Source organism: Seriola dumerili, unplaced genomic scaffold (assembly GCF_002260705.1).
Source record: "Seriola dumerili isolate Sdu_G_001 unplaced genomic scaffold, Sdu_1.0 BDQW01000068.1, whole genome shotgun sequence".
In the NCBI taxonomy this organism is placed as follows: domain Eukaryota; kingdom Metazoa; phylum Chordata; class Actinopteri; order Carangiformes; family Carangidae; genus Seriola; species Seriola dumerili.
Genome location: NW_019174323.1, coordinates 14,800,764 through 14,944,942, shown reverse-complemented (window position 1 = coordinate 14,944,942; position 144,179 = coordinate 14,800,764). Strand labels below are relative to the sequence as shown.

At 42.5% G+C, this 144,179-nt stretch overlaps 1 protein-coding gene across 1 annotated transcript; it reads left to right on the top strand.

Annotated features, from left to right (window-relative positions):
• The first annotated feature begins 54,116 nt into the window (after positions 1-54,116).
• LOC111219771 (transcription factor Sox-9-A-like) lies at positions 54,117-56,733 on the top strand. Its single transcript, XM_022742544.1, has 3 exons — positions 54,117-54,863; positions 55,115-55,365; positions 55,570-56,733. The coding sequence occupies exons 1-3, from the start codon at positions 54,427-54,429 to the stop codon at positions 56,376-56,378; spliced, it is 1,497 nt and encodes a 498-aa protein (XP_022598265.1). The 5' UTR covers positions 54,117-54,426; the 3' UTR covers positions 56,379-56,733.
• Positions 56,734-144,179: the final 87,446 nt, after the last annotated feature.

Below are 144,179 nucleotides of genomic sequence, written 5' to 3'. Positions count from 1 at the left end.
ACAACCTGATTCCCAGCAAAAATATTTACAGCGCAACTGCAACGAATTCACAGAAAAGTGTAATTACCCATATTGATGAAGGGTTTGGCGGCACGATGCATCATCTAGGTGGCAACAGGTTTGTGTAACATCCAAGGCGAAAAAGAAAATATTCAAATGTACTTTTGTTTGCTTTTCTGGCAAGGAAATGTGGACGGACATGCACGCAGGCTACACTATACAGGACAGCTTGTGAAAGTTTGTCCCTGTTGTTGATTAGATTTTTTTCCTAACTGGTGTTCTTTTATGACTCCCATCTTGTGTGATAAATCACAGCTTCGGAGTGGGGACAGTTTCATGACATCATTCACGCTACATTTCCAACCGTGAGCCAGTTTTTGATTAGGGTTGTAAATCTCCTTCACCTTTCTGTCTACCTCTCTCTCTCCCTCACACACACACACACACACACACACAATGTGACACAGACGGTGACAAATGTTCATAAAGGTAAAGCATGAATATTGTTCTATATTGTCTGTCTATTCAGACCCATGTGCAAGTTTCCTTCAGGGGTGGGACTGGGTGTAGACTGCGCTGCTTCTTGTTTTACCAAGTTTAAATTTCATTTAAAGCGATTCCTGCGAGTCTACAGGACAGCGGCCATTCTGTCGACAAGCTGCAGTCACAGGATTAAACTATTTCCCTTCACTTTCCCATATTAAAAAGACATGGTTCATGATAACGTGACTTGACAGAGAGTGAGCAGAGGGAGACTACAAGAGGGGAACAACCACCGTGGGTGTCCTGGTAAAGTACGGTGTGTTAACTTACTTATTTTGACTTCCGTAATAAAACCACTGAAATATCTATGACAGGCTATAATGTAGTGCTAAAGCAGGTGAAGACCTTCTCAACGCAGTGTCATTCGCAGTGTCATTTCCAAGTGATGTGAGTGAACCGCCTCACCTTGCTCTGTAGCAGACCTGCCAACCTGTACGCATGATTTGTCCCTCCAAAGGACCCAAAAAAGCCGGTGACTCCCATGAGTTCAGTTGTGTACACGCAGTATTCCAGCCTGCCACCAGGAGGCAGCAGCGTCTCGGCTGCCGAAAAGCAATTAAGAAGGAGGAGGAGTTCGACCAATCATAAGGCTGGGTTCAGTGCTCAAGATATCAAGTGTGGATGAGTCATTTCAGGACAGGATATAATGGTACTCAAAATATTTTATCCCAAGGTTAACAGGTCTGTTGTAGGATGGCTGGAAATGTGCGATTCACCAGCGACATAAGAAAAGGTAAAGGTCAGAGGTTAACGATTTTTAACGTATTTTTTTGTAGATTCTGTTTGCCACAAACTGCTACAAACACAAATGAAATACCAGTTCATGGTTCCTGGTCGCGCTCAGACAGACGAGGACTGGTCATACTGTAGGAGGCAGCTTCCTGACAGCAGGAGGAAAAGCTTCTTTTTCCCCTTGAATTTGGCAGAAAAACTTTTTTTTTTTTTTTTAAAGAAACAGCGTGTGCAACTGCTTCACAAGGACAGGACCAAGGATAAGAAATAAACACTACTTACATACGGTGCACGAAACGAGAGCCCGAGTTCAAGTGAGTCATAAGTTTCTCATTTAAACAGTGCTTCCTAACAAAGAAGCTAACGGCTAGCTTGCTAACACTGAAACGCACACAAACAAAGAAAGAATTAGCAAAGTGTCAAATGACTTTGTTTTTGCTTCCAGCGGTTCTTAACTGCCACTCAGGTTTATATATAAATATATTTTAACTTTTCATTCATCTGTGCACTAACACATACTCTCAGTTGCCAGTTACTTAGCAGCTGCAACTGAACTTTTATTGATCCTCTGTGATATCAGCAGGGTGGTCAAACTATTCGAAACGCCTCTCAGTATAATACGATACGATTCAACATCATCCACAAACTACAGCTTCCAGATTTAACCATGAAGTTCAATCGACTGCTTTCTAAAAACAGATTTATTGCAGGGCTTCTGTATTAAGACTGCATTAGTTTCAGCTGGGTGTACCTACTGGCAAATGAGTGCATACTGTATACCTGCACACAGCTGTGTGGAGCCAAGAGTCAAGAAAAAAAAGATTCCCACATTAAGGATAAAATTGTAATTATTACAAGTTTTATTGCCATAGAGGGTGTTACCTCGAGTAATTTCAGATTACACTGATTATAATAAATGATAATAGACTATCTGTGGTGAAAATAACTGGAAACAGACGAAGTGAAAAAATTAATAGGTTCATTAAGAGAGGGGATTTGCAAGCATTGAGTCTAAATTCAAGCCAGTGTTTTCTCTCTAGGCCGCCGCTGTAACTAACAACTCAAATGAAAATACATCAAAACCAACAGCCAAATCCGATTGCTTAGGTCACCTCTTGGACGCGGAGCTTTGTAAGTGTACCAGACAGAGAAATTGAATTAACTTCGTAACAAAATTTCATGGTTTCCTTCCCAACTGGAATCATGGAGTCCGTAAACACTGTTGTTTTATAACTGGCTTATTATTTCCACGGCGAGCCAAGTCCTCAGCTCTGCTTGAGATTTGCAGGAAGCTCTATTAGACGAAAAAGAGAGTGAGCCGTGCTCGACTTATTTAGGGGTTGACACTGCAGTGTTGGAGAATACAGCCGCATGAAATCATTTCATCATTACACTGTCAAAGGGTGCGGTATTTTCCCCCCGTGTCTTTAAGGAGAGAGGGACAGGAGGAGGACGACGAATTAATATACAGCCCACAGGAGACACTGGTATTTGGTTGAAATGTTCAAAATTGCTACAAAAAAAAAAAAAAAGTACACTCACCACCACAACCATATGTTTATGCACAGAATACATTTACGCTCTTTCTTGCTATAACATTCATTAAAGATTTCCCCCGTGTTACGAAAATGACGGTGAAACTTATAATTCACCTAATTATGGTTATGCCTCCATATTACCCCTGCCCTGTTTTCCTCCTCTCTCATTACTCTTACAAAAACACATAAATCAGAAAAGTATACACCGTACCCCTGGAACACAATGCACTGGGGGATACCCCTTAACTATCCTAACATGTCTCAAATTCAAATTTCTACTGACATTCCAGTTCCCCAATCCTCAGCTCGGGTGTCAGAAAATAACACTGAGGAACTCTCGCCCTGCTCTCCCCTGCATTATTCCCCGTTTAAAGGTAAACACAGCGAGGAGCAGGTGGTTGTGGGGGATTTTTGCAGAGGCTTCGATGTAATGTCTGGTGGCAATTAGGTGTAATACAGGATGTCAAAGCCCACAGCCGCTAGCCTCAGATATCTGCTGCCTAATGTTAGCTTTACAGATTCACTCTGGCATATGGATTTGACTGCGCAGACCAGGGCCAAATTAGTGAAAGCTATTACCTCCTTTCCCTCTGTGGCAAAGGGCACGGGCAAAGAAAAAAAACACGGCAAATCTCACAGAGGCAACGTCTTGCACGACTTGTAGAAATATAGACACTGCCTGAATCTGATGTAGCGCTGGAAACGGCTCGTTTTCGGAGAGTTTTCTTCACCATAGCTCGGACGCACACTCACGTTATCTTAATGCACGGAGAGTGAGGCCTCGTAGGGCAGGGAGTAGATCTCCAGCGAAGGGAGTGGCAGTGCTTGTGCAGTAACCAGATCTGTGATATCCTTAGGAAGGGTACAATAGTCCGGGCCGGGTTCAATGCGGCACAGATGGAGAAGGGCGGAATACACAATTAGAGTGTCCTTGAGAAGTGCCGAGGTGGGCAACAAAGTGCTGAGTGGGAAGAACAGAATAACATGTTGGCATATTGTACAGAGGAAGTCAAACAAAATAAGAAGCCAAGTAAATTCAGGTGATACAGATCAGCTTATTACTGAATTGGTTATACTGGTTTGATGTTACAGAGACCATGAACCCCCAAAATACATAAATACAGGAGCACCACGAATGATGGCCAGTTTGAATCTGTTACTTTTTTTTTTGAGGAGGAACTGACCTGTTTTATGTCAGTAAATATTTCTAAACAAAACTCCGAAGACGAAGAGGAGTTATTTTTGGTATAGCTGTTTAATGAATTATGCATCTAGATTTCCTGAGTCACTGTACCACAGGGCTGTCACCTTTAACCTGAAATTTAAAACTACTGTTTGAACATAGAAAAAAATGAAATATTGGGATTTGTAATAAGCAGTCAAAAATTAACATTTACAGTGTCTCTGTTAATGTCCATTAAGCTATTGTTGTCCTTGTAACGGCTCTATTGTATCAGTCCAGAGTGCATGGCGCAAGTGCATTCAAGAGGGTGTCCATATCACTATTTTAATGGCAATTTTAAAAAATGGTCACTGCACCAGGCTCATGGTTCAGAGGGATTCTACTTAGTCTCTTAATTATTTATAAACCAATCGCAGCGCCATCTCCAATTCTTTTTAAAAGCAAAGCACCCTCAGAGATGAGATACTCCACCATTGACTTAAGACCAACAGCTGGTTGTTTATGTTGGAAGACTTTTTCACAGATAATCATGCCACCAATTCATCTGCATTCTGGATCGGATATTCCTTCAGATCGTGCATAAAGGTAAGGATGTCTGTAAAATACATCATCACAACAAGGAGACATTGTGCTGTAAATCTCAGTACCTGTCATCAAAGTGGGTGTCCTTGAAGATTTAGCCTCTGACTTCAAGAGTTTAACAGCGTAAAAAAAAATGGCAGCTCCTGCTTGTCGAGCAACATGAGTCACGTTGAAACACTCAGCAAACCTTCCCTGAATAAATAAAGGGATTTAAGAAAAATCAACTATGCAAGCAGTGAATCATACCGAAACTCTCCTTTACTCCCTTGCACCTAAACGCTTTTCATTTAGCGATATAAATAGTATAAACCACCATTTTCATCAACGTCCATAGGGTCTAAACCGCAGGTCACAGGAAAACAGTGGAGCACAGAGAGTTCTGCAACACAGGAAGAGTTGTAACATTAAATCTGACGGGAAACGTGTAATCCACAGCGTCACCCACATCTATATCTTAACAAACCTCTTCCCTCACGGAATTAAGGATGAAATAGTAAGTTGACCGTTTCCATTTACTCACACACACACACTCACACTCACACACTTTGTTAAATAATACATTACATCCCCTCTGTGGCGGCAGGGTAATGCATTGGTCTAATCAGGATGTCAGGAAACTTCTGTGCCTTCATCATCTCTTTATGAAAAAGACTATTCACTGATATTACTCTCCACTCGCATGTTACAGTCATTATTCAAGCAATGAAGAAGGTTAGTGTGCACTGAGGAGGCACGTTTTCAGAGGGTTAGCAGTCAGTTAGTCAGTTAGCCGATAGCACATTCGAAGTGTAGCATATTAAACACAAACTTTTATCTAAAGACCCGCGGTAAAAAAGCAGTGAGTTTAAAGTCAAATAATAAGCGAGAGTTTGACCCTTGCGAACTGAAATTCTACACATACTGCAGGCCGCTTGATCTCCATGACAACTGAGCTATCTCCATGACAACTGAGCACACTCCATCTGCTTGGTTCATGTCAGTAATTTTATGCCTCCACGCCGGCGACAGCCCAGAGCCGGAGGAATACTGTTTTCAGATCCATCCCATACGTCCCGTTGTCATGGACACAAAATCTGAGGAGTGCCGTGATGGAACTTCTTCAAATTTGGTAAAAAAACCTTGACTTGGACTCACGGACAAACTGATTAGATCATGGTAGTCAAAGGTCAAAGGTCACTTTTTAGGTACTTTTTAGCCACACAGAGCAATTAGGACAAATTTCACACAAATGGTTGATATTTTTAAGCTAATACCCAATGTAGTGGATGTGCACACCACACAGTAAATCTGCCCCTTTAATGTTTGTAGACATTACCTCTCTTATGTTCATCAGTATGTGGTTCTCATACATTTTGACATGTTTTAATCATTTTTCAGTGTTTGTTTTTGACTTGAGGCTTCTGAATAAGAAATGTATTTTACACATTTACAAAATAAATGTGATTGGCCCTTTTCCTTCTTGTAAGATTTTATATGAGCTGTATGTTAGTGTCCATTCATGAATCAGTCTGCTCTCAATTTATATTTAGAGTTATTTTTATTAAGTTATTTTCCTCTGTATAAATGTGTATAAATGACCAATATGTCACACATATAGCAAAATTTGTAAAGCATACAGATTAGCTGTACACACACAGACATGACTTCCACACAGAACCTCTGTCTTCATCTCCTGGTCGGGTTTATTAAGGCTCCATAACCCCAGACAGATGGCAATCTGATCTCAAATAAACACTTCTGTAAATCCATTCAGAGTCCAGCTAAACAGCCACCAGCAGCACAACAAGGCCACTGAAGCCCAACCTTCAGGAGTTACTGCGCGAAATCCACCAAAACGTCTGTGTGGCACTCAAAGGTAATGGAAAGACATTTGGGGAGTGACCCAAACCGCAGGAGGAAGTTGCATGTCGATGTTCTCCCATACGTGAAAACGCCGGAGCGTTTGCCAGGTGTCAGCACCAATCGACGTGAACACCGGCCGCGGAGCGTGGCTCAATGGGCTTCACATGATCCGCCACGCCCCCTGAACCCGCCGCGTGAAAGTGATTCGACACACCCGCAGGTACGGGAGGGAGGCTTTCACGCAGACTCACGCAAGACTCTGTGTGTGTGTGTGTGTGTGTGTGTGTGTGTGTGTGTGAGATAAACTAAGTTCACAATTCACCTGGTCCCCATTGAACAGCACCATGTGGCATTTACTCCTTACAGGCACAGTTCATTATTGCAAACACATGCACTACACAGGGGAAAGTGTGTGTGTGTGTGTAGAGGGGGGGGGGGGGTTTGCAAAGTCTCCAAAATGAAGACAAAAGGAGATGATAGGATGAAGATGTCTCAGGCCACAGGAACTATGTTGTTTGGCGGGACCGTTACCGCGGGTAACCAGGTCCACGAACACGAACGTCCTGCTGACCGAGTGCTGGAGTTTCCCCCCATTGGCCCTTGGCCTCTCAAAATGGACTGCAGTGAAGAGTTTCTGTTACGTCATCAGACAGTGTTGCCAACATTACGTCTTTGTTGTTTTGCTGATTTTTCAGACGTCTTTAGAGTTTTTTTTTTTTTTTCAAAAAAGCACTTAGTGACAAATGTAGCGACTTCTTGAATAAACCTTCACCAGGACAAACCCTCGAGCGCGAGGTCGGGCTTTCCCTCCACAGGCACACTTCTCGATGCCTCCTATTATTCAACTGACCGCACGGCAACGCTAACTTTCTCTCTCTGTGATCAATTTACAAGTAAATACAGACGAAAGCAGGACACAGTGTTTGTCTTTCGGCTGTAGTGAAATCTACATTTACATTCACTCAATTGTGAAACGCTTTTATCCAAAGTGATTTACAAGTGAGGGACATCACTAAAGCTTCAGTGCAGCAGGAAACCTTGGCGTTAAGTACAAAGCACTATAACTATTTAATAAGTGCAAGGAGATGAAGTAAAGAAGTGCTGTAAATACTGAACATGTGAGCACAGAGTGTGGGAGAGAAGCAAACAGATAAAAGGCTGAAACCAGCTGATACTAGGCAGAATGCAAATACTACGCAATGATGTCATGAATATGCTGATTAGAGTATTATGTCATTTACAGATGTTTCCAACAGGCTTTAGCTACTTTCCATTGAAAGCAGTTGTTTACAGCTGTTCAAACAGTGTTCAACTGTGTATGGTTAATGTTGGGCACATTTAGGCTTTGACCTGCTCTTGTTCCACTGAAAGAGTCTTATATGAGCATGAAATACAGCAGCTAGCCTTTCTATCTATCTATCTATCTATCTATCTATCTATCTATCTATCTATCTATCTATCTCTCTCTTAATATAAGACAGTTCTCTGAACCAAGGAATGCTGGGACATTTCCTGAAATTGTTGTAGAAATGAGTCGAGGCCACGTCGGGTCCCACACACCAGCTGTGTTCACACCAGCATTAACAGACAAGAGCCGAATGAGTGACATCTGGCACGGGACCTTGTGGGTGTTGGCACCGTGACACCTGAATCATGCACAGGTATGACGTATATACAGAACTGGTGCTCGTACATTTGCACTCTGGGCACATGTATACCTGCAGAGACAGAGACACACACACACACACACACACACACACACACACACACTGAGGAAAGTGACGACAGAGGAGAATCTAATTTTACATCGGCTGGAGCCCATAGAGACGAGGCGTCCTGCAGCAGGTGTGAGAGGAAACACTCAGTGTTTGTTGATCCTCTCATCACCCCATCTATACTGCTGACCTTCCCTCTAAAACAAATCCTGCCTGCCTTTACATAGACTCTGTCCGACCCCTATCTTTAGCACAGTTCTATTTTAAGTGAGTTCATGTATATTAGTGTATTAAGTTTTCTGAGCTGTGCCGATGGAGAAACAAGTTGAACTTGCCAGTGTCGTAACGATGGCTACGTTAAATAAAGACGAGGCAGAAGATTCTTCACAGTCATATTTGACCAGGAGTATCTACACTTTAATGGAGTAATGTAAGTAATGGAGTTGTGTACTTTATCCAGCAGTGACATGTTACAGATTCCCTCAGTTTCCGGTCGTGTTGCTGAGCTAAATGCCTCCAGGCTCCAGCTCCATATTCAACACACAGATATGAGAGTGGTGTCAGTGTTTTCATCTAAATCTCAGCAAGAGAGTGAATATATTTATTTCCAAATATGTTGAACTAAAGGCAGTGAAGTATTCCACAGTTGTTGTTTTTTTTACACCAGTGTAATAAGTGTGCATTAAAGAGCTGCTAACACTAATAGAATTTCCTCAGTGTGGTTTCAGTGGGGGGGTGGGGGGGTGTAAATGCTCTTTCACACCCTGACAAGAACAAAATCCAAAACTTTAAACGCTCACTTTCATCCTCACACCCGGGCGCTCGCGTGTGTTCGAATGTGTGTACAGTTTGAAAGAACACCAACAAGCTGGCCACGACTCAAGACCCACGCAACTTAAATACACCCCTCCAGTAAAAGGGAGACAAATTGTGTACCTCAACTTAAAAATGGAAACAAATTGAATGCTTTTATATTATATATATATATATATATATATATTATATTTTTTTTTCCCTTCAAACCCGAGACAAATTGAGTGAAGGCAGAGCAGAGCAACTTTTACTGCTTTGTTTCTTTAAAACATATGGAGAGTGCCATTAATGCGAGACCGCATCATGAAAATGATGGAATAGAAAAGGGGTTCTATGCCCACTTGCCCACGTCTGTATTACGAGACCAGACAGAGGGTATTTCAAATAAATACAGGATGCCACAGAAATGTACACTTCCCTCTAGAGGACCAGGGGCGAGGACTGGATCTACACACCTAAACACTATATTCATTATGCCTTGGCCTCATAAAGTGATTACATTAGAGCTCGATGATTGGGACGAATTTGCTGCCAGGGGAGAACTTTCCAAACAGGAATGGTTAGCCTTAATGGATCGCTCGCGCTCTCTTTCTATTTTATCACTCTCAAACACCCAATTTCATTGTCAGTGTCGCGCTTTTACTAAAACACTCACTTTCCATCAGTCTCTCTGTCTCCATTAACAAAGTGCCAAGGTGCAGAGGTGAGTCAGCAAGCGAGTATGACGTTTGCCCAGGTGACACATGGAAGGTCAAATAATGCAGGAAAAATCGTCCCTTGTATACGCTTATGATGTTAGCTCTTGTTAATCTGTGATGTTTGGAGCGTTCCAACAATTATTCTGTGATGAAGTGTTGTAATTTACCGTTTTGGTGTAGCCACTTTTCCATTAACTTGCCTTCTGTTTAGCTTTCATACATCTGGATGAGAGAGCAGCTTTCAGCAGTAAATGAGTAGGAGGAGGGAGCGCGGTGAGGTCGCACTTAGTCGTGTCAGGGCAAGTATCGTTTTCGACGGCGTTTCAGTTCCAAACCAAAGAAGAATTGCTTGGAAAATATGAAGTTTTGCTTTTAACTGTTGGCAGTTAGAAAGTACAGTTGGTAAAGACATTAATTTTGTTTTATGCTTTAGTAATTTGTTTTTTTTCTGTACGACCACGAAACATTCGGGGGAAAGTAGTCTGGAGTTGTAAAAGCAAAACAGGTGCATTGTAAATGTTCAAAGAGACAGTGATGGAACGGCTACTGCTATAACTAAAGTAAAACAGTAACATTTCAAGCAGTTAATGAATTAATTACTAATAAAATCAAGTTTTACACAAGAGTTAAAACTGATTAGTTTACTGGGGTTTGTTCAGTTGTCTGTTCTGCTTCAACACACTGCTGACAACACGCAGACCTCAGCTCTACTGGCTGTGCAGGACAGACTCCTCATATGTGAAGCTATCATCATCATCATCATCATCATCATCATTATTAGGGGCTGCGTTCGTTCCCTCTCATCACAATGAAGGGGAAAGATCTTAATGGACTTTGCAGCTTCTTGTAGAAAAGAAAACATTTGACTCTGATTGAATCTGTATGAAATATACATGTGAGAAAAGGCTCGTATATTTTATGCTACGTTAGTGAAAGGATGGAGTGTGAGTGCCGTTAGCATTTTTTTTTTCTGTTGGTAAATGGACTGCACTTATTTAGCACTTTTCTCCTTTAGTGGACAAAGCTCTGCACTATTCACATGCTATGGACGACACAAACACCTGGGGCCAGTTCGTACAAAGCACCTTAAGTTTTCTACTCAGGTATAACACTTAAGGTTGAATTTCTCCTTAGCTGAGGGAGTTACTTAAGGTTGTTGCACAGAATAACTTAAAAAAGGAAAATCATTAAGGCATTTGCAGCAATGAAAGAGATTTTACAGCGGTAAAATTCTTCCTGTTCCCACGGAGACCTTTTGTTTACTGGCATTAGCACTTGTGATACCGATTAATATCGTCTCAGACTTGGCTAAAAGAAGAAAAAAAATGGCTCAAGAAAAGAGGGCAAAAAAATGAAATTGGTCAGGGGAGGAAAAGGCGATACTTATAGAAGAATGTAACAAAAGAAAACACATCTGCAAATAACATCCAACAGACACTAACATGGACATGAAATACTTCACCAATAATTGACTGGAAAGATCCCGTAGCATTAAACTGCAGAGCAATCATTAACTGCAAAGGAGCTGGAGGAGCACAGCTGAGGAACATGGCTCCCTTTCACCAACAACCGAATTATTAATCTAATTACAAACAATTTATAAATCCTTTATAAGGGTAGTCAAGTGAAATAAAGAATGTTTCAGTCTGAAATATGTTTTTAATGGAACTAAAGACGCAACCTCTTTTTTCTGTTCCACGTCGTTTCCAAACTGCTTCTCTGCCCAAAGCAAAATCAACGTCTCAGACATGGATCACACCACAGACGAACTCCAATCACACACAATCTGAAAACTTGTCACCTTTCAAGTCATACTTAAGCCCCCCTCTGTTGCACACACACGCACACACACACACACACACACACACACACACAAACACACACCCTTGCACACAAACACGCAGCTGTTTGACTATCATCAGTGGCTGCTATAAAGAGCTTGTTGTGTGGAGGTCAGTGATGGAGAGAGGGGGGGGGGGTCCGGCGCTTAGTGTGACAGCTCCTTTGTTTTTGTTTGACCTGCATCGATCTTAAGATCAGACAGATAAAGCAAGAAACAGATTAGGTACAATTGATCTCACTGAATGAGATTCCTGTCGAAGGAATTCACGACACCATCATAATTCCGCGACACGTCACCGCGAGGTCGTGTATTGTTCAGTTTGTGGAGACTTTGTTAAAAACTCTCCCAGCAAGTTTTGACCACATTCTCTAACTTCTCATATAGGTGGTGGGAGAGTTAGTCTGTGTTGCCGTGACAACCATTCATCTTGTCTCATGGGCACGGAGCTTGAATACAGAGGGGCAGAGAGTGAATGCTGTGCAGCTGGGGCTCTGCTGAAGGACAGTGGCGTCCCGCAGCGGGGATATAAGGCCATCTTTGTTCGCCACAGGTGTCCGCATGTATGGAGAAACCACGCCCACACATGCATGGTTGTATGTGCGCATGATGATATGCATGCGCACACACACACACACACACACACACTCACACAAAGCGTCCCACATTTATTGGAGCTGCTGTTTAAATACTGAGTTATGACAAGATGAAGGAGACGCAGATATTAAAGAATTTTGATGCTTTCCTTCAGATTTTAAATTCTAGAGGAAGATAAGCCAGTTCATTAGAAACAGGGGGAAAGAAAGTAGGGCAAAAAACAAAAAAGAAAAAAGTTGCTGACTCGGTCATTCCACCCCCCACCCCCCCGACCCCAAAAACGAGTAGGGGGGTTCTAGAAAAAAAAAAAAAAATGTTTGCTGAAAAACTTTTTTGGCTTCCCTGTTTTTGCTCTGCGGTCCTCCAATCGAGCGTCGTTTTCGTTTTTCTCGAGCGGCGTGCCAGACCTGTCGCCACCCGCGGCCTTGAATGGCTTCTTTCATAGTCCCACAGTGAGCTGACCAGCGAGGCTTCTCTGCTGAATGTGACTCCTCTCTGACGCACCCTGACTTAAACACACCGCATAAGACATATGTCTGGTAGATAGGTGCTCTACACACACCTTTGTTACTTTATCCCTGATAGCTCACATCATATGTGCACAAGATAAACACACATAAACACACACACACACACACACACACTTATCTTGCACCCCCTCCTACCTCCCCTCCATTTGTCCACCTCAGGTCAGGAGCCACATTTATGGTTCCTGGTCCAGAGCCAGGACTGAAAATGGGTGTAGCATCCCTCTCCTTGGACAGGTTTGGATTTCAAACGGATGCCAGCACAGACCTGGTGCGAGGTGGGACCACAGTCGGACCACCAGGGCCCCAGCTAAAAGCCTCGTCTGTTTACCGAAGGAGGTCGGTGTGTGTGCCTATCGTGGGTGGTGCCGCCACTACTTGAGTTTATATTTAATTTGGTTTTTGATGCAGAATGCTATTTCGATCAGGAATGACGACGGCTAATGAGGGATGCTCTCCTCCGCTGAGACTTTTTTTTTTTTTTTTCACGACACCCGGGGGTGACACACGGAGCCTGAGCACCGGTGGAAATAACGTCGAGAGAGAGAGAGAGAGAGAGAGCAGAAAACAAGAGGAGTTTTTGTTTTCGTAATGACTCCTCATGGGAGAGGAGTGTGGGGGGTGGGGGGTGGGGTTACGTCTCCTAGGTGGCCTGTGGATGGAAGCGGAGCGGTCAGTTGATTTGTTGTCCCAAAAGTTTGTCGAAGTTTACTGAAGGTGGAAGCAAATTTATTGCAATTTTTCATTGGGAAACACCAGTAATTGCCACAGCTCCGCTGCCAAATACGACTACGGTTCCTTCAGATGCAAAGTCCGTGTAAATATGTCGTCTTTGGAGTCCATAATTATGCTAAGTGTAAATCTCTGAAACCACAGTGTCTCTGAGGGCAGCAGTTAAACCCAGGCTTGAACCAGTGATGCGCCGGGTGGAGGGAGGCAGCACAAGACCACATTCACTCAGGTAGCTTTTTCCTGTCCCCTTTTTTTTTTTTTTTTTTCAAACATACATGTCACCATGCGTCTTTTCCTCCCCACCCATATCCATCTCTGCCTTCTTGCTCTTACATACTGTGAACAGGGCAATAGCTGTTCCAACATCCGAGGCTACAACCCTGCTGTTTCTGGGGAAGTCTGGTAGGAACAGCACCAAGCTACACCTATACATCTCTGCCTCCTCGCCAGGCCAGGAAGAGTCACAGACCATTTAACTCGGGTATTAATGACCAACAAGAGCCCGCCGCCTCTAAAACTAGAGTATATGAACCTATGAAAGTATACACAGACAGAGGCCGGGGCAGAGGGAGGAGAAAAGTGCAGAGGGCAAGATGCCAAGGCGAAGAGAAATGAGGTGTGGGACGACGAGGTGGAGAAAAAACAAAGAGGTTGAAAACAGAGAGAGTTGATAAAGATTGAACGATTTGAAAGGGCACACGCTGTACAGTATCACAGGCCAAAGAAATAAACAAACGTCAGAAACTGCACTCAGCAGCGACCTGGGGTTGCAGACGGCCACATGGAAATACGAGCGGGGAAATAAAGATGGTGCAGCGTAATTTATGCGAACTCCACAAGGATCACAGTTTACCGGCTCATGCGTCTTGTTGTTGGAGAACAATGACAATCAGGCATCATGTTCAAATCAAAGAGAGGGTGTCACATCTGTCAACTAGAGCTACAATGATTCATAATAAAATAATAAAAAATAATAAAAAACCACCAAATGTCTCCAATGTTCCAGCCTCTCGACTGAAACTGAAAGTGAATGTCTTTGGGTTTACGATGGTTGATCAGTCATTTTGTCGATATCTGGGAAGTTGTGACGGACATTTATAATTATTTTATTTCATTTTACAAACCAAATGATTCATTGATTGATTGAGAAAATGAGCCACAGATTAATCATTAATTACTTACAGTTCATTTCCAAGTGGTGGCCTAAACATACATCAGGCTGCATCTGGCTGCAGACCTCTGCTGGGGAGAACTTTATTCTCCCACGCAGATACAGACAGGATATTCGGTGTATATTAAAGGAAAGGCCTGGAGAAGTCAGTGGGGAAACACGACACATGTTGGGATCGAGGGTCTTTCAGTGCAGAGATCAATGACAGAGTCCTGGATCAGTCTCTCTGAGCACGTGCTCCCATCTTATCTTTCACGTCTTCTCTTGATGTCCAGCTGAGGGGTCGGGATCAGAGAGAGATGAAGGCACCATTTAATCAGCACCCCACCGCCGGAGCACTGACTTCTGACCTTTGACCTCGACCACATGACCCCGCCCTCCAGCGGTTCTGCTGCCCACAGCAGATTCAAAGGGCTGCCGGTTGGTCATCCAGGGACACTCGGGGACCTGAGGGGTCGACGGGAGCTGGGGGACGCATCAGAGACGTGACGGCTCCCTGCCGGGCTGAGCTCGTCCCCTCAGGTGCATCACAGACGACCCTGCCCCCGTATCAACATCTGTACACGGGGCCTCCGGTGGATCTCACGCTGCGTTCACATCACAGGCTCAAATAAGTGAATATTTCATCACAAGTTTTGGACGATCGTTTGAGTTTATTTTATTTCATTTTATTTATTTAAGTGACGTGTGGAAAGCAAGAGAAATTCATAGTAGAAACATAGTGTGGTGTACTTCATATGCACACATTACATTATACTTACATAGTAACTGAATCGCAGTATTATCAGTCAGACTGGTAAACGTGGGTTTGTTTTTGCTGTGTTTTAGTTTTGCTGCTCACTATATTAGTTTTATGTGAATTTATGTGGTTGCTTCCTGCAGTTGATAATATTTCATGGGGGAACTCTCTTGCTGCTCTTGGTTGAAAATAGAGCAGCAACATTTAATGATTAATTGATTAGTTGATTTCTAGAAGCAAAACTGTGAGGATTTGATGCTTTTCTCTGTCACACACGTTAGTGAAGTGAACGGATTTGAGACTATTGGTGAGACGAAACAAGACATTTTAAGATGTCACCTTGATCTGTGGGAAGTTTCATTGGTTTGATCAGCATTCATAGACAATACAATTATTCAGTTAATCAAAATAAATCTAATTTAATAAATAATCATTAGGTGAAAACTGCATTTGAACTTGAGCATTTAGTTCATGATAAATCTGGTCCAAACCTTTCTGCCAGCACAGGTCAACAGGAATCCGTCAGGAACGATTTGTAACGTAACGTTCTGGATGTTTTGGTGCCTCAGGGGATTTTTAATGATTAAAAAATACCTGTTTTTTAAAAAGGCCTGGTTGTTACACCAACGTTACACCAACTGCAAAGGTCTTGATTAGACAGCTTTGAGTCTAAAGTATCTCACTGTATGAAACCACAGAGTGGACTGAACACTGTCTCAGTATGGTTGTATGACAATAACATTTCCCCACTGGGTGGGGGCTCACAGCCGTCAGGTGGTCGAGCTCGGAGAGAACAGAATTAGCATGAAATTGGCGCCTGTCCCGCTCACATTTACGCTTAAGAAAACATCAGATTTGTGTCATGTGAAGGGAAATGAAAACAGAACTGAGCTGCAGTGTGAACAGACAAAGATGCACACACTGAGTTTAAATATGCATACACACACACACACACACACACACATATATATGAATAGAGAAGTAAGCCCACACACACAGGAGCTATGAACACACACGTACACGTGCTCTCACATGTACTCAATCATAGCTTCCTGTTTTGCCTCTGAGCTGAAGCGGAGCTCCATCAGCTGTGATGTCACTGATGAGGTCACTGCTTAGGTCACCAGCAGCACTCTGATGCTCCCCTGAGAGGAGCTAGTAATTATGAAGTCATGGATCAACACACACTCGCACCCACACACCCACACACACACACCTCATCTATTTGCAGCTCCAGCTGGTTCCTGGGTCGTCTTACAGAGCTCTCCATCAGCAGGAGCAGCGGCAGCCTGAGAAAACTTCACACCATGTTCCTGCTGCAAGATAAATTGAAAGTGTGTGGATGAAGTGTCAGATGAAAAAGCACCACAGACCCAAACCTGGACAGTCCTGTGCCTCATCATGAGGAGACCAGATACAAAGAGGCGTCACCTTAGTACAGTGAAGTGTTTCCAGTGCAGTTTACTGACTTTGTCTACGTCAGTATGGTGACAACGCATTAATATAATCATAAATAAGTACTTGTAGTTTTTATACTAATTTCTGCTGTTTATAATTTAGTTCTTTTATTTACATTTCACTTTTACTGAAATATTAACCCAGGTAGCAAAATAAATCCGGCCCAGGCTTGGGCCACATGCTTGTTTTCTTCTGGCCCAGTGTTAACCCAGTTTCATGGGCCGAATCTGGCCCATATACGGCCCATACACAGCATTATCGTCAGATGCTGCTTCCACATCTGGACCAGTTGTGGCGCACACAGAAAATATTGCAGCTGTCAGTCAATACCAGAGGACAACAGGCGGAGTCTGACCAGATGTGGAAGTATATGGGCCAGACTTGGGCCAGACTTGGGCCAGACTTGGGCCAGACTTGGGCAGAGGACCCGAGCATATGTTGGGTCAGATGTTGTAATCGTTACATTTATACAGTGTTGTTACATTTACTTTTGAAAAGCCCCTTGATACGTCTTCCATCACTCCAGGAATTGATGATATTTTGTCAACAGGATTCATCTTTGATAACCATATACTTCTTTTTGATAATAGCAACAACTTTGAGATGTCACAAAATGAAACTTCACTCCTACACACTACATACACAAAGTTTGGAAGGCAATCACAGGAACTTGAAACCTCCAGTGAACAAACTGGGACTGGACTTTTCAATGAAGTAGGAGACATCTTGTATCCACTAGTTAAACTCTTAAAATGAAACACACTTTATTTCCATATTAATAATTTCTCATTTTTCAGTGAGGGAGAAGGAGTACATGACATTTCAACAAGGTGAATTAACTGCTTTTGAAAACACATCAGACTCAAATTGTTATTCCAAGCAGAGTATTCTAATATGTTTTAAAATATGTCAGGAGGAGAAGTGCTCCTTCATGGTGACAGTCAACAGGGATTCAGTGGTGACTGCATTTCAAAAAGGAGCCATTCAAGGAATTAAAAAGACAGAAAGGAGAAAGAAAAGGAATTAAATACATAATGATAAGAGCTCAAGCTGTGTGTTGCTGAGAGCCCTCCACTGATAAGAAATCAGTGATGATACTCCAGAAACAAGTCAGAGTAACATCTACAAGTGTAGCATCCCGTGCACCATCTGCCATTTAGTGGAATAAGAGCAAGCTCTGGACACAAGCCTTGAACATGTTTTTTAACCAGCTGAGCGACACAGGACCACCAGTGTACTTGTATGTGGCCTGCACACACACACACACACACACACACACACACACCCACACACACACACACACACACACACACACACCCCCGCAGCAGCAGCAGCAGCAGGGCAGCGTGTCCTCTGTGTGGCCGAGTGCGACTTGAAGGAGCCACGTATGAAAACGACCTCTGAATGCAATCAGCCTCCAATCTCTAATAATGGACTTTACATTAAGCTGCCCCACACTGCATCCTAATTGCACACAGGAGGCTATGGACTGTGTGTGTGTGTGTGTGTGTGTGTGTGTGTTCACTTACTGTATATGTATGCATGCATGCATGTGTGTATGTGTTTGTTTTGTGTGTATGACATCATGGTTAATCAGAGATTAGACTTCTCAATGAGCGTAAAGCACCATGGAAGCATAACATGTTCACATGTGCACAAAGACTGGATTGTGATGAGGAAACACGCGTTTGTTTGCCCTCATTTCTGTGTCCCTCACACACACACACACACACACACACACACACACACACACACACACACACACACACACACACACACACACACACACATCACTTTCCACAATCTTCATGCACTTCAGTTATCTGATCATCTTGATGCACTCCGATAACTGAGTTTTTTAGGTGTGTCACATGTAGATATTTTTTCAACCATTTCATGAATCATACATGCAAAAATAAATCTAACACAAAGACACACACTTTTTTCAATGCATGTAACTCCACTGATTTTGTTCTTTCCAGGTTACGTGTGTGTGTGTGTGTGTGTGTGTGTCCCTGCAGTATGTCCATGTCCATCCACCTGTGTGTGTGTGTGTGTGTGTGTGTGTGTGTGTGTGTGTGTGTGTGTGTGTGTGTGTGTGTGTGTGTGTGTGTGTGTGTGTGTGTGTTTAACTGTGTGTGTTCTGCGTATAACTGTGTGTGAGTAAAGTGGTTATGGAGCAGATCTGGCAGCCATCCCACTCAGGACATTTGACCTTGGAGAGATTTTTTTTTTTTTTTCTCCACAAGTTTTTTTTTTTTTTTTTTCAGCCCCTCTCTCCTTTTCCCCTCGCAGAGGCTAAAAGGCTCAAAAGGGTGGAAAGCACAATATTTTCTTTAGTCTCCTGGACGCCAGGTTGCATAAAAGGTTCCAAAGCCGTTTGCATCAAACCTCGACCGTCGAAACCACAAATTTTGTTTTTCTAGCCATAAAACTCCCCCCGCCAAAAAGAGGAGGGGGGAAAAAAAAGAAAAAGATTTCCATTCAGTTGATTCTTATAAATTTAAATGAACTGAAAAAATGGTTTACTCCCCAAAGGAAAACATGGAGTTAAATATATGACATGTGTCTGCGCTTGTGAAACAGGAGCAGATAAAGACACAGTATGCTTGATCAATATGATTGATTTACAGCTGAGCAGGGAAATGAAAGTCCAACTTCAACCGTCAAAAATTCAGTCATCTTTCTAATCAACTGAACCATGTAGCACAGCTCTTTTTAAATAAAAACTGGAGTCCATTAACAGCAGCATATAGCCACAGACCTCTGGATGAGGGTGGATAATAACAACAGAGTAAAACTGTATTGGTGAAATGTCAAACTGTGAGCAGTTACTGCAGCCGCTTCGACCCATACAGGAATGTAATATATGACATTTTCATATTATCATATATATATATATATATCCTCTGGATATATGAAGATACAAGTTTCTAACAATAATGAAATACCCAGAGTAGCATCTGTATATGTACATATTAAACATAGGTATATGATGAATCTTTATGTAGAACGCATATTTTTTCTATGTAAGAATTATGTGTTAACATGTGTTAATATATACATATATGTAACATCTGTCTACGATATAAGCATATACATACATTTATATATATGTCAACACATGAAATTGTTCCAATTTCTAACAGGTTTCATATATACATTTTTACATATATGTTTATATATAATATGCACATATATTTCGTATATGTAACTTCGATATATTTCATTTGCGTATGGGAAATAACTGGGGGATTATGAAACAAGAAATATTTTCCCCAAATTTCTCAAATTCAAAATGAATGAATTATGGAGATCACGTGTTTGGAGAGTCAGCAAGATTTCATTATTAGTAAAGAAAGCAACACAGGGGGAGCCGTGGTGGAAATGTCAGAGCGTGCAGGCTGTTGTCACCAGCAGCCTCGCAGCACTGTGTCACATCAGTGGCTGATACAGAGTCCGGTCCCGTGGCCGGGCAAATCAAACGCGCCGGGCCGGGGAAACGAAACACACTCACAAAGGACGAACGGGAACATCCTCACGTCAGATTTAAAGCGAGCAGGTCCACGCTTCTCAGGTTGCCGTGTGACCTGAGCAGGTCCGCAGTCCTGCCTACAGCTCTGCTTTCTGGTACAACTTGCTACGAGGTTAATTAGTTAGACTTCATGTTACTGACGGTGTTTGTTCATCGAGTGAAGCGAGAAAGACGAAGAAAGCAAGTTTGTTGTGTCAGTTTACAACAACACGCAACCATGTTCTCAGTTAAACCAATGAACCGCTTTCACGAAGCCGTGTGCACGCACGCTGTTTACGTGTGTACGTGTGTACTTGTGTATCGAGCATACATGTTGAGCAGTTTCCAACACTGACATGTTTACAGAAGGACCACACATAAGTAAAGGACTTGTGCCAAGCCTGTGAAATATCCAGCTGCAAGTGTCAACATGCATGCACACACACATACCTACACTACATACACAGAGCATGGAAAGCCACAGAAATGTACCTGGCAACGTGCTATATTTTGCATTAAGTGCCTCTCCCACCCATATAGTTTATGTTTGTCAATATAAACTATTTCAGCAAATATTCCCTGACGTTGGTTTCACTGTGATCGCTCTGAGATTTATGGCCTCCAGGTATGTTGTGTGTTTCTAACTGCTGCTGCTGGAAAACTTCTACCAGCTTCAAAGTAAATAAATCATGCAACATAAACACTTTTTAAATATTTCAAATATTTTAATACTTAAGCAAATTTGGGGTTGTATTGTTGATTATGAAAACAGTCGATGAAAAGCTGCACTTTTGCGCTTGCAAGAGTGCTTAAGAAATATCACACCTTTGCTCTGGTGGATAGACACACTGAAACTGCTCCGCGTTAATGTCTGTCGGCTACATTTGCTCAATTAATTGATTAATAAACTTGCATTTAGTCAGGACATTTACCTGTGCTCCACATTGCCACTATACTTTATATCCTGTATCCTCTAAGCCGGTGATGAAAGCCGGAACACGTGAGGTCCTTGCCTACACTCTGACCTCTGACAGTTTAATGGCGGTCAAGCTCTGACCTCTCACTGTCGTCGCTCCGACCTCTGGAATAAAAAGACACGATGAAGGACGGAGGGGAGGCGGGAAGAGCTGGGTGGCTGTTATGCTGATGTGTTGACACTGAGGGATTGTCAGTCCTGACAGCTGCTGTTGTAACACCCCCCCCCCGTGTGATATCCAGCAGGAGCAGCTACTCTGTGCTGATTCAACATGGATGATATCACTCCGCTCGATGACTCAGGGCTAAAAACACTTCTTTTTTTTTTTCTCCACTGTCGTCGGTTAGATTAGATGATGACTCTTCCTTTCTGATTGGAAGGTCACAACAGTTACAGTACTTCTGCGTCCCAGACAATGGCTGACCCCCCCCCTCCTGCTTCAGTCTGTAGTTAATTTAAAGCAGGTTTACTCTGAGGCAGGACTGCTGGGGGGGGGGGTAATCTGATTGGTTATGTTAAATCTCAATAGCAGCAGTGAAACGACAGCTTTTTGGAGGGCAAACTGGCAAACTGGAGAAACCGTGGTCAAAACATTCTTTAAATGAACAATATAAATAGTAAGGACACTTTTTCATAGTCTTGGCATTGGTGACCCTGAAAGATCAGCTGAGCCAAATAGCAAAGATGCATGTTTTCTATTACTTGTAAATACATGCGTGAGGCCACTTCCACCTCCTCTTTCTTGACCCTTGGTTTTTTGTTTTTTTTTTTCCACTGAGCTCCAAGTAATCGGCCAGAAAAGGCATTTTGGCTCCACCCACTGAGGTTGAATTCAACCAGTGAGAATATTTCTGCCATTCTGTGAGTAACATGTTTAATATTGTATTGTAAACTCCCTCCCTGGACATTATTATTTTCAAGCTGAATATTAGATCATACAGTAGACCCTCAGCTTTCATTAGGCCAGTAGTGCTGCTGACCAGATGGAAAAAAAACAACAAAAAAAAAGCAGTACAACACCACCCACAGAAACCTCAGCAGAGACAGTTATCAATCAAGCCATGGCCCTTCACTATAAATCCATAAAATCTACACTGGTAGAGGGAGATAATGACTGGAAAAGGATTCTGTTCAGACTGGCTGTCTTCCAGCATGAAGCGCTTCCTCCCTGCAGAGCTCTGAATTCCAGCCACTAATCATCCACTCCAAAACTAAGAGAACTTGGATGAACACACAACCTCAAATATCCTCCCTGTTCTATGTACTACTGACGTGTTGTCTGCGTCCACCTGGTCGACTGCTTAAAGCACAGTCAGGTTCACGCATGGAGACTTTTAAAAAAGAACTGATGGTATTCTTCTTACAATATAAACTCCTGTGTGTGTGTGTGTGCGTGTGTGTGTGAGTGTGTGCATATCTGAGTGCTTTGCATGCCCACACACACTTTCCTGAGGTGCATATGAATCTATAACAGCAGAAGAATCACATGTCTCGACCACTAGCCTGTGTGTGTGTTTGTATTTGTGTTTGTGTGTGTGTGTGTGTGTGTGTGGACTCAGCTGAAGGTGACTATCTGGCCTTTCACTGCCCTGTTTCCTGCTGTAACTATAGCTCAACATGAACCCGGGCAACCCCACCCCCCACCCCCCCCGCCCCTCCCATTACCATAAAGAAACACAGCGAGCACAATTAAAGATAATTTAAGACTTAAGCAATTAAGGTCACATCTCCTCTGGAAACACACACCCACGGAGGTCCTGGTAACTGTCTAGCACAGGATGAATTTGGACAGGTTCAGTAGTGTGTGATTGTGTGCGTGCGTCTTATGGCTTTGTAATTGCAGCCGAGACGCAGGGTCAAGCAGGGTCTACGGGGGGCTGTTTTCAGCTGAATTGCCCGGGAGGAGATTAGGACAAAATGACACACTCTGTTCCTATACCTGCGCTCCAATTACAACTGGGTAAACACACACTCGTACGGCCATGTATGCACAGAAAGCAGGAGTAAAAAAAAAAATCAGATTATGCCGTTTGCATGCACACCCAGCGAGAATAATCCCATCTTCGTGCAGACCTCCAACACTACGGATTAATGACTACAAGCCACTGAGGAGTTCTGTCTTAAGAGGCCTGAATGTGGAGTGAAAGTAGCGTTGGCTCCGCTTACACATGTTATACCAACAGTATTTTATTGAGTGGAAATCAGGTGGAATTTTGTGAAGGATGAGAAGTGTGAAAAAAAAAAGCTTAGGACCAGAGGTTTGCTCACTGCCTGCACTCCATGCCACTAAATTATGCTACTATAGCTTTACAACTCCCACTGAGCACTGTCTGCTGAACCATCACCATAAACCTACAAACACACAAACACACACACACACACACACAGAATATATTCTCACTGAACCACACACTGCTGACTCAACACATCCGGCAGCCAGGGAGGACAGAGTCATCCCAGCTCTGGTGTTTCCCCCTATCGCTCTCCCTGTGTGGTCCCCTCAACACTGCAGCCACCAACACTGCCACTTCAGGCAACATGGCAGTGTGTGTGTGTGTGTGTGTGTGTGTGTGTGTGTGTGTGTGTGTTAGGGGGTGGCAGGAAGACAGTGTCATCCCACCTGGGACTGGATGAGGTGGCACACAGCCAGTGGAGGAATTTGTTGCAGTCATGTGGAACAATTTTTTAAGTGCACATGGGATTATTTTTATTATGGGATTATGTAATATGATAAGTGTGAACCAATAAATGGAGAGGTTTTACAAACTGAACAGCTCGGTGGAACTTCTCCCATCAGATAAGAATAAGAAGCAGTTCCTGGGCGTGATGATGAGACTGCGTACAACACGTCGTGTAACAACATGATCGCTCCGCAAGCTAACGCCCTGCTTTGTGATGTCACAGGCTAACATTTTTTTTACATGAGTAAATTCGTGAAGCGGCGAAGGCGGTGCGACTTCTCCCGAGTTCTTTCACTCCTGTTCTCCCCGTCAATCATGTTGACAGATGCATTTGAGAAAGAAACGCTTCGATATGAGCCAATGCAGCTCAATAACTAAGATTCCGGTTGCCATTTTCATTCATTTTCATTCATTCAGACAATGACAGCGTGTTTAAGTCAACCAGTTTCTTGTTGGGAAGGGGCATTAAGTTTTGTCTTGCTCCAACTCATTAGTAAAGAATCACTGATCCGTCCTGCTGGCGTCATTTTTAGCTGAAACGGCAGTAATGGTTGCTAAGAACAGTAGAGATGATGAGATCCAAAGAGTTGTTATTTGATTCTTTATAAATTCTCCTTCGTGTAAGAGTGGTATGAGTAGAAGGAATTTTATTGTGAATGTTAATACTGAGTACAGACTCCTGTTCTAATACCCATTTGACAAAAATGCAGCTGTTTTATTAAAATTAAAACTCACTATGGACATTGCTGAAATAATCTGCTACCTGGAGACGTAAGAAATAATAGCATTTCAGATTACATAATCTGCAGTATGTTTTCTGAGCAATGGATACCAAGCACTGTTTTTTTTCCAGAAGGGCTATGCAGTGTTTTGGAATGAAAGCTTTTGAGTTTGCAGAGGGAGCAGCAGGTCCTGAAACACAGGGCAAAAACATTTGAAACATAATACTGCATAATAACAACCGGTTAAAACCTGTTATCCGGCTGGAATGTGCATTGTCAGAAACAAAGAATAAGACACGGCCAAAAACAGCATCAAGATTATTTTGTTTTCAGCCAGTTTTGAGATTGCTAAACATAGCCATCTCCGGGGCGGCCGAGGTTTTAACCCTCCGGACAAGACGAGTGAAACTCGTGTTGCTCTTTAACTAAATTGGGCAGAAGTTTTAAACATATATACAACAGGTTCAACCTGTATGAATTGCGTAAACACACACAATATCTGTATTACACGGGTCGTATGCAGCTACATGTGTGGTGTGGACTGCCGGCACGGAAGCCGCAGTGATGAAATACCAGCCAGAATGCCACAGTCGCAGGCTAAGTATAAGTCTGCCACCCAGCACTCATGTACAACACATCCTCAGCCTGTAAACCCAAAATATCTTCCCGTGTCTCACGCTCAGGCAGGATTTTACAGCTGACCTCTGCAGATTGTGTCAAGCACTCTCTTAGCTAGGACTGTCAAAAAAACATTTCCCGGATGCTGAAATAACCTTATTTGGTGAGTTAGAGCAACATTACATAACAGTAACACTCATTTTTAAGTTTTCATTTTCATCTTACTGTATATCTGTGAATTTGACAATTTAACCATTTATATTTATTGGCCATAAACAGCCAGTAAATATGTATTTAAACTGATACTAGCCTGACACTGCATAGAGAGACTGATTATAATTAGATCAGTAGGAACTCATATTGTTGATCATTTAGTATTTAGCAAACCTTCTCCTGGCTCCTTATTCCTCTGTATTTAGCTCCACCAACGAGGTTATGTTTTCACCCTGGGCCTGTTTATCTGGCAGCACGATTACACAAAAAGTATTGAACAGATTTGCCCCAAACTTGGCGGAGGGATGGGGCATGGGCCTGGGAAGAACCCATTCAATTTTGGGGAAGATCTGATCAGATCATTTAATATAATTTGAGTTTTATTTTCTCTGAACTTTAGGTTATGTTTTATGTTATGTTGTTATGTTGTTATGTTGTTTGACATTAGCATTGGTGGAGGTCTGCGCTCTCTGAGTTCCCCTCTAGTGTAATGATGTGGCGCAAAGCCTGCAAGTTAGTTCATGCAGACAACTTACTGTTTTACTTTCCTGTGTGTGCCCCCTGTGTCATGTGACATGGAAATGGAGCTGCCTTTGGCACTGATGCCCTTTTCACAAGTTTGAAAACACGTTGGTGGACTCCTGGGGGAGTGGAGGAGGAGTGTCCATTGTTTTACACAACATTTTCCGACTGTTTTGAGTGCAGCATCTGGGTACTTATAGTGCATGTTGCCTCACTTGCCAATGTGAATGCATTTACGCACTCAACAGCAAGCGTGAGAATGGAAGCACGAAAATTGAGACACAACAGAAGAGTGAAAACGTCACCTTCCTTGCGCCCATTTAATTGTTCCTGCACTTCCCCTCACACTGCTACTAACTGTGGCCTGAAGAGACGATGTATCATTTTACTGCCAATATGACCAAATGTGTTTCCGACCACCACTGGATGCAACTCATCTACGTTTTGTCCCGATTTCATGCACTTTTCCTCTCTACACCGACAAACTCATCGCCATACCCTGGTATTAAATTCCTCTCTGCATCTGACACTCATGCTCTTGGGTCATTCTCTCGCTCTCATACACATATACACAGATTTTATCACGCTGTCTGTTCTGACCCGGTCAAGTTCATGAGCAGCAAACAGGGACATTTTAATTAAAGAGCCATCATCTGGGCTGGACTGTGGCAGCAGGCGGTTGGTGCTCGGGCAGCTAGAGTTACTCCATGACGGACCGTATAGGAGCATGTCAGTGCATGCTCACATGGATTACTTTCAATGTGCACTTTCTTGAAGCGACAGTTCGGCTTTATGAGAGAGAGAGAGAGAGAGAGAACTTCTTTAAACCTGGTAATATGCAACAGCAAACTCCCTCCGTTTTTATTTTTAGCAAAAACTAATTCCAAGAAGAAAAAAAAAAAACCCACAGAAAAACAAAACTTTGCTCAACATGCGTTTCTGTTCTGTGTGAGGCAATAAATTCCCAACATCTCTGCTGACATCCAAAGCAAGTCCATATGGTGATCCCACAGTAGGTGACACACCATATGATGTTGTCAACCTCAGAAATGTGACGCCGTTGCACCTCAGGTCTTCTGTAGGTGGTGCAGAGTCTGTTGTAACGCATGAAACAAGACTCTGTGCGACAGTCTGCTCGGTGCTTCTCAAGTCACCAGAAGAAGCAAAAGCCGCGTTTCACTTAGGAACTAAACTGAGTCTCAAAACAGAAAAATAAAAAAAAAAGAGTGTGCTGATTAGCGTATATCACACACAACCTCAGTTATTTACCTCAGAACGTGATGGAATGGGAGTTCTGGGAGAATGTGATTATGAAATATGTATGAGATGCGATGTCGCAAAGTTGAAAAAGTTATGTTTGCAGAGATTTCAAAACTGTGAAAGCTGCTGAAGATGGAAGGACAAAAGTGTGGCCATGGAAAAGTCTGAAAGCTGAACACTTGCCAATATTTCAAAACTATTCCGTTTTTTTTATTTTTTTTTGATCTAATCCTGAGCGGAAAGGGAAGATGAGAAAGGACAAAATGGTGGTTTGTGGAAAAGCTTCAGAGGAGATGGTCATCGAGGCGGCGTTAATGTGTTTGCTCTGGATCACTGTTTCTCCATTGAGTGTCCCAGCAAGCTGTGTCATTTGGCAGCTGGAAGGACTGCATGAGATGAGGGCGAGAGCCGTCGACTGACTGACTGACAGTTACATTAGTAACCTTCACATGTTCTGTTCGGCGCCGTCGGAGGTCCACGGGCTACGTTTGCAGACCATCGTTCTCGCCTCTTTCCTGTTAACATTTTTACATCAGGAGCCACAGAAGACGTCGGTTAATCAGTGTACTGAAACATGAAACTCTTGTTAGCAGCACATTCCTCTTGATGTTTTTCCTCCGTGCAGTTCCTGGTACTATGAGCCTGCTCGCTGACACATAGGATGAAACATTTGACGGGGTTGTTGTTCATTTGAGCGAGACAGGAAAGGGGGAGGGCGTGGCCACGTCTGAAGTGTCATTTAATATTGCAACTCATTGTTTGTTTTAATTTCTCAATGTGAGCAGCTTTTTTTATGATCATCTGAACCAGCATTGGTTTAATCCTGGAGTAAACAATCAAATTAAGAACTGTTGTGTTCATTTGTTATTGTAATTGACTCTTATATCTGTCTATTTAACATACAAGCGGCTAGTTAGCTTATCTTAGCACAAAGACTGGAAACGGGGAATTAGTCACTTTGGCTTTGGCTAGCTGCCTTTCAACAGCTCGATAAGCTCAACAATTAACATGTCATATCTCCTTTGTTCAATCCGTACAAACAAACAGAAGAGTAAAAACCCCAATTTGTCGGAGTGTTTCTCGGCCAGGCAGAGTAACTTCCTGTTGGCAACTACTCAGAACATAACCCCTAATTTTACTCTTGCAACAGACAAGATTATAACCTGACAAAACTGATACAGCAAACTGTAGTTGTGCAACCAGTTGTTCAATTGTGCTTCCAGCAGAACGAAGCAACATGAGCATATTTTTATGAGTGGTGTTTCTGGCCTCCGGATGAATTTAAGTCCAATATTCACTCTCCTTTTTTCCTCCAGTTTGGTCTCCGCCAACTCCTGAGATAAATATCTGGCTCTTTAGCTCTTATGTGCTGCACCATGTTCACCAGATAGCCAGCGGTTTTGTTTGTTGTTCGGTGTTCTGAAATTAGCGTATTATTATCACAGTTATTTTCACATATTCTTCTCCTTTCGACACACGGACAGAACATCTGTAGGACTCCTGACTTGGATTTCCATCATCTTCACTCCTCTCGCCTCTTCATCACTTTCTTACTCTTTTTCCTCCATCTAGCTGCTGACTCACGCCTTCTCCCCATTTCCTCCTCACCATCCAATCCAACATCCATCCAGCTCTCGCTTTCTTGCTGAATCATGTCCACATTATTTGTATTCCACTTTTCTCTCTGCGGTCCTCTCAAGGTTACATTTTTTCTTCTTCTTCTTTTCTTCTTTTCCTCTCGCTCTCTTTCACTTATCTAACCGATCCTGACCTGAATGTGTGAATGTATCCGAAGTCTGAAAGTTTCGCCAGAGTAAAACATCTTAGGCAGAATCTCCTCCCAGAGCGCAACCCGCAACCGCGACCCCAGACGGAGTCCCAAAATTTAATCTAGCACACGGTCCGGGAATTTAATCCAGAACCGAGCTCAATCAACCAGAAAATGTGACATGTGTGAAAGACCCAAAAGACCGTGAAACCAGAGTCCAGACACCTGCTTTGGCACCAGAAATTTGTGGAGGGAGGGATTGGGGGGGGGGGGGGTAATTTTAGTCATTCTTCCACCACATGGTTTTGTGGAACACTCCAGATGACGACCCACAAACCAGAGCTTTACTTTTGCAGTCGAGTCCAGAACCGACGAAGAGAGAAAAAAAAAAAAAAAAAAGCCATAACCAAGCAGTTGCTGGAATGGAACGCATCTGAATTTTTCTTCCATCACCTGTTATTTTTTGCTATTTTATTTCTTTACAGCCACGAAAATGAACAAACCAAAAAGGACCCAGACATCTGCTAGCAGATCCCAGCCCGTTTCAGTCTGTGTTTCCCCCTTTTATTTATGGGACAGAAACAGAACCACACAAATGGGCCGGAGGGAGCTGCTCCATAGCATATGCTCCTCACCGCAGGAGAGGAAAAATAAACGCACGCCAAACCCTAAAAACCTAAACTAATGTAGGAGCACTCAGAATACGAAATTGCCCATTCAGTATATCCATGCTGAATGTTTTAATTTACTAAAATGTGCCCTAATGTATGGGAAAACAGTTATTTTTAACAGAATAGCTTGCACAGACTGTGGTAGTAAGAGAAACAGAGGCCTTGACACATGGAGAAGTGGGACTTGTGTACAGGTTATCACACTTATTATATCGGTGTAGATAATATTAAATCACTTATTAAGTCAATGTGGGGTGCGAGAGAGAAGGAGGCGATAATGAGAGAAAGAAAGCCGGCCAATGAGAGAGTGACACTGTGACAGAAGTGACTGTGTAATTTATTCTATAATATGGAAACAATTACCTCTTGGCAAGGAAGGTTTGGCAAAACGTAGATCTGCTGTGTCCAGGACCGTTACTGGCTGCCCGTGCGCCTGATGGTGTCTCCTCTAACTTATCTATTTGTGTGTTACTGAACTCATGTTCACACACACTAGCACTCAGAGAAAAGCAGATGATTAGGAAAAAGAGGGTAGGTGACTGTTAGCAGAGGAAAGGCAGTGACAGAATGGGAGGTTTCAGTCCCTACATTAGTCTGTCTGCTGGACTCTGCCCAATGTGCACGTATGTGCTTCTGTATTTGAAAGAGGGCAACCGCCGTAAAGTGCAGTTTTTCTTCTTCTGCTGTTTTTTGGCTGTTGGTAAACAGCTTTTTGGTGTATTACTGCCACCCTCTGGTGCATAACTCTGCAAAACAACGCTGACATTCATGTTCATGAGTTGCCAACAGATGCGTTCACTTCACCAAAAAAAATGAGCGTGTTCAATGAACGGTGCACATGCACATCCAGCAGATACAAGGCAACATTAGCTTCCATTTGGGGTTGTGTTTCTGCGTCTAATATCATCTGGGACAATAAGCAGGCTATAGCCAGATGATCTATTTTGAGGCAAAACCAAAAGTAAGCGACAGTAATCTCTCATTGCACAGCAAAACTGTAAGTATGCAACTACGTCAGTCAGGTTGGTCCGAGATCAGCCTGGAAGTCAGTCGGTAAACTGTACTGGATGTTTGCAACAGACTTTGGAGCAGAATGTTGCTCTTACCATTAGAAATGATGGTCAAAAGGACAGAAATGTTGCATGAAACATTGTGTGATTTGGTATACAGTAGGCACTTGGGACTGTAGTGTGTGTGTGTGTGTGTGTGTGTGTGAATCTAAGTGTGTTTACTCCGAATCATTTTGGGGTGTGGGGGTGAACTCTGAGGATCACTTTTAACTTCTCCACTGGGTTGTAATTCTTCATGGAGTTTGGTTTATGGCTAAAATATGCCGTTTTAGACACAGGCCTACAGCTCCAGTGTCATTTATCAAGAACTGTGCTGATCCTCCAAACCCCCTGCACTCCTCCTCACAACTGCACTTTGCACCGTATGTCTATATTTGTTGGTATTTTTGTGTAAATGCACTATACAGTATATTGTACTTAATGGGACAGATCATAATCCCAAAGAGTCTGTTGTGAAAGCCATGTATTTTTTTTACAACTATATATAGCGATTCATGAGTCCTCGGCCATTGTGCAGAAATGGTTTCTCTAAATTAATGAGTTCTCTACAGTCTCTTGCCTTACCCCACACTAGCTGCCAGTAGATACCCACAACTACACCATTACCGCCACTATTTCCTCTCAGGAAATGAATTAGGACTCTGATTGGCTCTGGTCTCTGTCTGGCCCAGGATGAGAGAAATCTGATTGGCAGGGAGGCAAAGGGCCTCAGCCAGAGCGCTCTGCAGGGGGCGGTGCTGAGAACACAGATCCTGTAGGCACCCACGCACCTACACACACATTCATTGAGAATCAGTACAGCACATCCTGTCCTTCCAGATTCTGATAAAGCCTGCGGGGTCGGTAGCTTAGAAGAGCACAGCAGCATTTTTATTTTATTTTACTTTTTTAAAAAGAGAAAGACTTGGCTGGTTAACACGCACACACACTCACAGGCAGAGGCTAAATAGCGTGACTCATATGCAAAATGCTAAGTCATTTTCCTCAAAGGGGAAATCAAGCATCCAAAGTAGAAACTCTAGACTGGAAGGGGGGTATAAAGTATGGATTTGGTCAATGTCTTATTATTAACTTTTTTTTTCTTTTTTTTTTAAAGATATCATCAAGTTTGTGAGGCGGTACCGCCAAGATTACAAATCTTCCAAACCTAGTTACCATGACAATAAATAACAGTGGTGTGTGGATGTGTTTGTGAAGGCAAAGCTCTGAAGTAAAAGTAACGTTGTGAAAACCAATGACAAAACGATATGAAACAATAGAGCAAGGGGAACAGTAGAGGTAAGAGAAAAGAGCCGCCAAATGTTCTGTGTGCTCTTGAAGCTAACAGAGAAAATGCATATATGCATATATTTTAGTAGACGAGTGAATCCAGCTCCTGAATGTGTAGTGTGCAGACGAGCATCAACGACAGTGAGTGGCCGCTCCTGCCAAAGCAAGTCAACAGAGGTTTGATAAATCTCATGATTAAGTTTTGACTCAAATTATTATACGTTCTCATCAAAAGACAAAAAACTAAAACTAAATCAGGTGTCAACATACATGCTGCATCTCAGCCAACCTGTGTTGTGTAGCTCTCTTTTTGGTTTTCAGCTTTGCCAATGGAGCTAATTCGTTTCTGAAAAATGGAGCAGAGCAGCTCTAAAAACTGACTGAAACTACAGACTGCTGACTCGTCCAGGTCAGAGGTGTAGCGTTACACTTTGGCTGTCGGACAAACTGCCCAGACTCACACAACAACGACATGACGCACTGAGTGCATGGATGGAGGGACAGACAGACAGAAGAGGAGGGGAGCTGAAGGCATTTAAAAAAAAAAAACAAAAAAACATGCAGAATAAGAGGAGGGAGAAGACGGTGAGAGTGAGAGGGAGGGGAGGGGGGTGGGGGTATTAATGGAGAAGGAATAGTAAGATGTGGGACAATGATGTCCTCCCTGAGCTCATTTATCTGCACAGTCAAATGAAAGCACCAAACCTCTCAGCTCTTGTGGGCACAGCTGAGGGTGGAAGTCATGTTTTACACCATTCTCTCTCTCTCTCTCTCTCTCACTTGTTTTCCCACATATGGATGTGATTTCTAGTAATCTTTCAGGCTTTGTGAAATGACAGCCAGACAGAGAGACTGAGGAATTATGTTTTGTTGCCAGAACATGACACTCGGATACGAGATGTTGTGGCTGACAAGGTATGCACCGACAAATAAAATGACAGCCCAGAAGCTTCCACGCTGCACACGTTTGGAGCTCAGCTCGGTTTTGTGAAATGTTGCCCTCTGTCACCGTTCTGCCTTGCCTCTCCTGCTTATTATTACTCTTAAAATACCGAATGTCAATCAAGCGGCAATAACCTTAAGAGGCGAGTTGGAATTGGGATTGTGGAAATTTGAGGATTGACGTTGGCTTCACCGACATGCCATCCAACTACAGTAAAGTAGCCCAAAGAAGGAGTGTGAAACTGGATTGAGATGGAGGAAAGGCGGGCTGGAGAGCTAAAGGCCCATACCAATCGTTTAAGGAAAAGAAAGAAGTAAATGTTCCGAAAATAAACCACAGAAATTATTGCAACCCCTGGGAAACTTGTTAAAAGCTCATAAAACTAAAGTCTGCTATAATACATGAAGCTATAATGGGGATCCATTTCACAGATTTTTTTTTTTTTCTCTTTTTTTGCAGAGCATTTTTTCTTTTCTTTTCAACAGGACGTGGCAAGTTAACAAGAGATTGGCAGCCTCAAGTGTTATAGTGCATGAGTCCTGTACAGTAGAAGTCTCAGGTTTGACCTTTTGTATAACTCGCATTGGTTGGATTGATAGGCTACACTTCCACTACAGTCATCCAAGAAATCTCACTTATTACATTTGTTTGCAGCATCTTAAAACGACACAAGAGAAGTGATATTTTGTAAAATGAAACTGCACCGGAGGAAACTACTTTACCCTCGTTGGGAAAGAGCCAGTGTGCAGCAGATGGTGCTGCCTTGCTAGCTGCTCTGCAAGGCTGCAATGATCATAAAAGAAAAACCAAACCTTTACAGATAAAGTCCCTGTTGGTGGTGATAGAGGGAAAAGTCATGGAACCACAAAGGTCATTGTGGATTATCCTCCGGAAACCACAAATTTCTGTGCAAAATTTCTTGGCGTTCCATCCAAGGTTTTGTGAGATATTTAAAGTCTGGACCAAAGTGGTGGACCAACTCACTATCCGCTCAGCACTGCCATCCCTGGAGCCACGCTGCTAGTGCGATTTGTTTGTTTTTTGTTGTTTCTATCTCACATAGTCTTTAAGCTTAAACCTAAATCATGTGAGGGCTTCCAAACCTCGATTTAGACACAAATAATAGCACATATCCCATAACCTATCTACCCTGTATTGCCTTAAAAACCTGTATCAGCATGTGGTGTTAACGTTAGCCAAAATACCACCCATCGGCTAGCCTGGCAGCTTGGCTCTCCTCTTCAAGTGCAAGACAGCTAACAGCAAAACCCTTGTAGTGACATTGCTCAACAATGGCATAGATAATATATTCATTCTATTATTATTCATTCATTTGAAGAATTTCAGCTTATTTATCAAATATCCATTGTGTTGTCTTGGTGCAACGTTCCAGGATTTAAAAAAAAAAAAAGTGTTTCTGCAGTGCTTCATCTATGCAAAACTAGCATATCAGAATACACCCACACACACCCACACACACACCCACACACACACATACACACACACATACACACACACTGGCCCATGTCTGGACAAATTGGAGCTGAGTATGGTCTGAGTCAGAGAAGGCAGAGGCAAGTTGGCTACCGGGGTCTGCTCTGCGTTCAGCCTAAATGCTTCTGATAGACCTCGCTTGAAAAACGACATGGTGTTGAAGCAGTGGAAATCAAGACCCGCTGGCACAATGTGTTGTTTTAACTGCCGGGCAGGGGGAAGGAGTGAAGGGAGGACCACTCAGAGCAGAACATTCCTCCTCTGCATTGATAGATGGATGTTACCTCTTGCAATTCATCTAGCTCTTGTAAAACACTCGCAGAGACAAATTGAGGAGGGGGGGGGGGTGAAGTGCTCTCGTTTTAGAGCTAGAGTCAAATCTGTTCCAATCCCGTCTTCTTCCTTACTCCTTCCTCTCTTCCTTTCCCTTGCTTTCATCTTTCTGTGATACAACACATTTGACCTAGACAGAATATATGTGGCTCTGTAGTTTCAAACCTGTCCATGTGAGGTTATTTTTTTCTGCCCAATGTAATAAATCCCAAAGGCAATCTTTGCAAATAATAATTTAGCACAAAGTGCTCTATCTACACCGTCTAACTACAAAATCTAATTTATAACAATGTCACCTTCACAATTTTAAACGTTAGCTCTTGCTCTATTTTGCCCCTCATGCTCTCCCCGTCTTCGTATTTCAGACACTCAACTGTCTAATAAAGAAAGAATCCTGTCATTTCTCCACTCATCTCACCTTTCACTGTCTGTCCTGAGCCGGTCCTCCCACATCTCTATTTCTAACCGACTCCGGGGTGATGAGAGCTGTGATTGATCAGCTTTTCCAGCAGGAAATGAGAGGGCATCTCTCAGAGGCCTGTTTAAACAGCGGGTTATATGGTTACAGCGTTGTTCCAGGACAACCTCTCACGTGACGGGCCGACCTGCGTTGCTTTACCCAGCCGACGTGAGTCATAGTTCCCTACCAGGTCCTCATCTCTGAGGTGTTCCTCGCATGCGAGCGCGTGCGTGTGCATAGAAAACGTCAGTGTCATTTGTGGACGCATGCTTGCACTGCCGTGTTTTTTTGTGTCTGCATGTACGCCAGTTTTAATGGTGCGCTATCTGTCTGTGATGCAAAGACGTATGTGACAAATCTCACTGGCAGCTACAGCTATTTCAGATGGTTGCTTCATTACAACTGTTCTTTAATTATGTAGCTTATAACCACATTTAGGATGAAAATATTTACATTTTATCTCAATCATTTTGTCCTGTAGTGGCTGCAGGATTTTGGAGGAGGATGCAGTTTCATTCGGGATATCAATATAGGAGGTATGATTAAAATCTAAAATAACCAATTTTGATTCTTTGATCACTTGGTGGCAGCAGAAACAAGATCTAAACACAACAATGACATACCGTAAAACTTATTTGCCTCCGTCACCGGCCTGTATCTGGGACAGGCCTTTCATTCCTTTCATGCGCAGCAAAGATGGGAAATACTTTCACATTGGTTATTTAAAACCAGTATTTAAACGAGTATTACTCATATAAAAGTGCCCAGGCCATCAAATAACATTATGAATCATTCATTTGATCTAGCTCTGAGAGAGAGAGAGAGAGAGAGAGAGAGAGAGAGAGAGAGAGAGAGAGACCCTAATCAAAACACCGGTAGCCTTCGCCTATTTTTCGCCATTGTCTCATTCTCAACGGAGAAATGTCTCGCTGCTGCTGCTCCTGATGTTTTTTTTTTCTTCCAGCAAATCTGCCAACTGACAGTTTAATTTTCCCGCTGCACCTTCTTATCTGGTTTTTGAACGTTAGCGTCGTTCACTCTCGTGACAACACATCCAGAACAAGAACCTGGCGTTTAATTGAGACCTGCGTTTATTTGACAAAACGTGCAGCCACGCCAGGCCAAGTAAAAGAGACCCTGCTGTTTAATTGGCTTATATATTATACACGCACATATAATATATACCCCGCCCTCGACCAATGTCAGCTGGGATTGGCTCCAGCCTCCCCACGGTAAAAGGATGAGCCAAATGGATAATGAGTGGCAAAAAGTTGATACGGCCATTAGCTCTGGTTTGCTCTCAACCAATGAGAAAAACATATCTATCTTATTATCTCTTCTGTTAAGTATTCCTTCCTATAATATTTGCTCTTATTTGCACTTTGTTTTCATGCTGGGAGCAAACATTTTCATTATGCTGTTTAGTCCTTGGAGGGTAAATTACAGTGGGTTTATCAAGGCTGCCTGCTGTGACCAGAAACACAGCTGATTAGAAATGTGAGACTCATCCAAAACCGTAAAGTTGTGTGCTGTAAAACCAAAACGATGAGGAGAACTGCAAAGTCCGTGATAATTATCTGTGTGCTCATCAGTAAAAGCAACAACTTTCACATTAGAACAAGTGATAGCAATAACACCGATGTGAAGCTGCAGCTGCTTTCAACGTCTTTACATTTTCCACCCGAGTTCAGTTTCATTCCCATGCGGCTGGAAAAGCATCAGAAACAACAGTCAGATTTTTGGACGGTAAAACTCTCCATCGAACACCGGACTTATAAAACTGTGAGCGAGCAGCTTCCTATGCAGGTATGTCAGATTTAACGAGCCCGAGGACGTAAAACGATAGCCTGACGTTCGTCATACTACAGGTGGATGACACCGACAGGCCGATATCAGATTTTCACTACAGTAAATATCGGCCAATATATTGGCAAAGTCATATATTTGAGTTTTACTCTTCATGAAACATGAGTTTTAGATGATAAATAACCAATACTTGGAGCCAGTTGGCTGCTAACCCTAACCCAACAGGGAGTGGTGAGGTGAAACTTTTCAACAGGACTAATTCTCAGTGAATGCAGTTTTCTCTCTTACAGATCTATGCAGCAAAAAAAAAAAAAAAATTTCTTGCTGCAGCTCCATACACTAAAAAATGCGGTTTGAGATCCTGGTACCGCTTGCTGAGGCAGCATTGTTACTGTCTGGCTCAACTTCCTCATCTGCCATGATGATACATGCTCACTGTTAATTAAAAGGAATCCACACACACATCCGAACACGGGCGAAAATTCAACCAGAGCAATTAGGGTCTGGACATTCCCGGCATTCACATTAACATCAGCCCCAAAATACACCTCATCTCGACAATTACAAGCTCAGGGAAAAAAAAAAAAACACTGACAGAAGAGGAGACAGGAAAAGAGCTACGGTGAAGAAGGAGTTTCTTTCTTTTAATTCAAACCAGACTTCCATATCTCTTGCTCGTTTGTGGCCAGTTCTTCCTCTGAGGCAGAGCCGGCGCAGCACAGGATACCGGAGAAATGAAACCCGCAGTATTAGTCTCCCCAACACTGCATATTAATCAGCATTTAATAAAAGGAAAATAAATTGCGCTCCACTCCAAATATTATGAGTGTGACGCTACCTTTATTTTCATTTCACTGCAGGTTTTTCCTCAAAAAATCTAAAATAAACAGCCCTGGTGAAAGAAGGAGGGAAGGATGGAGCGAAGGAGGGATGGAGACGTATGACTGGGGATTTATGTACATGTGTGTGTAAAAAAGAAAATCTGAAATTAAATAAACAGAAGTTGATGAGGGGTGGGCTTTTTCTTGACACGCCTCGCCTTGCCTCGTTCAGGTTAGAAACGATGGTGGTTACGACTCCAGATCGATGTTTCAGGACACAAAGTTTCCATGTTAGCGGAGTGGCTAGCTTCCAAAAGCTCTCCTTTTCCACATATGTGATTAAAACAAACATGGAAATCACCCCTGAAAATGGTTACATTGGCTTCTATAACATATAAGAGTGAGAAAAACTTCTGAAGCTGTTAAGACTTATGGATTGATAATGACATTGCTGAATGTAAAACTGTGATTACGTCGGCCGTACAGATTTCAGGCCCCTTTCCAGTGGCAAGTATAAGCAGGATAATGCACATCTGTATTCAACGTCTGTATCCCGGATCATAAAGTATGCATGGATTAAACCAGAAGTCTGTGCTGCTTTATTTTCTGCTCAGTTGTTTTCTGCTGCTCCATTTCAGTATAAGCTGAGCAACCAACTAAGTATGAAAAATATTATTTATAACATTATATTTTCACCATGTACCTAACTTCAAACAATAAAGCATGATTTGTATTTGGACCCCACATTAAATGCTGCGCAACTGTTTATACTCAGGTTGGAAATGAACAGTAGACATGCAATGAAGTAAGAAAATACATGTCAGAATTACACTGAGCCATATTGCTTGATTTTTTTATTTTTTTTTAAAACACAAGAATAACTTTAGATTGTGCCTCTAACGGGAGGTTGAGGTGGATGTAAAGTGGGTCTGAAGTCTATGATTACAGCATTAGCAAGCAAAAACAAGCCATGGTAGTTTATTAGGTCATTTTGCATTACTTATATTGTTCATTATATAGTTTAAAAGAATTAAACTTGGTTGCATGGTTTTGGAGTCTGCAAATACCTTGTTGTGCAAAATGACTACTATTGAATTATGATTCTTCCATGACAATATGAGCCTCCAAAAATCTGATTTCCTGGTTTGATTGCTGTTGAATAATGTAATGGATCCAATGTCTATATATATATAAACTTTATATGGAAGGATTGGCAGGGATTGACTCTTAATGTTGGGGGCACATTGTCTGTCGTGGGGACACAACAAATACTGTACTGTATACGTCATCGTCTTGCTACACCTATACAGTGTGTATGTTTAAAGGATGTAGTAACTTGTCAATAGTTATAATTTCCCCCTTTTCCCCCATTTTATATTATTACAGCTGTGTTTTACTATATTGTTCATTATGTGTTTATAACTGTAGATGTTTATAGCTGCTTATCAACGCTAAATATGAATGCACTTTGGAATTGGTCCCTAACTTCATCTAGAATCAAATATCAGACCACGGGTAAAAAGAACAACATTAGTCAAGCTCTATCCTGCACCCAACCTCACTGACATCTGGAGAAACCTGATGAATAGTTACTAAGGTGAGTTACTTGATGTCAGCACAGAGCCATTTGCTTGTGTGATGAACATTAATCCAAACTTGTTTACATCCCAGAAACAAGCGGGATGGTGAAGATGTAAAGAAGCCCAGGTGGGAAATTAAAGTAACACCATCCCTTCCTCCAACACTGTCCGGTGTCTTTGAGCACCGTGTTTTGCATGTGACTGCTGAGGTGCGGCCGACGGCAGACGGCAGACGCTCTGGTTGCACTGACCAGCTCCCACGTGTCAGAGCGTGAATGTGACACAGAGCCGTGGATAAATAAAGGTTAAAATAAAGCTTTGCCTTTACTTTATTTCAGCTCTACTTTTGGAGCACACGACCTTTAGCCACTCACTAATTCTGGCAACAAAAAAATGCAGAGCCCACTGTATGTGCAGAATTAAAGTTGAAGCATATATACTGTGCAGATACGCCTCTGTTCATAAAAGGCATCCATGAGTGTGAACAAGTCCAACACACACTCACTCAGATGCCACACTGCACACACGCTGACACACTGCAGTCCTTTTACCTGCGGGCTCAGCTCTTGCCCCGAGCCCGGTCTCAGGTTACCTGTTTTCCTTCGTGTGAGTGTAAAGTGTATTCATATGCTCCTAAGAGGGCTGAGATTGGAAGGAGACTGTTTTCGCAGTGATAAAAATCACTTGGCACCTAGCGAGGAGCCGGCATCGCAGCGCAGGAAAGGACAGGACAGCACAGAATAGAACAGCACATCGCAGAGTAGCGCAGCGTGGCTCTGGCACCGCCTCAGTGTACACAGGCAGCGGAGGAGAGAGGACGAGCCACACATGGGTCTGAGGCAAAAATCAGACCCTGCTACTTAACCACCAGGTTAATAGGTTTCATACTTTATTTTCAGAAGGAAAAAGGTAAACACTGAAAATAAATCGAAAAATACCTTTATTTGAGAAAATCTTGTGACCATTGCAAATTCAGATCAGAACAGTAGCAGCCACTGTAAAGGCCTCGCTCATTCCATCCTTTATCTGTGCCAGACTAACAGTCCAGATACTTCTTTCTTACATATTAAGAGGAAATTTAAATAGTATGTTCAAACATTAAATAGAGATCTCCAAAGTAGGCCATTTCCATCCCACTGAAAAATGAAGTCTTGGAGATGGTGAAGTTTTGTACTTGAGTGCAACCTCAACTATCCAACAGTTCATAAAGTAGCTGAAACACTACATGCTGCTTACATGTAAGTGCATTTATAATAATGATCCAATAAAATAATATAGGCTATAGAATATCAAGGCAATATTTCTGCATAATAAGTACTTTTACTTTTGATATTTAAAGTGAGACTATGTGACTTTTGTTGAACTGCAGCCAAAAGAGAGTGAGTGGAAGTTGTTTATTTCTTGCCTGTATTTATGTATTTATTTATTTTTATTTATTTTATTTATAAGTAATAAAACCATTAGAATTTACAGCAGCAGAAGTAGAGACAATATAAATTCCACAAACTGAAGTAATGTCAGTTTCACAGCATTATCTGTCTACTGTTTGCTAACATTAGCCACAATTAGCCACTGGTCATACCAGACCAAGTAGGGCTGTGGCAGCAAAATCGGAGAGAGTATTGAACTAAGCAAAGTTGTGTTTAATACCTTATGAATTCAACTTTTCATTTGTGACTAGAAAAACTGTGTCAAAGTCACAAAATCTTTCTGAAAGTACATTTTGCTGATGATACTTCTGCACTTTTGCTTGAAGAATTGTAAAACAGTATTTTTACGTGGCGCGACTGCTAGTTTTAGTTATTCCACCACTGGCAAACATACAGAAGAAATCAGAACTCCCACAATGGCTACAACTCGACCCCCTTTCTGGGATCATTTTCTCTCCTTCTAGACTTCAAGAGAGGCCGCTCTGTGTGTCCCACAAAGGGCATTTGTGCTACAAAACCCTGCATGGCTCTATGTTGTCTTATGGGAAGTTGTCTAAGCTTCCTATAAGCCTGTATTACCCAGACAGACGTCAAAAGGTTTTAGCTGGTGTTTTTCCTGTGCATTAACACTATGTAGGCAACCAAATGAGTTTATTAAAAAGTGCTAATTCCAAGCAAACATCAGTGATTGCCAAAATAAAGGTCTTTGATATGAAACAGTGCTGATATATGTTTGGCCGACGCTTGGGAATACGTCTGTGTAGGTATGAGTGCGTGTGTGTGTGTGTGTGCTATACCAGCGTTACTGGAGTAGTCTGAGGCTCTTCCTCACTGCTCACCCAGTCAGCTGATAGTGGGTGCTTTTCTGCACTGTTTGCAGAAGCTTAGGCCTTGACTTCCTTATTAGACTCTTAAACTTCAGTTGCATGACAAATATAAGGCGCCACACAATGCCAAGTGCGGGCTAAAGGTGAGGGATTAGCTGCAATAAGCCAACACTTTTGCCCTCTCCACACACACACACACACACACACACACACACACAGGCTCAACGTGTAATGTGTCCTACTGGCCGTGGTAAATTGAATACTTAAGCTCGGCACACGTGGGTCTCCATATCTTCAGTCGCAGCCACCTACATCGCCGCTCGACCTGCCAAACCACACAGCTGAATGAGCCTATGAGATAGACAGAGTGCTTACTGTATGTATGGCCCTCTGCTACTCCACCGCTCACTCACCACAGTGGGCTGGTACTCGAGGAGGAGGACCCGGTGACAGGAGGGCCAGTTATGCCGTTAGCCCTGGGTCATTTGCCGCGAAAAGGACTCAGCCATTATTCAATCACGGTTTAATTCCAGTAGGTTTTTCTTCTTCTTTGTCGCGCTCTGTTGTTCTCTTTCGTTCCTCATGAAAGTGATACTTCTGTCTTTCCGTCTTTTCCTCTGAGTGGCAATACTTGAATCCTCCGATGGCCCTGCAGTATCAGTTCCTTCCTGAAACAAACTGACACTTTCTCCACCCCGTGTCCTGCTCGCTACCTGATGAGAAAGACGTCAGCGGACATTCCTGCATTCCTGGGTGTTAGATGCAGCTTTAATAACAACCCCAGAGACAGAAACATGATCGCTCTCAGTGAGTTCCTGTCTCTGTTTGACCCAGTCTTCTTCTCATTCTTAGTCTTTCTCCGTCTTTTGTTTCTCTCGGCGCCACTGATTTCCCCATATAAGACAGCATGGCAGCCTACACACTGGCATCATAAGCAAAGCTAATCTGGCATCGCGACTGTACTGTGTTTACCTGGCACGCTCTTCTTCGGCGGTCACATCCGCCCACCCTCGTCACCCTTGAGTCAACATCCCCATTACTTCCCAACGCCGTCCGGTCTCCGTCCAGCGTCCGAGGCCAAGTTCCTCCTGTGGCTCCCCAGAGGCGGCTCACTGGCCCTGGGTATAGTTGAGCCACGAGGCCAGGGTCAGCAGAGGTAAGAAGGAAGTAACTGGAGATTTTTAATTACGAGCCTCAGTGGTGCGATGAGCAGCTCAGCTCATGGCTCCGAGGACTGAACAAACCAGGGCTTAGTATGGTTCCTGAGTTTTACGGACTAGGCTTTAAAGCAGCACTTGGCAAAGGTTGAATGTAAAAAATACATCCATCTTTTCCGCCTAAATCACAAATTGAGGCAGCTTAAGAAAAGACTGTGCCATCCTCTGTAATTAAGACCCTGTGGATTCACCCTATTTGCCTAAATTATGGGTATGGTCACTGGCTCGAAATCTAATTGGCACACGGGAAATGTCGAATCGAACCAGAGAAATGTAAAACTGTGCCTTAACCAGCAGGAAGCCACGTGCTCAGTCCAGAGAAAGCTGGGTATAACAAACCTCCTCATTATCTCCACCTCCTTGATTTTTATCAAATTTTCTATTGGCCAGTTATCACTTGCTGCCTCACAGATTCTAAAAATAAATCTTCCATCCAACCAGCATCCATTGAAATCCATAATGATGTAGATGTGCTCCTTTCTTCGACACATCCCACCCACTGGTTGCCTCCTCACTGATCACTTGTTTTGAGGTGTTGTAGGTGTCAAATGCAGGTTGGAGCCCGTCCTAGAATACACTGTGCACACGGCAGGAAAACACTCTGGATAAGAAACTTATATTCAACTCTGTTAAAGTGAATTAAAAACTCCTAATATTCTATTTCACGACCACTCTATCACTCATTACTATCATCAACTTTACTCCATCAACTTCTTCAAACTGGTTTTTATTGCTTAATGTTTTTGAATGCCATACTAATGATTTACTTTGTCTAGGTGAAGCACTTTTGATTCACGCTGTGTTTGAAATGTGCTGTGTCAATAAATCTGCTTGCCTGGCCTCACTATCATTTCCTCAGTGCAACAATGATGTCTGCAGCCTTGACATTAGTTCCTGTCATAACCTTGGATACAGTGTATTTACAGCAAATGATTTGGCAAGACTTATTTTGGCTATTTGAGAGAATAAATGGATGATTCAGTATACTTCCCAACTTGGGGGGGGGAGCAGTGACTTGCACTTACAGTAGGTGAACTTTGCCTCTGGCTTCAACTCAAAGTCCCCTCAGATAAAACCATCAGGCTGATAAAAGGATGACCTCTCCTTGCCCTTTCTGTTACTTTTCCTGCTCTGTGAGGATACGTCAAGACTTTTTGATGGCAGGAAATCAGACTGGGCAATTTCCTATCGCCACATGTAATACAGGCGACACAGGTCAGAGAGGGGAGAGTGGTACTGATACATCGAAAAGAAAGAGGTATGACCTGCACGGGCACAGAACACTGGCACTATGCAAACAGTGGGAAGAAGTTAAATGGACACGACTGGGCTGTCATTTTGTCTTAAAATTTCAGAGAGGACTTTTTGACTCAGCATTGCAGTCTCATTGCATCTCATTTCCTGCTTACAGCAATGCAAAACGACTTATTGCATGTTCATGCGCTGTATAACGTAAACCATTTGTTGGATTATCTTTATTCGAAGCCAATTCAAGTGCATACATTCTTAGCCAGTAGTGGAGAACTAGAGCAGTTCATTAAGAGAACAGTAATTGAACTGGCAACATTTGTATTGCACAAACATCACATAGCTGATGTTTTAAGGGAAAGGAAACAAGGTTTCACTGCTGGTTTCAATGACTGAAACACATGTAGGGAGTTTGCAATTTCTTAGGGTGACGGTCACGTCATTTACTACGTAATACCCCTTTAAAGCCCCACCAGCCATGACCTCACAAACAATTTGAGAAATTCAAATCAAACCTCAAAAGTCAATTGTTGGTTTAAAGGTAAAGTAGAGGTAACAAGTGATTCCTGACAATGGATTTGTTGGCTGCCATCTGAATCTTATTTGGAGCGGGCATGTGCCTCATGGAGACAATCACACAGAGCTTTGTGAGATAAACTCTGCTCAGAGAAGCTTAAGTTTGGAATTAAATGATCAGGGCACTGGAGGAAGACTTTGACAATGTGAACGCTCATAAGGTGATGAGTCCAGATGTGGCAAATCAAGGCTGAACATGGTACCACAGCTGGCTTGTTTTACATCAGGAGGCTCACAAAACCAACCACACTCTTTAAGTGGCCCCAGTACCACTGAACACACGACGCACAAGAAGTGAATGTGATTCTGCTGCGTGCTCACTCAAACACACACTCACACATGACGTAATGCTGCATTCACATTGTTTTAGTAAGTGGTCGACAGCACACCACAAGTTTATTGCTGTAAATGGGAAAAGTGTGTTAAAAGGACCTGGTGGTAAAAATTCCCAAATTTGTCTTGAAGACAAATCAAATATTGACAACATGAGCTGAGTGAAGGAAATTCATGCATTTGTGCACCTGCTGCTCTAGTCATGGAATTACTGCTTTAAGTATTGTGCAGTGAAATGTGAAATGAAACATAATGAAATTGGCATTCTTAACAAAGGGTTTGTCAATATCTATGTCCTTCAGGGGCAGTTGGAAAAAGCAACACTAATGCATACAATAAAGCTTAAAAACACACCACTCTAATAGAACAAATACTGATTAGTAAAACCATTAAGACAGTAGCCAAGGTAAAGAAACACACTCAAAAAACAGGCAGCAAAATAATAATCGAAACATGTATAAAACATGTACTGCATCTATTGAGGAGGATAGACTTAGGACATTATGCAAAGACGTTTCCACTTAGCAGCTCACACTTTCTGCTACTGCAGCTGTTGGCTGAAGGACTGTTGAGCATGGACATTGCCCACTTTACGAGTGCCATAAAGAAAAGTCAGCTCTTTTCCAGTAGAATTTTTCTTGACCAGCTGTCCTTACTTAAATACATTTTGTAGAATATCAATATTAGGAAGCAAGAGAAAATAAGATTACACAGGTGTAAAAGAAAATGACCCTTTATTATAGGTTCAGGTCTTTTAGCTGTAGAGTTTTTACTTGTTATAACTACATTTTTAGCCATTCCTGCCATGTTGTATGAATATTGCTAGGACTTGTAAAGAGCTATTTGTAAGACCAAACACCTGCGAAACTGCTGACAGTCGCATCATCCTCACTTGCACTTTGTGTGTAGTGCTAATTAGCAGATGCTAGTATGGTAACTGAACTACGATGGTTAACATGGTAAAGTCTTACTCACCATACTGATTAGCATTTAGCTTAAAAGAAGGTGCCTCCGTAGAGCCTCATAAAGCCACTACAGCACAGTTAAACACTATATGTTCCACACAAGTCTGTCACATCATTTAACTCGGGTTAATTGACACCTTTACAGAGCTGAACACACCGTACGGGCAGAAGCTGTCCTACAGATACAGAGGCTACTATGTGATAAAGAAAAGATTTTATAATGTTTTGTCTATTGGTTACATTGATGTATCTGAACAGATGCTTTTAACATGATGTAACAAATGAAACCTCCTGTAACTGATAAGATCCAGTGAAGAAGCACTTGAAGCATAATGTGTCTGTATAGTATGAAAACCAAAGACTCTTCTGCAGCACTAATAAGCTACTTGATAGATGCCTGTGCAGAAACTGAACAATGTTATTCCTACCACTGTTTGCCAATTGGCTTTTCTGTATGGCAACTCTGGCTTTAAATATTTATGTCATTAAAACAAGGACTAAAGTCTTCCTTGCTTTAAAAGCACTCTTTTAATCCGGATGGCTGCGGTTAAAGCAGGATGAAGGTTTGAGTGGAGGGACGCAGCTGAAGCGAGCCAGCCAAAGCACTGAGATATCATCACTGTTTCATTAAGTACATGTCCAGGAAGAATGAAGGTTTTCTGCAGGACCACAAAACTACAAGGATGACAGCAGTGACATGCCTTCATACAGATGTGGGGAAGCAGCTGTTCAAGTTGGGATTACATTTAAACATTCATCGAGGTGGATTTGTCTCAATTTTATTCATGTGAGCAGAACACGACAATCTGTGTGCAAATGTGTGATCTGTAAATATAAAACCCCTTCCACAAATACAAAAAACAAATATCCTGCAAATACAAACAAACATATTTGTGAATGCAATAAATGAAAAGCATTTGCAAAAGCCTTCCTCACATTTACAACTTTGTAACAAGCAGTTGTGAATAAATTTTTTATTTGTGAATCAAGAAAGCATTTGTGGATCTCATCTAAACGCTTTGGGATTTGCATTTCACACACAGAGTTTTGAGACAAACTTTCCACCAGTCTGAACAGAAATCCACTTTCAGAAAGCACATGATCACCTGCTGACGATGCCAGTCCCACTTTTCAAAATAAGAGCGCTTGTGCCCGTTTAAAAGTTGTTCATATCTGCAAGATATTTTTGTGAGTTTACAGATTCATTTTCTTTATATTTGTGGAAGGTGTTTTATATTTACAGATTACAAAGTTACACACAGACGCAAATAAGATTGAGACAAATCAACCCTTGACAACGGCTCTGTTCTATTCAAGAGCTGCGACAGAGAGCCAGCACAACACAAGCAACCATGAAAGTGCATCATTCAGCCACCTGTGCACTCCTGTTGTTGGAACATAAGATTTAGTTTTTGCAAAAAATCTTAACTCAAGGTCAGCTTATAGCTTTTGCTGTTATCCACCATTGGTTGAAATGGTTAAGTTATAGTTTAAGATGACTGTTGGATCCATCCTCCGGGATGTGGTTGAAAAAAAAAAAAAAAAAAATCCGTGAATGGAGCTTGAGTTAAGATTTGCATCAAATAAGTGGCTCTGTGTCTGACTGTCTGAGCAGCTGCCGTCTCATTCAAGTCTGTGAATAACATTCAATCTCAATGGATTTTAATGAGTTTTTTTTTTTTTTTTTTTTTACAATGGAATTTGGCTCAGACATGAAAATATCCTTCACCTGACACATCTGAAAACTGCATGTTAAAGATGTTTTGTTTTTGTTTTACATACAGTGTTTAAGCAATAAAATGCATTTATTCTATGTGAGGCATCTTTGTGGTTGGAAAGAGATGTTCAGAGTTTTCTTGTGAAGTTGCGTGCAGCTAAGATTAGACCTGCCTCCACCTGTCGCCAAATAACCCTCAGAAACATCAAACCTTCACACACTGTGAGGCACCAGCCACCATGAACCGCAACTGTTAAGACAGAGAGGGACCCAGAAAGGAAACCGAGCTGCTGGCCAAGACACAAGCTGTTACTGTTACAAAAGAGAGAGAACCAAAAAACGAGCTGAGGAATAATTTTAGATGTCTGCCACCCCCCCACCCCCCTCCATTCCCCCACCTCACCTCACCACCTCCATCCTGCCTCCTGCACAATTCAATAAGCTGTAAAAATGTGCTGCGTTATAGTTGGACGTCCCGTGCTGCTCAGAGTAGCGTTTCGCTGCGTCAGAGGTTTTCTCCCTCAATCTCCACCCGAATCATGGGTGCTGCTCTCTGTCCAGGGAAGGGGGGAGGGAAGGAGGGAGTTTTCCAGTGGCACGAGCCACCCGCTGACAAGTGCCATCCCCCCCCCCCCCCCCAAAAAAAAAATCCACCCCCTCACACACACATGCTCCACGCACACACACACACACACACACACACATACTCCCTTCGCCTAAACCCAAACAACTGCTCAGCATTAAGGTGTGGATCTGTCATTAGTTAGCTTGGCCTGGCTGGGTGAGACCATTGTTATTGTTAAAGCGGGGGCTGTTTGCACAAGCCATATCTTCGGAGGGAAACAGTACTCCTCTGCGGCTTTTTCGACTCTGCCTGAGTGGATTGGGTTTCCTCTCGCTTTTCCAAGCTCTCGTAGAGCGTGCTATGATCGGCTAATGCACATATTTTAATCAGCAACAACTCAGATTGCTGGGAAATGTGTCCAGGGGCATAAAGTGCTCAGATCTGCTTTCTACAGGATTTAGTCTGAAGGAGAGTGTCGACTCTCTAACTTTTTGGACAGGGGGATCTGGGATGATTTTCAGCCCAGGTTTTTGCTTTAGAAAGCAAAAAAAGGAGGGAAACTGAAATCTTGAATCTGGAAGTTAACTGAAGCATAAAGAGACAGGGAGCAGGGTTTGGGTCAGTGATGGATGGCAGACAGAGCGATCCTCCTCTGGAGTTTCCTGGGTCTTTCCTAAGTGTTGTTTAAACAGCATGAGGAGAAGAATGACGTTCAGTCAACAGACACCCGGTGCCCAGACGCTCAGATCAGAGTGGAACAAACACGCACAGGCTCAAGGCAACTATTAATCACTCTGGATCTTCTAAGAACGGCACATCACACCTACCTGCCGGCCGCAGGCACCAAGAGATGAGATGCTTCCCTCAGATTCTCTCCATCGCGTTGGTATTTGAATACCTCTGATCCTCTCCTATTCTTACTGCCACAACTGGCCACAACTGCCACAAGCTAAAGGTCGGGTGGGTCACATAATCATCCTTTTCATTCAACACACAAAGCTGTGGTAGTTTCACAACAATAAAAAAAAAAAAACACCTTTCTCACTCTTTTTCATTGGTGTGGCTTTTTTCTCTCCGGCTGAGGCACAGGAAGAAGATGACACCACTATTCTTACAGCCGCCTGCGAGGCTCTGGCGGCAGGATACACGCTACAGATAAACTGTTCAAAAATAAACAACCAACCCTTTTTATGATGTGACAATGCTCTGGTAGAAGTTTGGTTATACTGAGTCACAAAAACAACTTAGGTTTAAGGGAAGATCATGGTTTGGGTTAAAATGAGTATTTTCTTGAGGTACGTGGACTTCCGTTGTCATGGTTACAATAATAAAAAACATGGTTATGGTTATATGATTGATCGGCTTCCCGTGTTAAAAGTCCACTGTCTTGTCGAACCATCCATCCACCCAGACCTCCACTGCTGGCCGACTATGCCGCTCTATAAAAACATCGTGTGACTTCCTCCTTTGCTCTCGTCAGGATCACTACAGCCACTAGAGGGCTTTGTCACTTGGACGTAAACATGTTGCTTGAGGGTATTTGCTGCAAAGATCTAATGCTGTCTCACACAACTGCTAGATGCCGCTCAGCAATAAAACGCAACTGTGGGTCTTGATGAGTTTCTTGTACAAATGACATACGGGTTTGTTTTAGGGTTGAACAAATAATGGAAGTGTTGTTAACACCATAAGCGTTGTGGTGCTACAGAGACATCCCAGCCATTCTCCAGACGTACCAAAACATGTAAATATGTTTGTTTGATACAAGATCCACCCAAAATCACATATTCATTTTTTATTTTTTTTATTTTTTATATTTTTTAACGATGGGAAGACAGTCAAGATGTGGCTATAGATTGACAGGTATGGAACTAAGCTACAACAAACACTTAAATAGCTCACTTTTCTTAAGTCATTAAAGAAATACTCCACTGAAAATACAACATGCAGTGAGTATTAGATACTAATATTAGATGTCATGAGTATTAGATACTCGCTGGGTGTACTACAGGCTTAACAGAATCCAAAGGCAAGGCCTAATCCTCTTCTCTGCTGTTGATTCATACGGTCATTATGGTCCAAACACATTTAAGTCACCAATAATCACTTGGTGCCGAGCTTCAGAGCGAAGAGTTCGCTGTATTTAGTGGGTTGTAAAGAATATTGAACAAATGGATCAGGGGCAGGTAAGTGTTAATAGTGGTGCGGCAAGTTAGCAGTGAGAGTACCATCTTGAATTAATACGTAAACACAATCTCTTTGGATTACTATGAGATTCTCGAGTTCTTCCGCTTTCTCCTGACAGTGTTTGAACGCAGCATCGTCTCTGACAGAAAACAGCGAGATTTGTGTGACATGTGTCTTCAGACGGATTCTACTCACTCTCCGGGTTGTGGTCATTATATCACAGTACCAAGTAAATTATCATGTTTAAAGTGTCAAATGTTCCCCCTTTACATTATAATGCATATTAGAAATCTGGATACACATTTCTTACCCCTATATGAAGCCAAGAAATGCAAAGCAGTGCCGATGGGACTCCCGAAAGAAAAGCAGACAAGAGTTTAGCAGTTGACTCCCACTGTTTGCTCAGATTTTTTACGCTGTAGCTCCAAGTCAAGATGAGAAGTTTCCCAAGGCCTCGCCCTGCCGGCCGGCCTGCCGGCTTGCCGGCCGCACTCACCGTCTTTGGCCACCTAAAAGAGCCCAGAATGGACGACACCATCATCCCGCAGTGGCTTCGAAACCACAGACAGATCTCCGAACAAGCTGCGCTGTCCTACACATTTAAAACGTGTTTGTTTGGTTTAAAAGCGGTCGATTCAAGGAAGACGGTTTGTGAAAAAGTTCCAGATCTGAAGTGAAATATTCACTTTGGAGAGTTGAGCAAACTGAATTTACTGTCCAACAGTTGTCATAGGAATAATTTTCTTAGAGTCTAACTTTCCTGTGTGACATGTGGGGGAGGAGGGGGAGGAGGGGTGTGTTCAACCATATGTTAGTGTTAGATTTGTTTGTTTTTTTCATTTTTTGCCGTTTTCTTACATTTTTGACAAGATGTCACGTGGGCGTGGAGTTCATATCTACTGTGTGTATTTACATGTCTGTTTGAGGAATGCAGTGACGGCTGAGCAGCTGCTCTTCACCGCTGATGTACAAGGACAGGGATCACTCAAAGCCTTTTGTTTTCTAACTAATTGTCTTGTTTTTCTTATTATTACTATCATGCTTCTGCTTCCAGTCACCCCCCCCCACCCCCCCACCCATCTCATCCTCCCTCCTTCTTCTTGTCAGACCTCTATTAGCCATATTTGCTCGGTCAATAGCGACGCTGTGTTTTCCACCCGTGCCACGGCTGTGAGTCAATGCGTTCACGCCTGTGTTGCTCTACAAGCAAACAACAGTTGCGTTTTTTTTTAGTGGCCTTGTGTAAAGGCACGCAGCGCGCATGCGACCGCAGCGACGTCCCACGAGCTATTAACGCAGAGCCAAACTGCTCCCTTCTATTTGTGTTCAAAGTGAGTATCTTAAATAAGCATGTCTCGTGTAAATAAACTTGCAGGGGAGCGAAGGAGTCGGCGATGTTAGGCTTTAGTGTTTTGGAACCACAGGCCTAATTGGTGAGGGAGCGAAAGAATTACTGAGTGATTCAGAGCTTGAGCAGTCGGACTGAATGCAAACAAGAAACATAGCAACATTACAGCACCCAGAGACAGACAGAGTCATACTCTCTTTTAAACACAGAGAAAGAGAGAGAAAGAAAAAGAAAAAAAATTAAGATTTGTATCTGTGGCTTTTGGTGTCTGTACTGTGCAGCTTACGCTGGGACGGGGTGAGCGGCGGTGAAATTAGCTCTACCTGACATCTGTGAGCTATTAAAAGCGACTTCAGGTAGCACATGTTGTCCACATTAGCCTGAACTGAGATTTACATTTCCACATCTCCACAAAGCATAATAAACAATCAAAGGGGGCGTGTGCAGGCAGGTTACCATCAGTGACCACAGCAGAGCACCTCGTGTTACCCCCGGCCGGAGAGACGCACTGTGTTTGGCTGAAGAGAAAGGACAAAGAGAGTGTGTGTGTGTGTGTGTGTGTGTGTGTGTGTTCATGGAGGATTTCTGAAATCACTAAAATCACCCGCAGATGACAAACACTGATACAGTTGACAGCAGTGGTATAATTTTGATGTATTTTACTTGATTTTTTTCTATTTTCTGCAACTTTCTTCTTCTGCTCCTTTACATTTCAAAGGGAAATGTTACTTTTCATTCCACTGTGTTAATAGTTAGTCCCACTGCTTACACTCCAGGTTAAGGTTTTATATTTAAAACATGTGATCAATTTATAAAATGTGTGTTTTCCTACGACTTTGACTGTCCAGCTTTATGCAGAGTTGTTAAAATAGCTGGGTTTGGACCAGCTACCACATTAAAAATGCTTCTTACATATGAATGCATTAGTAAATATAATATCATATTCTCTGAAAGGGGTCATTCTGATGCATAATGATAATTTACCTGTTTATTTTTCATACTTAAAGTATATTTTGCTAATAATACTGTACTTTGAGATTAAGATTGAAGTATACGAGTATTTCTATATTGTTGTACTGGTACTTTTACTCAAGTGAAGGATCGGAATACTTCTTTCAGCAGTGGCAGACAAAACAGCAAAAAATGAGAGGTGTTCGTTTCCAAAATGATTTGTAGAAAAGTAGAAAATTAAACTAATGTTCCCTTTAAACTGATACCAGATAAAGCACAACCTTTGCGGATAAATGAAAAGCATATTAACAGACTGGGTGTGCCAGTTTTGCAGGCATATTGGGAGTACAGTTTCAAATATCTGTATAATTCCAAAATGGATATAAAGTTATAAAAAAGAGTCCAAGACAAGTCTGAAAAGTGAGAACATTTTATGAGGAACATTTGGTAGAAAGGTGAGGCCAGATGCTGAGCAGTCAGCGAATTGAACAGAATCTGCCGTTCGCCTGGATTATTGCTTCTGTTGTTGGAAATGAGATGAGCGATACAAATCAGAAGCTGATGTCTGACAGCAACTGTTGCACCGCAGCAGTCTGCTGGAGCTCCCTGACCCTCCTCCTCCTCCTCCTCCTCCTCCTCATCCTCCTCCTCCCTCTGCTCCTGCTCAGAGCCAGAGGTGAGGGAGGCAGGTTTGCTGGGTTTCCAGACTGTTGTCTCCCCCTATTGACAAGTTTATGTACCTGTAAGTGTGGGACCAGTGTGGAGAAAGACACAACATGTTTTAAAGTAGAAATAGAAACTTTCTGTTGAGGAGGATAAATGTAATAAATGACACATTTTTTTACTGCTAATCTTTCATGTGGTCGGATCTTTTATTTGCCACATTCTCTTGGCAGTGAATTTATTTCTATTTCAACGTTTTTCCTCCATAATAAAAAAGATCACTTTTGGTCAGAGTGTATAAATATTCCAATATTCCAAAATCACTCTTTCCCTGCACAGCTTTGACATTATCTATAGGAAAATACAGCAGAATTAAACAGCATATTGTATATACTGGCTGGAGAGCAGTGTGTGTGTGTGTGTGTGTGTGTGTGTGCGCGCTGGTTAGGAGGGGGAAAAATGGGATCAAATTCCTTTACTTTGGCGTCACATGTTGCCAGCCAATCAGGTGCGGGCTTTCCTGTGCTGCATGGTAACGCTGTTATAAGCCCGCATGCAAAACGTTTGCAGTTCAAAGCACTCACGCGTTCTGGGGATTGTACTTGGAGACTAGAAAGGAGCATTTTACCGTTTCATCCTGCAGAGTTGAAAGCAAACTCTCACCAGCTGGCTTGTTTTTGCCATTTCAAGTGCGGATCCGTTTGCAGAGAACGCACTCAATCCCGGGAGTCTGACAGAAGCTCGTGCGTAAAGACACTCCACTCTCCAAATCGGTTTTACGCACCGGAGCAGAGAGAGAGAGAGAGAAGGCGAGAAGCAGCTGCCGTTTTTTGTGCAGTTCTCTCAGAAAGACTTTACCCAAACTCATCCTGGCAAGGTAAAGTCACTTTCACTGGCTTTTCCTCTCGCGAGAGCACATTCATAACTACCCCGTTTCACGCGTAATTTGGCACCAAACAGTTTTTCGTATGAATCTCCTCGACCCTTACCTGAAGATGACGGAGGAACAAGACAAGTGTCTCTCTGATGCCCCGAGCCCGAGTATGTCCGAGGACTCCGCGGGCTCTCCGTGCCCGTCCGGCTCGGGCTCCGACACCGAGAACACCCGGCCGACGGAGAACGGGCTCCTCAGAGCGGACGGGACCCTGGCCGACTTCAAGAAGGACGAGGACGATAAGTTTCCCGCTTGCATCCGCGAGGCTGTGTCCCAGGTGCTCAAGGGCTACGACTGGACCCTGGTGCCTATGCCGGTGCGCGTTAACGGATCTACCAAGAACAAGCCTCACGTTAAGAGACCGATGAATGCCTTCATGGTTTGGGCTCAGGCTGCGCGGAGGAAGCTGGCGGATCAGTACCCACACCTGCATAACGCGGAGCTCAGCAAAACTCTGGGGAAACTCTGGAGGTAAGTGTGAACGCGCTGCTTTCCAGCTTTTAAGCACAGATTTAGGATGGAATGTACGCGGAATAATAAACGAGTAAAACCGAACCTTTCCTTAAAAGTATTTTTCATATTCGTGTTTGAACAGCACAACTCTTCGATTTTTATTGATTAAACCCTTTATTTATTTATCACTTGTTTTGAAACTGCCTTTTTAAAGTAGCCTGCTGTGAAGAATATGTGTACAGTACATTAATGGAACTCTTTACGCACAGACTTCTCAACGAAGGGGAGAAGCGGCCGTTTGTGGAGGAGGCTGAGCGGCTCCGGGTGCAGCACAAGAAGGATCACCCGGACTACAAATACCAGCCCCGGCGCAGGAAGTCGGTGAAGAACGGACAGAGCGAGCCGGAGGACGGCAGCGAGCAGACGCACATTTCCCCCAATGCCATCTTCAAAGCCCTGCAGCAGGCGGACTCCCCAGCCTCCAGCATGGGAGAGGTGCACTCCCCGGGTGAGCACTCAGGTGAGCAGTCCCCTCAGTGGTTACACATTTCACCCAGTGGTTTTGTGAATGCCTTCTGAGAATCCAAAAATCTTAAAAAAAAAAAAAAAAAAAAAAAAAGGTTTTATAATTCACTCTCCAACCCAAACTCAAACATTGATTTGTTTGAAAAGTACAAAATATGTCTATCTAATATGTGTCATTATTTTTTAATGTAATTTCCAGGCTCCCAGGGGCCCCCCACTCCTCCCACCACCCCAAAGACTGATGTCAGCTCAGGCAAGATGGACCTAAAGCGTGAAGGGGGCCTCCGCTCTCTGCCCGATGGCCCTGGTGGGCGCCAGCTCAACATCGATTTCCGCGATGTGGACATTGGTGAGCTCAGCAGCGATGTCATCTCACACATTGAGACCTTTGATGTCAACGAGTTTGACCAGTACCTCCCGCCTAACGGGCACCCGGGCGTCCCTGGCAACGCCACGCCGGTCAGCTACACGGGCAGCTACAGCATCAGCAGCGGCGCCCCAGTCAGCCCGCAGGCGGGAGGCGCCGCGGCCTGGATGGCTAAAAGCCAGAACCAGCAGGGACAGCAGCAGCAGCAGCACACCCTGACCACCCTGGGGAGCAGCGGCAGCTCAGAGGCAGCTCAGGCCCAGCACAGGACCCAGATCAAGACGGAGCAGCTGAGTCCGAGCCACTACAGCGAGCAGCAGGGCTCCCCGCAGCACATCGCCTACAGCCCCTTCAACCTGCAGCACTACAGCCCCCCCCCTTCCTCCTACCCGCCCATCTCCAGGGCGCAGCAGTACGAGTACTCCGACCACCAGGGGGGCAGCACCACCGCCTCCTACTACAGCCACGCGGGGGCGGGGCAGGGCTCGGGGCTGTACTCGACTTTCAGCTACATGAGCAGCCCCAGCCAGAGGCCCATGTACACGCCCATAGCCGACAACACGGGGGTGCCCTCCATCCCCCAGAGCAGCCCGCAGCACTGGGAGCAGGCTCCGGTTTACACCCAGCTCACCAGACCCTGAGCTGCCCGGCAGACTGAGAGACAACACACACACACACACCCAACCATACACCCACCCACACACATACACACACATGCACACACACACACACACACTCCAAAACACTTTACTCCAGGGCGAGTTCTTCCCCTGAATCAGACACTTGAATTCAAAGAAGAGGAGAGCTGGACTTGTGATTGGCTCACATCGTGCCTTGCTATTGTACCATGATAGAAACTATATATATATTTTTAGAGAGATGAAAAGACTTAAGAAAATCCTCTGTGAGGACTTATCGATTGTTGATATTTCAGTAGGTACTGTGTATGTTTCTTTTTGGGGTTTTTTTTTTTCTTCATATGCTGGCAGTTTGTAACCCGTGGGGGTGGGGGGAGGGTCAGGGTAATTATTTGTACCTGTAGATATAAAACCAAAAGCTTTATATTTTAACCAGTTCAGCAACTAACCACACACGGTAGTGCCGTATCTGGTTCTCTGTTCGATTCCATACAAGCATTTCCGTTTGTTTTGTTGTTGCTTTCTCTTTTCTGTGCCAATCAGCAAGTATGGTTTGTATTTAAGCTGTTATGCTGTTGATTTTTTTATTTTTTTTTTTAGTTATGCTGTGTCATGATCATTGGAAAGGCTATTAGGCAATACAGAGAACGAGAGAGAGAGAAACAGAGAGAGACAGAGAGAGAGAGAGACTTGGTTTCATAATGTTGTGTTGTCTTGTTACGGGGAGACTGCAGCCCCTTTCCAACCATCCGTGCCTTGGATTTTACATTTTCTCAAACTTTTTCTGTGTGTGTGTGTGTGTGTGTGTGTGTGTGTGTGTGTGTGTGTGTGTGTGTGTGTGTGTATGTGTGTGTGAGCGCTGGCCACAGCTGAGATTACACTTACCGTCTAACAGCGTGTGTTTGACAGCTACAGGAAGTCACCTTTGACCCCTTGGGTGTCCCCCTGCAGTCTCCCACCATGATGGTGTCCTCACCCCCCCCCCCAGGTCAAAATCCAGTTTGAAAACTTTATTTATTTATTAGCTTTAATTTTATTTCAAAGTAATTATTTTGCATACTATTCTTCTAAGTAATGAATTGTCCTCTTTGCAATGTAGACGGCATATAATTTCCCCTTTTTTTTTTAATTTTGGATTTTAAACCCAGGGGGTACTTAGACAAAATGGTACACGCTGTAATCGTCTTTTTTTTGGTTTATTTATCTTATCTAAATGTCTTTTTTAAGTATGTATTTGCATTTTTCTGAGGGTCTATCTAACAAAAAGTGTACGGATTATTTGTTATTTGTGAATTTCCTTTTGTTTGACTTTAAACTATGGCTGAAAGAACTGGAAAATGCTATCTCAGTTACAAGATTTTTACAGTTGTTCTGTTTGGCTTTTTTTTTTGTTGTTGTTGTTGTTTGTGCGATCACCAGAGGGACCGTCCTTTCTTTCTGCTCTGTAAGCTCCACTTCCTTTTCTCTCAGTATCAAAGAACTGATGTTCCCAATACTCGTTTTTTTTTTTCTTCTGCGATCTTCCCATGTATTTGTACCATCTTCAAAGAATCTTTTGTATATGTATTTGCAATAAAAAAAGAAAATGCTATTAAAAAAAACAAAGTGAAGTTTGTCATTTATCTTTCAGGATAAACATTCAGTTATGCAGCATCATTGTGCTCAACAACATGACACTGAACCACCTTCGATTAGACAGTAGTCCGAGGGTTTCCTCAAGCCAGAGTCAGTGAAAGGGTTAAAAGAAGAGAAGCCAAGAAGCAGGACGAGTGTTTGTTTTCCCAGAAGCCTTGTTTTTTTTTTTCCCCCCTCCTTTTATTTTCTTCCTGCCTCTCCGCCCATCAGCTGGTAGCAGCAGGGGGTTGTGGGGCTCTGGGGGACCTGGATGGGGGCACTCAATATAGCAAGTTCTGTAAAACTACTGAAAATAATCAGAGTATATTTCAATAGTGGAAAAAAAAAAAAAAAAGATGGGTGGACATGTCCCGCTTAGATAAAATCCTGGTGGGGGGGGCAGAGATTAATACAAACAAGTCCAAACTCAACACAGACTTTAACCTACAGCTTTGAACTGCCATTAGCAGTAACTCAAAAAGCACAATGGTCAGACTAGAAATGTCAGCTCAGGCTGTTTTTATTAGTTTCTGAAAGCTGATACGTGGAAAATACACAGCGTGAGCAGATATGGACGCAATTACTTACACACACAATCTAATGCAATCCAGTGCACAAGGCAATCAATAATTATGTCTCCCTCTTCTCGAAGACTTGGTCCAATAAAAGTCCAAGAAAAGTTATAGTGGCTTCTTAAACTTGCACTGCTACGAAGACTTCGATTTGATAGTTTAATAAAAATTTGCTGGATCTTCAATGATCAATAAATCAATCAATAATGTCCCAAAAAAAATGCAGATTCCAGCTTCTCAAATGTCAGCATGTGCTGCTTGTTTCTGTTTTATATGAATGTAAACTGAATATCTCTTGAGTTTTTAACTGTCCTCTTGGGGGGTCCTGGAAACAGTGATGATTGTGATACTTTTATATAGCGGGTGATTAATTGAAAAGGTAATGAACACATTAATTGATAATGACAGAAAGCTATCAACTTAATAAGGCTCCCAAGGTGCTCGGAAACCTCTCAGGATTTCTGGCTCAGTAACTCAGGGGATCAGCATTGCGCATAAATCTCAAAATGGATCGTGACTGGAATCATTTAAAGTTCGGGCTCAAACAGTTTTCCAGTGATGTGATTGTGATCAGAGTTTTTAGAGGATTTGTATTGTGTACCGTTTGTGTTTTGTTACTTTGTACAGTAAGTGTTTCCTTGTCGGGCTGTGTGTGTTTCTGTAAAGGCCTTGGACCTCGGTCGGCCCTAATGTTCGGTCCAGATTCTCTGATAATGTGAGGGGTTCAAACAGATCCAGTCTTAAAACTTTCAAACTGCTCATTTTCCTCATCAAGGTGGCCCAATAATATCAAACATGTTTTATATTTAAAATTAGGATGATTAAGATTATGATTACATGTGTCCCGGAGCAGCTGATGGCGTTCTCAAACAACAATAAACATTCTCGCCCTAGAGGCTAACGTTAGCTAGCATAATACATACTTTGTTTACCTCTGCTTCCCTCACGTGAGGTGGTGCTTTGTTCCCTGATTGCTCGCTCTGACATGACGATCTTAATAATATCCTGTAGTGTGAGTGATGAGCCATTATTTTCACATCTTGTAGTGTGTGCATTAGGGCTGGGCGATTAATTTTATTGTATTTACGAATACGATTTTGGCTTCCAACGATCTGTTACTCAAAAATGTTAACTGAGAACATATGAGAAAATAAAAAAAAAAGGAGCATGTTAATTCTGCTCTTAATTTTTTACAGATAAGAGTAAAGTACCGGATCGATAAAGCAGTATCGATAAAAGTAGTAGTACCGTTACAATCTTAACAATGACCCATCCCTGTACGTCGGAGTGTGTCATCGTGAGCAGTTTGTTGGTTCAGAGATTTTCTACACGCAGTCGGGAGAGACCACGCCCTGTTTGGCAAAATAATCATGATCTCAATATTGATCAAAAATAATCGTCGTTAGGATTTTCGCAATAATCGAGCAGGCCTAGCATGCATGCTTGAGATTAGACAGAAGAACATCTGTGAAGTTTTCAATCTGATTTCAAAATCAGATTTCCAAACTCCTTGATGAACACCAATGACTCGTGACTTGACACATACTTGACACCTCACACCAAGACCAAAGATTAAAAAGCAGCGTTTCCAACACATTCATTTATTTGTGGCGGCCTGCCACAGATAAAGCAAGCAGCAAACAGCTATGCTCGCTGCTGTAAGTACAATAAAAAGTAAAAGCCACTAAGTACTTTATCAAACCACCATGTTTTATAGAAAAGTTATATTTTCAGCTGTTTTGTCAGCAGCCTCCCGGCGCCGCGCTGGTTGAGCTAATGGCGCATTGTTACGACGAAGCTAAAACGAAAGCTGTTTGTATGTCGTCTAACTGATTATCCCAGTTTGCCATAAATCTTAAAATGTGGTTAATTCCTGTAAACGAAGTTAATGGCTGAGACAAACCAGCTCCTCTCTTCACCAGCAGTACCTGCAGGCAGTGAATCACACCCGCAGCAGAGGGAGGAGGACAGAGGACAGGAGGTAGGATTGATACTGACTGATGTTGCTGCTCTAGAAATATTGTATTTATAATATGAATCAGTTCTAATCCCGTTGTAATCCTGAATTTATTCTCTCTTTTTTACGATCATTTGAAAAAAACCCTTTAGTAAAATTCTTTAGTGATGAAAAAGAACCAGTAGCAGCCTGAGTCAGAATCAAATCTGCTGTTTTTCAGTTGATATCTCTCTTGTTACTTCTTCAGAGGGTTTCAGGGGATGGATGGAGAGCCTGATCATGGACCAGTCTTTCCCACTTAAGCACAGTGAGCTCTTTCCAAGAAGAGCAGCGTCCATCTGCTCACATAGTCTCCCCAACAGGCACCACCTTGTTTCAACAGATTGTATTATGTTCCCAAAGCTTGTGCTGCTTAGCACACTGCAGCAGCCATATTAGTTTTGATGGTTGTTGCACGTTATAGACATTTTAATACCCTATGAAGCAAATTTGTGATTTTATTATACAAATTACATTGACTTGACTTGATTACTGGAAAACACAGCAAGCATAATGTTCATGAATGAAAACCTTGAAATTGATACTGACTGAACTGAAGACTTGTTAAAAGCGTCAGATCTACAGACCTTGAAACTACAGCGTTGCGCAGACCTTGGACATGTGCATGACACCACAAACAGCGCTGTTTAACATTTAGGGAGCTCAAAGTGAGGAAACTTCTGAACACTATGATTTCCTCGTCACGGAACTATGGATTTGTTCTTGGTGTCCCTTCAAGCAGAGCATCTGTTACACAACTAAAACTATCAGAACTAATTAACGACTAAAAAGCAACAACAGCGCACAGAAAACTCCATTTAATCCTTTCAGTTGTTTCTTATTAGTTTTCTGAAATATTAGATATTGAATATCTGACTGGGCACAAGCTGCTCCGACAGCAAACCCCTCCCGTCAGGTCCTTGGAGCTGGCATCCGACAAAGGTCAAGGAAGGGAAATGCTGAATGATGTCATGCTGCCTGGGGACCAAACACCACTTTCCTATGATGTGGATTATGTGTTAGGCGACACAATGTTTTCATACTCATTGGAGGCAGCTCTTGAACACTCCATTTAAGGAGGGTTGAAGAGCCCAACGGGTGAGACAGAGATGAAGCCAAGACTCACTTCGTACTGCACGACTGCTGATGGACTGCGGCCTTACAGCTTCATCCTCATGAAGAGTATTTGGAAAGGAAAAGAAAAAAGGGGAGGGGGGGGGTTTCTGTCATCACAGCGATTGGATAACGAAAAAAATGTTTTTGTAACTAGTCAGTTAAGAGCTATAAACATTTCTGTCACTGATAAGATTTTACACTTTGAGTTCCACAGTTGGATCCGTCTGCAGGCTCTTGACACGCACACATAAATGTCACTGTTGCAACAGAAACAAGATACACCACACTGACGGCAAGAACACGGAAAAAGTATCAATTATGTTGTTGATAACGACAACATGTACAAGTGAGAGGTCACGTGACATGACGACGTGTCATGACATGTGTGCAGATGACGACATTCAGGAACAGAAAGAGCTGTCAAAGGTGAAAACACAAACAAAAGTCCACAGACCACACTCAACTACATAAGATAGAATTGGTTTTATGACAGGATTTACAAGATCACAAGATGCTACTGTGATCATGGTACTATGTGCAACACCTAACAATACATTACACTGAAGGTGGATAGATCCAAACAGCCTAGTGACACATGAATCACAAAACAACTAGAATTAACGCCTCGCGGTCGTATGCCTCCGCCAAACCAGCTAAGTTGCAGGAAATATGGTCACAAGCTCCCCTTCCTGAGTTACAGCATGAGTGTTTTTGCAGAACATTATGATGTCATAGTGAAGTTGACCTTTGACCATTTGGATATAAAATGTCATCACTTCATTTTATCCTTTGTGTAAATTGTGTCATAATTAGCATATGAATTTGTGAGTTACAGCCAAAAATGTGTTTTGTGAGGTCACAGTAACCTTGACCTTTGACCACCAAAATCTAATCAGTTCATCCTCGAGTCCGAAGGAATGTTTGTGCGAAATTTGAAGACGTTCCCTCAAGGTGATGCTGAGATATCGTGTTCACGAGAATGGGATGTACGAACATGAGTACGAACGTAAGAACGAATGTAAGTACAATGGAGGGACGGACAACCCGAAAACAAAATGACTCCTGTCGCTGGTGTGGAAGCAGAAAAATGACAGAAAAATTAAAACGAAATAACTAAAATCTATTTAGAATGTGCATATAAACATGAAAAGTGCCTGATAATTGTCTACACATGGTAAGTTAAAGTCCGGTAGATACTAAATATTGTCTTCTATTGATGTGGCAACTGCTTTATTGGGTTTGAATAGATGAGCATTGGGAATAACTATACAGTGAGGTTCTTGGTGTCCCTTCAAACAGGAATATTATTAGGGATGGGAAGGTTTACAGCCCGACTTTTACAAGGAAATTTCACCCTGTGCACTCAAAGCATTTTGCTGAGCTCTCAGATATTAAGGAAATGAGAGAAAGAAATATGAAGGAAGTGAAATGGAGAGCAAGTAAACAAGAGGGACAGACAGATGGAAGGACATCAGAAGGTGGAGAGTAGGCCGACTGCGGTCAAGAGCAAGTAGCACCGTGTCCCATCTGAAAAAGCCATCAGTCTCTGCAGCGCTCGCATGTCAGGGGAAATGGTAGTAACAAGCGCAGGACAGATGACATGTTTCATATGGATGTTTTCCACAGCGGACAGCCAAGCAGACAAGTCACGTCACATCACAGGCATGAGCAACGACTCTGCCAAATAAACTCTGATGACAGAGCTGTCCGTACATCTCACGCTCAACATTATCAATAAAGCCAAAGTATTAAAAAGAGCTCCACTATGTGCCATCATCTTTTTAAATGATTAATAATGATGTTGGCACTTGCTGGAAGAGAGAGAGAGAAACCAAACCAAAAGAGTCACAAGAAAGCCTTTCACAAAAAGCCATGTTTTAAGACTCAAGTTCTGCTTGGAGGATGCGTAAGCCCTGACAATTAATAAGGTCTAGGCCGTGCGCACCCACACAGGTGTTTGCATTTATTCTGCATCAGAAACATGGGCACATTTTGTCGAAACGAAACGTAATGTGACTACAACAAAAATAGTGGTCAAACAGATGACTGTCGAGCACAGAGAAAGTCTCTCACCTGCTTGCCTTGCTTGCCCTGACGGCACGCCACTGAGAGAAAGTTTAACCAAACCAAATAAGTGATCAGACTTGTGAGGGTGCATCATAGGTGTGTATGACCTTTAAATGGTTTTGTCCACACAATCACAACACATACTGTATTTGTGAGGCTGATTCTTTGGTAGAAAATAGTTCCAACAAAAACAAACAAAGAAATGAAACCTGGACATTGTTTCTAGAATGCATTGATATTGATTTTTTTTTTTTTGCTGTGAGCACCACATAAAAGTCTGGTCCTTTCAGTTGTATTGAGGTGGACGCAAAATATATCACTGACATCTCAAGAGTACGTAAGCTTTTCATCAGAGAATATGTTTCCAGTATTGTTGTTTTTTTTGTTGTTTGTTTTTTATTTGTCTTTTTACATTTTTAATGGAAAAACATGCAACAATCAAACTGAGGTGCTGTATAGCCTGATGGCAGTGGGAACAAAGGATCTCCTGAACCTCTCTGTTCTGCAGCGGAGCGAGATGAGACGTCTGCTGCTGTAGCTGCATCTCTGTCCATATATGTGTATATAAATGTAATTTCTAGTAGACAGGTTTGGCATCATGACTTAATACCACAAAGTAAGTGAGAAAATAAATGAACAATAAAAAAAAAAGAAAAGAGATATATAGAGATATAAAGATCCTTACTTCTGTTATTCATAATCTGTAGTACTATAGGATAATCACGTTCAGAAAATCCTTCATTCCAGGCTCCAGACAGGACGGCAGCCCGAGCTCCTAACCACATTCTTCTGCGTCACAATACATAGTTCAAATTTACGACACTGCAAACTCTTAATGAACAATGTTTGTCCCATTATAGGCATTTGCAGGACACTGATCACGGGTGACAATGCAGGTCAGCTGGATGAGAACCAGAACTAATCACACAGGCATGTCGCTGTGACGTCAGAGGCTCTGAGTGACAGGGCTAACTGTAGCCTGCCGTACTGATTACCATCCGATACCCCTCCAGACGGGTAGGTCCGGTTATAGGCTTGATACGGCTGACAATTAAGGACCACACCATTGTTGGAGTAGTGTGAGGTTTGAAAGACGGAGCCTGACAGTCACCGGGGGAACCTCTGGGGTTCAGTATGAGCAGGGCAGGGAGGGCCGACGAAGAAATGGTTATCTCATCAGTCTCTGAGGTCACCACCACAGATGCAGTAACATGGTGTGGTGTAGGGTGGAGTGACAGCCAAGAGGGCTAAGAATATAGCTCCGGAAATACCAAGGAATGTACTTCTGCTTTAAATGAGTTAATTCCCAAAATACAATCAATTTGGGGAGATACCCTGAGTTTATCATTTCATATTCTCTGAAAATGTAAAAATGCCAGTGGAGTCACAGGCTTTGGAATGGAAACTATTGGCTCTGTCTGAAATTTTAAAAGTAAGAAAGAAAACATAAACTAAAGATTTCTTTTTAGTTTTTTGTATTTTGCCAGGTGCTTTCCTTTGAATTAGTCCGGGAGAAAAAAACCTGCTACGATGACCGAGTTTGATTAATTGCATATAATCAAAGAACATCAAAAGACAGACTTCTGGCAACAAAGTATAAACACAGAACGCTCTCATGCACCTATTGCCACTGAAGAAAACCAAACATTAAAGCTGCTGTCAATATTTTTATATGAACAATGGATCAATTGACTATGTGTATATGGAAGATGTTGCTTATTGTGAAAAGCGCAGAAAAAAAATTCAATCAATTTTGCAGTTCCTTTTAGCTCAAAACTTTTACAGCTTTAGCGTCTATTAGCTCATTGTTTTGGTTTAACAGCTGACAGATTTGCTCCTTTGGTTCACTGTCACTGCTTTAGTCAACCTCGTTTTGAGTTTTCAGTGAAAAGGCAATTGATAAAACCACTTTGCATTTCCTGCCCAGCAACAAAAAGAAAGCTAACACTAACAAGTTCATCCTTGTTAAACTTTGCTAAAATCATGAATGGTTCAAAGTCTTCTATCTACTATATGTGTTTAACTGATGTCAGGACTTCAGCTCTCAATTTCAAAACTGCATTAAATTAAATGAAACTTCAAAATAAAAGCTGAAATAAAAAAATATACAGTAACAAAATCTAGACCTGTTCAGTTCTGCATTACTTGGTCAGTGTTGATCAGTGAGTCTGTGCAAACTGCAGCCAACATCTCCCAGACTTGCTTGCATAAACTACAGTTTGTCTATGCAGAACAGAGGTTTACATGAAAGTGGCCGGCAGCGTTAATGTGGGCAGTTTTCCCAGGGGGCGAAAACAGAAAAAAAAAACAAAAAAACAATTAATATTCTAAACCAATTCCTCTCTGAGAGTCTGCCCCCTCGTGAACCCATGGGTGGTCTTTTCAAATGCAAAATACTGCACAAAGACTAAAAAAGGGTTAGAGACCAAGAGCCTGTGATAGAGACACGCAGAGAGAGAAAGCAGACAGATGGAGAAAGACAAAAGAGAAAGAGAATATGCCGACTAATAACCCTGGAAAATAGAGGATAGTCAAAGCATGCGAGCATAAACAGATAAATGAGTGAAAAACTATATGTGGTAAAGATTGTTGACAAGCACAAAGGAAAATTTGATTGTGTTCTAATTGCTGGGGATTTAAGTTCTAAGTGTGTGTGTGTGTGTGTGTGTGTGTGTGTGTGTAAAGAAACAAGAAAAAGCTGTGTGTACCCGACAAGGTACTTGTGCTGTGTTGTGGTGTTTTTAATTCCTGCTCACAGGCAACATACCCTAATGAAACAAGGACTTTAATTGTATTTCTGTTGCCATCCAACAACACGGGAAAATGAAAAACACAACGTGAGACCTAGCTGGTATGAAAATCAACTCGTTATTAAAAACAATGGAGAACTCCATTGTTTTTGCTAATTTAGCTGAGGGGCAGAAATATGTAAGAGTTGGCTTTATGGTGCTCCAGGGCCGCTTTTACTGCATGACTCTGGACTAATGTAGGCAAAACATACGCCAGTACATAACTACAGGAGTAGCTACGAACACACAGATACCACACACACACACAAATACATACACCTCCATGTCTCAAGGACTTTTACCCCCTTGTGTGTATATATTTATGCGAGTACCCCTGTGTGCCCTCCCCATTTCCTTCCTTTCTGGACCTGCTCTTGGCCTCTGTGTGTGTGTGTGTGTGTGTGTGTGTGTGTGTGTGTGTGTGTGTGGTGACTGACCCTTCTTTACAAACCTCCTGGCCCTCCCAAAAAGCTACTTCTGATCGTAGCGGAAACTGTACATCAATGTGGAAAAGCCAGTCTGGAAGTTTTTACTACACTTCTACACAGTTGGAGGCTGTAGCAGCGGGTCCCAGGTCTCCCCTGGAAACAGGCATCTGTGAGTCATGAACAACTACAAGTGGAAATCTGCAACTGTTCGGTGCGACCAGATCGTTTAATGCGGCCAATGTGAACAAGATTGGCAGTCTGTATGGGTCTCCACTCAACTCCCCACCTGATTGGGTGCTGTGGTGGAAGAAAAGGTCAGTTCTCAGTAGCGATAGAAATACTATAGTCTAACCAATAATCCCTTATAATTAAAAGCCCTGCATTCACAATGTTACTTCAGTAAAAGTACAGAAGTAATCTCAGCAAAATGTGCTTAAAAGTCTTAATCTGAAAAGTGCAATATTTCCCTTTGAAATGTGGAGAAGTGGGAGAAAATACTCAACTAAAGTAAGAGTACTTCATAATTAAAAAAAGATACCAAACATTTGATTATTGATGGCCATTATCCAAGCCAAACTCTACGTGGACAGGCAGGGCTGGCAGGAGCAGACACGCGTGCGATCCGCAGCAGTTCAGTGAGGTTTCCGTCACGCACACAAACACACACACACACACACACACACACACACACACACACACACACACAACACAGGCAGTGAGTCCCGGGAGTGTGAGAGAAGAAAAAGCTGTGAATCCTGGATCAGCAACATTACTGACAACCAGGAGTCAGTAACACCGAGTCCCAACAATGTACATCCCACAGGATCGTCTGTATAATGGCCACGTATAATATCTATTATATCTAATATCTTTTTTTTTTACACTACTACTTAGATTTAGTGAATCATGCTCTGACTTAGCAAATACGTGTTTACACCAAGCAGTTTATCCAGAGGTTACAGCTGTGACTATGTGAGTAGCGTTCTATAATGACAACTGAGAGAATAATATTCCTTTCCCTGCACTTGTAATTTGTTAGCCCTCGGCCCTTACTTAGAAACGCGAGGTTAACTGAGGACTGGGCTCTTGCTGCTTCACGTCACAAAGATATCACGCATGCAGATGAATCACAGCTGTGAGCTGCCAGGTAACAAAACTGTATTGTTTTGTTATACACCAACTGGCTCTGGCTCCAACTGGAGCTGGTGTGGGATTAAACGCTTTGTTCACTGGCTGATGACAGCACCTGCTGGGCGCACAGGTACTTTTCATTTTTCATTCATTTTCCTCACTCAGGTTTTATATCTGCCTTGGATTCCAACCAGCAACCTTCCCTTGACTAAAAAAAAAAACCTGCTACCTCCACATCCCAACTGGTCAGTGGGGTTTATGGGGGTCTTGAGTGTTCCACCAGGGGTCTTAAATGTTTCTAGTGGCTGGTGGATTGAGGGAGTTTATGAGCTTCTATGGGCCTTGACAACTGGCTGGGTCCGATAAACCAACTGGCTGGGTCTGATAAAAAAAAATGTTTCACAGCCGCAGAACATTTCACTGATGGAAAAAGGAAAGATACTGGCACAGAAAAGGAATGAGGCTCATGGGCAGAAAAGAGCAAGATACATGCAAAGACACAAGCACCAACTTAACAATAATAATACTGGGAGATGTGAAAATTAGAGCTGGAACATTTAGTCATTAATTCACTACAAAGATTACAGTTTAAAGCATAGGACAATGTCTGGAGTTTCGTACACGGAGATTGTCCTTTTCAGATGTGTCCGTTGAGTTTAGGCGAGGGGCGGCGCCTGGTTAGAGCGCGCAGGACAAATGATAGAAACGTCATCAACACACCCACTCGCTCACTGTGGACAATCTTTATTCATACAATCGGCTCAATCAGACACTACACAGATTTTATACGAGGGTTAAAGTCAGTTTAACGTCCGGGTGAACTGATTCAGACGGTCGTGCTGACACGTACAGCTCCTGTGGGTAATGTCTACAAAAGTTCAGGGTTGGCGTGCACGCGTGCAACGCAGATAAACAGTTGTTGCTGTCTTTTCATTCTCATGACTTTCATGTCGGGGCTCTATCTCCCCGACTCTGTCTCTCTCGGCCTTCTCTCTCCATATCGTCCTCTATCTCCACTTGTCGGATTTTTACTCCCACCAATAATTTCCCTTTCCTGTCACAGCTCCTCAAAACACCCACTCACCTCACACACCCACCGACCCAATGTGTGAACCATCTTCCCTGCCAAAGAGCACACACAGCTCTCACACATATACAGAGCCACCACATAAAACGGCGGCTGTGCTGTAATAGATAGGCAGGGCTTTAGATGGTGACACCATGTATCCATCACTGGGGCTTATCTGTCGGCCGAGCTGGGAGGTTCAACACAGCGCAGCCAGATGTAGAGGAGCAGGGAGGGAGATCATCCCTCTCTCTGCTGTTCTGCAAACCACCTAGTGAACTGCACTGCATTGGGAAAGGGGGGGGGGGGGGAGCTGTTCTGCACTAACAAATAAACACATTCGTGGGAGAAGCTAAATGCTGCACAGGTTAGCCACCGTCTTCTCTTTGCATTAAAAAAAATAGTTAAAACATTTTAGTAAATATGCATCTTTTATTTCCTTTCATGTCATTCAAGTCACTTACTTTAGCTTAGCATAAAGACTGGAAGCAATGCAACAGCTAGCATGACAGTGAAACTGTGTCTTATTTTCACATTGTATCTTGTTTGTTTTACCTACTATATAAATAGTATACACAGAATGGAAGAAGCACATGTTGAGTCATGACTGTACCAAACCTGGCAACCTCAGCTGTGACAAAAAAGACTTGGGTGGCTGCATACGTACAGTCACTGCACATACCTGCTGTTATCAAGACTGAATTAAAGTACCATGGGCCCAAGGGGCTACAGCTTTTTCAAGGCAAGTCTTTTGAGGCTGGGACGGTTACAGATAACACTTGTTAGCCTAACGTTATTATTATTTGTTCACAAGATTTGCTCATGCTGTCGAGTTATCCAACTACTGAAGACCTAGTGGCCTTCTAACCAGGGGAAGCAGACATTCCTGACATTTCTGCAAACACTTGTACCTGAAGTGAATTTCCACTCAATCCAGGAGTTGGAAAATAACAACTCATTCATTGGACAATAAAGACAGGCATGTCATACGTGTGACTGGCACTCTCTCTGAGCCTCATGGGCCCTCTCCATCGTCTGGCCCTGTAAGGCCATGCATTCACTAATGTTGTGGTTGTTACCTGAGAAATACTCTGACAAATTAGTGCTTTTAGATTTCTGTTTATGTTCAAGGTTAGATTAAGATATATTAATTAGTCAGTTTTAGAGGTATTGGTGAGCAGTAGCTAGTACTAGTACAGTAGCTTCCAACTTTGCACAGAGCTAGACTCGCTGTTTCCCCCTCACTACAAAGCAACACTAAGATGCATTTGGAGTTGTGTTTGTGCTCTCCACCAACTGCTGAAGAAAATATCTGGCTCTGTTCACAGGGGAACTGAGCAGCCGGGTAATAATTCTCTGTGGGTTTGTCACTACTTGTGTCCCTTCTCACGTAACATGTAGTCATTTGACTTATTGTTAATATAAAAATATTGTTTAGAGCAGCTTTAAGAAATCACAGATGTTCCTCGCTCTTCCCGACGCACCATCAGGGAGAGACGGAGAACGTGTGTGTCATTTTTTCTCTAAATGTTTTCATGCACTCAGACCATGTGCAGGTCTGCTGGATAGAGAGATAACCTCTATGATGTCACTGCCAGTATCTGGCAACACTCAGTGGTTTTCTGTCTCACATACACACACATTCACACACATTCAAACCTCACGTCTTTATCTCGCCCCAGCCCTTCAAAAAGCGGCTTATCACTAATCACAAAGTCATGATTTACAGCAGCGAGTCACCCTGCACAGCTCACACACAGGTTTTCTGAGTGACTAAACACATGTTGGAGAGACTTGTAATACTGGGAACACGGCCAGGTCATCTGCAGAAAACATTCTTGTATTATGCAGATAATATAAATAAAACTTGTTGCTAAGTTGACATCAAGCCTGACTATTGCAGACAATTGATTTTGTAGGTTTCAGGGGAGAAAGCCAGGAACAGTGAGCAGAGCAATCAATTCAGTCATTCATGTTCAGAGCACTATATCCCTCAATAAATCACCGGATCATCTTCAGCTGTTGTTTCAGTTTAAAGGCAGACTGTGTAGATGTTACTGTTTTTTTTCATTTGCTGCGGTCGTGTTTGCTTCACAGGAAGGACACCAGAACTAGAAAATGTGACATTTAAACTTTGCAGTTAGAGCCACCAGTGGTGGAAGAAGTAAGATCCTTTACTTCAGTGAAAGTATTAATGATGCTGTAACAATACTCCATTACAAATAGAAGTCCTGCATTCAAAATTTTACTTGGGCAAAACTACACAAGTATTATCCATTAAAAAAGGCGTTAATGTCGAAGTTATTATCTTGCACAACAAGGTCATAAATTACAGTCATTTTTCCAGATTTCAGAAGTTCCCCTGTTAGTTTTGACATGTTCCAACTTTGCCACTTTTATCAGGACCTCATGTAAATCCAGGCAGAACTCTGCACATCTACAACCTCAGTTGGTCGAATCATCCACAGAACTGACGCCAGGAAACATGTTGCTGTTCCGACACATGAACATCCAGGACTCATGGCTTGGACCACATACCACCCCCCCTTTCATTTAGATCTCAACTACACACCTTTAAAGTTTTTTGACTGTATCTTGCAGGTTGTGATGCCATCAAGGTGACAGCCGTAAAAACAGCTGCCAAACTACTCTAAACCACCTCTGTGGTAGTTCCTGCTACAGTAGATGTCTCCAGGGCCATATTTAGCTATGATGAACACACACACACACACACAAGGTGAAAACAATACCAACCACGCTGTCCTGGCTAGTAACAAGGAGTGAGACGCATGCTGAAGACATTCACATAAATGACAAATGACAAATGGCAAACTGCGACTTCTGTTTGATACATTTCACTTTTCACAGAGTGAAATTTAGTGAAAAGGTCATAAGAGGCGGAAAGTCTTTTCCAGTTATGGCCTTATTAGTTCCTGGTAATTCTGCTAAGCCAACAAAATCTACTTGATAATATTTAACTTACATTAAAACGTTCTCAATAGCAGCAGCACCATTTAGCATCGTGACCTATGAGAGGTCATTTGACAAGAGTAGCCCTGTGATTTAGTTTGAATTTGGAAATTAAAGGAGTTAAAAAAAAGAATGGTTAGACCTATGGGCCCAGGCATTTTAAGCCCTGGATCCTACACTTCCCATAATGCAACTATGGAGTTGCATTATACTCCATATCCTTTAAACTCCCAAAGTTTGTAACACAGACTCTCCGTTAAAGACCAAGCTGAGATTAGACTGATGACATCACCAGGGTTTTACAACTGTTTTCACAGGTGAAGTAGTTCTCTCCTGAACTTGATGTGTGCCCCTTTAAACTCAAGAACATGAAGGAGAGCCAAGGAACTAACGAGACAGCCTTAGCTAACCGTTTCTCGATAAGCTGAGGTTATGTTTTTTTTTTTTTTTTTTGTTATTAATCGTTTCTCCAACAGCTTGTGTCGTGATGCTGCACGTTGTTTTATTCACAATCCAGACGACTGATCATATTTGTATCTGGACAAAAGGAGCAGAACAAGTACAGTGTGTGATTTCTAAAGTTAGTTCAGAGATTCTACAGATGCAGTAAAACGTATCATCATAACTTTCCATCATGGTAATTGATAGGCTGTCTGGGGGAAAAGGAGCATTCCTGTAGCCTGAGTCCCATGTCTCATTTTCACTAATAGGACATTGCAGTGAGGAGATTCTGGCTCGGGGAAAAGAAGGAGCATGTATCGGAGATCAGCCAGGGAATGCAGCTCGGCAGACACAACAACTCAGAGTGAAAGTAAAGAGGGAGAAGGAGGAGTGGGAGTGGGATGTAAGAGAGGGATGAAAGAGAAAGAACAGAGGAAGAGGTGGAATGAGAATAATAAGAGTGAGGGATGGATGTTTTTTCGCCAAAGTAGTAGAGTCTGTTTTTTTGTTTTATACAGACAGATGAAGTCCTAAAGCTGTGAAATTCAAGTCATGGAGTGGGAGAGGTGGGACCAACACACACACACACACACACACACACACACACACACACACACACACACACACACACACACACACACACACACACACACACATATAAGTGTTTATGCTAGCAGATGCTACAGACATACCTGATTGAAAGACCATTCTGCAGTAGTCTTTCATCATATTGCATCATCTCTCATAATATTACAAAGCTCGGTAATGTGAAGCTCTACTATGAAAATAATAGTAATAGCAGTCTGGCCTGGGGGAGTTATGTTTGCAGTAGAAGCAAAAAATATGACTTCAGGGGAATTTTAATTATGACATTACTCTCAAACTTTTGAAACATGTTGCAATCATCCCAAAAAAGATGCTGCTACAGCTGCTGCTCGCACATTAAAAACACTGAAGCCGGCCAACGCAGACATCACTTCAAAGATACAAAAAACCACCAGTCTTTCCTCATTGTTTGGCTTTGTTTGTAGATTATTTCTACAGCAATTAAAAGATTGAACTGATTCAAGGAATCATGAACATGGGCTCAATTTGGAGCTAAATAGGACAGCGCTGACATAAAACACCATCCCTCACACGCTGAAAGGGTTAAAGGTTATCACTCAGTCGTGACTTGGAAACCTGGACAGTAAAAGTTTCCCTTACTTTCCGACTTCATTATCCAACTTTATACGTATAACAATCATGTGAACCTTTATTCAGGAAATTCATTTTTCCACCGTACCATATCCGACAGCACGTGACTGCGAGGATCCATTCTGTACTAATGCTCCTCAAACAGCCTCTCCAGCTGATGCCCCCACTTCCCTGCTCAATCATCCATGTTTCCATTGTTGATTTCAGTTTGTCTTACATCTTCCTGTATTTTGTTAGGAGTGATTATGTATTATATTTTGACTTTGCTGCCAGATGCAAATTGCTCAGGAGAGATGATGAAGTATTAGAGTCTAGACTAAGCCTTTAAAGAGGATGTTCTTTACTGTGATTATGGGCACAAATGAAATAAGAGCACAGAAAGATGGCATGTGTGCTGAGTAAGGCCGAGTTAGGAAGAATGAGCTACTTTATGCATGTTATGGCCAAATGTTTTTTGTAGCAAACAATACTTATTATTATGCTTAATGTTGTCTATGGAAATATGTCTTAACGAGCACAGCTCATTAGGACTAAACTGAAGCCAAGAGCTGGTCTCTTTGCATAATTTTCCCAGCGACTACCAGCACATTTTAACGTATAAATATTAAAATTAATAAAAACTAAACGTTTGTGACTTCAGGTTGTACACAGCATGGCCTTATTTAGCATATCACAGTGTAGAAGTGTGCGTCTATATCAAAGAAATTACCTGACAGCATGAATAAATATTTGCCCTTTCACTGACTTAGGAATATGAATTAGCCTTCTCACTGAAAACAATCGCTGCAAGGAGCTGCGTTGGTGCGGGCGTGTTGTTCCTCGTGCTGGAGAGACGTGCAGTATGTGTCCAGGAGGTTCAGTTTGAGTAATAGAGTTGTAATTTATGATGAAGGATTTTATCAATCAGCTTCAGAAAGATGGTGCTGAAGAAATATTCAGATCCTTAATTTAAGTAAAAGTACCGATACAACGATGCAAAATAAGAGCTTTAGTAAAACAACACAAGGATTAGCAGCAAAATGTAGTTACAATAATAAGGTAAAAGTTGAGTGAATTATTACATATGACATCATCAGATGATTAATACTGAAACATCTTTATGTAAGCAGCTGTAGCTGTTGTAGTTAGTTTGAACTACTTTACATTCACTTTTCTGTGGAGGGACACCAGATAAATCATCTGATGACCCCTCAGATGATTAATGGGAGAGAAAATACATTTCTGATAAACAAATCTGTTTTCAATTTTTGGACTTTCGCAATCACGCACACTCACTCCAAATAGTTTCACAAATATTCAAAATGTTCAGCAGCAACTTCTTCAGACTTCTGAAGGATATGTTGTTTTAGTTTTTAAGTTTTAGTTGGATTTTGGATGGAATTATTTCAAAAACGAGGATGCATTATGATTTAAGATAATCTCTCCTGCTCAGCTGTTGTTACTTTCCCTCTTTTAAACCCTAATCATGCATGTGTGTACATGTAAAAAAGCAGACTGGCAACCTGCTTGCAACATAGAGCCGGTAAAGACATTACAGCTGTCCTGGAGAAGACAACCTGTGGAAATCAGGTTTCTCTAATCCCGTGTCCCGATGACAGTCACCAGGTTTCTCCTTCACTTGACCTTTACAACATCAGCTCACTGGAGAAAGCCTAACTAACTGGGTTAGTTAAGTGCATGTAAAAGTACACTTTACAACTGCAATGTTTTTACAACTTTTTGAGACATGTCCATCATTTGTGAGTCGCCTACTCAGAATGATAATGCATTCATTAACACTGCAGGCCAGGTGTTTGATATTACAATGAGGCATCAGCTCTGTGCTCAATATCAAATATAAATGGAAAAAAACACCTCTCCCAACGACTACTTTAAATGTAAATTTTCCCAAACCATGCAGCTGCTCAAGTGGAGCAGCGCAGTGCAATCTCAATAACTAACAGCAGAAGCCCTGTGGTTGCCCTGGGATGCTCCCGGGTGTAAATGTGTGAAATTGTGTGAGTGTGAAGCAGGAAAAAGAACACACCTGCTGAGCGAATCTTTGCTGGATAAATAATATTTAATCAAGTCAAATAAAGCTCAGTCGGAAAACCAGTGTGGCCAAACAGATCACTTGGCTGGAGCTCAGGATTGCATAAGAAAATTCAACAACGACCTTGACGGTAACTGTTTCTTTCCCTTTCCTTGTATCCTCCTGACTGACACTCCCTTTTCCCGCATATGTTTGAAATCATATTATTGATGCTCAGAAGAGTTGAGCTTTATTGGACATTTGCGGGACACTTGCATGAGGAGCATAGGTGTTGATGTCTTGTTATCACGTTTGCTTTTTTTTTTTTTCTTTTAACAGCAGCAACAGTTCCAATAAATGGAACAACTATAGAGACGAGAACATTTGGTCACCAGATTTTCCATGTTCTGTCTGTCTCTCATTACCATTAGCAGGCGGACCTGAGCATTATCAGTCAGTGGCCGTGGACGTGACAGGAAGAGAAAGAGGCCGAGGAATCGAGGAATAATGAAAGTAGCACTGAGGAGATGATGCTGCCCTTGAGGAGCACCGAACCCTCTGTGTGGGAGTTGGGGTGGAGGAGGCAAGACTGAGGCTCATTGCTCAAACAGGAGCAATCTTATCTCATTGTCATTAATAGCATCCTGCTGTTCACGTCCTCTGCTGCAGCGTATGTGGAGCTCTGCTGCTCCCCTTTTCCTTTTTCGTTCCAGATCACGTATTCTGGGATTTGTACATGAACGCATCAACCTGTTCAGGTCTCACAAAGATACGAAATTCATAAAAAAATATGTCAAAACATTGTTAAAAAAGATGCAGCACCTCAGGTGGACCTGGTATTTGGACATGTATTTTTTTTTTTAATGATATTGACATTAAATAAAAACAGTAACTGACTTCCGTTTCAGTCTACAACAACAAAGAGTGGACAAGTGATAGAGATAAACAAAACAAACAGGTTACTTCATTTTACTGTAAATTCAGTTACACACTGGACTAAACACACTCAGTCCCATCTGTTAGCTGTCAAATACCGGCAATAACCATAATGATGGTGCTGATGATGTGCTGTCTTCGGATGCTCAGCTGGTGCAGTCCTGCTTCGTTCACCTGAGACATTTCACCAGCATTAGAACATCGCTCTCATTAACTCATCTAGAGAAGTCCATGCTTGTCAATCGCACTCACGTTTCTGGTCTCAACAGGCAAAACATCCAAAGATTTATACAATATATATATTATATTTATACAAAACGCTGCTGCCAGGCTTTTATCACGTTCTAAGAGGAGAGACTACATCACACGAGTCCTCACCGCCCTTCACTGCCCAGTTTTAGATTTCATTTTCAGATTTCACTGCTTGCATGTCAGACACTTGCTTATTTCTGTGATATGTTGAGTCCCTACGAGTCTGATCGCTGCTCGTTATCCTCCGGCAGGGCTCTAACGTGTGCTTCTAAAATCTGACCTTCTTACTAAAAGTCACAAAGCGCCCAGGCCTCATTCTAGGAAAAGGAATAGAGAGGGTTGTTAAAATATTGCTGACATGACATCAATATAATACACCCCCATATGGTGCTTAAATTTAGTCTGTCCTTAACCTTTGTGTAAAAACTTAATATGAGATAATAACAGATATTAAAAAGCTGGATTTAAAGGGAAATCTGCTGCTTTTCTTTCTTTCTTTCTTTCTTTCTTTTCATAGTTTGTCAAACAGAGTGTTCAGAAATGCTGATGAAAATGTCTATTCAAATATGATTATCCTACAAACAGAACAAATTAACTTGGTGACGAGCATTATGGGAAAAGTGGTCTTTTTGAGAAACACGTCTGCTGTGAGGATGTGTGCCTCACTTATTGATTGCACCTATCATCATTACCTGTGGTTCTTCACAGTCCCGTGTCTCGATATATACAGAGGATAGTAACTAGTAGCACGGACTACAAAACAGGTCAGCTGTCAAAACACCACCCACTCAGCCAGAGAGCGTTCAGGACATGCAGAGAGGGGATGGAGAGGAGGAGGAGGAGGAGGATGGCAAAGGAATTCTGGGATGCACAAACCTTCCACCCTCCTCTGGCCTCCTCTCAGCCCCCCCTCCCTTTCTCTCCCTTCCTCAGTCAGGAAACCCCCAGTGGTTTTGAATGGAAACCAGATCTCTCATCTCTCGTCTGCATGTTGCGCTGGGATGTCCCGGCCTCATTATCCTGCTCATTATACTCCCCTTTTATTCCCAAACATAAATACTAGCTCCCCCTTGTCTTTGTCTGTCTCTCCCCTTCCCTCTTTTTCTCTGTCTCTCACTCCCGCTTTCTGTTTCCCCATCTCTCTCTGTCACTGTTTCTGTCTCTCAACCACCACCCCCCACCACCACTACCTCCACCCTGAGATCCCCAGTTGACCATTAGAGGGCGAGTGATGTAATCATCTGCTCATTAGTCATTGTGATTGACAGCTGGCATTGTGTGTGTATCTGTGTGTGTGTGTGTGTGTGTGTGTGTGTGTGTGTGTGTGTGTGTGTGTGTGTGTGGGGGCACATTGGCGGGTCAGCCCGTCAATGCTGGGCAACCTCATGATTTACTTACAAGACAGAGTGAGAGACAGGGGAGGATGTAAGAGAAACAGATGCATATGTAGGTGTGTGGTTGTGTGTATGGTTGTGTGTGTGGTTGTGCAGCAGACACTGGCTGATCAGCAGAGACCTGTCATAAAGTTTCTTAGATGGTTTCAAAGTTCAAGGTCAATCTGGAGTTTTTCCTCCAGGTTAGGAAATGTAGCAAATGATATGCATATCTTAAAATGTGCTCTCACCTCGCCATAAAAGTCACTCATAAATTCAAAAGCAAAAAAAAAAAAAAAAGGCTCTGATATCTCATCTGTAATTCACAAAAGACACAACTCTTCGGAGGCGTCCATCTGCTCAGTCCACACTATCTTCGACCTCCATCATGGCCGACACTCTTCTCCAGTTCAGCAGCAACGTTCCTGAGGTTTCTAAAGCAAAGCAGCTGCATGGCCACACATAGATTTTTCTCTACTGACAGACTAATAAGAGTATTCAGTGGCTCCATCAGGAATGCAGGGAGGGAAAGGCCTTCTCTTTTATTTCTTTTTACGTCATTCATTTGTTTTCTGTCCCCATCACAGCTCTATCTTCTCATAGTGAAACTGGAGGCCACAGTCTATCACTATTTTGTATGCAAAACAGGAGATGCGAGCAACTGAAATGGCAGTGGGATCACTGGGCTTTCAGCAAAAAACTAAATAGATTATGAGCCGACAAAACAGAGTGGGCTGCATATCTGAAACAACTGTAGAATATAAATATGTTATTTTCCACTTGATTTAAATTTTTATACATCAAATAAGTATTTTTGCAGCATTAGTGAGTTCAATCATCACTTGCTGTTGTTAAATGAATTATATAAGCTGGTGAATTTCCTGTCAATAAATTTAATGAAAAGACTAAAATAAACAGTGCATTAGTTTCTCTCTCTCTTGGACTGGGTTAGGACTAAGCCTGTGTGGTACGCGCTCCACCAGGTGAGCCACAGAGGCACCCCGAATATGTTTCTTATTAAAACTTGCATAGTCCATCTGAATTGTGAATCACTGAGCAATTACACTTGCTGCTATTTCAATTCAATATGAAGACAATCAACAACACTGAACTCCACCCTGTTAATCACCCAGGCAGGGAGACAGATGGAGAGTGCAGTGCTCTGGTTGAAGTGACCTCAGTTCAGGAGTCTGTCAGACAGAACGACGTCCCGTCTCACTGCTGATGTTCTCCTCAATACAAACACTGCAACAGCAACAAACAAGTGGCTTCATAACATGTCAGCTCAAACAGCAGTCATTAATCACGACTGCCTTCCTCCTGTCTCCTTCTCACTAAGATGGGCCCCTTATTATGTCACATTACACTAGTGGCCATTGTAGCTGTCACTTCTCCTGCACCTGCCAAACTGGGCAAACACCAAGACAGAAGTTAGACAGGGAAGCATTGGTAAAGGTGGCTGGGACTAAAATCTGGAGTATTTACATTACACTGCTAAATCTGCAGTGTGGCCTTCAATCAAAAGACTGCAAACAATTAAGGTTTGACAGATGGATAATGATACAGAGACTGAAGGACAGAGTGTGAAAGTAATGGACAGAAGCATGGCAGGAAAAGATGGATGAAGACATGTGAGGGATGCAGATGAAGGGAGGAGAAGAGGGAAGTGTGACGTTGATTAATGACCCTCTTATTGTGTGTGTGTGTGTGTGTGTGTGTGTGTAAGGGATGGTCCTTGTGTTGTTATGATGGTCACTGCATACAGTTTGACAAGCTTGTTGGGGCCTTTATTAAACCTTTTAAATTTAATCAATGCAATGTTGACGTGAATGTTGAAATAAAACAAACACATCTGCGTTTTTCAAGAGAACAGTTAGGGGTTCCTCTCCAGACATGCTTTAAATTGTGTAAAAATACTCCGCTATGATTAAGATTTTAGAGCTGGGACTGGAAGCACATCTACGCATACTTCCTCAAGCATAGCTGTGGTGAGAGAGCAGTGCGTAACAATATGGTGGCGTACCAAAACAGGCGACTAGCACACATATAAGAATGGTTAATGTAGTCAGCATATTTTATTTGTATATGTATCTTGTTAGCTAGTAACTGGCAGTGGCTGACACAGTGTTAGTGGTTGTGCTAATGCAAACTCTCGCTCTATAGACTGACACGGCTTCCGGTTTATTTTGCCCACTTCCTGTCCCCGCAAGTTGACGGGATTTGTTCCTTAGGTGTGTGATAATACCCCGGCTGTCTGAATCTGTTTTTTCGTACGTTCACTGCAGTTCCAAGGTGGAAATATGTAGTCATGGCGTTAACTGATTATTTCACTCACACAAAAAAACCCATATGGACATATTAACCAAGTAGTGAAGTTTCAAGGCACAGACAAACTCCTGAAGGCCGTGACCTCTGCCCTGAGGACTTCCTGTCATTATCCAACCAGATGATAACATCCTGGTGACATCACCGCTCAGCCGTCATTCGACTGCAGTGATTGCAAGGCCACTGATAGTGATTGGTGATTGTGGTAGGATGCTGATTATGGTAAGGCAATTGTGTACCAATTGTATGTGTGTGTGTGTGTGTGTGTGTGTGTGTGTGTGTGTGTGTGTGTGTGTGTGTGTGTGTGTGTGTGTGTGTTTGTGGGTGTGTGCATGTAACAGTAAAAGAAGCTCCACTCAGTCAGCTGCAGAGATGCGTTCACATTAAAACTTGATTAGTGTTCAACCTGCTGACCCTAACCATGAACCCTGACAACTGCACGGCTGCTTCTTCTTCCTTTTCCTTCTCTCCCGTTTCTCTTTTTGTCATCCCATCACTTATCCTTTCCATCCCCCCCATTTTTCTTCTTGCATGTTTGATTAGGTTATGAGTTACATACATGTCTTATCGCCCTCAAGAAACATATTTTAAAGCCTGAGTTGTCATGACCACCAATTCAAGAGAAACTCCTCAACATCATGGCACTTCAAATGTTGTGGTTAGACCTTGTGTAAGAAAATCCAGCTGTGAAGATACTCAGTGCTCACCATAGTTGCACTTAATCATAGTGTTTATTGTGTTGGGGGGTATAAAATGACCCCCTCTGGTCTGAATTTCAAGAAAATATTAGTTTGGCTATCATTTCTTTCCATCTTTTTTTTTTTTTTTTTTCCTTAAATGGAACAAACATGCTTTTCAAACCACAGCCGTGGGTTATTGAAGCCATGGTTGCACCATCATGGAACTGTGCTAACCACAAAGCCAAAAAAGATACTTTAAACTTACCCTGCACCCCGCAAAACACACTCAACCTTTCCCCCAAATCCTCCCTCAAGTGAAAAATGAGTGGAAATGAATACAAATCCCCCACAATCCTCTTTTGCTGTATCCCTCCCCCGGTTCTAGGGCAGCTTTTTGCAATCACAACACGCACGCACACACACGAACTTTGTGGCTACACAACTGTACTTAACACCTCTAGTCCCCCCCCTGTGTATCCACCCCGCCCCGACTCTCCTGTGTGTCTTTTCACCCAGTGTACTGAGATACAAACCGCTGTAGGCCAGAAACACCCTGTTAGCAGAGCGAGAGAGACAGAGAGGAGAAGTTAATTGCTCTGGGTGAACAACTGTCTGGTAATACTCAACATTAACTTTTAAAGCCTGTAATAACTTTTTTCCTCCCCTGCTGTTTCTTGCCTTGAGAACACTTGCCCAGGGTTACAGAAGGTTACGTTGGCTGATCAGCTGAAAAAAGACAAAGGAGATGCTGAAGGGAGACAGTTTGAGCTTAAAATGGTAATTCTAGTTATTACAACTTGGCTTTCTCATAGTTTTGGCCATGACTTCTATCAAGTACGATAACATTGTATTCAACAAAGTGATTGCTGAGATCTCAGAACACAGAGACATAGCATAACGAAGTCTGACAGGAGCAATTCAATTATTAAACAGGTTGTAAACAGGCCAACATCTGAAATACTTTATTTGGAGGTAGAACTGTAAGTCAATGGTAGTTTCTCTCTTCATATTACAACTGCACAACCACAGAAAGTATGAACTTGGATAATGGACTGCACTTACACAGCGCTTGTCTAGTCTTATCGACTATTCAAAGCATTTCCTAATGGAAGCCACATTCATACAGCACTTTTCCAATGAGACACTGGTGGCAACTTGGGGTTCAGTATAGTACGGACACTTTCAAATGTGGACTGGAGGAGCCGGGAATCGAACTACCAAGCTTCTGATTACCCGCTCTACCTCCTGAGCCACAGCCCCATGGTCTGTAAAATGTCTGTGTGACATGTTTTTGGTGTAGTGGTCACAGTCAGGATTGTAGGATCACGATAACACACACTTGCCCAAAAAAACACTTTGCTATAAAACAGCAAATATATTTTTTGAGGGTCATAAATATCCCCCAAAAAACTTGTATTACTGACTGTATTACGACACTATGATCCATTCAGTCCAATAAAATATGAAAAGTTTCAGAGAAGTATATCAGTAAATTATTTCATGCCATTCATGTGGTGCACAGAGCCAACAGGAAGCAAGCCAGAGGAAGTCTCTAATACTTAGTCTATGGGCCTTAAAGTGCAGAAAGCCTCAGAGTTTTTTGGCAAACGTGTTCAGTGGGCAACTTTCGTTGGAATGGAGCGCCATGTTGGAGCATGGTATCCCATTCTCCTAATACAGCCATTGGAAAATGTTCACAAATCAACCTCCCCTTCATTTTCTCTTCAAAATAAGTTTGGCTAACACGGGGCTTAGCTTCTGTTTAGCAATTCAGCATCTTCGGACATCAACGATCACCTGCCTGAGGGTAATGTTGTTCTTAAAGATACGAATTGTGAAGAAAACTACGAAAATAAGAGATATTTTGTAACAACCAAGACTTCATGATATTTATTCCTGATCAAAAATGTATCAATCGAATCTGCCTCGATGGCTATTTTGTCAAAACTGCAACAGAACAGTGAATCTGAAGGACACTAAAACGCTCCGCAGGGCTGACAAAGTGCAGAGTTAGGTAAAGCACTCTCCGTGGATTCATCACTATGAACAACTCCTTTCACATCATTTGTCACAATGTTATTATAAACGTCTATCAGTCCAGCTTGAAGGATTATAATGTTACACGTCTTCACAGCCAAACAGCACAGCAGCTGATTCCAGTAATTTGTTTCTCCCATTCCCATAAAAACAAAAAAGTGTAGTAAATCGGAAAAATCAGCAGCTTGTTTGGAATGAAAACGTCCTCGCTCTCGGAGCATTTGGCACATGCTCGATAATCACCACCACGCGTAATCAATCCACTCATACCTATTTATGATCCCCAAATGAACCCTTCACTTTTCTTTTCTTTTTTTTAGCTTTGTGCAAGACACTGGCAGAGAGCTGAGGGTCACACTGAGAAGGAAAACAAGACTCTGTGGTTATCCCCCGAGGCACAAACAAGCAGAGCAGGAGATGTCAAGGCAACCTCAGACAATTAAGATTCCCTTACTGATAAAATAAAAGGCAACTCGGGTGGACATTATCTTAATTCCACAAAATAGAGTAGAACAGAAAAGAAGAGAATACTTAAAAATAGTGCGTGTTGGTGTGTGAATGCGTCCACATGCACTCATGTCCACCAGAGACTCAGTGTGTGTCCACATGGATATTATCCGCTTCACTGACTACCTCTCTCTCTGCTAAAATGTTGTTTCACAGTCCAACGGATGATCAAGTTTCCGAGCTCCAATCTGTGGTGAACAATGCGTTGCCAATAATAGCGTTCACATGAGCCTTGATACTAGCCCCCGTGAGTGCCAATGCCTAATTTTAATTACGGGAAACCTCTCGCTTCGCCAACAGCTTTATCGTTTCTAATTGCCCCGGTTTCGAAACGAAGTTGTCTCTGCGTTGAGCAACGCTGAGGGATTCTTGGAAGGTGCGGTGATAGATGTTTGGGAAGCTTATCCTTCCTGTGTCCTGCATGAACACTCCCAAAATATTCCTTGTCACTTCCAACGATAACTACGACAGAATAAATTTTATTTTTCCAAACATTCTGTGGAGAATGGAGGAGAACTGCAAGGATGGTTAAACTAGAAAAAAAAAAACTGGGCCTTCATCAGTGGCTTTATCTGAGATGCTGAGCACAGAGAAGCATCTTATGATCATTAAGCAGATACAGTGAAGGCAGCATTATCTGAGGAACGTAGAATATAATGAATGACTGATACAGTAGAGAAGATGAGATCCCATGGGAGAGGGGAGAGAAGAGCCTGGGGAAGACAGGAAAATACATTATGGAGAGAGAGTCAGAAGGAGGAAATATAGGAAAATACCAGAGGGTGAAAGGTGGAAAAACAGCAGCGAAAAGCAGAGGATACAGTGTCCTCTGGAAGGTCAAGAAAAGAAATGTTGATATGCTTTGCAGAAAGCTCTCCCTGAAATATCATCTTCCCCTGAATCTTAAGGCGCGCGGGATAAGAAGTCAAGAGAATAAAAAGTGTGTTTTCCGACCCGCAGCTGCAGCGTCTTACACATGTCCGGCTACCAAAAGCCTACTGAAGCCTCGCTATAACAAGCGCCTAGATGATGAGGTGCCTATGAGGTAGAGGTGGAGAGAAGGAAAGAGGGAGAGGAAGGGCTGGATAAGACGACGGGATCAAAGTCAGATTCAAACCGGATAGCTCTCCTTAAACCCTGCCGTCACATTAGGTCACCCTGTGAGCTTTCTCACCTTATGAATTCTCGTGGAGCGTTTTATGATTTTTTATGATTTCCACTCCTTACCATAGCCACACCCTGACGCAATGTGCTGCAGTTTCTAATAGAAGGCTTTTGAATTGAAAGTGCATGTTTCTAAGTTAGTGTACATGTGTAACACCCATATAACTTCCTCGCTCTTGGTTTCTGTGTGTTACCTTTAAATTAAATCCCTCTTATTTCCCCAAGGTGTGTGATACCATTGAGCTGCACTCCGAAAGCCAGCTCACATGATTAAGGTCTGATCCTCCTGTTAGCTTATGGACCCTGACGCGCAAACACACACTTGTAATCACACACACACACACACAAACACTCTCACCCGCTCTCTGGGATCACAGGGATCAAGTTTGTCCACCTTCGGGTGTGTGATGGGGTTGGTAAAGCCTGGTTACTATAGAGCATGGTGAGGTCCTTTATGGACCTACACTGAAGCCTTATAACTAAATGTTATAGTCTGCTGCAGGTATTGACACACATGCTGCTTATTGAGTCAACAGGAAAATTGTACTCCAGTAACAGTAAGGTTATACCCTTTATACACCATAATTAACATGGGTAAGCGGGTTTTTTTTTTTTTTAAACGCAGGTAAACCTGCTAAAAAAGGCAATTGACCGCTTGTACACTGCAAGATGAGTTTGCCCGTGAGGACACACACAACTACAGGGAGCAATGCCATGACAACTATTAAATGGATCACTATGAAATTTGGTAGAGACATTAAAGCCCCCCTTAGATTGAATTGTAATAAATTTAGTGAACCATCTGAACTGCCATCGCCTGAAATGCGTTAGCTACTTTGATTTTAATGGTAAATAGCAGCTGTTAGCATGCTGACTTGTGAAACTAAGATGGAGAACAAGGTAAACAGTAAACCATGAGTTCATGTGCACTGTTGTATCTGTAGACGCTGCTCCAATCTTGGTTAAACTGCATTTTCTGATCACACAAGATAATCTTTTCATTTCAGAAATCCAAGCATCATATTCAAAAAATGTTTCATGAGAAATGTTATTGTTTTGAATAATCTCTCGGGAGTTGTTATGATGTGTTATATGTAACTGTTGTAAATGAATGATGTGTGTTCTTATGTAACTATGTGACACTTACCTTATGTTACCATTAAATCTCCATTAGGTCTCTGAGTGAGACAGAAGGTTTCTCCCAGTTAAATAAAAAAAATATATATATATATATCGCCATGCTAGCATTAGCACTTAGCTCAAAGCACCACTGTGTCTAATAACAGCCTCACAGAGTTGTTAGTACCGCTGTGGTCTTGTCTTGTTTAAAATTACTGCGTTGTTTAGGTTCACACAGCCTTAATGCAAGTGAACCAGGACATGTAAACAAAAAATCACATGGACTCACAAGTTGCTCATTTATTGGCCATAGTTTTGTCATGTGTCATCCTGCAAGATTACACATTCTGGCAATAGCAGAAAACCAAACAAACTATTCCAACCCCTATAAGTTTATTCCATAACAACAAGGTATTCTAGTGTTGATTAGCTAATGTCTTCTTCGGTGCCACTTTGAATTCAAATTCGATTAGCGTTACCTGCTCAAACAGGCCAAACTAATTCTAATAAAAGACACTGTGAAAGCACCCATAACCTTTTCCCCCCATTGGAAGTGTGCTAACAGATGAAGCCATCAGACATGGAGTTGGAAGAAGACCCACAACATCTGGTGGACATTTTGTCAAGAGTCATGGCCCCTCTCCCTCTCCTTCTATTTGTTGGTTTTCTCCTCCTCCTCCTCCTCCTCCTCTACAACCATTCTACCCGCTCTGGTCATGCTGGGTTGCGCTGGTCCGTGCCTCACTGTTTGCGCAAGGAACCAAAGGGGAGAAGCTGGAGTACAACCTAAATTGTCGACAAGTGTGTGATGAGGTCAAATAAATTGTGTCAAAGTGTGTGCACCAAAGTGTGTGCCCTTATTATCATGTTTTCCTGCAGTGGTCGTGATTGTAAAAGGCTGGCTTCATGCACCTCTCATTCATCACTATCCTTTTGACCCCTGAAAGAGGAACAAAATTATTTTTGACAAAGCGTACTCCTGAGGATGGAGCAAAAGTGCAGCGAGCTCAGCAAGCCTGTAGTAAAACGAAAGATACTTAAATAGCTACATATGTTCCTGCGTCATATCTGTGGATTAATAAGACATGAGCTGGATACCACTTAGAGCTGAGACAGCATAGGACACTTAACCCAGTCCTTGTTCTTACAAGTTGATCTCATTTTACCTCCACGACCCTGGTGGTTTTGGATCAGGTTTTTACGCTCGGCCCAGTTTAGCAAGGATTCATTTGAGAGGCACCGGCCTCTTTAGTCAGGTCTGATCCAGAACTGAGCACCATAACCACAAGAGACATACGAGTGAGTGAGCATGTGACCATGTAGCTATAAAGTAGCATGTTGTCACGCGTTTTTTCAAAAATAGTTTTATAAGTGTGCAATTACTGGACTTTACACAAAAACATTGAAGAAATTCCCTCAAGGCGTTACAGAGATATTGCGTTTACAAGGCCAAAATCAAGATTTTTGAGCTCTCCGTGACCTTGACCTTTGACCCACCCCACCCCCAAATCTATTCAGTTCATCCTTGAGTCCTAGTGAATGTTTGTGCCAAATTTGAAGAAGTTAGATCAAGTCGTTACCGAGATATCGTGTCTACGAGAATGGGACGGACAGACAACCCCCGTAAAAATGTCACCAACCAATGAAATCAAGAACTTGACACAGAGTTTCAGGTCCCGCTGTTGGAAACCAGCAATTGAAAAAATTACAAATGTAGTAGTGTAAGTTGTCTAATTTGGTCACAACAAAAACTAACAAGTTCACCAACTTGAGTGTTCAGCACAAAAACACCTTTTTTTTTTTTCTTGGTGCTGCGACACGAGAAAGACACATTTAGCAGCAGATTACCACTTTAAAAATATTATTCTAGGGAAGGCTTCTTTCTTATAGGATGCTTGAGTTGGCCACAGTAGCTATACACACACACACACACACACACACACGAATGCGCAAACTAATCAAGCTTTCCAATGCCTCACTGCAGCACCCAATATCCTTGCAATAACAACGATGACCAATCCACAGCAAGTGCCCTCATAAAAAGCATCTTGACGTGTGACTGCTGATGGAAACTCTCTGTTCTCCTAATAGTCCTGGAACAGAACGCAGTGTCCCGTCCACTCTGAGAAGGAAAAGTCAGTGGAAGAACCTTTAAAAGGTCCCTCTGCAAAGAAGTTCCACAAAGGTTCTCCGGAGAAAATGGACCTCGAGTCGTCACAGCACCGTACAGGACGCTTTAAAATGTGTGACGTTCTCCACTTAATCCTTGTTGTGGCGAGAAAGGTTGAGGTGTTTATTAGCTTCCTCTTTAAACACCCCCCAAAACAAATCCTCCTTTAAAGAGTGCACGCCTCAGCCCTGCCCCTACAGAATTGCCTCTATCTTCAGCCATAAACATCTCATTTCATGGGTGGGTGGGTGGGTGTGGTCGAAAGGGCCGAGAGTGGTGAGTGTTGCTTGGCTCGATGTCATGTTTTCCAGCTTGAAGAAAACAAGTCTATTTGTGAAGTCGCCACAGGAGCAGAATGTACCTTTGCTACAGGAGCGTGTGCCGAGTCCCCGTGTGTGCCTCTGTGTGCGTGCGTGTGTGTGTGCGTATGTCCATGGGAATGTGTGTGTGTGTGTGTGTGTGTGTGTGTGTGTGTGTGTGTGTGTGTGTGTGTGTGTGTGTGTGTGTGTGTGTGTGTGTGCAGGAGCCTGCTTGGTGGCTGGCTGACTGGTTAGTCTCAGTGGCGTTTTGTGCTGCCACTGGGCAGCTTGGCTGGTGAGCAGTGTTATTACCAAAGTTTGGTTACACACAGGCATGAGCAAAATTGTATTATAATATACAGGAGCTTTCAAAAATGTATACTGATTGAGTCATTTCATCAGACATCGGAACAACCTCAAATTAAACAAGACCTCATAAAAGATGTCTTCTTAAGGTGTTCAATACCCTTTCTTCCTCTGAACTCTTACTTCACTCATCAGTGTGTGTGTGTGTGTGTGTGTGTGTGTGTGTGTGTGTGTGTGTGTGTGTGGCAAATAATGAAGCAGGGAAAGTGTACAAGGCCGTATTTTAGTAAAACCATGAGATTGTGGGGATATCAACATGGCAGAACAAATCAAATGTCACAGTCACCCCGTCTCTCTCTTTCTCAGCCACTTTTCCATCAGGGGTGTATAGTTAGCATGATGGGTATTAGCCTGTACCCACATCCCACAGCCATAACTTTGAGGTCCGTGCTGCTGTTTAAAATCGGACCAAACGGCACCAGGACAAAACGAGGCCAAGACCTATCAAAAACTTTCCACTGCAGTGCCTGGGTCAATGAAGTCCAGTGACATAGCAAATAAATGTTCTCTGTTTGCTAAGAAAACTGGAATGACATAATGATAATCTTAACATACACTACTTGTTCAAAGAAGTTTAATATTTCACCAGGTCCCTGAGCGTTTGTCTTTCTAGCTTAGTTTTGTAAAGCTGATTTATTTCAAGGATTCAAGCGTGTTTATTGTGAGGTGAAATGTACAGAGTTGTGTCATCAAACACCAAGTACTGTAATGTGAACAGCAAAGTGACACCTCACAGTGACACAGTGGTATTTTACAGGAAAACACTCCAAAGAAACCAAATCCTGCACGGCTGGATTGTGGGTCCGGACAGACCAAGCTCGGGGCATGGCTGATGGCATTGCCTGCTTTGTTGTGACATCACAAAGTTACACAAATGCAGACCACTCGCTTTAGGGAACAGTTTCTGAATACAGGCTCACTTTAACTAAGTGGTTTAGTTGCATAACCTTAACCATAGTTTCACATATCCAGGCCTTAACCATGGGATTTAGTTGCTTAATTTGAACTTTAACAAGGGATTCCCCAATTTGCATTGGCGCCAATACTGACCTGATTAAGAAGATCAGGTATCGCAGGTGATCCACATTAGTTAAAATTCCTCATCAATGTCATTATTAAAAGTCAGTGTTTCCAAAAATAACCACAGCCATGCCTGACATCATGTTACCTTATGTATAAATGATTCAGATGACCTCAATGCAGTGAGGTACACAGTATACAGATGAAGAAAGACCTGGTATTTAATGGGTAGCCTGTATTAGCAGATATTCTGACTTGAGGTGTAGGAATTGGTATCTGGAGAAAAAAGTTGGTTCAGTGCATCCCTAACCTTCAAGTATTTGCCATGCAAAGATGACTGAAGAAAGTGAGGCACACAGTGCAAAAATGTTTATACTAAAAACAAAAGAATGTGGTCAATGACCGTAACCAAGGGTTTTGCAGAATCGTCCAAAATCAGCGTTCTTGTCTGGTGATAGGGTTGTTGCAATAACAAGCCAATATTAATGTGTAACAGTAACCCACATTTGGAAACCCTTGAAAGCTTGCTGGAAGATTTATTATATAAATCCAAAGTCTCTAAAAAGCCCTAAAGGGCTACTAATTAACCTACTTCGAAGGTTCTTAAAATTCAGCTGAAATTGACTGTACTATGTGAAACCGCAAAGGTGAAGGAAAACTTCCCTTCATCTATGATTTGACCAAAACAGGGGGATATTTGTTGTAGCAGTCTGCTCTATCAGGTTGCTGAGCTCCGAGGCATCAACACCGGGATCAGTGAGGATGGGCCATGACAGGCAAAAGTGACTCAAGAGCAACTGGGAGATGAGAAAGCTCTGGAACAATTGAGCTTAAATGAGGTCATTGATATGCTCCTACATTGTCATAGGTTATGACCGGCGTGTGAGTAAAGTAATTGCAGACATTGCAGTGCATTACATAGCAAACTTATCAGTTTACATTACAAAGGAAAGCACTTCACAATGGAGGGCACCGTCATGTTTAGTACTGTTGACAGTTGTGCTGACGGTTGCACTGTGAAACCATGAGTACATTCTTAGTTAGCTCAATTAGATATAGAACGTATTTTAACCTAAACAAACTACTATAAGTCTGGAAGAAATAAGACAATCCCCCGCCTGAAGAGAAGAAGTTTATTCTCCTTTAGGGTTTGTCCCAAGTTCAGATCTCAAACACCCCCTCAATCTGTCATGCCTCAGTTTAAGGCCATGCTGTTAACTGTGACATCAGATGATAAGCAAACATGCATGCTGAGTATGATTCAGAGTATTCAGTGCGAGTCCAAGGTGGAAAATCCTGTAGCACTTGTTTTGTGTATCAAAATTAAGGTTAACCAAGCAAGCTGTTCAAACATGTCCCTGGCCAAATTCAAATTAAAAAAAAGTTGATGCACAAAATACATCCAAAGTGTGAAAGGCTTTTGACCCAGAAAAAGCAAGTGATACCATATATTACTGAATCCACAAACCTGTCAAAGACTATAACTCTCCAAAATTATTAGCCCATGCATGTTTAGCAAACGTTGCTACAGAGAAACCAAAAAACTTGAACCCTAGCAGCAGGGGTGTGCACTGGGGGAAGCCAGGAGGGCAAATACCTCTTCCTGTTTTGTTGGGGGTCCTGCAACCACCAGCAACAAAAGCTGGGTCTATGGATTTGTGTTGTTGACAACACATTCTCACCCTACCATCTGCGTGCCAGATCCATCAGGCCATGCTACGTTTTTCCAGTCTTCAACCGTCCAGTTTTGGTGAGCCTGTGTTCACTGCAGCTTCAGATTTCTGTTCCTGGCTGATGTGGTCTTCTGTTGTTGTAGCCCACTCACCTCGTGGGTCGACATGTTGTGTATTCTGAGATGCTTTTCTGCTACTAAAAAAATGCCTGGATGACTTTTTTTCCCCCAAATCTTTAGGCTGATGTGGTGGTCTGATTTTTGCAATGTTGGTTAATTTGAAAAAGCAGAACTGAGAGATTTCATATGGTAGCTCTATATTGAGAGACTGCTTTTATAACACAGCAATCTTTTTGAAAATGATCAAAATGACAGAAAAGATAAGAGTCTGTTTTATATTACAGTTTTATAGTTGTGTAACTTTTAATAGTACTAACAGTCTCCTCTCCAGGACACATCTATGCCCTAATGGGACACATCCAACAGTCCCTCAAGCCATTTTCAAGTACTCAATGTCCTTCTAGTGTGGTAATAATGAACATTCAGCAGCACTGATGCCATGCTTAACTTTTCATGACTATAATTTTTAACTAGCTATCAGACAATTTGGGGAATGGCACTACATTTGTCTGGTTTTGATCTGGCAATTTCCCGACAGCCTCATATATTAGTAATTTAATTATCTGTTTTTAATATTGTGGCCTTTACTGTTCTGTTTCTGCTGCCCACTTTTAACAGGAACTGATCCAAAACCAGCTCCACAAAAACGACTTTCAACCTGTCATGTAAAAGTGCACAATTGAGGGAAAAATTCTGTGATCTGTGATTTAAAAGAAATAGTAAATTGTCTTAGCAGTCATTTTTCACCCACCTTGTTGATCCCTAGAACTTAAACCCTTGGCCTGGCAGAGGTGGGTCATGACCGGCTGTGACTCAGTGCCATTGTTCATAGGGTGGGAAAGAGGAATAAGTGAGGTACGGAGTGGAAAACAAATGGAAAGTTTCTTTTTTGAGAGAGTCATTTTCATCCTCATCCTATTTATCTTCTTCTTTCAGACTGCTGCAGAGAGGCATCTCATATATCTTAATGATGAATATGAATTTGTTGTGGAGCTACATGGAGCTTTGAAGCCAAGTGGCGCAGTGGACTGACAGCGAGACTGACCCAGACAGACAGATAGACAGACAGTCATCCTGCCCGCCAATCTCACCTTGTCCTTTGAGAGGCTAAAGTTTCTGGGAAAATCCCACTCCGCTTGCTGCCCTGTCAGTTCCTTACAGCTGGCATGGGCATATGGATGGTTGACAGAATGAGGGAAAATGGGATCCAGTGAACTGGTAAGACAATGAGAGTGGGGAGGATCTGGGTGAAGGAGTGGATATGGTTTATTGCACGAGTGTCTCTGTGATTGGATATAATCTCCCACCTCTGGTTCTTTCTCACCTCCTCTAATTGCATCCTTTTGCCCTCGATGTTTACGACACAGACACAGAGACTCAATTAAAGCAGTCCGGACACTTCCCTGGCAAACAACAGCTCCTGAATGTCACTGTCTTTCAGCAACACTTAAATCACCACAAGTGTGAGGGTCCAAGAACAAAAAAAGAAAAGAAAAAAACACACCAACATATGACTACAGGATGCAAGCCTGGGGAAGTAAGGTGGCTGGAGAAAGCACTTGTTTTTCAGATTTTGCTTTACAATGATTTCTCTCGACTTCCGTACAAATTAGGTGCCATTATTGAGCCGACAAACCTGGGCATTTGCTCCAAAGGGGAGGGTCAGACTTGGACAGGCTGTCTAAACAAACGCAACAATGGTTTTTATTGTCGCTCTGGCTCAAACTCACCCACACACCCCTGGCAGGGAGCGCAGCTTTCAGTGGAGCAGCCCGTCAGTAAGCATAAACTTGATCTGGCTGATTATGAACCTGAGCGGTACTCTTACTGAGACATGGCTTCACTTTTTCTCTCTTTTTCTTCCACTCCAGTGTGTTCCCAGCTTTGTTGGGTGGAGAGATAAAGTAAAAGGGGGCTGTCAGAGACACAAAAGTGGTGGAAAAAGGGAGTTTTTTGTTTGTCCTTGAGTGTTTCCCAACTGTGTTTTCTTTAATATCACTCAATAATAGATTTCCTTGGAGCTGTCCATTCCCTTATGCCTTTCATATGTGTGAACAATGAATATTGGTGGCTGCCCAGCTGACACAGCCCTCCCGGCTGGCACCATACATCCATCACTGTGCTGGCAAAGTGGCTGTTTAAAGCGCAGCATGGTCGGTACTGGAAAGCCTCTGGTTGTTAGTGGTTAACCCAGGGCTCCCCACGGGGCTTGCTGCTCACTCATCATCCTGCCAGCCTCCCAGTGAATTGCATAAAGTTTCCGGTGTTAATGACGTAGGAGTGATCATTGAAAAATATAGGATGGCATATATACTTAATGGTGAGAAAAGACCATATTTTCCATGTTTTGATATTACCAGAAGAAAAAAAGATTTTCTTGTAACACAAAAAAGTTTCCTCATATGAAGCTATCCTACACTGGTCCTGTGTTAATACCGTGGGAAATTCTGTCTTAAAGACCCCCTCCAATGAAAATCAACCTCATAGGGAACCACTTTTGATTGAAGCCCAGGAGCTCCTCTGTTAAGCTATACTGAAAATACTGTGCAACAGGTGTTTATTAGAGGAATCCAAAAAAAAACAAACAAACCAAATACTATTGTTTGCAATGCATGCATCCTGGTGGTACAAGCTTCGTAATGTAGTGAGTTTTTGCAGGGATAATAGGCTAGTTAGCTAGTCTGGCACACTAGCGGATTGTAGCTTTCTACTTGACTAAGGAGACATTAAGTCTAAACAATATTTTTTAACATTGGCATTGCTTTCCACCGCTGTAGACAGCTCTTGGCGAGTAAAGGAATGAACTTTGATGCTGAACTCTTAACGTTTCTTCTACACTGATAAGTAAGCGTTAATGCTAATGCTATATAGCAATAGCAAAACTACAAGTAGCTCATTTAAGATACTCTTCGACTCTTGTCTCGTAACTGCTACAGTGACTTTCTTGTGGAGCAGTTTATACTCTAACACAGCAGGATTAAATACAAGTGGATGATGCGACAAAGCTAATAAGCTGTGATAGCTTCTTCCATCGCCTCAGAGGTCAGCACTGTCAAGACGGATAGCTATAAGTGGTCAACAGTGTAAATTTGTATGTCACCAAAGTTGAATGAATGTTCACCGTTTTCAATGCTGGGTCCAAAGTTACAAAACATGATTGTGTATGCAGCATATTACTGTTGTAGTCTGTCGAGCTGCAGCTAGCTTGAACTATTGTATACACTCTTTCTGGGTTCGAGTCCGACCCACGGCCCTTTGCTGCACGTCATCCCCCTCTGTCCAAGAAATATGAATGAATAAAATAAATACATGAATATAGTGGTGTAAAAGGAAGAGTGGGGGGGGGGGCAGAGGAGTAAGTCCATTGAGTCCAAATAGTGGTGATGACAAAGTGAAAGGTAAGGAAGGTTGACTCCTGCCCTTGATAAGATCGCATGCCAAGGTCACACAACTCCCTGCTCCTGACTAACAGATAGAAGTGTTTCCTCTCCTTCCTCTATCTGTCTGTCCTTGACTCCATTTGGACTTCCCTCCCTGCACTCCTCTTTCCTGACTGAGCTGCTTTATCTGTTGTTTTCCTCCGGTTATGATTTTGTCTTTGTCTACAAGCTGTGAGCAGGAGTTTAGATCACTGAAATTTATTACGAAGTGATAAGAGTCGATTGAGAAGGAAGGTTATACAGCAGACATGTACCCACGCACGGTACAAACAAGTGAATACAGGCCGTTTAATACACCTGACCAGTGGAGCCTTGTGATGAAAAACCCAGAAAGAGCGAGTAAGAGTCTCATTGTACCACATGGAACCACAAAATAACAGACACAACCCACAAAGTGTGCCACAGAGAGCCGCAAAGTGCCGCAAAGTACCATTTAAAATCATAAAGTACCGCGAGGTATTGTACCAAAAAAATCCATCCACTTATTTTTGAACCACAAAATAATGTAATAGCGCTTTCGGCTGTTGTAGTTTGTGGTACTTTATGGTTCTTTATAGAAGTTTATGTTGATCAAGAGAGATAACAAGTGGGGAAAAAAGTTATATCCTATCATGAACCATGAAGGCTCAGCGTACTCCCACCTTATCATCAGGATCCGACCCAGTGATGCTACATCGAGCCTAGCGCTCACGAAATGCTCACTGAATTTATTTTCAGTGCCTATACCTCAGCCTAACCACAAGTCCTGGCTGCGACACCGGGCTTCGGCTTTATTACTTCTCTCATCTCCTCCAATTCCCTCTTCTCTTTCTCTGATGATTATTTCTCCATGCCACTCTCCTGCATGTGTCTGGTCTTGGGTATCGCTCTTTTCCTGAGACTTTCTGGCAAAGGCAGAGCTGGAGGGTAAATGTTGCATGGTGTTTTGGTTACTGTGGCAAAGCCCGGTGACATTTAGCACTTGAGCAGTTATATTTCAAAATGTTCTATGCCCATCCTGGGGACAGAATCATTACATAAAGTACGCCATGCCATATTTCTTAATTATTGATGATTTGGTTTGCATAAGTGTTTGCCATTTTGTCAACCAAACACTTACAGTAAGTTACTGAATGGGTGCCATTTTCTGTTTTAATTATGTGCTATCAATCATTGTGGAAGAGTACATGTTGCTTTTTGCCAGTGGTGTGTATCTCTCTCTCTCTCTCTGTGTCTCACTCACTCACTGTCTCTCTCTCTGTGTGTGTGTGTGTGTGTGTGTGTGTCAAAAGAGCTGCCATCAAACATCGGAGCAGAGGTAGATTGTCTAAAGGGCACGACTCCCAAAACCACAGCGCCATCAGAGGAGAAAACCACAGACGCAGCTGTTCAGACAGAACAGAGCGAAGGATATGTTTCTCTCACTCTCCTTCTCCGTCTCTCATTTTTAAAGACGGGCCTCATTAAATGGAAGTAAGGCTGCTCAGGTCCAAAACCAAAGAGAGTCATGCCCCTCGAGAGCGCTCTGCTGCTAACCATAGCGCTGGCACAGTGCAATGTGGAAAACAAGTGAATCAAATGCAACCGCTGAGCTACAGCGGGCGTACAGAGACATAATATTACATGGTATTACGTGGGTTCAGTAACAAGGGGATCAGCTGTAGCAACAGCAGTGCTGCCTCACAAAACAGTGGCGAAACACTGCGTGACACTGGCTTTTATTGGCACTGGAGGAAGTCATGTACCAGCCTGTGGAAGCACACAGTCAAGGAGAGGGGATAATACAGTCATCTCAGGCTCGCTTCTTTCTTTTTTTTTCAGACACACTAACAAGCGTGACTTCTAGGGATGACAATATCGATTCATCAGTACACTACTGTGTTACAGGCTGAAATATCTCCACACCTATTAAATGGATTGCCATGATATTTGGTACAGACATTCGTTGTTCCCAGGGGATGAATCCTGATCATCATCAACATCTTGACCAAACCAAAAGGTAGTATGTCTTTTGTTTGATTTTCACAGACAGGACTGAGCTGTGTGGAGTCTAATAGGTACATTTGATACACTATTATTGTAGAATACGGGTTATACCTGCTTTAAAAATTATATAACAACTATCTATTATATGTTTTTTTTTTGCAAGATATCATGGGAAAAGTTATATAAAAAGTAATACAAGTCAATGACCCTGAGAATATATTAGAATTACATTTATATCATATGTATGAGAGTACTATGAGCAGAGGAACAAACTATTACACAGCAGCTCAAAGTTATTCTCTTGCTCTTGCTGGCAAAAAGCTGCATGACGACATTTTTTTTTATTAGTCTTAGTCTTATTATTATTTGCAATATTTGTATGAGATCACAACCTCAATTGTAGCTGTAGCCATGACAAAACATAAACCTTGCATCATTTATTTGAGTAAGTCGTCATATTTGACATACCACAGCAGCTTTAACTGCAGAAACGTGAAGGACAAGGAGACATAACAGGGAGACTTGATATGTTCTTGTACCACAATGTAGCAGTGGAACAGTGTTTTGTGCTACTTTATGCTTTGGGTATGCTTTGTGGTTTGAAATGGTAGCCGTCACTGTAATTTGTGCTTGTGTGTTGTCCAACTGGAAAAAACAGACAGGTCTTTTGTTTATTTTTTTTGTAATTATCAAAATCCTGTCAGTTATTGTTTCAGATATTGGTTATGTCCTGCAATAGATGTAAATAGTCACTGATCAGGCATGTGCAGCAGTTCAGAACTGAGTATCAAGTCCGACGATGTGGATGTAGTGATTAGCCAGAGAGAGACGGACCAGCTGAGACTGTCAGCATTGGGGGGGGGGGGACATAAAAAGACAGAGAAAGGGATGTGGTTAAGAGTCTGTTTGGTCACGCTCCATAACCAACAGCCTTAAACAAACATGCATTCTTCTCCTTCTATAAACCATTGCTACCTGAGTCTGCAGGTCCTTCATGCCTCGACTTATTCCTTTTTTTCTTTTTTTTTTTTTTACTTAATACTCTGTCCAATGTACATGTCTAATGATTTATTTTTTAGTAATGGCTAACTTGTAACCTCCAATGGTACTTTATCATGCGCTGGAACTGAAGAAGATTTACAAAAGGCCAGACTTTTGTCCGTCTTATTCTATATTAAGGTGCACTACTGCTATACCTTATTGATATAAAATAATTAGAAGTAATTCTGTGTGGATTAATACATCTGATAGGCTTCAATATTGACAAACATAACTGTCTGGAAGGTCCCATATTTTACACTCTTTTCTGGTGTTTTATTTGAAGTGTTGATATCCATAAAAAGATATATTCAGTATAGTCGTACATCTCCTCTCTGAAGCTTTTGCTCTTTTCTGAGTGAGTGAATAAAAATGTAGCAGATTTCAGGTAAACAAAAATCAAATCCCGCAAGGTTGGATGGGGGGGGTCCAGGTGGGCTGGGCATGGGGCATGCCTGAGAGTGGTGACTGCTTTGTTGTGACATCACAAAGTTACAGGAGTCTTGACGGCTTGCTTTAAGGCTCAGTTTCTGAATACAGGCTGTGTGCATTTCTCTGTGGACTGAGGCTTTGATGGTTTTATAGTATTAATACAGAACCCAGACCTGCTTTATGATCAAAAAAAGGCATGTATACAATATGGGACCTTTAAAGGAAATAGTAATAATAATATAGTAAAACACATTTCACCATGAGGAAAATCTCTCAATGAATAACAAGACTAAGAGTCTACAACCATGTTAGCTGCTCTGTGATGCTGCAATTAAGCACAGCAGTGGTTCGAGCTAAACATTAACATCAGGTTCGCAAACACTGATACACTAACAATGCCAACATGCTGATGTCTAGAAGGTATAATATTTACCATGCTAGCATGCCAATATCTACTCATTAACACAAAACAGAGCAGGTATGAAGTTTAGCTTGTTCGCTATCTTTGGTTAGCATGTTAGAGATGTTACATTTGTGTATTTGTGTAAGTGCAGATGGGGATGATGAGAATTTTGTAGGTATTTCTTCAAAGTTATTTGGCAAATTAAAACTGTGACAAGATGATGAAGCCAGATATAAAAAAAAAGTGGTGATCACTGATCATCCAAAAGGGCATAGTAACGTACCAAATTTCATTGTAATCAATCCAGTTGTTGTGATGCTATCGAAAAGGTTGTCAAGCAGATTCATTCTCAGGGGACCATACACATCTGTAAATGCCATTTCATAGTAAACCATCAAATAGTTGTTGAGATATTTAACTCTGGACCAAAGTATTGCCATCACTAGAACCACGCTTTGGTTTAAAAGAAAATGTAGTTTGATTGCCTAGATAAATAATGACGTAGTGAAAGTTTAGCTGATCTTGGCGAGCTTGTAATCTTTTCTCAGTCCAAATGTAGTTTCCACCTAATTTCCCCCAGATCTCACCCAGTGAATTTCATTTCCATATTGCCATCCTCAATTTTTTATGTTACCCTTAATTTCATAAATATGACAGTGTAAAGAAAATGATATACTGTAGCTGGCAATGTCCCTTTTCTTTCAGACATTGAGTCCTCGCCGTGTGTGGTTGGGATACCTTAGTCAAGCTGAACAGCATTCCCCCCCTCCACCACAGATCGAGATCAGATAACGTCTGAGTGGCTGGTTAACACAGCCTGTTTGGCTTCTCCTGCAAACAGAGGATCAGGTTTACATGTGGATGTTCCATCACACGACTCCCTTGACAGGTTTGTTTGGTCAGTGTGTTGCCCCACGCACAAATACCTGGAAATGGAAAGCACGTACACACAGCACACCCAAAACACGGGCATGCACACACACACACAACAGTGCACATGCAAGTACACACACTCTCTAGCAACAAAGAAAGAAAAAGCTGGAAACCCACAATGTTGTCTTTAATGAAAACATCTCCCGATTGTCATGGCAACTGCTGTAGTCAGCCAAGGAAATTCAAACCACAGATTTCACCATCTATCCCGTAAAGATGACAACTATTTATCTTGTCCCACATTCAACAGCAAAATGATATGGTATCAAATCTGGTCCACGAGTACATAAAAGACTCAGAAACCTCAGCTAAGCTGCTGTGAAATACATAATGTCATGGCGGGTGGAAAGTCAATTTTTGATCACCACTTAAATAAAGCTCATGGTTACAGGACTACGGGTCTAATACACAGGTAACAGTGACTGCAGGCAAGCGCAGAGTGCTCTCACACAGCATGAATTTAGCAAATTAGGGCACCGTCACATTTCACTTCTGTCCCACGTTCTCCCACTTACTTAACTGAAGCTTGTACAGCTCACAAATTCAGTGTGATCGCCTGGCAAACTTCCATGTCAGAGTTCACCTTTGTTTAACTTTGTTTTGTGAGTTCACACAGTCGGCCAACACAAACATCGGTGCACTGTGTCTGAGAACTGGGAAGTCATTATTATAGGGATGAGTCATCATTACAAAGTGCAGCTTTGCTCTCATACACTTTTTATAACTTGTGATCACTCTGCTCGGTGTTTATTTGGACCTGTGACATCACACAACATCCTTTTTCTGGTCTGAGTGTGACCGTTCCCTCATGCGGATCCATCAAGGTGATGGTGAAGGTGATGGGTACAATGTAGTTCAAGTACCTTGATTTGTTTTTGATTCATGGTACTTATTCATGTTACCCGTATTGCTAGGTGTGTAGCCTCAGCCTTGATGAATGAACAAAATGTATGCTGCTCTCTAGGAAACAGTCTAACGGTACCATGTAGGTCAATATTACCACATTAAATGGAATATGAAAGAGTATCCTTTTATAAATACCTCGGGTTCTGGATAGATGACAAGCTGCGCTTCAAGAAACATATTGACGAAATGACTAAGTCTTTAAAAGCAAAACTGGCATTCTTTTATGAAAATAACATATGTATTCCCAGAAATTACAAAAAGCTAATTGTTCAGTCAACCTTTGTATCAGTTATGGATTATGGTGATGTAATTTATATGCACTCTCGTGCTTCTACTCTTAAACCTCTAGATGCAGTTCATCATTTCACATCATTTAAGGGCGAAGTCAGTGTAATGGCACATGTAGTGAAAAATGTCAACCCTTACCTAAGTACTGTCAAACTAATTACATTTAAATTTAGGTTGTCTTATGTTAATCAACATTTGAATGAAGTGCTCAACACTTGCAAGGTCATTTTTTACAGTAACATAAGCTTTGAACACAAATCAGTCAACATTAATGTTGGAAGGCTGTCACGAGACATACAGTACAGTAACACTCCAGTGACATGTGTTAAGCCTTCGAGCTTATTCATCTCAACGCTGGGTATAATGTGTGTTTTTCCCCCACCTCAGGTTTAAAAGAAGTAGCTTGCATCATTGTACAGAAGTAGTGACACCATGGGGACTGAGGAATTATATAAACAACCGACTGTTCACACCTTCGTACACCATACACAACACACTTGCGTCATCCGTTTATTAACAAAACGCAGTAGCAGCAGCATTTGGAAAGGAGAAGCACTCCGGTGTTCAAGCCCCATGCCATGCAGGTGAAAATTTGCCAGTAAAAGATATGAGCTCTCATTAACTTTAACAGGGCAACAACCCCCTACCTAGGGTCCCGCCCCCGCAACAGCCAGGGTGGGATTTTACTGGCTTGTTAATGTGACTGACAGCTCAACAAGGTTCGGTCTGTTTGTCTGCTGCGATGCAACAGCTTCCATACTTCATAAAGAGGATGACGACAGCGGGTCAGTAGTGCCAGTGAATTACTGGCTGCAGATATTACAGCATACAGGTTTGTGCCAGCTGGTTGGCTATAAGCTCTGTGGTCATTAGACACGCATAGCTCACTCTCTCCCTTCTATCATCCACCATGCTTGTTAAGTAGTGACGAAAAACAAACCAGTCGGCCATCACATAGACAAACAGCTAATGAAGTTACATTCAGAGCTTAATGCCAAACCAAACCGGGTTCTCTCATCTTTTCCACCACAACAATCAATTCCCGACAAAAATTGGTCGGTTGCTTCACGGTACAATTGCATCCGTCTCATCTGCATTATGAAGCTTTAGTCTTGTCGCTCACTTGTAAGTCGCTTTGGATAAAAGCGCCTGCAAATTTGTAAATGTCAATGTAAATCTGCACGGCTGTGGTTCTCCTCCTCTGGACATCTAAGTGGACAGCGGACATTACAAAACACGATACAACAGATACGAAAATGCACCTAAAGCTATTTTCAACGTATTGAAATATGTTATTTGAAAAAAAAAAAGAAGAAAAAAAAGAAATACTTGTTTTTTGTTTGTTTGTTGTAAACTTATGATTTACGTGAGGACGCATGTTTTGTAATCCAGATGTTTAGCATGACACAGACATAAAACTAAATTCTTCAATTAATTCTTCTATTACATAGAAGTTTGTCTGTCGTCAGGATTTGTTCTTATAATAAGATGCATTAGAATTACAGGTCAGTTCGTAGTCAGCAATCAATGACCCAACGTTAGAACGCCCTAAATGCACAATCAAAATGAGTCTCTGTGGGCGACTCTGTGAATGATATCTACTCAGGACAAACTGGTTAAGAAACTTTTGAATGGGGAACGTTTGAATGAGATGAGATCCAGAGATTTTGGAAAAGAGTAAAAATGTGTTAAGACTGAAGTTTAAAGCCATGATGTTTTGCAATAGTAAACTGCACATTATTAATAGCTACATTATTTGTGCTGTGTAATAAATGAATACCAAATAAATTTAAATATTTGAATATGTCACACTATCAATAAATAGCTGCTATTTGTAATTCCAAATATCCTACAGCCATGGACAGATTATGAGACAGCGGGACTCTGGATATGGGCATGTAAAAGGTCCACCACCCCTCCTGCAGGCTGCGTCATTTCTAGTCATTCTAGTGATCTCTTCATTCAGTCACTCCATACAGAGGTTCTGATGTTAACAAGACAACTATCACCTTCTTACTCTTGTAAGGACCAAGGGTGGCCAATCAGATGCCAGGCAGGGCTTGGCCACCCCTCTGGACCTGCCTGTATATTCTTGGCAAAAAAAAATGTCCTCCTCCCCAACACACTGCAGAATATTTGCAGATGTCATTAAAAAGAGATTAACAATATAATCTGTACTTCATTGCATTGAGTACCAAGGGATTTAATATCCAAGTGCATACGCTGTTAAGATTTGTATAAACAGACCAATGGCAACAAATATATTTTCCTGATTTCTGTCATTCTCCTACAATTTCAGATCTATTTCCACTAATGTCCAAACCATACAACATGTCATGAACTTTGTAATTTCACATTCAGTGTTGACAGGACAGTACTGAGTGTAAAATCCATCAAATATCGGCAAACAGTTTTGTTATTCATATTTCATAATGCCATAATGTGTGCCAAATGCTGTCAACATCACAAGCTGTTCGTTTGTTGTTCCTGTTTCCTTCCAGGCTGAACGAATGCTTTGCTACAGGAAACATAGACTTTGCAATTGAAGGTTTAGTTCCCTCCCAAAAAGCTAGTCACATAAGCAAATGTCACTGTGGCTTTCACTTGTCTTGTGACCTCCTCAGTCAGTGACACTAAAAGGCTTAACATGGCCCCAACAACTGCAATGTTTATTACACAAATAAAGTTTGTAATGAAGATGCCAAAATAATAAGAAGAGCAGGTCAGCAGAGTGAATCAGAGAGCTGCGTAATATAGTGCGCTCTGTAGGTAGCTCAGAGGTTGAAAAATATAGTGCCAAAGCAAAGTGCTGTTTTCACAAGAAGATAAACCGCTGAAAATATTCTGCATGAAGCCTATATTTAAAGCGATATTTGCTTTCCTAAATGGGAGTGCGCTGAACAGAATCTACTGTGGGTAATGTACCAACTATTCATGAGTACCTCACACAACCCCACGACAGACAACCCAAACTAACCCTTGAATTACATTTCATGAACATCCCCTCCATTGGATTTTGGTCCAATAGAAGCAGCATAGGAAAGCACAAAGAGTCACCAGGAGCATTAGGATGTGACGGCTCAAGAACATGGATATCAACAATTTCATCATCATAGCAACATCATAGCAATGAAAGGAAATGATATACACTGCCAAGTCTTTTAGTGCCACGCCAGCATGACTCAGCAGTTCATTTTGGTGCAGGTGAAACTCGCTCTCACAAAACAAGAGTATTTTTTTCTGGTTAAATTATGGTGGGGCTAACCAATATAGCAGTGTCGCTCAAATCAATGTCAGAATTTCAATGTAAATGCATAACCAATAGAATAGCACATCCCCACAGCTAGAAACACACACACACACACACACAGCGGGAGACCAGCAGCTACAGCAGATACAGTCAAGATCAGAATGGACCAACAAGGCAAACCTGGACACACAGATCACCCAATTCAACACCGCACATTTCTCAGCGTTGTCCTACATGTAGACTACCCAGACCACAACAGAGTCAACGCACATCACCAACTAATCAAATATGCTAATTGGGCAACCAGGAAAAATACGCAACAACAAAAGTCACCACAGCTTCCAAAAGTAATAAAAACTCTTATTCACTCACCGTTGAAGTCTTCAGAGGAGTACAATCCGCCGGTTGTTGCGATTGGGGGCAAACATGTCAAATCAAAGCCTTCCATCCAAAGCCTTTGTCGTTTGTTTTGTTGATGGCGAACAGGGGCCGAGTTGCTGTTCCGGGCATCGCCGCTGCTGTTATCCGTAGATAGCTCTTAATGCGACGGAGGCAGGAGAAGCAGAGGTCACGTGCAGCGCATCTGGGGATGTTACAGGTGTGAGCTCAATTGGGGCCTCGACAACAAACTCTGGAAGAGGCTGTGCCCGTCTCCTCTCGGGTGTCCGGTCCTGGCTCACACCGGCTTTGGTGCACAGGTATACCAGTGTAACTTAGGAACAAAACCACAGCCCTCATGTACTCCCCGTTTTCCTGCAAGATTTTTATATGACCCGCATCCATCGTATTTCCTGATCTCGAGCCATCTGTCGCTGTGCTGCCCGGTGCCACCCAAAAAATGTCGGCAAAAAGCGAAGCAAAAAGTTGCGTCCATCTCCACCGAATATTCAAGCCAGCTGTATGTGTCAAACCAGGCAGCATTAAGAGCTAACTGCTGGTTACCTATTAGCCGTGAAGGGTAACTTTTCCTGATTGGGCGCCGAGGTCCATCTCCAGGTCGTTAGCTAATGTCAGTGGTAGCATTAGCATCATGGCTAGTGGTGCCGGTCCCTTCCCTGCTCCTCCTGTTGCTGCTCCATCTCCTCTTCTCCTGGCTCGTCCTCGTCTTCGTCCGCCCGAGCCTGGCAGGTGGGTGAAGCGGGGCCCGGTTGGTCCTCTTCCCCCGCAGGTGTCAATGAAGTGTCGACTCGGTAGTGACCATGACTTTTATCCAAACGCCCGCCAGTCGCGGCCGCCACCGGCATCTCTTCTTCCGTCCGACGGCGTTTGAAAATAAATCTATCCATGATACAATTTCCGCTAACGCTAACTGAATAAAACTATAAGCTATTAGCTGCAACATCCAGCTAGCTTCTTGCCTCTAGTATACTCGCAAAGCACGCTCACAAAAGTGACGTACGAACGTCACGAACGACCGGTCCCCCCAATAGCATGTTCGTGCAGCACCTGAGGCTGCAGTTTCAGGACCGCATTTCTAGGACCCTAGTTTCTCGAGACAGCGCCACCTAGCGATGAGGAGTGCCGGAGGCTGCAGTTTCTGGACCGTATTTAACTGGCATAAAGGTTTATTTCACCGAAATGCTTTTTATCCAAGTAATTGGAGTTTCAAAGGTGTATTACACCCAAAATACTACAAATAAAGATGGAATCATATGCTATGAACTTTGCAGTCATCAAGATTACACACACATATATATATATATATATATATATATATATTATTTTTTATATAGCCAAACCAAGCCATACCCTGGCACCGCCCATGCTCACAAACACTGTTAGACACTCACAGATAGACCTTTCTCATGTCTCAGTAGGATAATGATTAATGATGGCTCAATTCCACTTAGTTGCCATGGTTTCAGGGTCCATATTGTGTGTGCTGGCTCACTATCACACTGTCATGGTTAATGTCATTAGTAACACCTGTGCTTTTCCTACTACAATATAATTGTACTTCAATTTGTCATTTTCTACATTTTCCAGAACGCCTTTTGGCAATTTTCATAGAAAAAAACAAAAAGCAAATGAGCATTCAGCTGTGGCTTGCATGTTCTACTAAGACAGAGTGAAAGCCCTTTGAATGAATGGGATGCAACCAGCCTTGCCACTGCATTGCATTCTGGTCTCTTTTCTACTACCCCCCCTGTTCCCCTTCTGCCACTCTGCATGACTGTTGAGCACTAGTGCAAAATACCAGCCCTAGAGATCACCTCTTTGTTTCTAATAGACCGAAACCCAACACCTGACATTTATTGCACTATTAATGGTTCAAGTCCCTCAGTTATCTACAGAAGATGTAGCATATTAAATAGTGTTAAATTGCATGAGCTGATTTTTTTTTTTTTTTTTTTTAGGTACGATGTCTTTGTCCTGTGTGTATGTTCGTGTCTACAGATGTGTACAGAGTGTTATCTGCAAAGACAGTCCAGCCAAAAACAAAGAAAAAAGTCTGGCTCAGACGGAGCCTGGGGACAGATTTACACAGAGGAGATTTGGATGATTACACACCATGAAAGTTCTCAGTGATTGAGATTGGAAAATCACACCGGCCAATAAATCAACTGTGGGACACAGTAGCCAGTGCTTAAAGTCTGGAACTCGCAATGCAATGTAATATAAAAGTAATCTTCTATTAATGGTACAAGCAAATAGAAACATCCAGATGTGGAGCTGTACTCATTGTTACAAAGTTCTGTTATATGTTCATGGAAATAATGCTGTATTGTTTCCAGGAGGAACCACTTGACCGCTGAAACATTAGGAGATGTAAGAGTCAATCCAGAGGTCTTACACAAGACTAAGTCAAAACGAATAGTTGGCATTTCACTTCCTGTCTCCCAAAACAGAAACAGTGGAGTAAGGGTGGATGGATGGATGGGTCGATAGATGGATGGATGGATGGAAGGATTGATGGAAGGATGGATGGATGGAATGGATGGCTGTTTACAATTCCAGACATTCGGGCAACAACCTCAGTCATATCTGAAAAATACACTAGAGCACGCAATGGCCTAAATTACAAAATATTTAGTCTACCATGGCTGAATGTGTAATAACTATACCAGCAGTGTACGCATCCATCTGCTGTGAGTTGCTTTAGATTGAAGAATTTGTTAAGTTACATATATTAAAATGTATTTTTTCCACTGCATGAAGTCATTCTAGATGCTCATTGATTGCAAATAAGCTGTTATATTACCAGCTTTGCATGAGCTGAGTTTATCATTATATTTTCCTCAGTTTATGTAAATATTGGTGCATCGTGCCAACATAAACATTGTTATGCATATGCACCATTTTACTGCATTTGCCGTCTTTATCTCAACTTACACCAGTGGACGGTGGCTGCCTGTATGTTCTCCTTCTCTGATTAAATCCTTACACAAGCTATTATTTCAACTCAGCAATATTTGCTCAGATGCTCCCGTTCACGTTACAGGTCTCAGTGATTCCTTCCTGTGTCTGTCTGAAGAGGCCGATTGTCTCCTCTGTGCGCTGGTCAGAGGCCAGCTGGCAGAGCGTTAAACAGCAGCAGCAGCAGTGCAGGACTGATCCTGGAGAGCATTAACTGAACCCAGATGACCTGATTGGCCCACCTGTGTGTGTGTGCTCGTGCAGCGGTGTAAGTGTGCTGATTAGCACTGCTCCTCGTTATCTCTCTTCACTGGAAGCTGCTTGCTATTTTATGAATCTTTCTCTCCAGGGATGTGTGTGTGAGTGTGTGTGTGTCTGATTGCATCCTTCTAAGATTAGTTGCTTTCATCTCAACATAGCACACACACACACACACACACACACACACACACACACACAGACACACACAGACACACACACACAGACACACACATGCATACATGGCCAGAGAAGAAGACTCATAAAGAAGCAAGCCATTGCTTAACCAGTACAAATTGTCTGGGAAACACAAGTAAACATGTACATGTTCTCTGCCACACAAAACACACAGTTTGCCTCCAGGAATCTTGCACCAAACACCTTTGAGCACATATGGTATAATTATCAGTCCAACATACTGTATACCACACACCATAATGCCTTGGCACACAGCTCACATCCCCCGGTCTCTTTACAGGGCACCCTACAGCCACTGTCATGCACCGAGGGCAGTTTACGATGCATGGGAAAACGCAGCCTTGGCACCGCAGCCAACACACTGAACACAGTTCGGTTACAAGTGGGAAATGGTGGCACACACTGAAGTGTGCAAACAAAAGCAAAACTTGTAATGTGTGTTGCTTTGGAATGTGACACAAAAACACAAGAGTTAGGATTTTGCTAACAAGCTAAACTATAGCGAGGAACATGGTAAACATTATACCTGCTAAACACCAGCATCTTTAGATTGTGAACCTGTTTGCAGATTAGGAAATATACCGTAGCCTCACAGAGCCACTAGCTTGGCTTTAAACTCTTTGTCATCAATGTTATTAATCGACTGTATCTTTATTGTGACTTGTCTGTCAATTCTGTCTTATTGGAAACAATAACATAATGTTCACCTCATCGTATCACGTGTATACATGTATGTATTTTGGCATGGGTATCCAAGGTGAACATGTCTGACTTTCAAATTTGACCATCACAGTCAAGACTAATGGAGAGTTAGCTACATAGACATTAAGTAGATCTTCAACCATTTTGTGATGCTGAGAAAAGTTTGCCACAGCTGACCTTTTAAGTGCAAACAGATTTAATTTGCAGCCAGTTTTGAATTTCCAAATTCTTGTGGTCTCTCTTTTTTTAATTCCTTCATTACTAATAATATTCACTCCCTTTCCCCTTCAGTTATCTTTTCCTCTTAGTTATTGCACATTTGGAGCACAGACATTAGTAACCGCATGTGTCAGGATCCCAATGATAATAATAATAATGAAAAAAAACCACTAATTGGAGTGTGTAGCACTTTGGAAAAAGTGTACCAAATTATGTGTATTTTTGCTTTTTTTTTTTTTTTTTAATCACTCTGATATCATCTGTCCAATAAAAGCATGGTGACTCATGTGTCCCTTGTAGCCTCCTGTAGCTCATCCTCATCACCAGGAACTATAAAGAGCATGAATGTTGACAGACGGGGTTAAATAACGTCATCGGCCATACATCATAAAATAAGATCTGTGATTATTTACCAGGCTTTGTTACCATGCAGGCTTTTTTTTTATAATTTCTGTTATGATGAACCAGCATAAGTAACTGTTTCCTGTTTGGATGCTCACTGATGATGTCATAGTCTGAGAGTTTAGAGTTCGATAAGCACTTTGAGGCAAGGAGGTGAATGTGTGTTTGTTGTCATGCTGGCATAAGAACATAAGGTAACAGCAGGATTGATTGTGTGGCGTTAAGCCGTCAGTAGAACTGGGCTGGAAATTTGTGGGTTGTGAACAAAGAGAAAATGTTTGAAAAGCATTTTGCAAGGGAACATAGGTTGCTAAGGAAAGGTAAATGGACCACACACACACACACACACACACACACACACACAAATGTGCACATCAATATTAACAGGGTAGGAGTGTTAAATAGATGTAAGTCTTAAATTTTTAAGGATAAAGTTGGTGAGTGCATTGTCCAACAGCAGTCGAGGGGAAGTCAGGGGTTTTATGAAGAATCTGGCCTGAAATAAAACTAAATGTTATAGAAAGCAGCTACTTTCAGCCAAGAACATGTTCTAATCACACCTATAATTCTTATAAAGTGAACAGTGATTTAACCTGACTTGGCTGTTGTGCTAGCTCTTGTGGTAAGTAATAACTTGGCATTCTTCCTTATTTTCCTCTGTTTTACTCTTGGATATGCAAAACTAAAGAAAAAACAAAAACCTTTACAATCAGTCATCCATGAAGCCAAAAATAGTGACTTTAGTATTTATTTGTGTAAAAAAAAAAAAAATGTTTTGTGTTAAACTGATGGGCAGAAGCATTCAAACCAAAGCATTAACTGAAAAACACTGACATTAAAAAAACATATATGTGCAACCAATACCAATAGAAAATGTATTAAATGCTGTTTACTGTAGCTTGCATGGAAACTGGGGCCCTTCCAGGTGATTCTTTTTCCTTTTCTTTTTCCGTTGTGTTTTGACATCACTGAACTGTTTACTGTATTGTACTGTTTGGTTTTATACCATGTGGTCTAAACGGCGAGCGTTGACAGGCTAAGCACTGAAGATACTGATAGATATTTGATAAAAACCGTCACAAACTGATGAACAATATGTTTACAGCAGTTCCATTTCCTTGTCCGTCTGTGTGACATTTGATGAGACTGAAACATTCTTCACAGGACAGAGGCAAACAACAGATCAGCTGATCAGGGTCTAATAGATTTAGACGATCTTGTGTTAAGCTCAGGACTAATAGGCAACAAGCACGCAAAGGAGGAAAAATGAGTGAGGTGAAGCTCATGTCTCTTATTTCCCATGTGCTGTGTCATCTATCCTCACGTGACCTGGAAACTGGTTGCATCATTCAGGACGGCGTGGGCAGAGCCGTAATACCAGGAGGAAAATAAATGAAGAAGATTGAAAAATGAAACGGAATTTCTTGAAATGTGTACGTCTTTATATATACTGTGTTTATTACAGTATAATACTAATATAATTCACTTTTGTAAGAAACAGTCCCAAAGTCAGTCATACAGTGTACAATGGTGATATTATGAAGCTTAAAGACCAGGACTTTCTCTTTTTCAAAAGCCCACACATTGTATGTTTAAAACCTCACACTATTAGGAAAACACTGCAGTTTTCCTATTCGTGTGAGGGTTACAGGCCAGCAAGAGTAATTTGACATACAACCAATTTCAACAATTTTATGAAATTTAGTGCCAATTAAAGCTTTTATAAATTTGCAATGGTTGAGATAATGCTTTTGCTTTGAAGGAGTTTTATCGTTATTGCTGCTGGCAGAGCACATGCACAGCACAAGATTTTTAGGCTCATCAAATTCATTCATGCTTCAGATCGTATTCTGGTCGTCTGTGAATAGGACATTTGAAGTTGATTACATGCTTCAAGCTGAACCCACAGCTGCATTTGGAGCAAGTCCTGGCAATATCAAACATGCATGCTTGATATTTTGTGACCCAGAGAGACCAACAGTATCACTCCGCACTACATTTCAGCCCACATGTCGCCATTTGCATATTCAGATATGTATTTTACATGCAGTTGAATGACAATTTACATTGTTTGCAATCCAGGCATCAAAAAATGTTGAAAGCCAACCTTTAACCAAATTTGGCCTCATTTAACCAGGACTCCTGGAGATCTTTTGTGCTGTACATCACTGATTAGTGCTGTAATCAAATTCACAGTATAAAGGTAAAAAACAAAACAAAAAAAAAAAGTCGTCAGTTCACATCATGAATATTGCGCTGCTGTGCTCACGTACAGACATTCTTACTTCAAGATGACCGTGAAAAAACACTGAGATGAACAAAACAACCCCACTGTCTGTTAGCAGGTAACAGCCCGTGACAGCCGTCCTGTGACACGGACATTAAGTGAGTCACTGTGGCAGAGTAGTCAGACCATTAACCCTGCAGCAGAAACCTGTTTGTGGGGAGCTAGGATACGGTGGCATTTCCTCTCCACCTTTGTACAAACATTAACTAATGATGTCATCCACAGTGTTGTATGATGATGGGGGGGGGGCTTCTTTATGAGTTTCGCCATCGGCACGCACCGAGGTAGATGCAGACAGTTGATCCGGCCCAACAAGTTAGCAGAGCTCTCAGTGACAGTAACTAGCGGAGCGAGTCAGCAAACAAGAGTCTGTATTTCACCGAGCCTGGAGGAAAAAAAAGGTTAATTACAAGCACGAGCCAGACATTTCAACCCTGCCAGACAGCTCCCATCACTCTTGCCCACAGTTGTTTGACCTCTGGATGACCTCAAGGGGAAGGGTCAAACTCCCAGGGTCAAGTCCTACATTAATGTTCCTCCTGACACACACTTACAAACATGTCGGTGCTCAGGCACACGAGTAGACTCGAGTAGGGTTGCACACGCTCACATAGACACACACACACACGCACACACACACGCACGCACGCACGCACGCACGCACACACACACACACACACACACACACACACACTCTGGAGGGTCCGACGTGAACTGTCATCCTAAACATCACCCACTGAACTCTGTTCACCCCCATGAGATAATTACCTCACACATTTATTTATTTATTTATTTTTTAATTTATGGCTTTTTGTGACTGCCCCACTCTAATTTTCTCCATAAATAATGAGCTTTAACCCCAGTGGGACACACAGGAACATAATTTTACAAACATTCTAGGTACACTCAAATTGATGCTTTTACACATAGTAACAACATATTAATACTTTTCACAGCTTAAAATATGAAGTAAAGTCTTAATCAAGAGCTGACTTTTTGTTCTGGGCAAAGATTGGGAAATCAAGAGACAGAATAATAAACACTTATTAACATTTGCATATCTAGGTCAGTTCCACAACAATAAAATCCTGCTTTATTGCTATTCTCATGATGACAGGACTGTGGCTCAGGGGATTTCATTTTCTCAAAGCCTGGTGCCAGTTCCTTTACTGTAGGCTATATGTGATCATTCCAAAAACAAAAAAAAAGTCTGTGGTTGGCAGGATTTTGAACTTAAAACATTGAGGTTTGGGAATAAGACAAGAGGAAGCAAGACATAAAAATCAACCCAGAGATAAATTAGATGGAACAGAAGGGGGGAGGAGGGTGAACAAAGGGGTAACGAGGAGGTGTAAGACCCTCGTTTGCAAAACTGTTCCCGCTTGCTTTCTGTTTACCTGACTAAGTTTTTTTTTTTAAAAAGTGCATGACTTATTTCATCCAGCCCAGAACGTTATGTTCATTTGATCAGGCTTGAAAGCAGAAGGGAGACACAGTGGAAACAACTGAGAAACCGGTCGGAGGAGGATGTAATGTGCTCTTCTTTTTAATAATCCTGTTGATCTTTATCTCCCGTTTCCTAACGAGCTCCTCCTGCGTCAGGTTACAGCAGCAGAAAAGATGCTGCAGTCCAAGCAGCTTCAGGACGGAGCTAGTGACGGAGCATGTTGGCTTTCTTTCAGCTCGGTTTCAGCTGGTCCGTCTAAGCTCCTTCACTTGGAGGGTAATTACAGAGAAATCCTTGTTTCTTCTTTATTACAAACAGGGTCACTGCCTTGGGATGAAGTGTGTGTGTGTGTGTGTGTGTGTGTGTGGTTTTCTACTGTGCATTTGTGCAAAATCCACATACTGATCCGTCTCATATGTCGACCCTAAGCATCCGACCAAGACCTGTAAAATATGAACCAGTGTGGATAAGGTCACAGTGTTGCTATCATGTATGTGCATATTACTCAGTTACAAACCGATAAAGACGTAAGCAAGTAGCTCATTTACTGGGATGGAGCTCTCCGCCCGGTGTCCCGCCGCTGCCATGTTAGCTTAACATTCCATCAGGTTGCTGCAACGAGCTAACTGTTACATTGGCTAACATGTAAGTAGCTAGCTAGCTATCGTTTTTAGGTGTGGCCCATCACAGATTAGCATGAAAAAAATGAAGTGTATTAAATCGATACACGAGCTCCCGCCCTAAGGAGGACATCGGTCCCTTTCCTCCACGACCGCAAACAACACATCGGCATTGTGTCCCAATGTCCAGTGTAACAGTGACACCACTGTCAGGGTTGTTTTGCGGAAGGTCGCTTGTAAAGCTTCCACTTTAAATCGAGTGGAGGCAGAACACCTCAGTTGGAGTGTGTAGAACAGATCAGGGATTATTGGTTGTGGCCACAGTCCCTCAGCACTGAGTAACCTGACACCTGAGCCTGACCCTGGGCAGAGACAGATCATTGCATGATGTCAGATGGTAAAAAAAAAAAAAAAAACACTGGTAAACTAGCAGGAGAAATACTATCTCCTCCTTTACAAGCTTCTGATAATCCTGTGCGTGTGCTTCCCACCAGAGACCTCATCAGACCCAACGGAAGAGTTTGAAGGGATGGGGTGGGGGAGAAACAAAAACACATGAAGGAAAGAAACAGTGAATAAAATAAAGTGAATAAAAAGAAAAACCAAAAGAAATAAAAGGAGTAAAAAAAAAAAAAAAAAAACTGATTTAGTGTACGTGTGGCTGAGTGTGTGAGTGTGTGTGTGGCTGAGTGTGTAAAACCGCACGCCCGGGTCCCACTGGTCTGATTGCTATGGGGGAATGAATTTGAAACGCGAAACACACAGACTGGATGATGTGGTTTAATCGTCTATTAAACTTTTTAATTAGAGGCTTTTTTAAAAGATTGGACCGAGTCGCTGAGACATTCTCTAACACACAAAACTTGATGTAACTTCTCTTGTCGTCTCTCTGCTGTTTGGGCCGAGCGCCTAGAGAGCTGGCCTGGATGCTGGATGCTGCTGGAAGAGGGGTGGGGGCGTGGGCGGAGGCATGTTGAGTTTCAGTTTATACTTGATCCATTGAACCTTTGCTGCTCAAAACACTCCCTCAGTCACTCAGATAGCAGCACAGATACAGACAGCCCACTGCCACCAAACTTGTTTTGTAGAGTATCTGCGCATGGCAACTACAGTATGGTTAAGGTGAGGAAAGATAATAATAATTATAATAATAATAAGGTTAAAACATAATGGCAATAAATGACAGAGTGAGGATCTCAGGCTGCATTCAGGCTCATAAGGGATTAGCATGTCGGAGTTATAAGAGTTGTGTCATGGCAAATGAACTATGGCAAATGTATGGTTACGCTTGTTTAAGGTTGTGCAACACTTGTTTGGGACTGTCTCGTCCACTGCATGGGAGACAGTCAGTTAACCAGACATGCATTAGCCTAACTGACCAGTTAGTTCTCACCTTTGAAGTCTTTGCTCTTGTAAAACTGAAATATACTGTTGAGAAACACTTAAGTTAAAGACTTAAAGGAGCTATTTGTAAGTTGTAATTTGCTTGTTGTTACATAGCGAGCGTTAGCATTAACGGCTCTTCACTTACCAGTCTAGAAGAAACATTGTTCAGCATCAAACTTCATTCATTTACTCAACAAGAGCTGTTTCCCGTGGTGGAAAGCAACACCAACCCATTCGCACATCAGCCAAAGACAAGACACAGCAGAGTATACTTCAGTGTTACAAGTGTTACAGTGTCCTTCGAGGATGAGGACAAACTGGTTGGTTTTGCAAATTGCCTGTTTGCGTTAGACATCAATCATCCACTATGGATGTAATTCCTAGAGAAGCTTCCTCTGTTGCCTCCACACACCTGTCCACTAGTTGTCCCCAGAGCTCCTCCCTTTATCACATCACCTGATACAGTAGCTCACCTGCCTGCACGCCTGTTCCCCATGACCACATTAGTCTCAGACATTAGAGCTCCAAGCCAATTGTCACTTTGTGCTAGACTTTTCAACTTTGTCGCAGTGTTTTGTCCTGCCTCGTCTCCTTCTGTCCTTCCTTCCTTCCTTGAGAGGCAAAGTAAAAGCCTGCAGCTGACAAAGGCTTTAAAGTTAGAAACTCGGGAAAGAACAGCAAAAAGACCAAATCGATGGCAGCATCAAACCAAAGACTGACACATAAACTTTTTAAAGCCCCATTGGGGGTATTATGGATGTTACCAACACCTCTGCAACCAAGCAACATGTGACATCTAGAGTGAAGATGCCAAACTATGCAGAGGTGTGAAACCTAACTCAAGGTCTCTGCTGTGTTTACACACTCCCGCTGTTTTCATCATGCCTCTGCAGATACATGTGCTCTCCCTCCGGACAGGCTCTGTGGACTGCTTCTAATCTGTGGATCTGGTGGGAAGTCACACTGGTCAATATTTGTCGGGCCGGCAGGTAGTGATCAATATGAACTCTGTTTTCACACAATCAATAGGAGGCTCTGTTTCATGTGAGAGCTGTCTCAATAGGGAGGTGAATGCTATCGCTGTATATGAGACACCCCCAGGTTACCCAGAAGCCTCAGGTACACTGGTATCAGTTGTTTGTTTTTTTACATGTTCAAAAGTGCTGCAATATTAATCAAATTTATTAAATCTAATATAATAATATACATTTTTAATAATGTTTAACTCGTTAAATAAAAAGTTGACTACCTTTTAGCTGTGTTATGTTTTCAAATATATCCAAACACAGGAAATAAGCAATGAATATCAGATCTATCAGATCTTTATATGCAGTTATCCTGCAGCCACTGACATGGCAGCTCATGGTTGCTAGTTGTCATGGTAATGCAACAACCTTTTCAGCTCATACGAGTCAGAAACTGCGACTGTCCAAGTGAGAGACTGTAAAAAGACAGATACATCTCAGTCATTACAGTTGAAAAAAAAAAGCTGGGGTAAAATAATTCCAGCATTGGGGTAAAGCGTGTCTGTCCTCATAATGAACTATCATGTATAATCTACTGTTTGCTCTGTACATACATACATGTACATCTACACAGTCCGCAGAGTGTGGGAGCTGGTGGAGGTTAGTGATGCCTTCAACAGGAAACGTTTGCCCTTGTACCTGCAGAAAGGTTCATCTGGCAGTGATTTAATCCACTCGTTTCCTGTTCCTGCTCCTCACCATTCGGGGCCGTGAAAGGCTGGATCAATCCCAGCATGCATTTGGCAACAGGTAGGGTACACCCATGTCTGTTTGCCAGTGTATCACACACATAAACACACACACATGCACATTTACGCGAATTTCGTCTCAGTTCGCCAAGAAACACGCGGAGAACAAACTCAACACAAAGTGCTGCATCCAGGAAACACCCTGGACCTTATTGCTGTGAGACGGCAGCGCTAACCACTGAGCCACTGTGCCACCCTCTGCTGATGTCAGCTTCCAGGATCTATGAGTGCTGCAGTCAAGTAGTTTCCTCCAACTGCCATTTGGCCGTCACACTTCGCCCTCCATACAGAAAAAAAAAAACAAAAAGAACTTGTCGCAGTAACCAGGAGACGAACACATTCAAAAACCCTGCTGCATTTCCTCTGAGTGTCTCATCCTCATTCTGTTCATCCTCTGCATGCACACATAGGCGTGTTTGTGGAAGCTACAGACACACGTGCACGCACACACGCACACACACAAGCTTCATCTTCCCATTCATACACATACACATCAAGTACAACACCCATACTGTACACATTTATACACACGCACACCTCATAAAAGGTCAAACCACAAAACACTGCACTGTGTTGAGTCATCACCAAAAATGGAAAGTTTTAATCTTTTCAGTCTTTTTTTTTCTTTTCATTTCATTATTTTTTTTTTTCTCAACACAAAGAACAAACTGAGAAATAGGAAGAAAAAACAGCAATAAAACCAGGCCATTTGTCATAGTTTCCCGCTGCCGGTAGCTGTGGACAGAATGAGAAAGTGGCGGCGGTAGCTCAGGGCATGATGGTGCATCTTAAACAGGGGAGTTCCAAAGCAAAAAAAAAGGGGGGGGGGGGGGGGGGGGGGGGGGGGGGGGGGTGTGGCCCTGGTGTGGCCCAAAACAGCGCACAGGTCCGGGACTGGAGGGACCGAGGTGGCCCCCTGATGTGAAGCGTCGAGTGGACGTGGAGGTGATAGATGGAGCTGGAGGCAGGATATCTGCGTAGTGTTGAGGTGTGTGTATGTGTGTGTGTGTGTGGGTGTGTGTGTGGGTGTGTGTCTGGTCAGTGTATAGAGGGGCTTGTAATGATGTTGGTCTGGCTGGACTCACGGCCGTAGAACACAAGCCATTCGTTACACAGAGACAGTTACACACCAGGCTAAATGAGGCTTGTCCAACAGTCTGGCTGGAGGTGTGTTTAAGGGTGTGTGTGTGTAGGTGTGTCTTAAGAGTTTTACTGTTTTTAAGTATGAGTGTGAAGTGTGTGGTTCTGTGTGTGTGCATGTGCTCCACCGTGCCATGTCACCGAGCTCATAAAAGCCATCACAACGGACGCTAACCTCAGAACCCGCATGAAAAAAAAAGAAAAGAAAGTGGCCCTTGATGTGAGAGGAATCAGAATTGAGCTCATTACTTTTTCCACAATGAGAAAGTTGTTTGTGTGACACTCCTAATTCTAATACTTGTGCATAGCCCGCTTTTATTTGGAAATTTCTCTGGCTGTCCTCTTTACTCTTCTCAACACGCTAGGTCTGCTCACTTTTTCTGAGCCGCATTTTCCAGAAAAGGCAATAAGTTTGACATAATTGACAATAAACAGAGCATAAGCAGATTAATTAAATCAGCTCAAGACAAACATTGTAAAATGAGCTTTCTTTTGGATGCAAGCAAAGAGACCAAAGACTTTAAAATCCTGCCTGTGTGCCAGTGACAGAAGAAGAAAAAAAAAAGCCCTCAAGTAGTTAGAGGACAAAATTGATAACATAATGAAAGACTGTATTCCAAAACAATAATCTGTATGGTCCTGGCTTTACAGCCGCTTTGGGCTGCAAACAAATTAACTTCTTGCCATTGATTTACTCACAAAGAAAAAGAAAAGAAAAAAAGGCTGATGCTGCAAACATCATTTCTTTTTACGTCTGTGTCCAATCTCTCCTCTCGTCTTAGTGTTCGCTTTCTGAAAAGAAGGATCATTTTCAGAAACACTTGGCTTCACGTTCAGGAAGTTATATTCACACGTGGGAGCTGCCAGTTTAACCAAAGTCGACCATCGAACAGCCCCCTTCACCCACCCACACACACACACACACACACACACACACACACACACACACACACACACACACAGTGGTAGAAACATCTGATCCTTTCCTCTGAACTCATTCAGTAGCCTCTAATAAAATTCTTTCATACATTACTTTTGGCTTGGTGCAGGAATGTTCAGGTAATTTGGCACGAAGGTCCAAGTGTAAGTGACAATTTGGAGCGAACACAGCACTGCCTTGAAGACGTGCGAATGCGTGAACAGATACGGGTGAGAAGATTAAATATGATCCGGAGCATCCGCATTTCATTCATTTTTTTAAAGGCAGTTGTCAGTTAAGAAAACCTTCCGCAGCTGGATATAATACTGTGAGGCAGGATTTCACAGCTCCGGAACATTATCATGGAAGCAATCGGTTTATTCTCTTTCTGGACAATCACAAAGTAAACAGTAGAAAATAGACTGTTCACTTTACCAGTGTGCACTTGTGAGCCTTTGTTGCGCCGGTGCAGCGCGATGATGGATGACACTTTTTATTTTTTTTGCCACACAAGCCTGCATCAGCCGCTGCTGGAGCCCCGTATGTTGCAGTGTGGTGGTCTCATCTAAATGACTGAGAGCGCTGTATTTTTTCCCATGCCGTGCTAAAGTCAGACTTTAACAAGTTTTTTTTTCTTTTTCAAGATTATTTTTTGGGCATTTTCACCTTTTATTTTCCCGGGTCCCGCCTGGAATCGAACCATGGCTGTTGCAGTGATGTGACACGTGCTGTAACTGTTTCAACCGATCCCCGCTCTCTGTCGCTGTGAATGAATGAACTTAGACACGGCTGCAGTATTCGCCTGTTCACTAACGGCAGAGGAACCTTCCAGTGTTTGTTTCATATCACAGAAAGAATAAAAGAACGTAAACACGGATTTTGTGTCAAAAAACGCACCGTGAAAACCCAATAAAACAGCACACATTAAGTAATATATATATGACCTACACCCCACTGGCAAATTCCCCATCATCCATTCATTTTCTATACCCTCTCTTTTGGAGTACGGTGGCCCTGAGAGCTCAACACATGCAAATAGACAAAACACAAGCAGATTCAGAAGATTCATCATTCATGTCACACACACACAAACACACAAACACACACACACACACACGCACACACGCACAAACGCGCACACACATGTTGCAAATACACACAACACAACCAATAAACACAAGCTGCAAATAGTCACACAACACAAGCAAATACAGAAACACGCTGCAAGTAGCACAGATGAGACGGTGTTTCCAGTGTTGTTTAGTGCAAAGCATTCAACATGTGCTCCTTGATTCTATTTGTTTGTGTCGTGTGTATTTGCAGTGTATTGATGGTTTTCTTAATTTGCTTTTGTTTTGTCTCTTTACATGTGTTTTCTTGAGTTGCAGTGCGTTGAGCTGGCACTTTTCAACGCATGCTACATCCTCCTTAAAGTGGTTTAGAGGAGGATCAATATTACATCAGGCTTAGATTAACCTACATGTGTCTCTCTCTCTCTCTCTCTCTCTCTGTAACCTCTCTCTCTTGATTTGTTTTCACTCGCTGAATGAAATCAACCTTCTGCTCTCTCTCTCTCTCTCTCTCCCTCGCTCTCAGCCCACAATTCATTTAGCTGTCTTGCCATTCCTCCTACCTTACATTCCTCCGCTGCGCCCCTCTCCCTTCTCTCTGTTTCCTCCATAATGATGTTAATAAAGTGAGCAGAATGGATTATCCAGATTCCCATGGCAGCTGGCCTGCCCTCTGCTCCGTCTCCTGCTCCCCCGTCTGTTTACTGCAGGGAATCATTCACTTAGTCTTATCGCTTTACACCCGCGCTATCTGAGCGCACACAACGAACACACACACACACTCACACACACACACACAGGCCATGCAAACACATATATACTGATTAGTGGCATGTTTACACGGCTGCGATGGGAACACAAGGTAACGTGAAGAGATGGGAAACACAGACGGGATTTGATGGAAGATTTTGGAAACTAAAGACACAGATTGAACCTGCTTGTAATGTAGAGGATCAAACACAGAAGGTGGACAGAAAGAAAGAAAGAAAGAAAGAAAGAAAGAAAGAAAGAAAGAAAGAAAGAAAGGCAGCATCATCTAAATGTTTTCCAAATGTTTCCTCCCTAAAACACTAAGGAGACATCAGTGCACAGAAACAGGCCCATATTCCCACCATTGGTCACGGTGTAATTGCTCTAGCAAACCTCTCCCGAATCTAATATAAACTAACGAGGCAGATCACTCCATCAGACGTTAGCAGACAGTGGACAGTGAGCAGAGAAACATGCTGTAGTTCCATTAGGACCAAGGTTTCTCAGGGCTGTGGGGGGAAGAAAAAAAATGGGGGGGGGGGGGTTGCCTGGATGTGGTATTTGTCCTGTTTTAATAAGTTAAGCTTCTACATACCGCATGCTTGTTCTTCATTACTCTCTCCCTCTGTCCCTTGTTGGTTGTTACCACAGTTACTCTTCCTGTAAAACAAGAGAAGAAAAACCAGCGTCGAAATAAGATCATATCGGGCGATGAGGATTAGAGGAGTATTAAGTGAGAAGCAGCTGTGAGAGGTGATTTACTGGCGCTGACCAGGATGCATCTCTCCCTTCCATCATTGCCCTGAATGGGAAAAGGAATCTGAAAACTACTGACAAAGGCCAGGCCAGCTGTTGTTGTCTTACAGTGAGAGATCGGGCACATCTGGAGGATATCAAAAGGAACAGGTAGTGTGATTTTCCCAGACATGCTACCCGGCGTAGCGATGCCTCTGTAGAGCAGTGGAGGAATGTACAGTAAGGTCTCGAGCACTTGACCTAAGTATACATTCTATGTACTTGTACTTTTACTTTTCATAAAGTGTATCCATCATACTTGGACCTCACATTTCAGAGGTAAATACTGTGTATCTATTTGACATGTATAGTTACTCATTCATTTTACACAGACTCAATTTATGAAGAGCTTGTAAAATATGATGCACTGATATAGATTGAAGAACCCACCTGTACATAAAAGTTTAAATGAGCCTCAACTCAGACATTTACAACAGTAAAATGCTGCGCAGCCAATTATCTAGTAACATTTAGAGCAAAACTTGATGATGTCGGGTTGTTTTGCTTGTATTGGCAGCTACTGTCAATCAAATCTGATCAAACCACACCCACAATGACTTCACAAAGCAGATTAGCTGCTAAATTATTGGACTGTTCCTTATTTATGGATTGCACTTAATTTGGATAGTCCGCCATCACAGAGTTTGTCTAATCTAAGATTCTAATGTTAAGCAAATACTGAGGACTTCGAAAAACCTTATTTTCAAATGAGTCCTCAAACATTACTCACGTGTCTATGAACATGTTTACTGCAACTGTTCCATCACGCTGACTGTGAAGAGATCTGTTCTTAATGCAATTCCTGTGCAGGCGATGAAGGCTAAAATCCACAGTTTGAATTAATTAAATTAAGTGGGGTTCGAGCATATTATTGTCTTTTTATAGAACCAAAAATCCCTCATTTTCTTTCTCCTTCTTTCTAGAATTTGCTATTAAAAAGACTGTAAATCTGTGTAATCTTCATACTTCAGCTGAACTTTGGAATACCCCCCCCCCCCCATCATTAAAATCAATGTAGGACTTTTATATTTAGTGGAGCATTTCCACTGTGTGGTGTTGCTACTTTTACTTAAGCAGAGGAACTGAATTCTTCTGCCGGTGAGAAGTTTAATAAAACTTCTCAGACCTGTCCGGCAGCTGACGAGAGAGCTGAGGCGGGAAAAGAAAACCTTCCTTTCTCTCGTGAGGATGGAGTCAAACGAAGCAGCCGTCTACCTGCAGGCGAGCCTGAATAACGAACACAACGGCAAAGACAGGGTGAAACAGGGAGCAATAAGTAAGAGGGGAAAAAAGATTTGTGAAAGTAAACGCAGTAAAGAGGAATGAAGGAGGAAGAGAAGGAAACAGAGGTGAGATTGTGGCAAAGGGGCGAGAGGGAAGACGGGGGGAGGGGAAGGAGGCGGGGGGCTGGGGGCCAGGAAGAGAGGTACCGGCCAATTGGTGGAAATGGGATGAAGACTATACCTGAGCATGAATAAACACATTGCAATTCCTTAACACAGTTAGCCAGTTAGCTAAGAGGTGTGCACATGCCAGCTCCAAAGATTCGTTACGGCCTCAATCAAGTCATCCACAGTCGAATGTGCTGGCAGTCGATACGGAATCGAAATGGAAAAGTGCTTGATTGAGTTTAGAAAGGAATAGTTCTTAAAGAATTAGGAATAGGAATACTTCTGTCTTTGTGTTGGTCGCGGTACAACACTTGGATGTTAGAGCTCTTTTCACTTTGCTCTCGGAGGTCAGGATGACGCAGCAACTGAGGAGACCAATTAAATTTAAGCAAAACGGGAGGAACAACTCTTCCCTCTTCCTTCCCTTCATTCATTCAGTCCCGCTCCTCTCATCTTTCAGACATCACCCATACGTCCATACATCTTTTTCCATTAGTCAGCGACTCTATCCATCTATCAAAATATCTAAATCTCTTATCCCTGTCCTCATCGCCCCCATCTCGCTCCGCAGCGGGGCTCAGCAGAGCGCCACCGGGCTCAAGGCAAACCTAATTTGGGCTCTTAATTTCTGTCAGCCCTGTTGGACGCAGTCATGAGGAGGAGGAGGAGGAGGAGGAGGAGGAGGAGGGCTCTGTATGCAGCCTCGAGCGAGAAGAGGGAACAGTGCAAAATGTTCTTGCTCCTCTTTTTTTTTTTTCTACCTCTCTCGTCACTTTTCTTTATTGTCCCCCTTCGTCTCTCTCCAAATATGTTTGCACTCCTCTCTCTCTCTCTCTGCCGCCCCCTCCTCCCCAAGCGCCCTCCCCACCCCTCCACCCCCTCCCATTCTAATTAATTCTGCTGTGAATTAATTATCAGGAGGAATCTTCCCAAAACAGAGGAGAGTGGGGCGAGAGCGGGGAGTAATAGAGAGGGGATCTGCATTAATCACCCCTCTATTCCTCAGCAACAGAAAAATGAAAAGCTTGAAACAAAAGAGGCCACGAAATGAAAGAACAGCACAACAAAAACACGATAAACAAAATTGTTTACTTCGCCCTCACCTCCGCAGCTGAAACCCCATGGGGATGTGATTAGGAAAACAGAGCTCTTTCTCTCCCTCTTCTTCTTCTCTTGTTTTTTTTTTTTTCCTGCCCCTCCTTTGCTCCGCTCGCTCTTCTTTGATGAAGTTGTGGGAGTTCAGAGGGAAGCGGCGCGGCTGGGATATCGCCCGAGCACAAAGCACCATGGGAAGAGCAAACTTTGGCTCATCTGAGGAGGAGAGGGCTGGGAAGGAAGAGGTGTCTGCATGTGTGTGTGTGTGTGTGTGTGCATGTGTGTGTGTGTGTGTGTGTGTGTGTGTGTGTGTGTGCGCGCTGCGACGGCTCTCTGTGCATGCTTATACTCAGGAGTGCTGTCATACTCGGCTGATTAAAACTTCCAAAGTGAGGAATGTGAAGTCGAAGCCGTTCACTGATGTGTTACCTCGTGCCAGATCACCTCACCGTGTCCTGCATGCTAATCAAGACGTTTGTTTAGCAGAAAACACAGAGGCTTGTCAAACTTCAGGGGGCCCAACAAACCCATGACTCAGTCTTGCTTATGTGCGTGTTGCTGAGGTAACCCAGACTCCCAGAAAGAGTGACAACGAGGGGATATGATGTCAGGAAGGCACAACCTGATTGGACACATCTACGTCGAACAATATCGCACTTTTCACATGTCGGATTTCTCAATTCTCAGCTCGGGCGGGAGACAGAAGACGTTTTAATTCTTCTCTCCCAGATGGATGGCATGTGAGTAAAATCCCTCTATCTGTGTGTATGAAGGGGGGTGGGAGGGGGGGTGGTGGTGTGTGTGGGGGGGTGCTAGTCTCACTCACAATGAAGATGTCATCAAACCAAGCTTAGCCCCCCCCCTCTCCTCCTCTCCCTGCAGACACATGTCCACACAGCAACTTGCCAACCCCACCCAGAACCGAACACACAATGCATTCACACACACACACACACACACACACACACACACACACTCCGGTCTCCACGTCCGCGCCAAGCCCAGATCATCAACACAATGGCTGTTCCCCTTCGCAATAAAAGGGGGATTTGAATGAAATCCTAAACTGTGGTGCACCACATAGGAAGTGTCTTGACCCACTGTCAGAAGGAATAAAACTTGTCTGCTGAGACATCTCGACGCGCATGCAAAACAAAACGGCCCCCCTCCCACTCTGCTCCCAGGGTGGGACGACACCTTCGGGTTTCTCTCAAAGTCACACGGACTCACGGGAAGCTGCTTTATTAGTCAGGCTTCCATCCCCGGTAGCACTGAAGAAAATATGAAGCTGAATATGAGCAACCGTCCAGACTGCGGTTTCCCTTTAGTTCATTTTGTTATGACCAGCTTTCCAAGCTGGAATAACTGCTGGCTATCACATGTCAACATCCGTCTCCTCATCCCCATAAAATTCAGTGATTCGGAGTTTGTTTCCTGTTGTTGGTTCAGATTACGGTTGTAATGAGAGTCAGTGTCGTTTGCGCGGCGGCGGAGTGAAAGCCTACATTTGCTGTCATCACTTGATGCAATTATTTTCATGCGGACGACAGTTCAAATGCCATCTTTTTTTTTACCTGGCCAAATGAAACACACTAATGGAGTAAAAAGCTCCAGAGGGTGGAGTAACACACTCCAAACGTTGCTCTGAGAGTGCGCTGAAGCTTTCCCACATGGCACCCCCTCACAACCTGACACCTTCCTGCAGAGACTAAATGAGTGGCCAGTTATTATGATAGAACAGGAGCCAAATCTTGTTATGATTCGTGTTTGCGAGGTGATGCTTGGATAAACACGGCTTGAAAAGGGTTTTGGATGAAGAGTTTCTGTGGGAATAAAATGCTAAAGTGTTGCCAGCACATTACAGTAAATGACACTGCATGGGAATGAAAAATGCAGACATGTTACATAACTTCTGGTAAAGTTTGTACTTTTAACTCCAGCCTGCTTCAAAAGGGTAATCGTGTTTTGCCATGCTGGTTTGAGTGAGAGGGATAAATACTGCTGGATGTTTTTTCTTTTCTCTAAATGTCAAAATATCAGCTGCACCAGCGGAGATTAAAATTTTAGTAGTGTTAATGCCTTGCACTCTTTGTTAACCCTTCGATTCCAGCCAGGAATCTCTGCTGCCCATTGAAGATAATTGTCTGTAAATAGTTTAAAGGGCCTGTATTTTACATTTTTACAGAGTTTAATTTGAAGTGTTGGTATTCATAAAAAGATATATTTGTGGTTTTAAGAACCAAAAACCATATAAATGTAATTTTGCATCTCCTCTCTCAGGATTCTCTCTGGAGCTCTAGTTGGCGAGCCACTTCAGAAGAGAGGCTCAGATCCTCTCTTCTGATTGGCTGACTGTTTTCTGAGTGATTGAATAAAAACATAGCAGGTTTCAGGTCTCCTGGACTCTAGCACACTCTTGCATCCACTGGACTTAAATTTTATTATACCACTCACTGCAGGATTTCTTGTCAATTGATGTTTATTTATTATCAACTGTTATTATTATTATCATCAACAATGAGCTAATGGACACATGAATTTCCCCTGAGGGATAAATAAGATAAAGTATCTATCTATCTATCTATCTATCTATCAAGTCCAGATCATGTGACCCAGCCAACACTCTGGGTTGCCATGACGTCGTCACATTCTGAACCCCATTGTGATGTCTTATGGAACTTTGTGATGCATCAAAGCCAAAAGGAATTTCAGGCAGTTCCAGCGTATCTGTATATACAAGCGCAGGAGCACACGAAGATCATTCCACTTCGACCACACACACACGAGAACAGCACTACAAATATAACGCTATTAGGATTTCTGTGTACAGCGAAATGGAGAAAGTCAGCACTTGGAGAAATGAGGTAAGACTTTCTAAGCAGAAAACACTAGACAGTAGATCACTGCACTATTGTGCCGTACAATATAATTTCATGTGATTACACCCAGTGTTTTGAGAATTTTAACAAGGAGGGAAAATGTATTGATGGATGAAAAATTCATTAGGTTTCATGAAAATGATGTAATTTATTGTTGGTTAAAGCCACTGAATGAAAATAGTTTTACAGTGTCTTTAAAAGCAGATCTACGTAAATGGCTAAAATTCATTCAGCTGTGTGAAAAAGAAGAAAGATCTCCTGTTTCTTTGTGTGTATCCACAGTTAGGATGGGACTGTATTTTTACCTGTTGCATGTGCTGTGTCTGTTTGTGTCTTTCAGTCACCTGGACTAGAGCAGCCTGGGGATGCTGCCCAAAAAAAAACCCCTCATCAAAGTAAGATGCTGCAGGCCCTCAGACGGGCCCTTCTGGATGCCAAGAGGCAAAACCAAGAACTGGAAGCAGAAAATGCAGCTCTGAAGCAAGAGGCAGCGACCAAGGACGTCAGCTGGGAAGAAGAGAAGAAGAGGCTCCTGGAAGAGAAGGAGTCGTTACAGTCAAATCTGCTCATGGCCCAAAATGAAATGGTCAGCATGAGTAAGATGGTAGAGTCAGAAAGAGCGGCAAAGAAACACCTGGAGGCAGAGATCAAAGAGAAGGACAACCGAATGAGAAAGGAGGAGAGAGAGGTCTGCTCCTTGAAGGAACGCCTGTGTTTGCAACAAGCAGAGAAAGAGAAAGTCAAAGTCCAGTGGATGCAAGAGTGTGCTAGAGTCCAGGAGATGGACGCTGGCTTTGACCAAAGCATAATCCAGTTCACTGCAGCGTGGGAGAGCCGGCTGGCTGCCAGGGAGCGTAGGGCGGTCGCTGAGCTCAAAGCGCTGCAGGAGAGCTGCGAAAAGAGGGTCGCACACATCAACCGGGAACGAGAGGAGGCCAGGGCTGAAAACCTGGTCCTGGTAGAACAAAATCTTAAGTACCAGGCCACCATCAAAACCATCAACTCTGAGATCCAGCGCAAAGAGACTGAGTGGCAAAAAGATATCAAGAGCCTGGAGGAGACGCTCAGGTGTGAGATGTCAAGAAAGGAGGAGGAGCTGCAGGAGCAGAACAGAAAAATTACCCAGGAACGAGACGAAGCCATCACCAGTGCCAGGGCTGAAAACATGGTCCTGGTAGACCAAAATCTGAAGTACCTGGCCAATATGAAAACTGCTGAGGCTGAGATCCAGCACAAAGAGACTGAGAGGCAGAAAGATATCAGCGCCCTGCAGGAGAAGCTCAGGTGTGAGCTGACCAGAAAGGAGGAGGAGCTGCAGGAGCAGAGAAGACTAACAGAGGAGAGCTGGCTCACCAGGCAGGCGGACTGGATGAAGAAGGCCAGCGGCACGGAGGAGGAGATCCAGCGCCTCATTTTGCAGAATGTGGAGCTGCAGGTACGCCACATCAACCCGTCACTTTGATTTGAATTCTAACTTGTTAGATTGTAAATTTCTTCCAGATTGAACCTTTGAAAGAGAAAATACTGCAACATGTGCTGTGTGTGTCTTTTCAGGAGCTCGCATTAAAGTCAGACAAAGACAAAGCCAAGATCAGAAAGATGGAGGAAAAGAGGCTGAAGAAGGAGAGGAAGGAGAAGAAGGAGCAGGAGAAGAAAGAGGAGATAGAAAGAGAGAAGAAGGAGAGGAAGGCAATGAAGGAGAAGAAGGAGCAAGAGAAGATGGAGACGAAGGAGCGGAAGAAGAGAGAGAAGGAAAAGGAGAGGAGAGAGGCGACATTCATTTCCCTTTAACTCCTCCAACCCTCTCCCTCACCCACCTCCCAACACCCCCCCCACACACACACCTTTTACCCCATTACCCCTCCATCCTCTTAACCCCCTTCACCCCTCACTCTCCCCTCTTTCCTCTCCCTCACCCACCCCACTACCCCCCCCTTTACCCCTCTATCCTCTTTACCCCCTTCACCCCTCACTCTCCCCTCTTTCCTGTCTCATCTTTTCTCTCCCTCAACCCTCACCCCCTAACCTTTAAAGATTCCCCCTTTTAAATTAAATTAAAAATAATTAAATATAAAAAATAACGGTCCTTCATTTTCACCTTGACACAATATGTAGTGATTGTAGAGTCTGTAGGTTTTACTGCAGCTGTTGCTTTTCATACAGCAGACAAACACCATCAAGTCATTAACATTCAGCCTGATAGGAGTTCCCACTTTTATTCCATTCGATGGTGTGCACACATTCACAAAGGTTGCACAATTCCTCCAATTTTGTTATTTTAACAACAGAAAGACGCATTTGCAAAGAGTAATAGACAGATGTGTCAGTCAGTCAGTCAGTCAGTCAGTCAGGGACATTCACCATTATAGGGCTGGCCCTGCTGCTGCGGTTCCAGCTAAGAATGTAATATCATTTTTAAAGGTCCCATATAGTATAAAGGCAGATGTCCACGTCTTCTTTGATTATAGATCAGGTCTAGGTTTTATATTAATACTGTGAAAGTATCAAAGCGCTCGGCCACTAGAGCTCCGGAGAGAATGCTGAGAGAGGAGATGTAAAACTACATTTAGATGGTTTTTGGTTCTTAAAACCACAAATATATCTTTTTATGAATATCAACACTTCAATTTAAACACTGTAAAAGAGAATATGAAGTGAATTTTAGAGACAGCATGATCACATACAAAGTTAATGTGAGGATAAGATTTGACACGAATTGGCCTGGGTTGATGCAAACCGATGAGAGCTGAAAATGTTTCAATATTGAGAGAAATTTTTTACGTGTGTTCCAGTTCTGCTTCATAAACTAACGGAGACAAGAGGAAAAAAGGAGACTGTGTGGGAGTTTGTGGCGAGTTCTGAGCTCAGTCACGGGCTGAGCTGAACACGACACACTCCCTCTGCAGGCACGGGCGATGTCTCTGCAGCTAGCTAGCTTGGCCATTGGCTGTTTGGGGCGACAGTGCGATGGTCAAAGTCACATGAAAATCTTCTGTCTGAACACACCTTCATGTTGAAGAGGTTCAACATTTGGCACAAAAAGCATCAGTCAGGTGTCAAGCTGCAAATGGTTAAAAGTAAGACAATTCCAGACCAGTGCTTTGCTCAGCCCAAGTAAATTACACAAGACCACAGATTTCCCAGACTGCCGCCATTCGTCATTGCAGACACACTCCATCACACTCAGTGACGCTTCTTTCTGGTGTTTAGCGAAGAGGCTTCAACTTAGTCTGGGCTTCTGTCCTCCACACAGAGGCCTATCGACACCGTTTGGAAGCGCGGATGATCGATGAGCTACTGCGTCATTCCCCAGAGTACGTCAGAACTGTCACCGTGCGCCTCGTGCCAAGCCCGCCGACGTCCAAAGACAATGTGATGCATCCGTCATCGAGCCAGATCTTTCCCCCGGACAAGAGGATCTGAGCCCAAGTTAGAGGGCGGTACATTTTCCCCTTGCTCTAATCCCAGCTACAGCCATGAACCATCAGCTGCTGTCCCAACCTAGGCCACATAGAAACCAAAGCCTTGTGTATTTCATCCCAAAGCCAGGCCTGTCTAATTTAGCTCACTTTATCACCCCGGTAATCAGACCACTGCTCCTACACAGAACAAGATGTCCTGTTCCTTCCAGATTTACGCCAACACTCTGTCCAGTCCGGTGTATCTCAACGGGGCTCGGCTCCTGGGTCAGTAGAGACCAACATGTTTCTACCTTATGTCCAGGGAACCTCTTGCTGTCTCGGTCCTGAGCTGGCAGCCGCAGCATGTCTGGGAGGGGTAGTGGAGGAGCTGCAGGATGAGAGACATCCACACAAACGCAAACCAGATGGAGGGATAGAGCGATGGATGAGTAGGGAGGAGAGCCTGAGTCATCATCTCTCTCTCTCTCTCTTCCTCTCATTCTGTTTGTTTCAGAGGAGACGATGTGTACTGTGTTTGTCATTTCAATTGATTGGTCAAAGCTATTAGAATTGGTTCAGCTACGCAACAATCTCTGTTATTTGTTCTTGCACAAACATACAAACATACAGACTACACCAGCGGTTTGCAACCTCTTATCCTCTGCTCACGTTCACCTTCTTCAGGTCCCCGTCAGTCGCTGGGATGGTTGATGGAAGTATTTCAATGCACTTTGTCTCTTTCAGTTCGGGGAGGTTGTCGTATATTTGTGATTGATTATTGTGATTTTGTGCTTTATAAATGAAAGTCAGTCAACTCTTTTGTCTTTTCTTTAGTCAATCAAATTTGCATTTGTACCATTACGTCTTTGAGTAGCAGAGAATTGATGTTTCAACCATTAGTCATTATTACTTTAACCTTTTATGGCTTTTAGCGAGTGTCCATGCCGACCAGCTGACCTGAGGCCTGACCTGTGCAAGCAGACTACCATTTGTGCATCACAACATCATTTCTATTTTTGTCTAATTAGTTGAGCTACTCCACAATCTTTCCAAACTCCCACCTTGTAACTGCAGAAGCACCACTAAGAGGTACAACGACCCCTGATCTGAAATCACTGGCGTAGAGCTAGACTAGCTTAGCCATGAATATGAAAGTCACCATGTACTTGAACTCATTTCTCCAACCCTGTCTCCTAGAAAAATTAAGTTTCCATAAAACTAAATTGCAACAGCAAAAACAAGTTGTAGGAAACGTAATCGCTGGCTGGGTTATGTTCAGCAGCAACATATTTTCTAAATGAATGAAGCGCTACATTTATTAAAGCCAGCGGAGTCAGTAGGAGGTGGCTGGGGTGACGGCAGCATACAGCACACCATTATCACTCCAGAATCCCATCTGGGCAACAAAAGCTCTTTGGTTGGTTGGTTAGGGAAAAGATGGTGGTTTTGGTTAAATGTAGATAAACACATTGAAGATTGTCTGAAGTCACTGTGAACTTGTTTTCTGTATTAAACCAGACCATGATCTGTCAGTATCAGTCTATTTGCAATTTACACAAATATGTAAATTCACATTTCCGAATTAAACTTAATCTGGTTAACACCTACAAGACATCATTTTCCGCTGCAGTTTAAATGTACAGGAACGTAGTTTTTTTAGGAGATACGGGTTGTATTTCTGATACCTCGTATGTGATCTGTATTTTCAAGTCACTGTTAACAGCACATGTAACAGTTCCTGTATTGATATGTTGCACAAATCAGATCCTGAGCCACTGAGCTGACATGCCCCTTGTACTCACTCACGTCAACATTTCCATGACAACAAGTAAATCTTGCGTCATTCACGTCTGAGACAACTGTCGAAGCTTTGGCAGCTTTTTCATGGACAACAACAAGATACAACAATGAAAAGAGCCAAATCGCTGACACCACTGGAGCTTGGGGAGACGCCTCATTTCAGGAGTAACCTCAATGATAGGCTACACCATGACTGAGATGTGTTTGAAACATGTGTTCTTACTGTTTGTATGGTTTTCTTTATAAAAAAAACAAAACAAAAATCGCTGTCAGTTCATGTAGGTATTGGCTGGTATCAGTTCTGGCGTGAAGGCCTGTGGTGTGAGCCGTCATATTTTCCCTTCTCCTCTCCTGTCTCTGTCTTTTTCTTCTTCTGACACACAGTTTTCATTTCTCCTCCACCCAGAGAAGAAGGAGGCGGACGGAGGCAGGTACAGGACTGCGCTGCGCAACGCCACTCCATTTGTCACACTCTCCTCCATCCTACTAAATCTATCAGCGCACAGGCCAAGAGAGGCTGAGGGCTGCAGCGGTCCACATATGGACCCATACGCTTCACCTCGGAGAGAGTTAAGGAGTGACAGAGAGTCGGGGGCTGAATTGAAAGAGAAGAAGTGAAAAATAACAAGAAACATGACAGCTCTGATGTCATTCACCATTAAAAACCATTAGTGGGTTTGAATGTTCCATTGAACGGTTTTAAGTCAGTGTAGTGTGGGTGAAAGCCCATTGACATCTTACTATCACCCCATAAGTAACTTCACACACACTTGCGTGGATATTTAGTGGTAAATTGGGAGTAATGAAGCAGAAGTGGGGTCACAGTAGCTCTTTGACGAGCGCAGCCTCCACTACACCTACAGAATCCCACGTGAACACACAGCACATACACGGGCCATCACTCCGCCGCCACCTTAGCAGCCGATGGCGTGATGTCGTCAGGAGTGGCCCATCCTGTTTTTCCCTTGGCAGTTGTGTTTGGTGTGTCAGGCTGAGGTGGCGCTGACCTGAGGAATGAAAGATGAAAGAGAGAGGGTGAAAAGAGAAATGAGGAGGCCTGCAGGAGAAGACAGACGCGCACACAGAGGCCTGTCACCGCCTCGACGCGGCACTATTTCCAACCACTTGACCACTACAGGATTTCTCCCTTCTTTCCATCCAACTTACCTGTGACTCTCTCCTCTTATTCTGCACTGCTTTGAACGTAGCTGTGTTTCTTTTCGTTCTTTTTGAATTGAAATGTGGAAAAGAGAGAAATTAAAAATCTCAGTTCTGTTCATTTGTTTTCATGCTGTGGTTTCAAGGAGACAAGAGGAAGCCAAGCCCTGACTTAAACTGCATCTGACTGGCCAGTGGGACCGCTCATCCCGCCATCCCTGCTCTCTTTCATCACTCCTGACAATCACGGCTGGTTACATGGACCATTTGAGGTAAATGAGTTGCGCAATAGACGGAGAGACAATTTCACCATGGACAACAATAACAAACAGTCAGGGAGTCTGGCTTGATTTGCAACAGTCAAGGCACATTGGCATTCACGCATTTAGCTCTTTGTTGATGTGTGTATGCTAAAAGGAGGGCGCTGCAAAACAATACAGTTATCCAAAACTGACCAGTGGTTCCAGCCCAACCGGTCCATGATGAAGGCTTTTCACAACATCGTCCATGTTGCATGCAGCTCCTGAATGCAGAAAACATGCTACATTCGTTTTAATCTTTTACTACCAGCTTAGAACTCACATATAACTTTCCTTGATTGCAAGTACCGCTGGTGCCGATACGATCCACATTGGGATGATAACAGTTTCCTGATGTGCTGAGTTCATGTGCTGACTTTGATGCAAAAAACTACAGCTGCCACTTCACTTTTGAGGCAGTTATTTGTACCTTTTGCTAATGCTACATAGCTAACGTTAGCATTAACAGCTGTTTACTTATCAGTCAGAAAAGAAACACCTTGTTTTACAAACCAGGTTCAATGCACAGCAGACTATACAACTAACGCCAGGTAGACCACAGGTGCTGCTGTGTTAAGAAAACCTAATGGCTGCCACCATATGGGCGCAAGGGGAGCAGATGTGGGTCACCTTGGGCTCAGATTCACATCCAGAACTGGCACCAAGACTAGAGCAAGCTGAGCAGAGCGGAGCCCAGCAGATATGCAAGCAGCCTGCCAGGACCACAGCCCAGCCAGGGAGCTTTATAGGAGCTGGGTCTGGTTATAATAGGAGGGAGAGGGAGGATAGGGGGAGTATGGTAGGGTGGAGGAGTTGGACAGCGGGGGTTATGTTTCCATGCCCCTGTGAGTGTGGATGATCCAAAACCCCATGTCTGTAAATGTCAGAGTTAGGAAGCATAATCCAAGTCTGAAATCTCTATAAGCTGTCCTGTAAGAAGCAGTAAACCCAGACTCCAATGGAACTGAGATCTTTATCAAACCATAGACCAACACACTGTGCTGCAAAAGGCGCTGCTGCGCCACAGTGGCTGCTTTTGTGCGAGTCCTTCATTCTGCTATCCTCCATCTACCTATGCCGTTAATTGATGCCCAGACTGTTAAAACAAAACTCTTGTGTTTCTATACCATGTACTTAACAGACCAGTCCTTCAAGCTTCTGACAGAAAAAAGGGAAAAACAGTTATCTCATTTGGCCTCTTCGAAACTTTGAGGGACCCGTTTGGCATCAGACCTGCTGTTTGTTTCCAAAATTTGACACAGTTTTCATGGTCAATGAACGCTTAGACGGGAGATAACTTTACTCCAGTCATTACCATCCGAGCGTTTCTCACAAAATGTGACGCATGGGGACATGGCGATAAATGTAAGAGAAACACGAGATTTATTGTATGACTCAACAAATACAATAAGAACAGATGAGTCATTTGCAAATGTTGTTACTGCTGAGTTTGGATGCTGCAGGTCACCTCTCGAATCTGCGCTTGGTGTACAGTGGAAATCTGTCTTCACAGCGCTAGCTTCTGGTTCTCATTATTCTGAGGAGAGTGGATCTCCTCTGCGAGCCCTGCACTGTTAAACGCTTAGCACATTTTGTGAAATCTGAGCACAAACACTGACTGGAATCTCTAGAAAGGTGATCAAACAAACTGATTGAACTGATGCTCTGTTGAGTGCCCAGTCACGTTGGAGCTCCCAAAGCCCTTGAGCAACAGTGAATGTGAATGGATGATGGCATTCAGAAATGTACAAATTGGCCTTTACAATGCCTCTCAGACTGTGGCACTTAAACCTGCAAAAACAGATGTTTTTTTTTTCCCCGCTTTGGGGGCAGCAGAAACAATTTGTGAACACAAAATTGACTGGTCACCTTTTGAACTTTTTTAGCAAACTTAATTTTAACATCCATCATTCATTTTGAGTCGTGTTTCTGTCCGTCTGATACATTAAATCCCATATTTACTCTCTTTTAGCTCCGTTTTTGGTCTCTACCAACTCCTAAGAGAAATATCTGGTTCTTTAGCTGCTAACTGTGTCTGTTTGCTGTTTGGTGTTGAGTGGGGAAACTAAGGGGAGCTACACATTTGGCTGTTATTTCTAGCTGTTCATCTGTCATCACTTTCAACCGTATCACACAGTCTTCATCAGCACATGGAGCTTGCTCATTTGTCACGGAAATGGATCTGATGACCTCGAGCTCGGATTGTTCTCTTAGCAATGTTTTTTAGGTGAGAGCCACCAATGTCCAGATTACAACAATAAAACCCAAGTTGTAATAAAAATGCAGGTCAGGAAGGCAAAACCCATTATCAGATATAGGTTTTCTATATTTTTTCAGCAGTTTCAGCCTGCAAAAAAGTTTTTAAAGTTGCAATTCAGTCAATGGCTAATGACCTGAGCAAGGGGAGCGATACTGAAGCAGATTACAGTTACTTGGATGAAAACAACAAAAACACTGATTTCAACTTGCTAAGATGCTAACCAGCTAGCCAAGGCTAAGGGTGAGACATGTCGGAGGAGGAGGGGGAGAAGGACGATCAGCTAGCTGATGGCATCGCTAGCTAGAGGTAAAGATTCACCTGATGCAATGCTCTCACTTAAACCTTTATTTCTCAGCCCCTGAAGCAGATAGGAACATGAAATAAAACCATTTGTGACTTTAAACATTTGGCTTCCATTGTAAATCATTGGTTTTACCCTAAAGTTCATTAACATTAAAAAAACAAAAAACAATAAACATTATAAAGAGTTGAACAGAACTGAGAATGTTAGCAAATGTGCTTCTTTTTCCAGCCAAATCCAGTTTCAAAGGCAATGATTTACAATAAAAGTTAGAGGTTTAAGCTCTCAGATGGTTTTTATTTCATGTTTCTATCTGCTTCAGAGGCTGGTTTTAATGAATGTCAAGTTTTTCAGAAATCCCTCAGGTTTTAGTAGGTAGTTTCCAAATGACCCTATTTAGAGGGCGCCTGAGGTCTTAATGGGTTAATCAAATTAAGCCAGATTTGATTTTCACTGTATCACTACATTACTTAACTGTATTTTTGTATCAGATCGTAGACCATGTAAGAGTTACAGATACACGTTGCTCTAACTACACTTTACACTGTAAAATCTGACAAGTTGATTTTACTTGAAAGAAATCTAGGAAACCAGCTGCCTTGAAAAGGGTCAATAAATATAACTATTACTCTTAAGTTGTGTTGACTTTTATTCTACTTGTTAAAATTTACATAAATTTTAGGTGTGTTTACTTAATATTGTGAAATTCTTCCAACTTAAAAAGGCCAAGTAAAATGAACTTGCTCTAAGTGTATATGTTCATGTTCCAATATTGGAAATTATTATCAATGTTATTGTAAAATATATTATATTAAAATATCCATCACATGCTAAGAAAGCAAAGCAAACCAGCTGCTCTCGGACTAGAGAGAGAGTATGAGGGGGGGGTGGGGGGAGAGCTGATCTCAGGAATCCCCAGCAAGGTTTTTCAACCCTGCAGCCTTTTAGGAAGACCAGGGAGAACAAACAACATAACAACATGGGGTAAAACACAGTCAGACCGGGAGATGACTTCAATGTCTACATCTATTTACTATACAAGGACTGCAGTGATTCTGCGGGGGATCAGCTGGATGTAATAAAATGATGAAAATGACATGATGGTTTCTAATATGAACCAGATTTTAGAAAGTGCTTTCCAAATGGCTTTACATAAGAAAAATTATTAAAAAATATGAAAATAGAGAATGATGTGAAAGAAGCGATTATTAGAAACACAAGAAACCACACAGCATGACAAAGTGGGCGAAAAACATTCTACAAAAGCAAGTCTGTGAAGAGCAAACCTGTTGACTCCTTCTGCCCCAGGTGGTCAAACAGGTGGCAACAAAATGCCCCCCTACTCGCTTTCCTTACCATGAAAGCAACTGCAAAGTTTATAATTAATCTTTGAACCTTCGGATGAAAAAGGATATGAAGACATTTTGTATATTCCTGTCAGCTTTTGTTGCAGCAGTCATGCTGTGAATGGGTTTCCACACCGACATCAACTGTTGCCTGTGCAGAGATCAGATACTGTTGGGGATTTCTTCCCTGTATGGACGAATTAAGAAGTACATTTGGGGACGTGTGCAACTAGTGGACTATGTTGAAGTTAGACCATCACTGACAGGATAAAATTCTGTCATGTCTGCTGCTAACAGCGGATAGAAGATCATAAAGATGACGGTTCTCATAAAAGTGACAACAATCTGAATTCACTTCTTCTCTGTCATTTTTTGTTGCATTTGAGAAAAATACAGCGTGTTGTTTTGTTAACTGCCACTTCAATGTGTTTTTACTTTGGTGCAGCTCTCTTTAATGCCTCACACAAGGCTTTTCTTTGACGGTCAGTTCAGCTCATTCGAGTGCTGACTGATCAGTGCCATTTTGCAATTACCAGTGAGTTTTACCAAGCTACAGTAGTGAGCTTCAATCCGTAGATAAAACACAGGAAAATTCTAAAGTATGGGACCTTTAAGTAAAAGTACCAATTTAAGTTTAAAGACCCCATTACAAGTTTAGGTCCTGCATTTTTAATCTTACTTGAATAAAGGGGCAAAGTATTATGATAAAAAATGTATTCGAGTATCAAAAGTGAAAGCACTTTCTTATTCTGGAGAGTAACTACTGGCTATTGAAATGTAAAGTAGAAGTATAAAGTAGGAATGGGAAAAATAAATGGAAACACAGTAAAGTACAAATACCTGAAACTGCTCTTCAGTGTTGCCTTACAGACAGTGGTATCATCGTCTCTGAAACAGGGTTTACAGTAATATGACTGGAACAAGGCAGAAAAAGACATGACCTGGGTTTCATCTGTTTGTAACAGTAGTTAGAACATGGTTTGTTTGACAATTATTGGTTAAAGATGTAACATAGCACTTACAAGAGTATAAAAGAAAACATTATGTAAACTCAAGCAAATAAGCACACACACACACACACACACATAGACACTGTCCAGCTGAACACATTATGCATTTTTTGGCTAATGGCTCACGTGGCTGGTGGTTAACCGGGCAGGCGTCTCCACCACCCCCAGTAGTGTCTGAGGAAAGACCACAACCACCATCTCCTCTCCTCAGCCAAACCTCCAGCAGCCTCAGGAGAGGATGAATATTCATACGTGTGTGTGTGTGTGTGTGTGTGTGTCCATGTATACAGCGTGTTAAAAAGGCCTCTAGAACCTCCAGCACCTCCCTCCTCTGAGCCAAGCCCCAATCACAACAAACCAGAAACAAACTCTAAATGGGGTTGCAACACGCTGCATGTTTGGATCTCACTCCTCCTAAAGATCTTCTGTTTTTTTTTTTTTTTTTCCTCCCAGGGGCAAAACTGAGTTACAGAGACCATCTGCTGCCATGCAAGTTAGATAACATTCCTAGTAAAAGTGAACCCCATGGCGATCCTAAACTCAGCCAGAAGATATACTGTACATGCCAAGCTGAAGTAGCAGAGTGTGTGTGTGTGTGTGTGTGTGTGTGTGTGTGTGTGTGTGTGTGTGTGTGTGTGTGTGGGAAAGAGAGACAATGCGAGAGGGAATGTGGTGGGGTTTGTGTATTACCAGTCGCTGTCGCAGTTAATGGGCTTGATCAGTCACTTACCGGGGAGATTTGTAGCCCGTACAGTAGCTGCCAGGAAAAATCCAAAGCAACAAACATATAAAACAAACTTAGAGCAAAGTTTATTATTCCATATACAAACATACAAATCTTCCCTCAGCATCACTCTGTCATGAGACTTCTTCTGCTATCATTTAGCAGTCTTTTTGCTCGACCTATCCAAATCTTCTCTGACATTTCCTCCAAGCTAGCCATCTGGCTGAACCAAGAGCTTGTCACCACCTTCACAGTAGAAGACCTTTAATCTAGCTTTAGCCTGCAACTCCACCCTCAAGACACAAGTTTTCCCTATGTGCCTCTTTCTTTGTAAACTCAGTTATGTGAGACAATCTGTGGTTAAATACACAATCAAATCCTTTGGCTCAGAGAGGTAAGGTAGGTCATTCAATTGTCGGCGGTGTTTGGAAAGCTCCCTCTGTACCTCGCTCTCCCTGTGCGATTCACACAACGAAGGAGATGGACGTTCTTTGAAATGACGCTGCATTTTTAGCACATACAGTATATGTACCACTCTAGCCCTGTCGTAACCACTTAGCACTTAAAATACCCAAATTCTATGGAAAAATTCATTTCAGTGGAATCAGTGTAATCATTGGTAAGCTGTTGACCAGAAGACAGGGCTGACCTTTGAGGGAAAGAAGAGCCATTAACACTAGCTAAAGCAGTTCACCTACAAGCTAAACTGAGGGGCGTGTGTTGCAAGCACACACTTACCCACCTGTCACTCAAAGCGACAAGCCATTAATTATTCATAACTTTAAGCCTTAATAAATTGTAAACGGATGAATTATATAAAAAATTCACCCCCGGGAACAGTTGTCATGAAGAGGGAAATTAGCTATACAGACTAAAACTGTTTTTTGCACCAGGCTGTAAACATGTTTATTTCTGCTGTAAAGTTGGGTATTTTAACATGGGACACTATGGGGATTGACTCGCTTTCGGAGCAAGCCTCAAGTGGACATTCAGGGAACTGCAGCTTTTGGCACTTCATCTTTCAGCCCTGGAGGTTAAGCGCTTGGTCTTACCTGGTAAATATGTGCTCAGAATGCCTTTATTTCGTCGCTCTGAGGTGAACGTAGGCAGAAAGTGAAAGCTGAATGAAACTGCCCAGCAGCAAATTAATAAAAATTGTCTTACAAATTGGAAGAAATGTGATCTTATTGTTTTAACATTTATTCATTTGCTGGAGCATGTGTTTCTGAACAAACATTTAGTTGTTTATATTGTGTTGAACGATTATAAAAATCTATTCTTTCCCAAACTAAACACAGATGTGCTGAAAATGCCACGTCCCGGTGCGCCAACAAGTCTTCTTTTTTTAATTAAAATTTAAAAAGTCAGTTTGGTTGTTTTGTGCTCCACCCTCAGCGTCCACAGTTCGGCGGATTTAACGAACTAAACCGGTGTCCATGTTAACATTAATATCTGATTCAGAGTTCCTAAACTCGGCCTCGTTCCCTCAGCTAACTGGGCTCTACAGAGGTCGCCTCAGCTTGGTCCAGCGGTGTGAAAAAGTCCTGCATGTGGTACTACAGTGGTATTGGTCCTAATTATGTTACAGCAACGGAGCTTTCTCTGACCGCAGCACCAAAGGTTTACAGGGCTCTCATTATACACTTAGCTTCTACTGTAAACCAGGAAACAAGGAGCCTGTGAGCTGCTGCTCCAAAACCACACCACTTCCTCGTTTGTTCAAAAAAAAACACTTTGTTCTTTTTCTTTGTTGTCCGCTGTGATCACTGTCAAAAATCAAATGAATGTTTGACCCGTTTGCCAACTGGCACACACGCACAATCAGAATTGTGTTGTGATACTCTAAACTCTGCATTTGCATTTGTTTTGATTTGGTTTGATGTTTCGCCGATGGTTGCGTTACATGATACTTCAGCGATTTCCAATTCCTCTGACATTTTTTTAAAAGTATATTCCTGTGCTAATGGTCACAGCTGTCTTATGAGCGAGGATGCATGTTTCAAACAAACACATTTTCTCCGTTTCAAAAATGTAGTAAAGAGTGAAACATACTCGGACAGTCCTGTTGAACTGCTCAGTCTTATTCCAAAGGACTGGTTCTAAAAATACAAGACATTCCAGTTAAGTACATATTGAACCATTAATCCTTTTGGACTTATAATATAGTATAACACATCATTTGGAGAACGCTTTCTTAAAGAGCCTTACAGCACTTTTTGAGTGCATATATTTTTAGCAAAGATTGTCCCTGTGGGAATCAAACCCCCAACCCTGTCACTGTTAGGGCCTTTCTGTGTGCCTTGACTCCTAAAAGACATGACTATGGTATACATGTATCATAATTTCCATTTGTCATAATATACAGTAGCTTATCAGCATCACAATTGCTTTAGTGCCGTTGATAAAGAATAAATAAAAATGTAATAATGATAATAAAAATGAACAAACTGGCATAAAGTTTGTCTGAGCAGATCACCGAGCCAAGGCCTTGCATTAGTAGAATTAGAGGGTATTTGAGAGCGGCTCAGGCTAAGCCAAGAGTATTGGGCATACTGTTGAAGATTATAACCCGGTCTGCAGCCCTCTGCAGTTCTGTTTCCAGCTCATTTCTGCAAAAGATGATAGTCTATTGGCTGAGTACCGCTGCACTAAGTGCCATGGAGGGAGAGAGTCGTACTCAGCCAAGTCCACTGGTCCACTGGCAGCAGAGGCTGGCAGGAGAAAGTCCCAGCTCCATAGTTTAAACAGCCAACAGTAGATGATTGGTCTGGCAAAACAGACCCTCTCTGCCTAGCAAAACACATGGCAGTGCTTATGTTCTTAACCCTTACTCAGGTCCTACACTATAGCACAGCTTATACATGCTAGCAAAGTGGAGTGGATGGCTCAGACAATTGTCCCTTACATCAGTACGGCCCATTTCTGACAGTTACTTCAAAATGTGTGCGTGTGTCAGGCTGCAGGCTGAAGTAGAAGACCTTTAATCAAACAAATGGTTAAAATCTGATCCCAGAAAATCTGAAAAGTGAATCAGGAGTGTGCTGCCAGCTCGCTGCTAGTAGCGTCAAGTTGTGCTTGAGCAAAGCACAAAATGCACAACTCCGCCGGAGCTGCTCAGTGGAGCTGTGAACGTTCTGATGGAGAGATTTAAAGTGTTAACATTAACAGAGTCATCAATAAGTTCAATGATATGCATCTTTCATTCTAAACATGGCATGTATATCTTGCTATATCGATCAGGATTGAGGTAATCGCATCTGATCTGATGATAGTAGGAGAGGAGGTTGTCGTGGTTGTTCACCATGACCTTGAACTTTGACCTTTGCCCACCAAAATCTGATCAGTTCATCTTTTGAGTCAAAGTGAATGTTTGTGCCAAATATGGAGAAAATCTCTTTAAAGAAGTCTTGAGATGTCTCATTCAAACCAAGATTTTCTTTTTCCTGATGAGTTTGCAAGTTTCTAATGATTATGATTCTAACATAAAAAAAAAAAAAAGAAGCAGAACATAAACGTGGACTTGATGAAATAGTATAGTGTCTTTCACACACCAACAAACACACATAGTAGCGACAAACACATATTAACATGGCATCTGTGATGTCTGATGTGGATTTGTGTTCATGAGTTGCCACAATCCTGAAACTGGAGCCAGAAAGTTCTAATTTGGCCGAAGAGGTTGGAGCCTGGACGGGTGAAAAAGCAAGCAGCAAACACATACAGCATCTTCCTTTAAGGTTTAATGCCTTCTTGATGATGTTAGAGGAAAGGTCGGAGGATCACCAAAAGTCAGACACATCGTTTAGAAACTTGGAACACACCGGCTCATTTTAGAAATGTAGTCACAAGTCAGGTTGTTTGCCAAAACAGGTTGTGTAGGTTGTACATTACTTAAACCTGCAAAAACTGATTTTTTTTTTTTTGTCACTTGGGGGCTGCGGAAAGAAACAAGTTGTGAACAAAATTTTTTTTTTTTTTGAACATCTGCTGGGGTCAAAAACAATGCTATGTGTGTAACAAAGCTATGAGTGGTTAAACTCAACCAAATCTGTAGAGTTGTGAAACTCATAAAACTCCATTAAAGCATCACTACGAGAGATCCCATGCACAGTCATTTGATACATTTGTTATTATAAAAATATTGATTATAGATAATCTGATGTCCATTCGTTCATGCTGAACAATGCATAAAACTTAATCTGCAGAAAACTAAGGTCAAGCCTCTTCGTATGCGTTTTTCCCTCATATGTACGGACTAATCACTTGCAGTTACCAATGATACGGTTTGAACATGCATATTCACGGAACCTTTGAGTCATTAATGAAGTGCTTCAATGATAACATCACAGTGAAGGGGGTAAAACTTTCAGCGTAGTTTATGGAAACACAATCAATAGTAGAATAAACCCTACGCATGAATGCAAAGCATCTGCGGCGCAATCGATCCGTCATCCGAGAGGAACAGACTTCCATGTGAGAGCAACACCTTCAACAAATTAAATGTGAGCGAGGGGAGCAAGTGAAGTGTTCATTCAGCCATTAACTGGGAACATAAATCTACACCTCTGGGTTAACTGCGACAGCGATGGCAGCTGCAGCACAAAGCTTCACGTCTGCTGCAAACCTAATGTTCAAAAGCACAACGTACACTGCCAGATACACAAGAGTCTCAGTAAACAGCACGCTGCGACTGGAGTCCAAAACCTCAAGCCCCAGACCTCAG

What these genes read in the sequence shown, in the direction of transcription:
- LOC111219771 (XM_022742544.1), top strand. Translation starts at nt 54,427, where the DNA reads ATGAATCTCCTCGACCCTTACCTGAAGATGACGGAGGAACAAGACAAG. An exon ending in ACTCTGGGGAAACTCTGGAG is followed by an intron (nt 54,864 to 55,114) that starts GTAAGTGTGAAC and finishes CTTTACGCACAG; the next exon opens with ACTTCTCAACGAAGGGGAGA. An exon ending in CTCCCCGGGTGAGCACTCAG is followed by an intron (nt 55,366 to 55,569) that starts GTGAGCAGTCCC and finishes TGTAATTTCCAG; the next exon opens with GCTCCCAGGGGCCCCCCACT.